Raw genomic sequence first — 144,179 nt, forward strand, 5'->3', positions numbered from 1 at the left:
TTTGCAACAGTTTCTGACTCTCTTGTTCAAACAACTGGAGAATTCATTCATTCATTCGTTCATTATCTGTAACCGCTTATTCAATTCAGGGTCGCGGGGGACCAGAGCCTACCTGGAATGATTGGGCGCAAGGCAGGAATACACCCTGGAGGGGGCGCCAGTCCTTCACAGGGCAACACACTCACACATTCACTCACACACTCACACCTACGGACACTTTTGAGTCGCCAATCCACCTACCAACGTGTGTTTTTGGACTGTGGGAGGAAACTGGAGCACCCGGAGGAAACCCACACGGAAGAACACACCAACTTCTCACAGACAGTCACCCGGAGCGGGAATCGAACTCACAACCTCCAGGTCCCTGCCAAGCTCTATTTGTCTTTTTTCCCTATGCTTTTCTCCCTGCTTCCCTTTTTTCTGCCCTGATTTGTATGTGGCCACAAGTACCTCCATAGTTTTAATTACATCTGGGTTGAGTGTCCCCTCTACCGGCCATGGTTGGTCTATGTCAGGCCATCGCTTATAAATTTAGCAGATATTTCTGCAATGCCTTTAATTAAAGGATTATTTTTCTTAACTATCTCAACAGGAGTAACCACTTTTGAAACGTTAGTGTCCACTTTTGGCATGATACTGGCTTAATATATCTTCTGATTAAAAACTAATACTAATTATTCATTTTTAACCAGCTTACACTTAATTTTTTTTCTCCCCCCTTTTCGTATGTTATAGACCACTGTATCAACAGTAATTAAACATGCAACACTTTAGTCCATTCATAACATTTTTGACTTAGGACCAGGATAACCCCTTTTTCTAAACAGGAAGGACTAAATGAAATGAGTAAGGGATCAGTAAGTTACAGATAGCAAAGAAAACAGAAGGAAATCTTCCTCAACAAACCAACCCTTTCCATCTGGTTATATGTTAGTCTCAAATTACTATCCGCTAAAACACCTACTATATGGTCAACTGACACCACACATTTCTTTCAACACATCTTGAGTGACATAGTCACATAACTGCATCCCTTAGGTTATTGAAAAACTTAATATATCTGTATTATTCGAGCACTTGTAATTTATAATTCAATATATGAACCATTCCAAAAACGCACTTTCTATACACAAATATTTCCCTTAGATTATTATACTTTTATTTCTGCTGAGCTCACATACAATTCCACACAAGCACCATACCCACTGAGAGGCAACCTTTCAATCTTCTTAGTACCCAAACCTTTGCACAGCACTGCACATTATATATTTTTACTTATATCCCTTTTTTGTGTCTTTGACCATTTTCAGCTTAGACCCAAACAGGCTCAGGGGAATATTCTCTTATTTTTAAATACCACCCCCAGGAGTAACTCTATGCAATTTTTTTCTTTTAATCTGCCCCAATATTTAACTTATTGTCTTATATTCCTTATGTAAGTCCAATTAATGTGGCTTTTATCACTACGTCACAGATCAAAGTCCTGCCATCTCTCTCTCTCTCTCTTTTTTTTTAAGAGTGAAACCTAGGCCTTATGCAATTGTCATGCAGGGTCACCACACGCACAAGTTTCAACAAGTGGACGGTACTTAGACCCATGATCTCTTTTTTTCTCCCAATAAAAGCAAACATATGGAGATTTAAATTTTTCTCATTTTTGCCAACACTAATTTTACTTTTTAATTCCCATTGATAAGCAGTTTCTAGGCATTCCAATGTATCCAATTAAATAACACTCAGAAACACTTTTGTTAGTTGTGATTCTCTTTCACACATTTATACAACACTCAGCTTTATAACTCCTTTCCCTTTTTAATTTCTCAATATCTAAAAAATCCTTCACGAGCTCATGTGTGTTCGTCTCCAACGAAGGCTTATTTTAATATACTTCAATTTACAATTTCATTCATGTTATACACTGAACTATCACTGGATTAGGAACACCCACGTTGTATCTACACTAACTGTACATTTTATCAGCCTCACTTACAATATATGAGCGCTTTGTAGTTCTACAATTACAGACAGTAGTCCACCTGTTTCTCTGCATACTTTCATATACCCATTTCACCTTGCTCTTCATTGTTCAGGACCCACACAGACCTGGTATTTGTTCTTTGTCATTCTCAGTGCTTCATGGTGTGTCAGTGTGTGTTGCGCTGGCACGAGTGGATCAGACACAGCAGTGCAGCTTGAGGTTTTTAAACACTGTCTGCCCACTGTCCACTATGTTAGACACACTTACTAATTACTAAGTCAGTAGCTCATCTGTTGCCGCACGGTGTGTGTTGGTCATCCTTTAGTCTTTCATCAGTGGACACAGGACGCTGCTGGCTGGATATTTTTGGTTGGTGGACAATTCTTAGTCCAGCAGTGACACTGATGGCTTTAAAAACTCTAGCAGCCTCGCTGTGTCTGATTCACTCATGCCAGCACAACACACACTAACACATCACCACATGACACTGCAGAGTTGCTAATGATCTGCAAATCATACCTGCTCTGTGGTGGTCCTGTAGGAGTCCCGACCATAGAATAACAGGGTGAAATGGGTATAAGAAAGAAAGCAGAGAAACAGGTGGACTACAATCTCTACTTGTGGAACTACAAAGTGCTTCAGTATGGTCAGTGGCGCTGATAAAATGGACATTAAGTGTAGATACTAGGTGTTCCTAATAGAGTGATAAATCTATGAGAATGCATTGGTGGGATTCTTACTCAAGCAGTACTGGTGTAGTATGGAGTTTCTGCTTGAGGTGAACAGAAGGCCACAGCTGAGGTCAAAATTATGCCAAAATTGTTGCCAAATACGATGATTTTCAATCATTTTTTAAAACTCATTACCTGTTTTCATATAAATGCTTTGAATCCAAAGACATCAACATTTTTATATTCCTATGCCTGAAATTAAAATATATATAATATTCTGAACCCAAGAGATGGATAAAGCTTAGATTGAACAAATGTGTGTTCTTATATGCTTATTAAAACGACACTTAAAACCCCCCACTTAAATATAACAAACTTATATCAGTAAATATCTTAAAATGAGGGATTTTATATAGGTTTGGCAACACAGGTAAATGTATCGTATACTGAACGTCACTGCCCCCTATTGGCCTAGAAGATTTTTAAACCAGGACCAGAATATTGGAGAATATTAACTGCACTCCACGAACTACTCTTTCTGTAAAAATGAATAAATAACGTACGTCTGAGCAAACCGTAACATTGACTGGAAATGTAATAGGAACACACTAACACTTATATATGTATTTCTTTATCTGTGTTCGTGTGTTAGTTGACAAAATATATCTTTCTGTAATTCGTGATGAAAGCGTTCATACATTATATGAACAAAAAAGAGTAATGTAAAAATTATATCCAACTAAAACCTTTTTAAAATAGTTTACCACTATTTAACTATTCCAAACACTACAACATGATCTGTAATTATTACTAAATATGAATCATCACTGAAAATTATTTTTTAAGAGTAACAGATGTACACAATTAAAACAATTGGTGGAAATCATAAAAAGAAAATTATAACAATAATGAGATTCAGTCTTCTTTGAATTGTTTATTAAACAATGTTCAGTTAGACCTTAACCCACCTTACAGAATCACCATTACACCTCAGAACAAAAGGAGGGAGAGGGGGGATTTTAATCAGCATGACTCCATTAACAGAATAAAACCCTACAAATCTGAGACAGGAGCGTTAAAAGACTAGCATCTGAGCAGAAAGTTTCTCCACACACTTTCCTTCCCTATGTTTATGTGTGTATATCAGGTGAGCTGGAAGTGCTCACAGTGGGTGCATGCATGCGTGTGGTCAGTAGAGGTGTGTGTGGGTGTGTTCTGCTTTGTCTCAAAACAAAGTTTCACTCATTTTTATTTGTCTCTTTTCCTACCAAATATTGGAGTATTCATTTATTCTGTAACATTACATTTTGTCTTTTTGTTTACTTCCTGTATGTGTTTTATCTATTTTTTTTTTCATTTTTTAATATATATATATTTTATTATTTTATATTTCAGAGATGAAGAGGTGAAAATGGTGCCCATGACATTTCAAATGTGCAGAAGAGTGGAGAAACCTTTAATGAAAAAAAGTCTTTTTTTGTTTTCTTGATTTCTCTCTTTCACTCCTTTAATCCTTCTTTCATCTCTTTTCCCATATTCTATTATTTTTTTATTATTATTATTATTTTTATTTTTGGTTTCTCCTGAGGGGAAGTGAGGACACCATGTATACATTTTTTTGTATGTATGGCAGTGTATTTCCTTATTAAAAGCACCGAGCCTAATCAGAGTGTACATTTGTGTGTGTGTGTGTGTGTGTGTGTGTGTAGGTGTGTTTGAGACTGTCTTTGTTAAGATTCAGCTGTAACTGGGAGGTTGAGTTAATAGGGGGAGTTGGTGAGTTAGGTGGGGAACGGTAGAAAGGTGGCACTTTGTAGTTCTATAATTACAGACTGTAGTCACCTGTTTGTCTGTATACTTTCTTCATTGTTTCATACAAAGTGGTAAGTTAAATTGTTGAAAAGCAAGTAGGGAAAAATGTACCTGTTTATGTCACACCCACAACTGCATTTTTCAAAAACAACTGTTGCAAAGTTAGTGGAGTTTTAAAGTTTTGCCGCATTTTCTTTTTCAGTTTTTTCCAAAATGCATCAATCAAGTCTAGTGTTATAATAATCTTCAAATCACTTGTCAAATTAACAACCATTTTTAAATATTACTATATATCCTGTTAAAGGTCTTATGCCTTATAAAATAACCAGTAATGAAGTGTAATTATTCGTTTACATTATTAGATTTGGCAATAATAATAGTAATTATTAATTATTATGAACCCGTTTGGCTGTTTCTGTACCCGTTTGGAAGCTGTTTTGATCGCTCGGGTTTTCCTGTTTACTCGTTTCCATTGTTATTTCTATATTTATATCTGTTTTTATAACCTACTAACCATCCATAGATCTATCTTTTAGATTGTCTCCGCAGGAATATTCATTACAGAGGCACTAAAACTGCCACCGGACCCTGGAGTAACGTTCTTGGTGTAAGTTACTAAAATTCACTAAAAGCGGTAAGTACCTGCAATTCCATGGCTACTACTGGCTGTTTTGCCTGTTCAGAGTGTGGCATGTTTAGTTTAACGCCCTTTTCCACCTCTAGCGATAAATATAGTGGTTGTATTTGTAGTAAGTGTCAGCTAGTTAGCTCTCTGGTGGATAAAGTGGACCAGCTAGAAGTGCGCATCCGGAGCTTATTATTGTTGAGGGATAAACAGCGAGATTCAGTGTTAGCAACTCCGGGTGCCTTAGGGAGAGTTAGCACCCCCACGACTCCGGCGTTAGAGCCCTCACAGCGGGGTGAATGGGTGACGTCTCGGCGTCATAGCCGGAAAGCTAAGGCTGATGCTAACGCTGAGGCCAAAGCTAGCCCACCGGGACACCACGCTCCTCCGATTCGCGTGTCAAACAGGTTTGCCCTGCTCAGCGAAGCACCCGCTGAGGAGCCTGTTAAGAGTGCTCTGGTTATAGGAGACTCTATTGTTCGGCACGTGAAATTAGCTACTCCTTTAGGGGCGCCGGCAGTAACAGTTAGCTGTTTATCGGGAGCCAGAGCGCCGGATATTAGTGGCAACCTTAGACTGTTAGCTAATAGGAGATATTCGAGGGTAGTCATTCATGTAGGGGCCAATGATATTCGTCTGCGGCAGTCTGAGGTAACTAAGGGTAATATTAGAGAGGTGATTAAACTGGACGATGTCCGATGCCGTAATCTGCTCTGGCCCCATACCAATGCGGCGTGGCGACGAAGCTTACAGCAGACTTTGGGCATTAAACTGCTGGATGTCCAAGTGGTGTTCCGAAAATCAAGTGGGCTTTATAGACAATTGGTTACGTTTTGAGGGCAAGCCTGGTCTTATAGGTAGGGATGGTATCCACCCCACGCGGGAGGGTGCTGCCTTACTTTCTTGCAGTATAGCACATAGTCTTTTAGTTAGTCAGCAGAGTAGTGTAGATAGCTGCTGACAATCCAGAGCCGGGACCAGGCCGCAGACAGACAGGCTAAACCGACCGTCTGCGAACTGTCCTGAGACGTCACCCAGGTTCAACTGTATTGAGACTGTGTCTTTCCCCCGAACTAAATGTAAAAGTAGAAAAACAAAATCAGCCTGTTTCAGCAACCTAATCAATATTAAATCATACACAACACCTAGCAGCAACACCTCAGAACTAAAATTTGGGTTACTCAACATAAGATCACTAAACTCAAAAGCACTCATCGTAAATGATATTATAAGTGATCATAAATTCAATGTTTTCTGTCTCACGGAAACGTGGGTTAAACCAAATGAATATTTAGCACTAAATGAAGCCACCCCCCTAGGCTATAATTATGCACATAGCCCAAGAATATCAGGCAAAGGAGGTGGAGTATGTGTAATTTACCAAAATACCCTAGAAATTAGTCTTAAACAATGTGACACCTTCTCTTCTTTTGAGGTTCTCTCCACTATTATTACAAATCCGGTCACAAAAAAGGACGCATTTTTATTATGCAACATTTACAGACCACCAGGGCCTTACTTAGAATTTCTGAAAGAATTCAGCGATTTTGCTACAAACCTAGCGGTGTGCAATCATAAAGTTATAATTGTAGGAGATTTCAATATCCATTTTGAGAAGGAAAGTGACCCACTAAAAAAGGCATTTACCTCAATCTTAGACTCTATTGGTATTACTCAAAATGTAACAGGGCCTACACACTACTGCAGCCACACTTTAGACTTAGTTCTGACACTAGGTCTTAACATTGACAAAATTAATATCTTACCGCAATCCTCAGCAATCTCCGATCATTACTTAATTTCATATGAGCTACGTTTTATCCATAATATATGTAAGAACCCTCGCTATTCTACAAGGCGTATAATAAAACCATCTACCGCCCTACAATTTATAGAAAACCTACCAGAACTATCGACCCCAGTTCCAACTCCATCAGACCCAATGGACCTAGATGTACTAACTGATTACCTAGAAAATACCTGTCGATCTACTTTAGAAAAGGTAGCACCACTTAAACATAAAAGTATAAGACAGAAAAAGCTCGCACCATGGTATAACGATAAGACCCGTACTTTAAAACAAACATTACGAAAACTAGAGCGGAAATGGCGATCAACCAAGCTTGAAGTGTTCCATTCTGCCTGGAAGGACAGCCTTATAGAGTATAGAAATGCCCTCACTAAAGCTCGCTCAGCATATCTGGCCTCGCTGATCTCCCATAATAAAAATAATCCGAGAGCACTGTTTAGTGTGTTTTCTAGAATTACAAAAAATCAAGCAGGTTCTGAACAACTAATTCCAGCAACTCTCACCAGTAAAGATTTTATGGACTTTTTTAATAATAAAATTTAGAACATTAGACAACAAACTCTAGCCACAGGATCAAATCCATCCTGGCTGCCACCTGATGTGAATGAAATAAAACATAATATAACTGTAAAAGAAAGACTTGAAACCTTTTGCCCACTCCCACAATTAGAACTAGAGAAGATTATCACCTCCGCAAACTGTACAACTTGCACACTTGATGCAATTCCCACAAAGTTGCTCAAAGAAGTACTACCAGCTATTATTGATCCTCTTTTAACTATAGTAAACTCATCGCTTAGTCTGGGCCATGTACCCAAAGCTTTTAAACTTTTTTTTTTTTTTTTTTTTTAAACCTTGTTCCTGTTTTGTATCATTGTATGTTATGTAGTGTTATGGATGTGATTGTCTTTATGTGTTCATCTGATTGTAACAGCGTCTTTGGGTTACTGAAAAGCGCTTTAAAAATTCCATTTATTATTATTATTATTATTAAACTAGCAGTTATTAAACCTATGATCAAGAAACCAAATCTTGATGCTAGTACACTGTCTAATTACAGGCCTATTTCTAATTTGCCATTTCTGTCTAAGATCTTAGAAAAAGCTGTGGCCCAACAACTTAGTTCATATCTACATAAGAATTATATATATGAAAAATTCCAATCTGGATTCAGGCAACATCATAGTACAGAGACAGCTCTAGTCAAGATAACAAATGATCTTCTTCTTGCCTCTGATCAAGGCCACGTATCCCTGTTGGTGCTTCTTGACCTAAGCGCAGCCTTCGATACAATAGACCACAATATTCTCATAGAAAGGTTAGAAAACATGGTTGGAATCACAGGGACAGCCCTATTATGGTTCAAATCTTACTTAACGGAACGTTATCAATTCGTAAAAGTAAACAATCTAAATTCAAACTATTCTAAAGTAAGATTTGGAATTCCACAAGGCTCTATTTTTAGAGGACCATTATTATTTACATTATACATGTTACCGCTAGGCACAGTTATAAGAAACCATGACATTAACTTTCACTGTTACGCAGACGACACACAATTGTATATTTCAGCCAAGCCCGATGACAAACACAGATTAAAGAAAATAGAGGACTGTGTAAAAGACGTGAAAGGCTGGATGTTGCGTAACTTCCTCCTTCTAAACAGCAACAAAACAGAGGTCCTGCTTTTGGGTCCAAAAGTGACAAGAAATAAATTATCAGACTAAATTTTAAATCTAGCTAACTTTCCAGTTAAACCTGGTTCAGCAGCAAAAAATCTTGGTGTCATAATTGACCCGGATTTATCATTTGATCAACACATAGGTAGTATCACTAGGACAGCTTTTTTACATCTTCGCAATATTGCTAAGATTAGAAATGCCTTATCCCTCCAGGACGCAGAAACATTAGTACATGCCTTTATTACTTCAAGGCTTGACTACTGTAACGCACTACTGTCAGGATGCACCAGCAGCAATTTAAGAAAACTTCAACTAGTTCAAAATGCTGCAGCTAGGGTCCTCACTAAAACTAGAAAATTTGAACATATCAGCCCAGTTTTATCATCACTTCATTGGCTGCCTGTTAAATTCCGCATTGACTACAAAATTTTGTTATTAACATATAAAGCTCTACATGGGCTTGCTCCTGAATATCTTCAAGATACAATTTCCTATTATGAGCCCCCACGTTCACTCAGATCACAGAATACTGGATTTTTAAATGTTCCCAGAATTCAGAAGGCCTCAGCTGGGGGAAGAGCCTTTTCTTATAAAGCCCCCCAACTCTGGAATGATCTTCCAGAAAATGTTCGGGACTCAGACACAGTCGCAATCTTAAAATGTAGGCTAAAAACTCATTTGTTTAGTTTATCATTTGGTAGCTAATGCTCCCCCATAGATAAAGGCGGCAGATCCGGGGGGTCCATGGACACAGGGAATTATAGTATACTGAGACGCTGGTGCTGTCGTCCCGCCGCTTCTCGCGATCACTCAGGTTTGTTGACGGTGGAGCGGAGGGATGCCAGTGTTTCAGGATGCTCCCGTGTCTGTGTGTCCTCCTGGTTCTCTCCTTTTAGTTAATGCTGTCATAGTCAGATCTGCCGGAGTCATTAGCCACACTCTGGAAATTTTCATATTTTCTACTTTACAAACACAAAACAGTTCAAAACTAATTCCATCCCTTTACATCTTTCCGAGTAAACGACTGCCCACCTGTCTGTCTGGACACTGATGGATGACTGTCGAGATCCTCCTCCACGCTTCAGACCAGCTGCCCACGCTCCAGCAACCACCAAGTGCCTTGAAGCTGTCCCTACACTGAAGTTCTCATGGACTACTAACTATCATCACCAGTAGATTGACCAGAGGAGGATGGGTCACCCCTTGTGAGCCTTGGTTCCTCCCAAGGTTTCTTCCTCAGCTGGGGGAGTTTTTCCTTGCCACTGTCGCCCCTGGCTTGCTCACTTGAGGGTTTTACATTTGTCTTTACATTTCATGTCAAATCTTGTCTTACTGGAATTCTGTGAAGCTGCTTTGTGACAACATCAGTTGTGAAAAGCGCTATATAAATAAATTTGATTTGATTTGATTTGATTTAATTAGTTCAACTTATACAGCGCCTTTCACAAACCCAAGGACGTATAATGTATATGCCTTGAGATTGTTTTGAAAAATATTTTTCATATACAGGGTGGGCCGTTTATATGGATACACCTTAATTAAATGGGAATGGTTGGTGATATTAACTTCTTGGTTGTGGCACATTAGTATATGGGAAGGGGAAAATTATTCAAGATGGGTAATGACCATGGTGGCCATTTTGGATCAAATTTTAGTTTTTTTCAATGGGAAGAGGGCCATGTGACACATCAATCTTATTGGGAATTTCACAGGAAAAACAATGGTGTGCTTGGTTTTAAAGTAACTTTATTCCTTCTCTAGTTATTTACAAGTTTCTCTTTGTTTACAGCCATTGACATGTCGCAGAGGTTAACACGTGAGGGGCGGATAGAAATTGTGTTGATGTCTGGTGAACGCAGTAACCGGGTCATTGCAGCAGATTTCAATGCAAGACACCCTACGAGACCACCCGTCTCCCATGCTACAGTTAGCAAACTGCTTGCCAAGTTTTGTGAAACTCGTTCGGTGTTGGATTCGCCAAAATGTGGACGCATGAAAACTGTCACTAATGAAGAAACATCAGTGGCTGTGCTAGCTTCATTCAGCAAGAGCCCATAGCATAGCACTGTCACTGGAGAGTGGCATCAGTCAAACATCCCTTCGGCGAATATAAGCTACTCACAAATGGCACCCTTACAAACTCCAGCTGCTGCAGCATCTCAACGAGGATGACCCAGATCGGTGCACTGAATTTGCAGATCAGGCAAAACAAAAATTGGAACAGGACCCTCAATTTACACAGAAGATTTTGTTCAGTGATGAGACAAACGTTTCTGTGAATGGTGAAGTTAACAAACAAAACCACCGCTATTGGTCTGACACTAACCCACATTGGATAGATCCCTCCAAAACTGTTGGAACAAAAAAATTGATGGTATGGTGTGGTATATGGGGTACAAAGATAGTGGGGCCATTCTTCATTAATGGAAACCTCAAGGCCACTGGATATGCGAAACTGCTACATGATGATGCGTTTTCCTCTTTATGCACTGAAGCTGGCACGTTCCCTGAATTTTTCCAGCAAGATGGTGCACCACCACATTAGGGATGTCAGGTCTGAGCATTCCTAGATGAACAGTTTCCTGGAAAGTGGATTGGTTGTCGTGGGCCAGTTGGATGGCCCCCAAGGTCTCCCGATCTGACCCCTTAGACTTTTATCTTTGGGGTCATCTGAAGGCAATTGTCTATGCTGTGAAGATAGGAGATGTGCAGCACCTCAAACTACGGATACTGGAAGCCTCTACTAGCAGTTCTTCTGTGGTGTTTCTATCAGTGTGTGAAGAGTGGGAGAAGAGGGTTACATTGACAATCCACCACAATGGGCAGCACTTTGAACACATTTTGTAAGTCGTCAGAAACTTGTAAATAACTAATGAAAGAATAAAGTTATGTTAAAACCAAGCACACAGTTGTTTTTCTTGTGAAATTATCAATACGTTTGATGTGTCACATGACCCTCTTCTCATTGAAAAAACAAAAGTTGGATCCAAAATGGCTGACTTAAAAATGGCCGCCATGGTCACCACCCATCTTGAAAACTTTTCCCCCTCCCATATACTAATGTGCCACATACAGGAAGTTAATATCACCAACCATTCCCATTTTATTAAGGTGTATCCATATAAATGGCCCACCCTGAAGTTTTAAAGAAATATACAATTTTTCAACTCCTTCAAAATTTACCTTTCATCACTGGAGAAAATTCCTTTTTTTAAAAAAGAGTAACAGATGTACACAATTAAAATAATTGGTGGAAATCATAAAAAGAAAATTATAACAATGATGAGATTCAGTCTTCTTTGAATTGTTTATTAAACAATGTTCAGTTAGACCTTAACCCACCTTACAGAATCACCATTACACCTCAGAACAAAAGGAGGGAGAGGGGGGATTTTAATCAGCATGACTCCATTAACAGAATAAAACCCTACAAATCTGAGACAGGAGCGTTAAAAGACTAGCATCTGAGCAGAAAGTTTCTCCACACACTTTCCTTCCCTATGTGTATGTGTGTGTATCAGGTGAGCTGGAAGTGCTCACAGTGGGTGCATGCGTGTGTGTGGGTGTGTTCTGCTCTGAAGATGCTGGTCACAGTAAGCTGCTCAGGATCATATCTTTTATTTCCCAGCACTTGATCTCAGATACTTTTAACTGCTTTGTTTCATTGAGATACACCCTATAATTGACTTCTTTCAACTTTCAACTTGATTTCCCCAAGTTTCTGCTCTTGGTTGAGTTTTGATTTATTAATGAGTCAAAACAAAGTTTCACTCATTTTTATTTGTCTCTTTTCCTACCAAATATTGGAGTATTCATTTATTCTGTAACATTACATTTTGTCTTTTTGTTTACTTCCTGTATGTGTTTTATCTATTTTTTTTCATTTTTTAATATATATATTTTTTATTATTTTATATTTCAGAGATGAAGAGGTGAAAATGGTGCCCATGACATTTCAAATGTGCAGAAGAGTGGAGAAACCTTCTTTAATGAAAAAAAGTCTTTTTTTGTTTTCTTGATTTCTCTCTTTCACTCCTTTAATCCTTCTTTCATCTCTTTTCCCATATTCTATTATTTTTTTTTATTATTATTTTTTTTTAATTTTTGGTTTCTCCTGAGGGGAAGTGAGGACACCATGTATACATTTTTTTGTATGTATGGCAGTGTATTTCCTTATTAAAAGCACCGAGCCTAATCAGAGTGTACATTTGTGTGTGTGTGTGTGTGTGTGTGTGTGTGTGTGTGTGTGCATAGGTGTGTTTGAGACTGTGTTTGTTAAGATTCAGCTGTAACTGGGAGGTTGAGTTAATAGGGGGAGTTGGTGAGTTAGGTGGGGAACGGTAGAAAGGTGGCACTTTGTAGTTCTATAATTACAGACTGTAGTCACCTGTTTGTCTGTATACTTTCTTCATTGTTTCATACAAAGTGGTAAGTTAAATTGTTGAAAAACCAGTAGGGAAAAATGTACCTGTTTATGTCACACCCACAACTGCATTTTTTAAAAACAACTGTTGCAAATTTGTGGAGTTTTAAAGTTTTGCCGCATTTTCTTTTTCAGTTTTTTTGAGTGCATCAATCAAGTCAAGTGTTATAATAATCTTCAAATCACTTGTCAAATTAACAACTATTTTTAAATATTACTATATATCCTGTTTACCGTTTTTTTTTACCTTTTAAAATTTACCTTTTGCAATAATTTTATAAAAAAATTATTTCTGAATAACTCACATGCTAACTCATTCAGTATTTTCTACATAGCATTTAATACATAGTCATCTGACTAGGGAAGATTTACTGAAAGACTTTTTTGGACACTCTGGTGAACACTGCTCTTAGTACAAAAAGGTTTTAAAGTGTTTATGTATACAGATGTTATTATAATTAAAAACTCACACATTCTCCCGATCTTTTGTCATTTTGTGGTATGTGTTGTGTGTTATTAAAACTGACCATTGTCACTGTATAAAATAACCCCCTAAATATTAAATATTTATAACGCTAAGTTAACAATTGCTAAATTGTTTTTACAACATTTCAAATCTAAACCAAAACTCACACACACTTTTGGATACAGTATCCCCAACATTAGAAAAAAATTAATCAATGCACAGCACTTTTCCTTGATGGGATTCATAAAGAATGCAGTGATGAATATATTCTTGGCCCTTGCCATTTTCAAACCACTTCATCTTTAGATTTTTGTTGAATAAAATCTCGTTTAATGCTATACAACAGTTACCATAAAATGACCAAAGATCTGGAGAATGTTTGCCTTTTTAATTACAATTATACGTTACACAAGCTGCTTTAAAACGTATTGTACACATAATATTTCATATAAATATGTCCCCTCTGTCCCATAAACAAATCTTAGTAATTCACTAACCATACCTGAATTATGGTGTGTATTGTGGTGTAAAGTTTGTAGTATCGTAGGACAGTCAGTTAGGTTGAATGCTTTTGTAGCCTTCTTTCTCTTGATTTCCCCAAGTTTCTGCTCTTGGTTTAGTTTTGATTTATTAAAATCAGAGTCAAAACAAAGTTTCACTCATTTTTTGTCTCTTTTCCTACCAAATATTGGAGTATTCATTTATTCTGTAACATTACATTTTGTCTTTTTGTTTACTTCCTGTATGTGTTTTATCTATTTTTTTTTTCATTTTTTAATATATATATTTTTTATTATATTATATTTCAGAGATGAAGAGGTGAAAATGGTGCCCATGACATTTCAAATGTGCAGAAGAGTGGAGAAACCTTCTTTAATGAAAAAAAGTCTTTTTTTGTTTTCTTGATTTCTCTCTTTCACTCCTTTAATCCTTCTTTCATCTCTTTTCCCATATTCTATTTTTTTTTTTATTTTTGGTTTCTCCTGAGGGGAAGTGAGGACACCATGTATACATTTTTTTGTATGTATGGCAGTGTATTTCCTTATTAAAAGCACCGAGCCTAATCAGAGTGTACATTTGTGTGTGTGTGTGTGTGTGTGTGTGTGTGTGTGTGTGTAGGTGTGTTTGAGACTGTCTTTGTTAAGATTCAGCTGTAACTGGGAGGTTGAGTTAATAGGGGGAGTTGGTGAGTTAGGTGGGGAACGGTAGAAAGGTGGCACTTTGTAGTTCTATAATTACAGACTGTAGTCACCTGTTTGTCTGTATACTTTCTTCATTGTTTCATACAAAGTGGTAAGTTAAATTGTTGAAAAGCAAGTAGGGAAAAATGTACCTGTTTATGTCACACCCACAACTGCATTTTTCAAAAACAACTGTTGCAAAGTTAGTGGAGTTTTAAAGTTTTGCCGCATTTTCTTTTTCAGTTTTTTCCAAAATGCATCAATCAAGTCTAGTGTTATAATAATCTTCAAATCACTTGTCAAATTAACAACCATTTTTAAATATTACTATATATCCTGTTAAAGGTCTTATGCCTTATAAAATAACCAGTAATGAAGTGTAATTATTCGTTTACATTATTAGATTTGGCAATAATAATAGTAATTAGTTCAACTTATACAGCGCCTTTCACAAACCCAAGGACGTATAATGTATATGCCTTGAGATTGTTTTGAAAAATATTTTTCATATACAGGGTGGGCCGTTTATATGGATACACCTTAATTAAAAGGGAATGGTTGGTGATATTAACTTCTTGTTTGTGGCACATTAGTATATGGGAAGGGGAAAACTTTTCAAGATGGGTAATGACCATGGTGGCCATTTTGAAGTCTGCCATTTTGGATCAAATTTTAGTTTTTTCAATGGGAAGTGGGCCATGTGACACATCAATCTTATTGGGAATTTCACAAGAAAAACAATGGTGTGCTTGGTTTTAAAGTAACTTTATTCTTTCTCTAGTTATTTACAAGTTTCTCTTTGTTTACAGCCATTGACATGTCGCAGAGGTTAACACGTGAGGGGCGGATAGAAATTGTGTTTATGTCTGGTGAACGCAGTAACCGGGTCATTGCAGCAGATTTCAATGCAAGACACCCTACGAGACCACCCATCTCCCATGCTACAGTTAGCAAACTGCTTGCCAAGTTTCGTGAAACTCGTTCGGTGTTGGATTCGCCAAAATGTGGACGCATGAAAACTGTCACTAATGAAGAAACATCAGTGGCTGTGCTAGCTTCATTCAGAAAGAGCCCATAGCATAGCACTGTCACTGGAGAGTGGCATCAGTCAAACATCCCTTCGGCGCATATAAGCTACTCACAAATGGCACCCTTACAAACTCCAGCTGTTGCAGCATCTCAACGAGGATGACCCAGATCGGTGCACTGAATTTGCAGATCAGGCAAAACAAAAATTGGAACAGGACCCTCAATTTACACAGAAGATTTTGTTCAGTGATGAGACAAACGTTTCTGTGAATGGTGAAGTTAACAAACAAAACCACCGCTATTGGTCTGACACTAACCCACATTGGATAGATCCCTCCAAAACTGTTGGAACAAAAAAATTGATGGTATGGTGTTTTATATGGGGTACAAAGATAGTGGGGCCATTCTTCATTAATGGAAACCTCAAGGCCACTGGATATGCGAAACTGCTACATGATGATGCGTTTTCCTCTTTATGCACTGAAGCTGGCATGTTCCCTGAATTTTTCCAGCAAGATGGTGCACCACCACATTAGGGATGTCAGGTCTGAGCATTCCTAGATGAACAGTTTCCTGGAAAGTGGATTGGTTGTCGTGGGCCAGTTGGATGGCCCCCAAGGTCTCTCGATCTGACCCCCTTAGACTTTTATCTTTGGGGTCATCTGAAGGCAATTGTCTATGCTGTGAAGATAGGAGATGTGCAGCACCTCAAACTACGGATACTGGAAGCCTATACTAGCAGTTCTTCTGTGGTGTTTCTATCAGTGTGTGAAGAGTGGGAGAAGAGGGTTACATTGACAATCCAACACAATGGGCAGCACTTTGAACACATTTTGTAAGTCGTCAGAAACTTGTAAATAACTAATGAAAGAATAAAGTTACGTTAAAACCAAGCACACAGTTGTTTTTCCTGTGAAATTACCAATACGTTTGATGTGTCACATGACCCTCTTCTCATTGAAAAAACAAAAGTTGGATCCAAAATGGCTGACTTAAAAATGGCCGCCATGATCACCACCCATCTTGAAAACTTTTCCCCCTCCCATATACTAATGTGCCACAAACAGGAAGTTAATATCACCAACCACTCCCATTTTATTAAGGCGTATCCATATAAATGGCCCACCCTGAAGTTTTAAAGAAATATACAATTTTTCAACTCCTTCAAAATTTACCTTTCATCACTGGAGAAAATTCCTTTTTTTTAAAAAAGAGTAACAGATGTACACAATTAAAACAATTGGTGGAAATCATAAAAAGAAAATTATAACAATAATGAGATTCAGTCTTCTTTGAATTGTTTATTAAACAATGTTCAGTTAGACCTTAACCCACCTTACAGAATCACCATTACACCTCAGAACAAAAGGAGGGAGAGGGGGGATTTTAATCAGCATGACTCCATTAACAGAATAAAACCCTACAAATCTGAGACAGGAGCGTTAAAAGACTAGCATCTGAGCAGAAAGTTTCTCCACACACTTTCCTTCCCTATTTGTATGTGTGTGCATCAGGTGAGCTGGAAGTGCTCACAGTGGGTGCATGCATGTGTGTGGTCAGTAGAGGTGTGTGTGGGCGTGTTCTGCTCTGAAGATGCTGGTCACAGTAAGCTGCTCAGGATCATATCTTTTATTTCCCAGCACTTGATCTCAGATACTTTTAACTGCTTTGTTTCATTGAGATACACCCTATAATTGACTTCTTTCAACTTTCAACTTGATTTCCCCAAGTTTCTGCTCTTGGTTGAGTTTTGATTTATTAATGAGTCAAAACAAAGTTTCACTCATTTTTATTTGTCTCTTTTCCTACCAAATATTGGAGTATTCATTTATTCTGTAACATTACATTTTGTCTTTTTGTTTACTTCCTGTATGTGTTTTATCTATTTTTTTCATTTTTTAATATATATATTTTTTATTATTTTATATTTCAGAGATGAAGAGGTGAAAATGGTGCCCATGACATTTCAAATGTGCAGAAGAGTGGAGAAACCTTTAATGAAAAAAAGTCTTTTTTTTGTTTTCTTGATTTCTCTCTTTCACTCCTTTAATCCTTCTTTCATCTCTTTTCCCATATTCTATTATTTTTTTTTATTTTTGGTTTCTCCTGAGGGGAAGTGAGGACACCATGTATACATTTTTTTGTATGTATGGCAGTGTATTTCCTTATTAAAAGCACCGAGCCTAATCAGAGTGTACATTTGTGTGTGTGTGTGTGTGTGTGTGTGTGTAGGTGTTTTTGAGACTGTGTTTGTTAAGATTCAGCTGTAACTGGGAGGTTGAGTTAATAGGGGGAGTTGGTGAGTTAGGTGGGGAACGGTAGAAAGGTGGCACTTTGTAGTTCTATAATTACAGACTGTAGTCACCTGTTTGTCTGTATACTTTCTTCATTGTTTCATACAAAGTGGTAAGTTAAATTGTTGAAAAGCAAGTAGGGAAAAATGTACCTGTTTATGTCACACCCACAAGTGCATTTTTTAAAAACAACTGTTGCAAAGTTAGTGGAGTTTTAAAGTTTTGCCGCATTTTCTTTTTCAGTTTTTTTGAGTGCATCAATGAAGTCTAGTGTTATAATAATCTTCAAATCACTTGTCAAATTAACAACTATTTTTAAATATTACTATATATCGTGTTTAACGTTTTTTTTTTTACCTTATTAAAATTTACCTTTTGCAATAATTTTATAAAATTATTATAAAAAACCCCCACCACATTTAGAGTTGTTCATTTGATCTGTAAGTCCTGAATTAAAAATATTTTTTGGCAGTTGTTTTGCCATTATGACAGATTAGATTTAGTGTATTTCACGCCTTAAAGAAAACATATTAACTAGATACCAGCTGAGATAGAACTAGCATGTTCAGTTATTCCTTACCTGCTCAGCCTAATTTTAGACAAACTGTTACCACATAACTGTAAGCTATGTTCTGAATAACTCACATGCTAACTCATTCAGTATTTTCTATATAGCATTTAATACATAGTCATCTGACTAGGGAACATTTACTGAAAGACTTTTTTGGACACTCTGGTGAACACTGCTCTTAGTACAAAACTGTTTTAAAGTGTTTATGTATACAGATGTTATTATAATTAAAAACTCACACGTTCTCCCGATCTTTTGTCATTTTATGGTATGTGTTGTGTGTTATTAAAACTGACCATTGTCACTGTATAAAATAACCCCCTAAATATTAAATATTTATAATGCTATGTTCACAATTGCTAAATTGTTTTTACAACATTTCAAATCTAAACCAAAACTCACACACACTTTTGGATACAGTATCCCCAACATTAGAAAAAAATTAATCAATGCACATGCTTTTGTAGCACTTTTCCTTGATGGGATTCATAAAGAATGCAGTGATGAATATATTCTTGGCCCTTGCCATTTTCAAACCACTTCATCTTTAGATTTTTGTTGAATAAAATCTCGTTTATTGCTACACAACAGTTACCATAAAATGACCAAAGAGCTGGAGAATGTTTGCCTTTTTAATTACAATTATACGTTACACAAACTGCTTTAAAACGTATTGTACACATAATATTTCATATAAATATGTCCCCTCTGTCCCATAAACAAATCTTAGTAATTCACTAACCATACCTGAATTATGGTGTGTATTGTGGTGTAAAGTGTGTAGTATCGTAGTACAGTCAGTTAGGTTGAATACCTTTGTAGCCTTCTTTCTCTAAAGCTCTTTCAACCTTGCAACCATTGCTAAGAAAGAATGCATTTGTGGATTGATCATGGTAGGTAAATTAGGTGAAACAAACTATACAAACTCTCTCTCTCTCTCTCACACACACACACACACACACACACACTGGACATGAGGCAGAGAATTTGTCTCCAAAAGGCAGTAGTTATAAACAATTGTTAAAATAAATAAAAAATAAATTAATCATATAAAATCAAGTAGACTGTTATATAGGTCAGTCAAGTTAATAAAACAGTAACAGACAGAATTGCACACATACAACTTTCAACACACAGCTTTCACACAAAAACACACAGAAAGTCACTGCTATTACATGGACATACAGCTGCATTCAAACACATTCAGAAATAATAAAGGGGACAAAAAAAGGATTGCAGGAGCAGTCCCGTGAGCGTGTACCTGTGTGTGTTTGCGTGTGAACGAGACTAAAGTTGTGCTTTTTGTGAGTGTGCGTCAGTGTGTTCAATTAAGGGCCACACCATTGCATTCTGTTCTACAGAGGAATACAGAGTCTGGCTATTAGTTTGGCTTGTCCAAAATGTTCCACTAGCTTTTATGTATAGAGCATATATGTGTATGTCATAGGGACGAAACTTTAGACAGATGTGTGTTTGGAGTAAGTTTGTATATGAATTATGTGTGTAAGTGTGTGTGTGATGGGGGCTATAGAACTTCATCCATGAAGCTTGTATCGAGGTGTTGGATAAGGACTCGGATGAAGCTCATCTCTTTGCGGGTGTTCTCGAAGATGATGCGTGGGTCATCAGACAGGCAGCGCAGGCAATTGGGGGCCATTACCATTGCCAAGTTACTCACGTCCATTTTAGTGACCGTCACGTTGGCAGGCTGTGCAAACACCTGGAACAAGACACAGGGAAAAGGGCTGATTATTGGGATAGACTGAGACATGTAGATATCTGCTGTATGATAATGTTGCCACTTGGTGTAGTGGAAGACACTGCTGCCCCCACTTGGGCAGGAGGAGCTCCACGCTATTCAATGGTCAGAACTCCTAATGGCACATTTTACTTTACTTTACTGGCTGACAAAGGAATTAATGCCATAGATTGAGGAAATAGATTGCTTAGGCAAATACATAGTATAGTAATAGTGATGAACCAGTTTGTGATTTCACGTTATCCATCCATCCATCCATTATCTGTAACCGCTTATCCAATTTAGGGTCGCGGGGGGTCCAGAGCCTACCTGGAATCATCGGGCGCAAGGCGGGAATACACCCTGGAGGGGAAGCCAGTCCTTCACAGGGCAACACATTCACTCACACACTTACACCTACGGACACTTTCGAATCGCCAATCCACCTGCAACGTGTGTTTTTGGACTGTGGGAGCAAACCAGAGCACCCGGAGGAAACCCACGCGGACACAGGGAGAACACACCAACTCCTCACAGACAGTGACCCGGATTTCACGTCATATTTAATGAAAATATACTGTAATTTAGAGACAAACCAAAGTATGTAGTGGGTATACATTGATGCCACTTTCCTGCCTGGACACACCCCTCAGTCTGAGTGAGTGGCACAACAGATGGCTGTTTAAGGGTTCTTAAGTCAAGACAATGCTTCTATATAGAAGCATGAGAAGCTTAAAGGATGTGTGCATCGTGAAAGGGTTCCTCAGATCTATGAAAAATATGTTGATGATTCTATATAACAAAAAAAAAACAGTTAGGAACCTTTTCTGAATATTGAAACGGCATGTACATACATTTTTATTCAGCATGTAATTTGACAGACCGATGGTTAAATAGACAGACCTGTAGGAAACGGATGAGGTAGCAGAGCACCAGTTTGTTGATGTGAGGAAGGTTATGAACAACACTGACGGCCGCTTCAGGACTGTCGTAATTAGAGATGCACTCTTCATAATATTCATGAGGAATTACTGGCTCCTCCAGCTCCCTGTACCACAGCTTCAACAGAGATGCTAATGACAGGAGAGAGCAGGGGAGGGAGGTGGGGAGAGGGAGAGAGAGAGAGAAAGAAAGAAAGAAATTACAAATGAAGGGAGAGTCTACTACACATTCACTGAGGTACAGCTGGTCTGAACCTCAGCAGATCAATACTGAAACTCAATACTTCACTGAGTGTGTGTCCATGTGAAGAAACAGCACTGCATGAAGCTCTGTGTGTGTGTACAGTGTAAAATGTAAGTTGAATACATTTCAATTGGATTTTTGCCAGTTGTGTTTACTATTGGAACATATTATTCATGAGTAATCCATCTACAAATTAAAGGCTACCCCTGTTTTTACAAACAATACAATATATGGTCTCTCTAAAAACATGAATACCAATCATTTTTCCAGTGTTATTTTCTTATTGTATACTCACCAGGCACTTAAAATCATTCATCATTAACAATAAAAATCATTCTGTATAAATATTTCTTTGTTATAGAGCTCTGAGGCCTATATATGATTTTCAGAAGGACGCAGCTGCCTCTTCCTTTATGCTCCAAAGAACTCAGCTGTGTCATTTCCACTTTGTTGTTGTGTAATATCTGACTGCGGCATGAAATGTGAATTTCAGGTTTTGATCCATTAAAAGGTTTATCCTTCTTCACAGAGGAATATTCGGTGAGGGGGAGTTTTGTTTCTTCTCCCATAATGCACTGAGAGATTGCACTATTTATATTCAGTGAGAAATGGAGCACTGCAAAATGCCCAAGGCTAAAGGTGTATGAGAGCCTGTGTGTGAGAGAGAAAGGGATGAAGAGAGATTTGGAGAGGGCTTGTGTGCCTTCTCCCAATGTGTAGGTTCACATTAGTATTTTGGACGGTATAGAAAAGTATGATTGTTCTTGTTTTCCCGTTTTCTCCATACCTTAAGCCAAAGGATTTTTAATTATTTTGCAATTCGGTTTAGTAGAAATCACATTATTATCTTTGTATTTAATTACAACTGTGGTTTGGTAGTGAAGAATCTGTGCTAATTGGAATAATTGGGTGTACAAATAAGTTTTAAAACCTTTTTTGTGTAAAGCATCATTGTTTTTTAAACTTTAAACATTTTACATTTTATGGTAAATGTTGCATTGCATTATGTAAATGACAATTATCATTTTATTCAACAAAAAAAATAACCTAAATATTTTGAAATGCAGAATATATTGAGTTCCATCAAGAAAAAGTTGCTTAAAAAGCATGTGAATCAATTTGTTTGATTCTTGGGGATATATTTGTATCCAAAAGTATGTGTGAGCTTTGTTTATGAGCATTTATAGATGTGATATTTAAGTTTGCGATCATGAATATGCTAATATTAATACTTAATTTGACAATTGTCATATATAATAATATAAAACAGTTACCATAAAATGACAATGAGTGGGACAATGTTAGAATTTTTAGTTACATTTATGCATTACACAAAACGTTTCATAGCATATTTGGACACCTAATAGCTAAGATGCATTTCCAATAATAATAAGCATCAATAGCAGAATCATTAAATGTTTCACATGTTGACTTACTTCATGTTTTCCACAACATTTAGTTCTAGCAAGATGTATGAATTCCAGATACCTGGAATGTGTGGGTCCTCCAAGCCTGTTGGCACCTTCCACTGGTCCACTTGCAACTTCAGTGCATTCACTTCATCTATATCTCCAGGCACCCTAAGAGAGACAGAATTTATAAAAACACTAATAATAACTGTCTGGAACAGTGTCTCTTTATCCTGGTCCAGGGTTAACTGTCTGAACCTGCCACCAACACACATGAACTAATGAAATCCATGTGTGTTAAAAGTAGGAAAGCACTAAAGAGCATGTAGGCAGAAGCCATTTTCACCCCACAAAAAATAACAAAATATAGCTGGAACAGTAGGAAAAATGGTAAATAAAAACAGACAATAGTTATGAACAAAATGGTGTCATTAGTAGTGTGCTATATAGTAAGGTACAATTTAGTTCAATAAGCAGTGCTAGAAACACAAGAGATTTCGGACATTTCCACTGCCCGTTACTGGGTAACCAAGAAACTCGCAATTATTTTTGGTCCATATTCATCTCATGTGGTGAGCTATGATGCTTATTATAAAGTTATGAGAGCACTGTTGTAAGGGAAGGATTTTGACAATATTTTACATGATCATGACAGAGAGAGACTCTTTGGTGAATATTATCCTTAAATATTTGACATGTTACTAGGCAAAGCAGCCAGCCTTGGCCAGTCTTTGTGAATGAAGGTTTGGCTCATTAGAACAGATGTCCATTACAGAGGCCAGCAAAATGTACATGATCAGCCCTCAAAAGTACTGAAGCTGAGTCACATTCACCGAAGCAATCTGCTCTGCAATCGCTAGCACTATGTTGTAAACATAGTGTATTTACACTTATTTTTTTTTTTTTTATAAAAGGACAAACATTGTTGTTAATACTATGCTACAGTTACCATAAAATGACAAGAAAGGGAGAATGTTTGAATTTTGAATTACACTTATATGTTACGTAAAAAATGCTTTAAAACCTGGTGTACACCTAAATGAAGGACATAGCTAACATCACTCTTTGGAAACCAAAAATCTTACTGCAGTTGTATGATTGTGGAAGCTATTGTCAAATCATCATTAGTTTAATGAATGGATTACTCAAACGACAGAAATGACTCATCAGATGAGATGGAAAACAATTTAAAAGTGATCAAGGTAGCTGTCAGTTTAGATTTCTGTTTTCTTCTTGTTCAACAGCTGAAGTAATGTTTAAATTGTCATTACCATGTTGCAAACACATTGTCATTATCCGAACAAAATCTTGTATCTAACATATAATGGAAGTTAATGCAGTAAATATCTATTCTCCATAACATTCAATGTTTTCTACTGTTTAATTTAATATTAATTTTGTTACAATTAAGATGTAACAAATAAATAAATGTAATTTTTTAACTATTTAAAGACATTAAAACACAGTTCGGTTATATCCCGACAGCAATGGTTTGCTGAATTGTTTCAGAAGGTTGTGAAATCAGGAAATGATTTTAAGAAGTACAGCTATCTTACCTGAAGATGCCCTCTGTTTGGTCTCCATTCAAACCCAGCACTTCCTCTGAGAGACGAGTCTGTACCCATGGCAGTTGCCGGTCAGGGTAACGTTCCTTTTGCATCGTCATCACTTCCTCCAGCGAAGAGCCAAACATTGAGGGACTAAAAATGGCATTCCGAGCATAAGCTATCTCTTCAATACATGGTTTTTTCAAGCCCTGGAGGAAAAGACAGAGATAGAGAGAGTAAGTGTTTGGTTTCTCTCCCTGCTGAGAGTCTGGCACACTGAAACACACACAGCATTTCAGAGCACTTTCACAGGCTACTTTCTCTACAGGCAACTGGCACTCATGCAAAACGGAGCCAATTAAATAGTTCACACTCATACTCAGGCCTAGCCACACACACACACACACACACACACACACTAGTGTTCATAACTCAGTTTCAGACTTAAGACTTGAGGATATATATTTTATATTTTCTTATGCACTCAAAAATACAAATAATAAAGACTACAAATGCTATAGATTAAACACCACAGAGAAGTAACAAAAACTACCATTAAATCTGGAATGTTGCATTAACACTAATCATGTCAAATGATCACCTACAGTCATAACCGCTAAAATGGACGTTAATGAGCAATTGAAACCCTAATCTGTGAGTGAAGACCAAGCCTAAACTGAACTACAGGAGAAGAGCGTACTAGAAGCCCAGACATCCCCTCTGTCACTCAGCATTTGAGAGCAATCTTAGAAGAAGGGGAGAAAACAAGGGCAATGGAGTGTGAAATGTTCATCCAATGGAACTGAAGGGAAAGAGGATGATTTACACGACAAAGAATGGAGAGAAGGTGGAAGATCTGGGTGTAGGATTACCCGCAATCTTTTGCATCTCTATTTCAACTATGAAGACTGAGTTTACTGAAACTTTGGCAGGTTACATTGGTATCTGAGTTCTATATTTATACCAGTTATCACAGTAGTTTTAAAAGAGAGCAAGTAAAATAAGCTGCCTGTTGTCATGGTAACAAATTCCAAGGCAATAGGCAAATTTCACTCTTTAATTGAATGTTAATCAAACCATGTTAATTACCAAGACAAAACCAGGACCTCCCACTCCCCTGAGGCCAATCAAAAGAGACAAGTCCGAAATGCTGAGCCAAAAAAAAAAAGAATAAATAACACTGCATATGAACAAGGAAAATAGTAGTGGACAATATATGCAGATTATCTGTGCTGCGCACAGGATCAAAATAAAGAAGCATGTGTGAAGACATTCTGTGAAACGTTAATAAGGAATGGTCCAATAAAAATGCTCTAAAAATATCTCACATCAGAAGTAAAGAAATTTTTTGCATTATTTAAAGTTATTTTAGATATAACTGTTGTTCTAACTGACATCAATAGTCATTTTCCTCAATTATGAAACCTATTATTCTGACACCTAGTGGCTTGGATGTCTCAGTGACTCTATATGCACATGCACATTTTATATATAACTTGAACAAGACAAAATCAGAACTACTGAAAGCACCAACCTTTTTAGCTCCAGTCAGTGCAGCCTTCTGTAATTTCCGGTAGCAGTACTTCGCATAGCTGCTAATAGCCACTCCTATACATAGACAACAAAACAAGAGACCAAAGTCAAACCAACAGTATGTCAGTAATTGCTCTTTTTATGTATTTGAATTATGAAGAGCAAGGTTTAATGGCTGGTGGAATATTAGATCATTCTTCAACCTGCTTGCTGCTATACTGAGCTTACTGAGTTAGAAAGGAGTGGTGACAGTTAAAAGCCCCTTTCAGCTCCTTCAAAGAAATGCTCAACAAAGAAACAGGAAAAAAGAATAAAAGAGGACTCTACGGGTACTCCTCCGCATAAATATGTATATATGGATGTATTATGATCTGATCATATATAATTTTGAAAATAGTTTTTGAAGGTTCTTGGGATTAATCTGCAAAACATGTTAAAGTATAATGTGAATAACAAACAAACTCTAATGTGTAATACTTTTTAATGGTTTTGACAAGTCTTTTAAAACAAACAAAATATAAAACAATGAAAATAAAATAAATAAATACTATAATACTACAAATTGAAAACATAACTGGTTGTTTATGCCAATATCGAGGCCAAACGTTTTTCTTCAGGTAGGCTCTTGTAAATATGTGTCTGCTGGTCCTACCTTTGGTGTCATTGAGTGGGTCCATGTGTCTGTAGATGTATCCCTCCAGGTAGTTGTGGAAGCGGGGTGTGGGTGGGAAGAAGGCCAGGCAGATGGCCATCAGTTCCCAGCCCCTCTGCAGGCTGTCGTAGCGGAAGTTCTCTGTGGTTTGCCTGCACAGCTGTATGTACAGCTCATCCCGAAGACCCTGGTTACTCCAGCCCCGGACCGCCACTTCCAGCGCCACAGCCAGAGGGTCACCTTTCCCCCGCCGGTCACCCATGAATGTCTGGATGAGCTTGAAGAGGTCTACGGCATCACGCTTTATAGTGCGGTCTGATGTCGCTATCATGGGCTTCTTGATGGGCTCACTGCTCCAGGCCAGCATATTAGCGATCGACACCTTCCTTCTGAAGAGACCCTGACAGATGGACAAATGTGTGAGAGAGTAGTTAACAGCAATGATCCTTGGCTGGCAAAATCAATAAACTAGTTTTTATAAATAATTAATACAGTTGAAATTAGGGCTTTGTGAAAGTAAAAATAAAAACAGCTACTCAAAAAAATAATAAATTCAATCATAAATGCTCAAATTAATGCATATGAGTGGGAAATATTGGATTCATCTGAATACTCCTATAGTGTGTGGATATGATGAACTGTAAAGCGTTTGCCTATACCTGTGTGTGTTTGCTGAAGTGCTTGGATGCCCAGTTCTCAATGTCAGTCTCAGAGGAGGGCTTTCGCAGAGAAAATTCTGGAAAAACACCACAGCTGGCACTTGGCATTATGTTCCGGGCATTCCGACTCGCCTCGAACTGGGAGCATGCTCCGAGATCTTCTGACTGAGAGACAGAAAGCAGTCATAATCAGTACAAGTAGATGCATGAAAATGAGTTCACAATAATGTGCTGATTTCTACATTCTCAATCACAGGGTGGTGAAGAGAATGGCTGAAAGGCAAAAATACGAGGGACAGAAATAGCTAGAATGTTTTTGTCCTCTTCAAATTTTAAATAGTCTGAATATGTGATATAATCATACTTTTTTGACGTGCGTGCCACATCACTGACGACCATGAAATCAATGCAAGAGCCATCTATGAGTTTAACCACAGTGAGTGAATATTTATGATTATTAATCATGATTATTATTTTCACATTTTGCAACTTTAACTACAGGATCATTGAAGGAAAAAGCTTGTTTATTTAAAGGAACACTAGGTAATTCACGTTTACAGCACTGCCCTGAAAGGTGAATTCCCTTTCACACCTTAGCCCTATTAGTGTTGTCACAATACCAAAATTATCACTTTCGATACAATACCTGCCTAAATATTTACAGATACAGATACTGAAACGATACCATCGCAAAAATCTAACACGTCAGGAGAAGTAATTTTTTTCTGTAAAAGCTGAGGGCGGTTGGCAAAATCGCTGGTATCTGTTTGTGAAGTGTGATGTTGCACATGACGTTTCACCATTTCTGGGTCCAATTGTGTAGGGTGACCAGACGTCCTCTTTTACCCGGACATGTCACCTTTTTTAGACTTAAAAAAATGTCCGGGCGGAATTTCACAAACGTCCGGGATTTTGTTTTTCTAGAGCTTACATAGAACTTCGAGAAGCGTTTCGTTCACAAACTAGTCCCGCCCTTCCCTACTCCGATTGGTTCCCTTGAGTGAGAAGGGGGCGTGGTGTAGTAGCCTAAAATCTTCTGATTGGACGGTCTGACTCTAGTGCTACCGTTATTGGTCGATAACCTTCTCTGTAAACATTTAATTGGTCAGTCTGCACGTAAGTGGTCCTTGTTTACGTCAGGCAAAGCTCATGTACCAAGCTAAGCATACAACGGGAGCTCACCCTCCCCAATAACTTGATTACTTATTACTGTTTGAATAAAGCAATCAGTTCTGTGATCTCAGTCCAGGAGTTCAGAAAAAATACTAAATTCAACATAAGAGGAAGCAAACGTGTGTTTGGCAGCACTTTTTGCACATTCTGATCAGTGTGAGCTACCGCTCTCTTCTATATAAGATAGCTAAGGTTTGTACAGAAAGGCGCTGGTGCTAGTCGGGTGTTTCGTTTTTTAAATAACTCTCTAGAAGGTCTGAAAAGTCGCTATAACTAGCTGTAAAATCTTTAAGGGAGGGAGAGGAGGCAAAGCGCTACGGGCGCACACTGCCCCCTTGTGGCACTCGTTGGAAATATATTCTTAAAGTACCAGTACTCATTAGATGGGGTATTGTACCGTTATTAATGACAAAGTATTGAGATACTTTTCTAGTATTGGTATACCGTGCAACACTAAGCCCTACCCGTCTGTTTTGCCTAGGACAGTGGTTCTCAAACGTTTCTATCATTCCTCACCTCAGACGAAGGGTAATTTCCACGCCTCACCTGTACCATATCGGCCCAAAACATTTGTAATAAAATAAACATGCAAGTTTACAATTTTCTAATTTATTTAAGCAACAGCAACTTCCATCTCTAAATCAGTAGCTTAACATTACAACTCCATATACATCATTAATATTAACAATATTCAAAAATACAGAAAATCGGTCTATTAATTAAATTGTGCTTCAGTTTCTCTCCTTTTCAGTCTGTGCAAAAATGAGCAAAGGCAGGTGCAAGGGTGTAGGAATGAGATTGACCCAAAATATTAGATAGATTTAAGCTGCTTCCTTTGTAGATAAGGCAGTAAATTACTGCATTTACGTTAGAGAGTGAGGCTCTGTCCCAAACAACACACTATGGAACTTTACATACTACACTACAGAAACACTGCTAAGAGACTTGGCAGTTAAAAAATAATAATAATAATATATATATATATATTCATACTATTCAGTGCAGCAGTGTGCAGTTTGGGGCACAACCAGAGGCTAACATTAACTTGCTGCATGTCACAACCTGAACACAGCTAATATTAACTTTAACCAACTCTCAGATCCTCCTCTGTTACACTAACAGTTATATACAAGCTGCTTTCATAACCGTAAATTTAACTCAAGCCCAGAGCTGGTAAGAACTAGACTCAGACGGTGAATCGGAGGCCAGTGAAGCTGATGATTCGAGCAGCTTTATACTCGAAAGGGCACCTTAACTAAGACTGGGCAAGCTACATTTTTCTGGTCTCCTATCTAACATTATTTTAGTATATTTAAGTGCTATTAACGAATCCACTGCAACCAGCTGCTTTTAAGTAGACTTTATGAGCAAAACAGAAAGGCATTAATAAAGACAGGTATAAAAAAGGTAATTTCTTCTGATTCCTTGCACCCCACACTGAGAAACACTGGCCTATGGGGACAGGTGTCTCAATTCTTATTGGGAAAAAGGGGTAGGGCAGAGGGTGAGGGCCATATGTCCCAGGTGACAGAAGAAACCCACAAATGTCTTACTACATAACACTCATAAAACCTTGACCCTAGTTTGTCAACATCTTGGAATTTCCAGTTCCACCTTAAATGCTGAAGCAATTACATCCTATGGTTGTGGCTGCTGCAGTATTTCAAACGAAATGCTACCAAATAAGCAGCTGAATTCAGCTTCATGTCTCAGAGAGTTAGGAGTGGGTGATAATATATGATTGTGTAAAATTTAACAGCGTTTAGACCAGAATCTCTGATATCGCTGCAGACAGGATGGAGACTACCGCAGAAACGCTGCTCTTTTTTTTTGTTCTCATACCATATCTGGCTCTTGAAGGGATGTTCCGTTTTGTAGGGGGCAGATTTTAAACACAACACCATGTGCATGTTTTAACTTATTTAATAACCATAATTGAAATAGCTATTACAGATATAATATTCAGTACATATTTTCCCCACCTTGTCCATCCCTACTATAATGAACCTCAGTTAAATAAATTATATCAATAAAACAGCACAAAGCAGGTCAGTCTTCTAACTGCTGAGCAGCATTCTCACATCTTTTTGCTCTCAGCCGTGCGTAAAGCAATATCAGTGTAGGCTATCTAAATTATTAAAATTGCTTTTGATACAGTTTAACTGGAAATGAGCCTGTTTTGTAAATGTTGTCGTTCTGAATAACAGCCTGATCTGTGAAAACGTCTTTGTGTAATCATTGGGTGTTTTTTTTTTCTGTTTTCAGATTAGATAGCAGAAAAAAATGGTATCTGGTGAGTGGACTGTAAGCAGACTGCAAATTCCTCATATCCTCAGGCTTCCCTGATTAATGCTCTTAATGAATGAGTCATGCAGTCTCTCTCTCTCTCTCTCTCGCTCTCTCTCTCTCTCGCTCTCCCTCTCTCTCTCTCTCTCTCTCTCTCTCCCCTTTGCCCATATCCCTTTGCCTAACCAGCTATTTGTCAAGCTGCCCAAAAAAAAGATATACACAGAATGCTCAAAATCACACTCCTACACTCCTGCGGAAATCAACGCCAAAAGCTGTCATCCTTTTAATCCATCTTTAAATCCATTACTTAGCATGCATTGCATTACCCCCTGCATTATGGAAGGCACTTTTAGCCCTAAATGTACTGCAGTTTCCTTTACAGTAAATGGTAACTGCTTTTGCTGTTTTAACATAATGCAAGGTTACTCATATATCCCCAGTTCTCTGAATCAGTAATGAGGTGTCTCACTATGGGAAACGCCCACTGGCACCACGGCTGCTAATGCGTCAACTGATAGAGCTCCTGCTCTTCATATAACCTCAGATATAAATGTAATGAAAGAGGACTGGTGAGACACCTCACTTCTGATTCAGAGGGATAGATCTAAATCTATGGGAGAGATTATAGTTTTGTTCTAGTGCCAGTAAGAGCAGGATGGGTCCTCCTTTCGAGTTCTGGTTCCTCTCAAGGTTTGTTCCACATGCTCTAAGGATGTTTTTTTTCTCACCACTGATTTCTTAGATCTAAATTTTGTTCTATAAATACAACTGATTTCAATAGAGTCAACTCCCGTGATGGACGCACAATGCAGACATGTGCAAGGCACCCATGAAGAACACTGTTTAGCATGTGTGGACTGCCTTGTGCATCCTGAAATGCCATAAGTGTGAGATGTTCTACCATCTGGACCATTGTGCTGGTAAAAAACATCAGCTGTGTTAGCCAAGACCTTGTAGGTTAACAGAGTAACATCCTAAAGCTGTAGTGGAGCCCACTGTAAGGATCACCAGTGATGGATTTATAACATTTATTCATTCATTGTCTGTAACGGCTTATCCAGTTCAGGCTCGTGGTGGGTCCGGAGCCCAAAATTTCTTTGAGCTGCCAATCCACCTACACATGTGTGTTTTTGGACCGTGGGAGGAAACAGGAGCACCTGGAGGTAACCCACACGGGGAGAACACACCAAATTCCTCACAGACTGGAGTAGGACTTGATCCCACAACCTCCAGGTCCCTGGAGCTGTGTGATTATGACACTATCTGCTGCGCCAAAAAATAAAATTAAATAAATTTGGGATGCAAAGCCCAGCTGATTATAACACAAATATCTTGGAGAGACCCATTTAAAGACAGCCCATAAAATGGCCATCCTTCTAATGGAGTGTGCCCTGAGGCCTCTAGTGGACTGCGGACACACTGCAACATAAGCTTCCACCGACCAGTGGGATAAGCACTGGGATCAAATGGGTGACCCCCCATGAAAGGAGGCCGCTGACACGAAGAGCTGATTAGTTTTTCCTAACTCTCCTCTTGGGTTCCATGTAGGTATGTGAAAAAAAAGGAACAGGAAACATGCAGCGCAACCATGGTTCCTCCTCAGAAGAAAATGGGGTGTGAAAAGCTCCAGAGCAGTGCAGGCGTACGCAGAGTGATCTTCGGCACGAACGCTGGATTAGGGCACCATGTAACCCTCAAGTCATGTGAGTCAAAGTGCAAGCAGGGAGGTTGCATAGCGAATGCACAGAGCTTGCTGACCTGTTTTGTAGAAGCCAAAATAAGCAGCATGGTCTTTTTAATGGAGAGGAGTTTAGGTCCATGCTCTCCAGCAGCATGAAAGTCAGCTGTGAGAATGTGTCCAGGAGCACCTTACATAATACCTGTAGAAACATGGACACTCACCTCCATTCCCTTCCATTCCATAGAAATGAAGACAAAATGATCTGCATTATTGTCAAATTTGCAACCAGAATCTGTACAGAACAGCCCTCTGTGCAGAGATACAGACACGTCTCTTAATTTGGGTAAACACGCCCTAACCCTAACCCGCTTCTCAGAGATCGGCATCTCAGACACACACCCTCCTGGGCTCCTGAGGTTGGAAGCAGGAGCAGAATTGATTTTTATAGTCTGCAAACAACCTTAATTTATTACTATTTTGCTTTTCTCAAACTGCATCAGCTAAACTTATTAGAACTCTACTTTCCACCTTAAAATATACAACAGTAACTGGCATTTACCAATCGTCTATTCTTAATTAAACAGGGCAGTAATGACATTTTGACGGCTACCTACATTTCCAAACCACCTTAAATGAAATCATAGTAGCCATGGTAAAATTTTCCATTCCAATTAAGGTGGAATGGAGAATTCTACAGCAGCTACAGTCATTTCCATTTAAGATTGAATGGAATGGAATGTTGTTGCCAGAATGTAGCATTTGCACTATTTTATATGGAAAGAAAAGTTCTGCTGAAGCCAGAATATTACTGCTGCCCTGTTTCAATTGGAAGTGAAGGCTGGAAAAGGCCAGTAACTGCTGCACTTCTTAAGGTGGAAAGGAGAGTTCTAATAAGAACTTAATTGAGTGTCTGAACCCAAGAAGCGCATAAGCATGGTACAGAATTTCTAAGTAAGTGCAAACAATAGCAGAACACGACTTGACTGTCAGCATGTCTGAATTTAACAGTTGATGATAAATATAAAAAATAAGATATAATACTGGTGCCTGAAAGCTCCACTACAAACACTTCCTCCAAGGACATGAGAAGAGTTTTGCAGGGGGGTCTCGGACCATGTCAATTAAGTTTAACCCCACCTTTTTATGACATAGCAGAATAACATTAAAAAATTTGGTTTCTGGGGAAAATAAAAACATATTGGGTGGGCGGAGTTACACACTATACTACCCTCCTCCAAAAGTTACATACTCCAGAACCCAGAGGAGCAATGACAGAGGTTCTGTTCTTCCCACTGCAGGTCAGTGGAGCATCTCAATGATTCTGAAGCTGTAATGTAAAATATTTCATAGGGTTTCTTTAAATTAAGCTGATAAAGGGGACAATAAAGGAAGGAAGTGATTTAATGTTTTGGGTGACTGGTTTATATACCACACTCTATGAGATTTTTTTTCCTCTGTGATCTGTAATAGTGATTACAAATGATTATGATTCTGACCATTCCTCCAACAGAGCTCCAACTACACTCCTACTCCCTCTGTGGATTTATCTGCTTACTAAGCTCATTTGTATAAAAAGAGATATGCCCTCATATCTCTCTCTCTCTCTCTCTCTCTCTCTCTCATATTAACTCACGACTGACTCATAGTGTATGTGCAGATGAATTGACAAGTCCCTCTTCACTCATTTAATTTCCAGTCAAACTAACTATGTTCAAGCTGTCATGAGAAATTTCTATACCATATGAAATATCTGAAATCAAAAATAAACAAATCCACTGGCAAAATGTCGAGGAAAATTAGTGAAAGTAGAAGATCCCAAAATCTGACCTAAATTTAGGAATATAAGTAAAAACTGGACATCTAATAACCAGGCAAGACCACCAAATTCATCACCATCTAACAGACAATAGGTAAAGCTTTAACCTATAAACGAGAACAAAATCAGACATGCGCATGTTATTCCACAGTAAGAAAACACTGAACAGTGTGGGTCTGAAAGTACGTGTAGTTTTCAAGGAGCAGTAACTAAGGAAAGGAAATAGAGAACATTGGCAAATCAAGCAAAGGATTTTTCAGAACAATGAACTAATCACACCAGACGTTTACCCATGACCATATCTGTTATAGAGTGTATATTGTAGACCCTGGTTGTGCTTACACATGTTGTCCAGTGTTTACATACATGTTTTTCAGAAAGAAAAGTGTCTAACGTGTGTGTATGTGTTTTAAAGAGAGAAATAGACATTAATCCTTACATAAGCCCATCTCAGTAAAGACTCTTAAAATAATCTGCAGATGCTGAAATATTTATACTCTAACAGCAGGGCATGTCTCTCAATGTGTGTGTGTGTGTGTGTGTGGCAAGTTAGCATTAGATGAGACTTATCACATCCCAGAATCAACTGGAAATGCCCCTTGTATGTGAAAGTGAGTTTCTGTAAAAAAACAAAAAACACTAATGAACTTGGAAATCTTTTACAATCATGTTTCATTGTGTATGATTGGAAGCTGAAGTGCTTGATACTGCAGTGATTTTACATCAGTGTAGAAGCAAAATGTGTGTGTGTGTTTGTGTGAGAGCGAGAGAGAGAGAGAAAGAGAGAGAGAGTGAGAGAGCGAGCGAGCACTGGGAAAGTTTAAAAAGAAAAGGAGACTAATGAATGTTTGGCTGAAAACCAGTGCCTTTAAATGAGCCTTACATGATTTTCCACACCTCAGTCAACCCAGAGGACACTCTATAGAGTGTATGGAGGGGTTTGTCTTTGTCTTTTTTTGCTGGCCTAGCAATTTAGCAGACCACAAGCACTGATTAGTTAAATGAGGGACCACAGTGAGAGATAGAACTGGGGCCTAGTATAGAGTTAATATAATATATCTAGCCTGGCCAATACCACAAGTGACGTAATAGTTCTTTAACAGGAAATGTCATTCCAATTAACCCACCTGCCAGCATTTAAGTAGCATTTGACTTGTAATTCTTGGCAGGCCAGAGGATTTTCAAACATTAAAATGGACTGAAATAGGGTTTAAGGTTAAAATTAAAGCCGAGTAAAAAAACAAGCCCAGAGGAAGCACTACGCAGAACATGACTAGAATATCAGGAACGCATTTGGAGTGTACCGAGCTAAACCTTTGAAAGTATAGCTTGCCAACAAATGTGTGAGGAAGTTATTGAGGTGTTTAAAGCAATACTATGTAATATTATACCTCATAATTACAGCTTCAAAATCTGTGTGGTGCTCCATTGCCCTGCAATAGGGAGAGCCTCTGTTTTTGCTACTCCAGGCTCAGCACTGCACTATGTAACTTATAGAGGAGGGTAGGCACCCCCTCCACACCCATCCTCACCCCATCCAAGTTCCTCATGGAAAGATAGGAAGTGATTTAGATTTAGATTTCACAGTGTGTGTTGTCTTTAAATATTCAATGAGTCTGAAGAAATTTCAGGGCTTAAAAGGTCATGGGCATAAGTGAGTTGAGTATTATCTCTTTTCCCTCAGACCGCAGAGCATCAACAACAGTATTTCATTTAGAATCAAAATAACTACAGGGGCTCAGGATAAATTAAGCAAACATATGTCAAGCACTACAATATATAGTTTAATCCACAAATGCCAGCACCATAAACTACCCTCAAAACAACACGTTTTAATGATGCTCATGCAAATTTCTGACCTGTCCCCAGTAAAAAATGTGTAGCACATTTTGAAATGCAAAATGTGACAATGACAACCCCATAGTGCTGCACATTTTAAAGCTTAAACGTTCCATGTCTTCAGTTCTTAAATATCTTTTATCTGTTGTGAAAAGCAATGGTAACTTAAACAATTGTTGCATTTATTACTGTCTCAATTTATTTAAAATATGTTGAAAGAACAGAAATTGTCTGTAACCGCTTATCCAATTCAGGGTCACTGGGCGCAAGACAGGAACACACCCTGGAGGGGGCGCCAGTCCTTCACAGGGTGACACACACACACACACACACACACACACACATTCAATCACAGACTCAAACCTATGGACACTTCTGAGTCGCTGATCCACCTACCAACCTGTGTTTTTGGACCATGGGAGGAAACCAGAGCACCTGGAGGAAACCCACGCGGACACAGAGAGAACACACCAAACTCTTCACAGACCTACAGGTCCCTGGAGCTGTGTGACTCTGACACTACCTGCTGCGCCACTGTGCCGCCCCAATTTTAATTATTCTTAATTATAAAAATATCTATACAATAAATGTGGTAAGACATCAAATAATGTGCTATTGTAGTGTTTTAAATGTAATACAGATGGCATATTAGTGCGTGTTGCACTGAATCAATTAGACAGACATAGCAGAGCTGCTGGAGTTATATCTACAAAGTGGATGAAAACATAGATCTAATAGAATGACCAGTGAATGGGGACAGTGTGTAAAAACTCCACCAACACTGCTGTGTCTGATCCACTCTTATTAGTGCAACACAAACTAATAATTTTTCACTGCTGAAAATAAACCATCAGCCAAATAAGACCAGCTCTATGGTTGCCTTTTGAGAGTCCTGGCCATTAAAGGTAGTGTTATTTGTGCAAAGTTTGCATAGTTATTTTTTTGAGTGTGTGTGAAATGAAAGAACATCACAACTGTGTGACTATGTTTGCTTAAGTGTTACTGTGGAAGTGTTTGAGTGAGAAATACCTGCGAGGGGTGCAGGAAAGGTTCTGGGGATGCCAGGTTAGTTTGTACAGACAGGCTCTTCTCTAGGAGTGTCTGAGGAAAAGCCAGCCTGTCCAGTGTGGCACGTTTCCAGTGCCCATCCGGCTGTGCCAGGGCTTCGTCCTCACTGAACGCCCGCACCACTGGCCCAGGCAGTGGGAGGGGTGTCGCTCCATCACTTTCATAACCGTCCTTGGCTCCACCCCCTGATGCAGCTCCTCCCCGCTGCTGTAGAAGCTGTTGAGCTTCCCAGGCCAATCGAGCTTGAGTGAGCATCGCTCCTACTCCTGCCCCTATGCCTTCACCCTCTCCACCAGGCAAGGACGGCTTACGGTTTTTACGTTTCCTGTTGCCCCCGCCTCCATCGTGGCTGTGCTGTAGTGTAAATGAACCACCGTAAGACATTCCAGCAGATAAGCCTGTCCCAGCTGTGCCAAAGCTTAAAAGTCGCTCCGTCGTCCGGAACCTAGGGGAAGAGCCCGATTGTTCCACGTAAACCAGCTGCTTTACATATTCCCGCCCTGCTGCGCTGTATTCCCGCCCACCAGAGTTATAGTCACGGCCAGCAGAGCTGTAATCTCTTCCACCAGAGCTGTAGTCCCGTCCACCAGAGCTATAGTCCCGCCCTGCAGAACTGTAGTCACGGCCGCTTGAGCTGTGAAAATAATAATGATATTTATTTAATTATTTATGTACCTTTCATGCATTATAATGCAGCTTAAGCTGCTATAACAAGAAATGATTTAAGAAAAACACTAAATGAAAAAAAGTCATAAAACTAATAATTAAACAAATATAATACAAACAATAATGGGAAAATAGGACATTATGGTTGGATGCAACCGAGATTTTGTGTACAGAGATGCTACTCATGAATACAGCTTTAGAACAATATTCTGATAATAACTTGGGATATTTCAAAGCAATATCTGCCCTATTTCAGAGCACTGTGAGGAAGAAAGCGTTTTTTTAAAAGAGAGAAACAGAATTCATTTATGCCATTTTAGACCAAAATCTCCTCGTGCTCCTATAGGAAAACACTTTTTCTTCTCCATAAAGATGCAACACAGCAGTAGACACTGCGGTGTGTTCTTTGTGCCATGTGTAAAATGATTTCAAAACATGTTTAAAGTCATCTGAGCCACAGCTCTAAAAAGAGAGCACTGGCAATTGGGAATGACCCTCATTGCCCTGCTTGAGTAAACAGACAGAGCATTTTCCTGTTTTTATTTTCTTGCAATGTTCAATTCAGAAAGAATGGCTATTTTATCAGTCTTTCAGATTATTGTTTAGTCTTTATTTATTGACAAACATGGCAAAGGATCTTGTCATAGTTGTCTTCTTCATGTGACTTGTTGCAGCTTTTTAATCTGATATTAGTATGTCTTAACCTCCTTTGTTTAATCTTTAAGTAGGGAGTGCTACAACTCTGAAGCATTTCTAAACAACGCTAAAGAAATTTCACCTGTAGTCGCGGTCTCCTGGATTGGATGTCTTCTCAGGGATGGAGCCTCGCTGTCTGGTCAACACCAGCTGACCATAAGGGGATGGGCTTTGTTTGGGTGAGTGGTAAATACCAGGCTTACGTGCTGGAGATCTGTCACCATAGAAGCTGGGGTCACAATGCATATCAGTGGGTGGTTCTTCATAAATAGGCGGAGACTGATACTCAGAGGGTGGTTCCTCATAAAGCGGGGGTTCATAAGCGTAGCGTGGAGAAGGGGGCTGCGAGTCACCAGAGCATCGCCGCTGAGTCCCCCCAAGCTCCGCCCTCTTCATGAAGGGGGACTGTGTTTGACGACGGTCAGGAAGAGTGTGTTGACTGACCTCTGGCTCAGAAGGTGCATTACTAGATGACCGTCTGGACCGAGGTGAGGAGCCAGAATAGCCATTCCCCTGTGACAGGAAACTAGGCTCCCTGTCTGATACTTTGATCAGCATTCTGTCCTTGCTCCCAGTTCCCCACCTGAACCTGGTTAAAAGAGGAGACAGAGATGATTATGATGATGATGAATGAAAGTTACACATACACAGATCAACCAAAACATTATGACCACCTCCTTGTTTCCACACACATGATTCATTCCCTCAGCTTCATTCAACAGACAGGAGCAATTTGTAGTTCTATGTTCCCTATGTTCTTGGTTAGTAAAAGCAGTTGATAACAGTGAATTACGCCATATTTTACGCATTCCAAACATCATGGAAACACGTCCACATATAGGACAGTACTGTGTGTACATCTGATATAATGAGGTCCTATAAGATTGAAGCAGTAATAACTATGATTATGTATTAAATAAATCATATAGCTCTACCACAAAACTAAAGTGCAGAAAATATAGCGCATGCACATAAACAGGAAACATTTCATTCATTCATTATCTGTAACCGCTTATCCAGTTCAGGGTCGCGGTGGGTCCAGAGCCTACCTGGAATCATTGGGCACAAGGCAGGAATACACCCTGGAGGGGGCGCCAGTCCTTCACAGGGCAACACACACACACACACATCTATGGACACTTTTGAGTCGCCAATCCACCTACCAACGTGTGTTTTTGGACTGTGGGAGGAAACCAGAGCACCCGGAGGAAACCCACGAGGACACAGGGAGAACACACCAAACTCCTCACAGACAGTCACCTGGAGCGGGAATCGAACCCACAACCTCCAGGTCCCTGGAGCTGTGTGACTGCGACACGACCTTCTGCGCCACCGTGCCGCCCCGGAAACATATCAATGATGTGAAAAATACCCTGCAACTTAATAGTAAATAAACAAATACAAAACAGACTAGGCTTGGGTTAGAATCAGTGTCGTTTGTTGCCTTGAGTTAGAGCTAACAGTAACCGCTGAGTTCTCCTTGCTGCATTTCTGTCTTTCCATATAGTCATTTTGATGCTTCTGCTCGAGGTGGTGAAACATTCATTATGTTTCCCCCTTTTGTTGTTAAATGATTCTTGCATGGTAATTACACATTACCAAGTCTTCTCTGTACATAAACTATTTCATAACCAAATCACCTGCACTGCACACCTGAAGTTGCCCTCCTTATTGGCACATTCTTCCACCACAGAGCTAATTTCCACTATAAAGCTTCTGTGCCTAAATGACTCACTTGAAATTATAAGCAATATTATCTATGTTAATAAGACTATTATTACAACATGTATTTTTTATAGTGTTAAAATGTATAGCGATATTATAGTGAACAATAAGATATGGGACACTTCTAATTGGCAGCATAAATAGAGAGAGCTACAAAAAAGTTTAAATAATGCAATAACCTCTAGAAAAGTACATTGTACTGTGTGGCAACCACATCTACACTGCTGCATAAACATAATGGAGCTGTTGGTACTCTCAGAACAAAGCCAACATCATTGAAAGTAATCGTAAGAAAGAGAAAATAATAGCAACTTCTATGCCTGAATATTTTTTGGGAAAAAAAAAGAAACATTCCAACTATTTTGAGGTTGAACTTTTAATCACAAAGTGCATTCCCAAGAGTAATTAATTTTTGTCCAAATTAGGCTTAATCTTACTCTGCAAAACTGGTCAGTAGACTTTGATGTTACCTTTCCAAAGTTAGTTTCATGTTGCTGTTATCACTGAATTTATGCTAATTCAGTATGCCAGCTGATAGCTAGGAACTGTTATCATAAACTGTAGCTCAGAAAAACTTTCAAGGCAAACTATCTATATAAATCTACAAAGCACGTCAAGCCTTAAAAATATAGGACAGTGCCTCACAGCTTAGCATTAAAGAGGAGCAGAGTGACAGTAGTGTGAAATCAATTCAGCGCTTGGCCACTCTGGCAGCCTCAAAACTCCCCAAGCCAGACCTGCTGACACAGCCAAGACTGTGTGTGTGTGTGTGTGTGTGTGTGGTTGTGTATGTTTCATTTAAAGTTGGATTAAAACTCTGTTGAGTAGCTCATCTCTCTCTCTCTCTCTCTCTCTCTCTTTCTCTCTCACTGTCTCTCATTCTGTAGTCAAGAAAGAGACACACTACAAAGTGAACACTGTTTCTCTCTGTTCATAAATTATTCATGGATATCTGACCTTCAAATCAATTTACACATTCTTTCTCTAGCTTCTCTCTATCTTCTGTCACACATAATCAACAGCCTCCTTCTGTCTCCCATATGCTCTCATGGGGTGAAGCTATTTAAGTGTTTAGCTATTGAAATTTAAAATCTGTCGATTCCATTGCAGACTTGGTGATGTTTATAGATACATTACTGCATATTAGTGGGTGACACAGTAGCAAAGCAGGTAGTGTCGCAGTTACGCAGCTCCAGGGACCTGGAGGTTGTGGGTTCTACTCCCACTCCGGGTGACTGTCTGAGAGGAGTTTGGTGTGTTCTCACTGCATCCGCATGGGTTTCCTCTGGGTGCTCCGGTTTCCTCCCACGGTCCAAAAACACATGTTAGTGGGTGGATTGATGACTCAAAAGTATCCATAGGTGTGAATGTGTGAGTGTGAAGGTGGCACCCCTTCCAGGGTGTGTTCCTGCCTTGCACCCAGTGATTCTGTGTAGCTCTGGACCCACCCCAAACCGGAACTGGTTTTTGGAAAGACATGACATTGGAATTGGGTATGGGAGACAGAAAGAGGCTGTTGATTATGTGTGACAGAAAATAGAGAGAGGCCTCTCTTTCTCTCTCTCTTTATATATATATATATATTTTTTTTTTTCTCTTTCTCTTTTTCTCTCTCTCACCTCTCTCCCTCTTCCCTGGGTGCTGATTTCTCCTCCTGTTCCTGTGATGATGTGGTGCTGACAGCGCTGCGGGCCGGGCTGCTGTCGGCCGAGGCACTGATTGTCGTGGAGACGGGAGGCGGCGAATCCGTGTTCTGTTTAAGGGTCTGTAGCTTGGCGAGAGGGATGATGTCACAGCCATGAGGGCGGTGCCACACGGTTCGTTGGGTGGAGGCATTGTAGTAATAGAACCGCGAGGTGTTGGAGTCAAACAGCTCCCACCACTGGTCCTGACCACTGCGCTTGATCCTCACCCCTGCTGGGGCATCCCACACACACTCGCCCGTCAGCAGGTTGGCGTACATCCGCTCCCTCGTCCGAGGCTCGATGATCTCCACCCACTCCAACCTGAACGCACACAGATAGATACATATTTTCATTGTAAAATAAATATCCATTGTAAAAAGAAATGGCTTCTAAATGAAACACAACTAAGGAATATAACAACATAAATAATTAATCAAAAAATCCTAGCTTGAGAGAAGAATGAAACTAAATCATTCTATAGTATTATTGCTATATTGTTTTAAAAAGTGTAATTCACTTTTACAGCAGAGTCCTGAAAATAATGGAGAGTGGGAGGGAGTGGGGATGGTTTCCTACCCTCCCCCCAAAATATACATAGTGCATTTCTTTGGTGCTGAGCCTGGGGTAGCAACCACAGAGGCTTTATTTCCCCTATTATAGGTCAATATTAAGTAAAAATACTACATAGTGTTGCTTTAAGTGTTTTGAATAGTTAAAAAATAGGAAAGCTAAAAAAGCATGAGACAATGCATCTATTTTTATTTATTTATTTATTTATTTTTGAAATCTTTAAATTATTTACATACATTTTAGAATTTCTTAGCTGGTGGTATGAGCATATTTTCTGTAACGCACTCCAAATAACCTGCCTCTCAAGTGTGGATGGAAGCCTCTGTTGTATTAACAATATTTCAAAGTATTCAATAAATTCTTCTTAATTTTCACAATTTTGTTTCTTTGTGTCAAATGTAAAATTTTTTCAAATGTTCTTCTCTTAATTTCGAGTAGAAAAAGAATCCTAGGTCTTCCGTGTTATGTCACACTTTTTTAAGTGCTGCTTCAGACATTTCACCACTATGAGAAGTAGATGTTAATAGAATGCAACAAGTATGTAGAAAATATCAAATGTTGCCTTTATTTAAAAAAAGAAAAAATTACTGTTGTTTTCTATACATACACAACACATACACCAGACCTCTTTGGAATCCACTCTGAGGTGAAAACTGAGTTTGCAAAATAACACCAACATATTAATATACATTACACGTCACGTTACAAACGTCATATTCAGAATTCTGAACTGAAGTAATGTTCAGCAGCATAGTATTTGCATAATGTATATATACATAAATAATGTGTATATATATATATATATATGAAGCATCAGTGGCTGTGATAATAAATGCATTATATGACTAATTATATGAGGGGGAATATATTCAAGAGCATGTGCAGGCTATAAATATTGGTAGATAGACTAGAAATTGCTGGTAGATGTAGGTAAGAAAAACTATGTGTCCCAGAGTGCATTGTGTTCTGAAAGTAAACGGGTAGTCTATTTCATAGCATTAACAGTTCCATTTGAGGATGCAGTAGATGAAGCATTCGAAAGGAAGAAGCTGAAGTGCGGCAAATTGGCGGCTGAGGTGAGGGAACGCGGGTGCCAGGCACATGTCAGACCGGTGGAAATAGGTGTTAGGGGATTTGTAACCAAGTCTGCTATATCCCTCCTTGTGCAGTTTTCGCATCAGGAAGAATATTCTTCATTTAAATGCTGCTAGATGTAGCTGGTTGCTGACTGTATCACAAACGGCTACAGCAACCTTACGGTTTAAATGTAGGATTTAAACAGAAATGTGGTGGCGGCAGGTAGGAAGAGAGTGGGGTGGGCCCTATGTGAAGCTCTACTGGATTGGCATAGAATATTTGACATCTTATACCATGTATGATTTATAATTAAAATAAAAGTCAGATACTGCATGCACAACATGGGCATTAGTTTGAGAAAAGCCCAATTTGCTGGAGAAACAGATTTTAATTTACACTTCAGACACACTACTGAGATATTTGTTTTTCCTGGAAGAACATAAGTGAGGTCAGGTATTGACTTTGGGCGATTCTCTATGAGATTTAGTCAGTATTGAATATCTGAGTTTTTTTGTGCACTGACAGAGCGGGACGGTGGGTTCATGTAGTGTTTGGGACACAGTGGACGCAGCTAAAAACCCATGTCACTCTCAAGAAAATTATTCAATAAATATATAGTAGATATGCTGTTGTCACAAATATATATTCAGGAAATGTTTAAAAATATAATGTATGATTACAGTTGCTGGTGCTTGTTTTTTTCAATGTGGTCTGTGTGGTGTGTTTTTGTTTTTCATTCTTTTATTTTATTTTAGTTCTGGGGTTTTGCATGCTTTTGAGAAACGCTGCTCAAGAGAATGGTGCCCCCACTGATTCACAGCTAAATTATGGGCTTTATACCACTGTAGTCCATGCCAGGCATAGTAACTTTGGAGTGTTTTTCTGTGGAGATTATAAATCATACAATCCTGCAAACATGCATATATTTGTTAATGTAGATTGTACAACAAAATGTGTCTACTGCATTTAACCCATCCATGGCAACGAACACACACACCCTGATTAGTGGGCAGCCATCCCGAGCGCCTTGGGAGCAGTTGGGGGGTTAGGTGCCTTGCACAAGGACACCTCCGCCATGTATTGAGAGCGGAGGACAGTGCTGTTCCTTCACTCACCCTGCCCCCCACTTTTCCTGCTGGTTGTGGAATCAAACTAGTGACCTTCATGTACTCATCAAGCCCCAAGCCCAGTTTGCTAACCAATAGGCCATGGCTGCCACCTTAAAAGCTGTATCTACAACCTATGCACTTTAAAGGAGCTGAATTCACTATAAAGGATGTCAGACAAGATTAGTTTGGTTGAGTTCTGTCAAATCATATAATCATTTATCTGTATATATGTGTATTGTGTTTAATATGTGTGTGTCTCTGTGGGTGTGCGATTGTTCACATCTGTGTTTCTTTGTGTAAAATTGTATCCCATATGCCTGTGACTGCCATAATGAAACCACTAAATCCCTCAGCAAAGTTCCACTAATCCCTTAATCTAATCTAATCTGCTCTGATCCAGGCTAATCTGAATGCTGAAATCTTGTTGAAAGGTGTTTCTAGAGGCCTTTTCAGAGTAGAAATAGGATCATTTAATCTTGCACAATGTTCTGGAGCATACCATGGTACCCATCTATTTAAGTTGTCCCTCTTAATGACCATGAAGCTGATTATCTGGTGCAGGTGCAGTTGTGTGTGGATGAGGAGAGTGTAGAGGAAATGTCGGCTAAGCCTATTAATCAGTGATTGTGGCTTAGTGGCAGAAGATACAAATGGATTGAAAATATGATCAGTAAAATGCCCAGGAAGGCATGGCTCCAAATCTATATTTCATTAATCATACAGACGTAATAAGACCATAGATCATAGATCTTTTTTTTTTTCAGATATCGATGCATGACCTTGTGGACAGTAGAACAGCTAACATCAGCAAAGAAAACACTACACTATGCAGTGTGATGAGACCAAAACATTGTTAGCACTAATGGCACTGACTTAACAATCAATGCTATAAAAAATGAGATATTAGACCATTTATTTCTGGGTCATCTGTTGAGTTTTGATGCAATGTACCTCATAGTATTAGTTTGTTAACTGACCTTCTGTGCTTCACATAAATGACACCTTGAGATTTGCTAAAAGCTATAGTTGCTCAGCAGTTTGTGATTGTAAAGATGTGTTTAAAGAAGACTGAACCCCAGTAATAACTCATCTAACAGTTTCACTTGTTTTGTGTGAGCTGCCATGTTGATCGTAGATTCTTAGCTTAGCCCCAACAAGCTATGGACATTTAGTGTGAAACAAGTCTGAAACACCATATTAGAAACTATTCTATGTAAACATGCTGTACGGGAGACAATGCAGCAGTAATTTTGGTTAAATTTTGATCTAATTTAGACAGACAATAAAGCTAATCATGCTAACAAAGATAATAACAAGAATAAGAATAACAACAATAATGTGTCTGAGTGAAACAACAGGTAGTGTCTCTACATCACAGTTCCAGGAGTTCAAAATGCTGTTCTTTGTTTGTTTACATTCAGAATATCTGCGTCTTTTAAAGTGGAAGGGTATGTTTGAGGGGAAAAAATGACTTGTTTGTATGTGGCTGAAGTTTAACTTGTCTGTAGCCTTTCAGTCTCTGTTTGAATTACGACAGAAACTCATTTGTAACTTGAGTTGTTTAGTTTTGTAGCACTTCACAGTTGGCCATCTCTCGAATTTGGAGACATTTCCACCTAAAGTAATACAAAGCAGGAACATGGCAATAACCTCATCTCAGTTTGTGCTTTTCTCTGTTTAGAGTTCTCTCTATTGTCTAAAAACCTCCAGATGCTTTTCTGTCCCATGAGCAGAGAGAGAATGTATGCTTAGCATTCTGGACTGAGACACTATGTTTATTTACCCATTAACAGTGTGGCCAAGTAAATATATTAGACCAGTTTCAAGCTAACAAACAGATTAGTGATGGTGAGGAAATTAAAAAATTTGAATGTCACCTTTAAGTACCATTAATGCTTGTTTAGCATGTCTCTTTTCCATTAAATTTTTATATTTTATCTTTCAAATGAAAGGCAAATGGATATCAGATGCTGGTTATGTGTATCAGCCCTAACGATATATATTTTTATCAGTTTTTGATTTTGACATTCTGACTCAAAATGTTACATCCCTTTTTACTAGCTCTTGGCCAGCTATAGATGTTCCCATTAATGAAGAGATGACAGTAGCCTAGCAATCCCCCCCCCAAGGGTTAAGGTCAAGGTTCTAGGTACATGTGAAAGGACGGTTTCTGCCCACGGCCACACTGTGATGTAATACGTCAGATCTGCAGACTGACCTTGATGGCCAAGCCACCTCATGACAGCATCATCTGCAGAATGATCTTAACGAAGTATTGATCAGTCTATCTAGACCTATCTAGGTCACTCATCTGGCTCTCTCTCACTCTATATCCTCTCTTTCAATGTCCCTCTTTCTTTAATCTCTAAAGCTCAAGCTCACTCTCTTCACACATCATATATTATCTGTTTATCGTCTACCTGTCCTTCAGCCACCGCTGTGAAGATAAGGCTTAATCTAAAGCAGGAGCACAGCTGTCCTTCTCTTATTTTACACACACATGATTGACAGACACACTCACACATACAAACTAACTCACAATGTATAAAATAATTACTTCCAACCTTGCTCAGCTATATGTGTTTTTCCTTATCTATTTTTTTCATTTTTACTGTAAGTAGTGATATTCCCTATGTGAATGTGTTGGTTTAACCCTTTCCAAATCTCTCCTTGTGGCAATCCAGTGTTATCTGAGGCTATCATCCAATACCTAGGTTTACCTATGTTAATAAATGCTTAATTATGTAAAAGCAATTGAGCTGATGATTTAATAAATCCATACAATCAAGTAGAATATTTGTAAACAAAGTTTGTCTACATTTTTGAGGGGGGTGGGGTCTTTTACTTCTACAATATTTATGCTTTTGTATTTATTGCAATTATATTAAATTTAATAGCAATATACTTATATAAGGTAAATTATTCTAAGATCTCTAAGACTTTTGTGCAATACTGTATACTAACTGTTAATACATTCATTCATTATCTGTAACCGCTTATCCACTTCAGTGTTGCGGTGGGTCCAGAGCCTACCCAGAATCACTGGGCGCAAGGTGGGAACACACCCTGGAGGGGGCGCCAGTCCTTCACAGTGCGACACACACACACACACACACACACACATTTGCTCACACACTCATACCTATGGACACTTTTGAGTCACCAATCCACCTGTGTGTTTTTGGACTGGGAGGAAACCCATGCGGACACTGGGAGAACACACCAAACTCCTCACAGACAGTCACCTGGAGTGGGACTCGAACCCACAGGTGTGTGACTGCGACACTACCTGCTGCCCCACTGTGCCGCACACTGTTAATATATGCAAAATATTTGCTAAGCTTAATCATAAACCTCATCTTAACCTTGGTACACCCCCAAAAAATATTTGAAACAAACATAAACATCTAACAGAAATACTATAGAAGACACTATTTTCAGCATAAGTAATTGTATGTATACTTGTATATCAAGGTATGTTAAGAAAAAGCAGCAGTATATATTTTATCAAGCTAGAGACCACAAAGACAAAGACAAATGCCTGAAAAAATGTCATGAGGCCAAACTCTGTAAAGTGTGCTTATCTCTCAAGATCAAGGTGAAAAGTTCATTCACACTCTCTCTCTCTCTCTCTCTCTCTCTCTCTCTCTCTCACACACACACACATGCACATACACAAACAACCAGCACACACATGCCTGCACACACTCATTAACAATATACCTGCTTCCCTCACTGCATTCACACAATTTCCTAATAAACACATTATGCTTCCATTTCCTTTCTCTCTCTGAGCTGGTACACGCAGTTGTATGTGTGCACCTACGATTATAATTGTATAGAACTATGGAATCTGTCGATACGGTGCAAACAGAGGAGAGATTATTGAGGGGTCACTGATGAGGGTCACTGGGCTTTAGATTCCAATCCATCCAGTCTACAGCACTATAATATTGCCACTAGCTATGTGGGTTAATGTAATCTATAACACTATCTACTGCAAACAGTCTTTAAATACAGATTGGATTTCATGTAAAAGGTAGTGTGTGTGTGTGGGTGTGTGTGTGTGTGTGTGTGTGTGTGAGAGAGAGTATATTTAACACATAAAACACAATTAACACTAAATTAAGAGGTAAAGAGATGGGGTAAGAATGATGAGAGAATAGTGGATGGGGAAAACGAAAGACAAAAAAATTAGAGGAGGTGAAAAAGCATGGGCGGAACATGGCTTTGTGCTCAGAATGCGGACCAGCTGTTGCATTCAATTCAGCTGCGCTTTAACGTCGCATTCCTTTAAAAAACATCAAATCCTCAGACATGCACATTCACTGAAAAGAAATCAGAATTGAATGGAGGAGTTTCATGAATGGTTTAATAGCTGTGTTTGACAAGCCTATCAGCTATGAACAATACTATAAATATTATCAGCATTATGGTTTCAATTATATTTAGAGTATAAATGTTTTCTATTTATTTTTTTGCTAAAAATATGTTTTAGGCAAAACTGTGGCTTAACGCATGGGTGGTACCATGTCTCCAACTGTGGTGGGGAAAAATGAATGCTACTGAAATCTGGAAGTATGTCCCTGTGGCATGTGTAGTTTAAAAAAAAATCTAGATGCATTTAAAAGAGAATCCAGTTTGAAATTTAATTTCTAGTTCTTTCTCCAGATCTAAAACACAAGGAAAACTCAAAACACACTGGTGTTTTTTAATAGAATAAATAAAATGGCTCAATTTTAAGATGGATGTTGAAGACATGAAGACCCCTGGTTCCTTTCACCACTGTAAAGAGATCTGAGTATCAACAATGAACTATTTACTACTCTGAATGACATGTCTGTTTACCCAGTGACTGAATTCTACAAACATATTGAATAATCTGGGGCATTTCCCTTAAAATCATGTAAGCCACTCAGATTTCAACCTATAAACTGACTCCTAGCAGTTGTAAGTAATGCTCCAGACCAGACATTTAACAAATAACGTATCCCAACATAAACCGCGACCATTAGCTAGTCACATTATGTTGCATTTACAACAGTTACCAGAACTGAGATTAGTGTGAGCAATGGGAGTCCTCTCACTGAAGCTGTTTCAGAAATATGCCTCCAATGTCTCACCCCCAAACTTAAATCAAGATTTTAATTGGTCATGCCTCTGAGTCTGACTATCGGCCAGATCCCCCTATAGGTTAGTGGAGTGGCTCTGGGGAGGTTCAAGTGAGTTTTTCTTTTGCTAATAATCCATTTAAACAGAACCAAAAGTGGTGGGGCGTCACCCCAGTACTTCTAATAATGGGGAGGGTCAAATTAATTATTTCTGGATTAGCGCTGCTTTCACAGACTCTTTAGATAGACATCTACAACATGTTTTTATACAAAATATTTTGGTGAATAATAAAAATCACCTATTTCTAAAGTCGTGGGGACATGTCCTAATGTAAAGTGTGAATTATGGGAAAAGGGAGCGTGGTAGAAATAGAAAGAAATTGAGGTGGATGAGAAAGAATAAAAAAGAAAACAGAGAGAAAGAAAATGGCCTCACTCAACTGATGGTGCTATTACACAGCATAGTACCAACTATATTCAACTTTTTTGCTTTTCCATTAGGCACATTTTGTGCCTGGTACCTGGAACTGGGTACTTTTTTAGTACTACTTCCAAGTGAGCAGAGTGGGAACCAAATGGGATGTGTGAACCTTGCAGAGTTCTGATTGGCCAGATAGACTTGTCAATCATGTCAAAATGCAGACATCCAGCACAAACTAGCCATCTATAAAATCTCCAAGCCACAGTAGTGATCACATTTGTTTTATTTGACTCACAATGGCAGCTTATAAAATTACAGCATGGTCTTTTGAGGGGATTCAAAATATTCCATGGAATGTTGGCAGATGAAAGGCTCCAGTGAGAGCTGGACAGTGCAACAAGGAACAAAAATTCTCCATTGATCTGACTAAACTGGTCCGTGGCAAAGCAGATATTAACATGCGAAAACAAGATGAGTAAACAATGCTTAATGTTATCGCCACTGTTGTTGTGGTTTTCAATGCCTGTGGTTCTCCTTAAAGACAGTGATTTGTGGCATCACAGACTTCATTTTGGGGTGGTGGTGGTTGCTATTTGGGGGGGTGGGAGATGTGCTAATGGTAAAGGTAACCAGGTCCCCAAAACTGAGTAGAGCCGAGTAGAGTAATCCTTCAAACCCAACTGACACACACTAACACCTCTCAGGCTCAGGACCAGAAAACACCAGCAAACTTAACCAGAACCTACCAAATTACAAAATTTCAACAAAACTCAAATCCCATATTATAAAGTCAAAATCACAAAGTATAACGAAATGTTATTTGGCTCTAAAACAGCAGACAGCAGGACAAATCACCTGAGCACACATACTGACTGTAAACTAAGCTCTGTCTTAACAAGCTACAGACCCAGCACAGATTGCCTGGCCATAGAGGCACGCAGACACAGGAAGTGCTGGCTGCCCAGAGTGCAAAGACTGTGATGGCAGTGCCAAAAGACTACACCCGAGAGCTATGCTTACTGCTTACTGTGTGTACATTTCAGACTGAATTCTCATATTTCCTGATTTTAAAAAACACAGACAAGATGCCATATGTTTTTAAGGAACATAAAAATTACTCTGGAGGGGTTGACAACTACATTCAGTTTCTTACTCAACCATACTATTCTACCTTAAAAAATGCTGAGTTTCTAAATGAATACAAATGGGAGGAGGGAGTTTGTTTTGCTATGAGAACGCAATCATCTACTTTACTTTTAATTTCAAAAAGATATGCTAAATGTATGTTTGTATTGTCTATATTGTTTTTACATGCATTGGCACTTTAGCAATACAAATATTAAGAATATGATAGTGTTTAGGAGAGGTAATATGAGAGAGAGAGAGAGAGAGGGAGAGAGAATGAGGTAAGAGAGAAAGGAGAGAGAGAGGAGTGAGAAAAAATGGATAATGAGAAATAAAGAGAAAAGAGGTCAGAGAGAGTGGGAGCTGGAAAACGAGAGAAAATGAGAAAGTCAGAAAAGACGGCACGAGTGAGACAAAAGAAAGCAGAGTGGAGACAGTGAGAGAGAGGGAGGAAGATAGTGATGCGATGAAAAAAGGAAATTGAGAAAATAAATTCAGATTCATAAATGAAACACACATGCCAATACACTCTTCTGCCCTTTCTATTAAGCAGTCCAGCGGAGTGTGACGGATTTTACCCAATGATGCTGGCCTCACCTCTTCACCCATATTAACACACACACACACACACATTCCCCCACCCATTTCCAACAAGGGTTAGAGAAGGGAGAGAGAGAGAGAGAGAGAGAGAGAGAGAGAGAGAGAGAGAGAGAGAGAGAGAGAGTGAGTGAGTGAGTGAGTGAGTGAGTGAGTGAGAGAGAGAGAAGAATGTCAGATTAACAGAGTGGAGGGAATGAGTGTAAGACATTGAGATAGAAAAGGCAGATCCCTGCCTCTGGTCATTGCCTGTGAGAAGTATACCGTGTTCTCCCTGTGTCTGTGTGGGTTTCCTCCATGTGCCCTGCTTTCCTGTCCAAGTCCAAAAATACAGGTTGGTAGGTGCTACCTGTGCAAAAGTGTCCTAGGGTTTTAGTGTTCGAGTGACTGAATGAGTTTGTAATGGTCTATGATGGACTTGGGCTCTGTCCAGAGTGTGTTCCTGCCGAGCACCCAATAATACCGGGAAGGCTCTACTTCAGCAATGGTCACAGGCCACTGGCTGGATGGTTCTGGTTTGTGGATTAATATCAGTCCATCAGTGACAACGAGGTGTTTAAAAACTCCAGACGGAACACTACTGTGCATGTGCTAAAGATACAAGTGCATCACACACTAACACACCACCAACACATTAGTGTCACTGCAGTGCTGACAATGATCTACCACCCAAATAATACTAGCTCTATGGTTCTACGCTCTAGAGATCTGTGAAGGACAGGGAGAACAAGATGTAAGTCTGCAGAGCAATAGAAGGACTATATTATGTAATGGTAGAATGACAAAACGTACCCATAATGTTAAAATGAAATGAAAAATAATAGAACTGTTATGTTTTAGATGAATGCTGTTTTGGATGATGTTCATTTAAAGATGATTCCTGGGAGTGACAGCCGTGCACTCTATATGTAGATATCGTTAAGTTTTAGAATAGTAAATGTTTCCAACATTCCTCTTTCATCTCCTACGTCACTTAATCCTTTCATGCTTGAGCAATGACCTGTGCTCTAGCGTTAGTCTTCTCCATTAAGGCTTCTGTGTATGACGCTAAATCTCTCCCTGAAAGGTTTACAGAGCAAATTAAGAAAGTCTTATTCATAAATCATCAAAAATTAGATATAATATTGAAAAGAAAAATGGTTCCCTCTGATCAGCATGTCATGCATTTCACACTACACATACCATGGTTGGACAATGAAAGTGAAACACCTGGTTTTAGACCACAATAATTTATTAGTATGGTATAGGGCCTCCTTTTGCGGCCAATACAGCGTCAGTTCGTCTTGGGAATGACATATACAAGTCCTGCACAGTGGTCAGAGGGATTTTAAGCCATTCTTTTTGCAGGATAGTGGCCAGGTCACTACGTGATGCTGGTGGAGGAAAACGTTTCCTGACTCGCTCCTCCAAAACACCCCAAAGTGGCTCAATAATATTTAGATCTGGTGACTGTGCAGGCCATGGGAGGTGTTCAACTTCACTTTCATGTTCATCAAACCAATCTTTCACGAGTTTTGCTGTGTGTATTGGTGCATTGTCGTCCTGATACACGGCACCGCCTTCAGGATACAATGTTTGAACCACTGGATGCACATGGTCTTACTGGTGCAATGTGCAATTAATGAAGATTGGCCACCAGTCTGGTCCAATTTAGCCACGAAACCTCCCACACTAAAATGACAGGTGTTTCAGTTTCATTGTCTAACCCCTATATATCTCCCTACCAAAAATACAAGAAAGTACTAGCTTCATTCATTTCAGAAAATTGTGCGATTAATAAGTAATAATTTTTTTTGATCAATCAACAGCACGTATATGACATATATAAGCACTTTTTTTTACAGTTTGCCACATTTGTCACCAAAAATAAACAGATTCCAAAATCCAAATATTTATTCTTGGCTAGAACCAAAGAATAGTAGCATTCCCAGAATGACGCATGCTTGGTTCCCATGGAAACTGATGCAAACGGGAGCCAGTTCACTGGATAGGGCAGATTATTTAAGGATCCCAAAGGGAACCAGTTCAAAATCCTCAGTTCATTTGGTGAAACAGGGCTGACTGGCCTGCCTGCAATCAAAATCTGTCTCCTATTGTCCATAATGAGGAGAAGAATCAGAGAACAGGACTGGTCAGCAGATAAAGTTTTGTATCAAACAAAAGAGCGAAAATTCCATTGCATTCCAGTCCATTCCATTGGTAAAGCTTCAACAATTAGTATCCTCAGGTCCCAAATGGAAGTGCAATCAAAAGATAAAGCGGTGGTAAAAACCCTTTTGGCTCAACTTTTTGAAGGCATCAATTTCTAAGTTGGTTAGTAAACAAATTGGAAATCTTTTTATTGCATCTTTCATGGTACACACACACACATATGCACTCAGACAATTTCCAGACCTTTCCAGAGCCAGGATCGATGAATTGGGAGCGAAATATTTTGAGTGATTGACCCACTCATGGGTTTTGCTGATGTGGTCAAATCTAGGCTGTGGGGCAGGACTGTTTAAGATGACAGAAAATGTTTTACAATTTAATTAGAAGATTTGAAAGATCCACTATCTCTTTTAATTTACATCAAGATAAGACAAGTGAGCAAATAATAGATGCTCAAAACTTGGCAGAGCACCAAATTTCACAGACATATTTCTTGAGGTCAACATACATCCCTCATTGGTGTCTGTTGATAGATGGTTGTATCCTAGAAAGAGATCTGTATATGTGTATAAATATATGCTGGCTAAGCAAAGCACTCATGAACCAATGGCCCTTTTTTATTATACCTTTTATGTACAGAAGAAATATATCTAAAAATAATAGATTAAATTTAAGGTCAGAGAGGTTTTTTGGTTTATCGAGTGTTGTCTCTCTCTCTCTCTCTCTCTCTCTCTCTCTCTCTCTCTCACACACACACACACACACACACACACACACTTATCCAGAAATAATTTGACACTGCTGCGATGACCCACTGATGATATCCATTTATCCTCATGAAATCGCATGACGATAAGCTAACCTACCCATCCCCCTTTCTCCTTCCTTTCCTCCTAGACCCTGTATACACAAGCTCATTTCATGAGAATAATATGTGGATTGCACCCGGACACTATTTTAACCACATGCATTTACAGTTTTAATGAAATGCACATACAGTGTGTTGAATTTAAATCCAAATTCTCTTTACTGTGAATTGTGCAACTCAGCTCATAACACAATAACCATTTAAAGCATTGTTGATGATTAGTTCTACTTACATTGGTTTTATTATTAGAAGGGTTGTGGTTGCATTTGGCAGGCTTTTGCTTCCATTGGTTGTATTGGGAAATGCTTTGGTTATTTTGAGCAGGATTGTGATTGCATTGGTTGACGTTTTGGTTTCACATTTGAAGTTTTATGTGGACAAGGTTTAAACAGACATTATCTTTATACTCAAGGCACATGAGGTGTGCAGGTGTAAACAGGGTCTAAATTCCTACAAGTTGGAAGACAATCGCAAATTTTACACACTTTTGTAATACAGTCAGGAAAGCTATTACTTTTTCCATTTGAAGGCACTTTTTTTTTAACCTATTTTAATGTCCTATTTTATTAAATTAGGGCGGCACGGTGGCGCAGCAGGTAGTGTTGCAGTCACACAGCTCCAGGGACCTGGAGTTGTGGGTTCGATTCCTGCGCCGGGTGACTGTGAGGAGACTGTGTCTGTGAGGAGTTGGTGTGTTCTCCCCGTGTCCGTGTGGGTTTCCTCCGGGTGCTCCGGTTTCCTCCCACAGTCCAAAAACACACGTTGGTAGGTGGATTGGCGACTCAAAATGTGTTTGAGGTGTGAGTGAATGTGTGTGTGTCTGTGTTGCCCTGTGAAGGACTGGCGCCCCCTCCAGGGTGTATTCCCGCCCAATGATTCCAGGTAGGCTCTGGACCCACCGCGACCCTGAATTGGATAAGCGGTTACAGATAATGGATGAATGAATTTTATTAAATTTGTAAGAGATGTATGGTTGCCTGCCAATCTAAATATGATGTGTATCACTGAACATAAAAATGTAAAATATCAATAAATCAAGCTGACACAAGCCTATTTTAAAATGGTGGCAAACTGAATGAAATATTATTGTTTACAACAGCTGCTTACAAGTGGACAATTGAAAGTAGAGGGACTGTATATAGGTCCAAATTTTGAGAGGTAAGAAATAAAAGTCTAAGTTAGCTGTCTGGCATGTATTATATGGTTTATCAAATTTAAATACTCTTTCCTAATTAGGTCAGGTTTTTTTTTACGGTGAGGTTTTTATGGCTGCATTCCCATGGTCCCAAATAAATATAATAAGTATTGGTCTGGTACTTTGTGGCCCACTGGTAATATTACGGTACAGAGGTATGAAGCAGGTGGTACTGGGGAAGAAAAGAGCATGGAGACACTAATGGCTAATTGTACCAAATAACTCCATGATAAATGGAAAATAACACAAAATAAATTATTAATGTTTCATTAGGAGCAGGTAGCCCTTTACTTTGGAAATACTGAATACTAAAAAATGATAATTTTCCAGTAACATTTATGCGATAATTCTGGGTAGGCTCCGAACACACCGTTCCCCTGAATTGGATAAGTGGTTACAGCATGCAAATGAATGAATTTGCAGATATATTTTGCAGACAAACAATTCTTGATTACTTTAAGAAAAGAGGGGGTAAAGGAATTGACAGCAAGGGAAGCAACAAAGGCGGAGCCAAGGAAAAAAAATGCAACTCTGATGAACGGCGTCTGTGTATGTGTCTTAGGCCAAAGCAATGCGGCTGTCACTTATCCTGGTTGCTATGGGCTTTGCAGCACTGGAGCAGACAGGGAGCCAATGGCGTGGTGCGACTCCAGCTGTGCCTAAAAGCACTCTGGGAAAGACCATAGCCAGTGCGCAAAGGCTGTGTGTCTGTGTCTGTTTGTGTGTGTGTGTGTGTCTGCACAAGTGGCATCACTTGGATTGGCAACAGATTCGGATGTGTTACTCAGTGGTCCTAAGAGAATTGAGGGAAGAGAAAATATAATTAAATCTCACATTTATGAGCACAATTAGGCTACATTATTCTCACAGAGCCATTAAAAGTGCCACTGGTTATAAGTAGGAAACTAGTATAAATTTCAGGGTGAATGGGTCAGTCAATATGTGTCAGTGAACCCAAGAAAATATTATCTTGGAATTCTCTGAAGAAACCTACTTCACCACTAAAACATGTGTAGGGGATATCAGGCTGTCATAATTACCCAACTAATCAAAATAAAATACATCCTTAAAGTTTCAGTGAATCAGTAAAGATTCATTAGTAACCTGAATGTTGATAATTAAGCCTGGCAGCAATATACTAGACATACACTAGATATTTTATGTATATTAAAGGAACACTAGGTAGTATTTTTACCTTAAAGTTACAGCTTCAAAATCATAATGATATGTCTGCTAAGTAAGGAGCAGAAGCTCTATCTTTTTGCCATTTTTGTTCAGTTTTCTTCAATCTTTTTTTGGCATTATGTTAATTTACTTTCCACTCTGACATAAACGCAAGTCCAGTAATGTGTTTGGGAATACTTCCTTAAAGGGGCTTTTTTCACTGTCCATTAAAAAAAAGCATGAAACATGACTAGGTCAGGCACTGCACTATTTATGACCTCCTCCATTCTGACATTCAGACAATATTCATTTTTGTGCATCTTTAAGAGCTTATGTGTAGTAAGAAAAAAATGAGCAGAAGCCATTCAAAAATAAACTATTAGCGTACGCTATAGACGATTCAGCATTACCAAAACGTGTGTAGAGATCATTGGTGACATGTTGCACAGCAGATGTGACAAATGTTGAACGTATCTGGCTGTGACAAGTATCAAGCATTCCAGAGACATCCAAGGCCTAAAATTGGTGACCATCTGCAGGCTTGTGCTTTGTGCATGTGTCCAAAAATCCAACTGTGCAAAAAAGAATTTTTGTCATATTTTAAATAGCCCAGTAACATCAGTGAGAATGCGCTTTGTACATTCAAGATGCCTACACTCTAATGGCAGACTTCAATACAACTGAAGGCGTGGGTTCTATGTAACCCACCTCCCACTCTCACATGCTGTGGCGTAAGAATTTAGTTCAAAATGCATGTGAAAATGCCTTTTGGCTGCCTTCTCGTTTTGCAGAGCTCTGAGCTCAGGTTTGGCACATGAACTGTTGTCGATAACAGAAACAGAAGCTTGTATGTAGTTGTTGCCAGTTTTACCTGGGCATTAAAAGTAGTAGCTTAGAAAAATCAAACTTCCTCTTCACCACAAAAGCATCAATCAGCCAGGACATTTGGAGGCTGAAGCTTGTGTATTTACTTGTACAATGGAGAATAATGGAGCTAACAACTAATAAATTACTTAGCATCTTGAAAACAGGATTACACATTTGCCATAAATCATTTGGCTAGTTTCAAACAGATTGCTTATGTGGTTTTGACATTCTGTGTAGAACTGTTATCTACAAAAGTACAGGCCAAACCTTCCTGCACAGCTGAACACCAAGTAGTAGTAATCTTAAAGGACCTTAGTTCAGTAATTTTTTTTTGAAAATAGTTTTGCATACATAGTCGGAAACCATACCAAATATATTTAAGAATTGGTGTCGGGTGAATATAAGCCTCCATTAGGTGTAAGCTCTACTTCAAATACTAATTAAACAAAATACAGATTTTTTGGCTAGTGTTCTTAGATATTTTTTATTAAAGCTTTAATTAATACTTTGAACTGTTATAAGCATAAATAATTGGAATATAATTAATCTAGGAATGTGCATGATTCAATGTGTTTTTATTTTGTGACATGACAAGTACTGGCGATGAATTATGGGTTGCAATGTACTATGAGTATTTGAGGATGGAAAGTAGGTATTTCATTAATAATAATAATAAATTAATAATTATAATAGTAATAAATAAATAAATAAATAAATCACTGAAAAAGTACTGATAAAAAAGCAGCTAATTTATTAATGAAGTATTTTCAGTTAGTGAACAGTATGGATGCCTCAGCTAACATGAACAGTGAAATATCTCCTTTAAACTGGCCAAATGAGTTTTTGTCCAGCAGGTGGTTCTAGTGAACAAATGTTGTGGTGGACCAATAGGGAGCCAAAGTGTGAAGTTTTGTTTTCTTCCCATTGTGTTGGCTCCAATGGCTCCCACACAGACAAGTAAGCATGTAGCATTACTTTTCCTTCCAAGCATGCTGTGGAAGTTTGGCTAAAAGCCCACGCCGTACACTGTTTGATTTATTTCCATTTAAATCCTAGAAATTTTTTGTTGCATGTGCTTCCACTGAGTCTTACATTTTCAAGTCATACTGAAAGCCAGTTGCTAGCCAAAAATATGTGAGTACTGGAGAAAAAAAATCAAATAACCTTCCCAAATTAAGAGTTAATTAAAAAGCTCTCCATTATGCCTGTCACTGTTTGTCTGGTTAATCAAATATGTTTTAGATTGGTTATTGTCACTATCTCTTAAGCAATGATAAATTTCCTTAACTGAACACAACACGTAGAGGCTAAAAAATTTTGCTGTCAAAAAAGTACCTAGCATAAAAAAAAGATCATACTCATCAATAAAGTAAGTTTTATTTTTCTGAATTAAGCTTCATTTAGAAATGCTGATACTATTTTACATAAAACTGTTCTGACAGAGGGGAGACTAAGATGAAACAAATACAGCTAGAAGTTGGCCAGTACATGTGTATGACTGATTTAATGAGACACAACAGAAGCGCTAATAAACTGATATTACTGCTTTTACTTGCTACTGACGTGTGGGCAGCCATTATGGATTCTGAACACCAGAATCCAAGTAGGTAGTGAGGCTCTCCTGATTTTCAGAGTACGAAATCTGACAATTCCATTCCAGTTGAAATTTCCTACTCGGAACTTTGAAATCCCAGCATCCAAGTTTAGATGGAATGCAGCAAAACACCCAGCCGAAACAAAAACATCACTAAGCACCATCAAATTTGTGAAAGAGGGTCAGAGGCCTACTCAGGGATGGACAATGAAGGCTGACCTTCATTGAATGACAGAAATCATAGACCATACATTGTCATATGGTCTCCAGAGGTTCAGAAAATAATCTCCTTGTTTGTGGGAGGAGGCCTGTGAGGAAGCTTCAGAGAGAAAGAAGACCGTGTATCAACAACTTTGTTGGGACAATGGTTGGACAACATGGCTGTTTACAGTGGAAGTGGGATGTTGACTATTCCCAGCACAATCGGTGTTGGAGTAAAAAGCCACAACATGAAAACTGCTTTTCAAAATTTGAATGAAGCTGAAGAAAGAGCATCTCTTGAACTCTGGCACAAAAAATAGGAGGCTAGTTAGAAGCTTGAGGGAGAGGGGCAGTGCCTTGGTCACTACTCCTGACCCAGCAACTGGAAGGTGTTATGGTTAAAGGTTGAAACACTCTAAAAAAGTTTGGACATGCTATGTTAACTGTTACATAGTATTAAAAAAGACAATTGTCATTTTATTCAACAAAAAAATAACCTAAAAATTAAGTAGTTTGAAAATGGCAAGCTAGAAGAATTTATTAGTCACTGCGTTCGTTATGAGTTAAAGCACTGCCAAAGCATGTGCATCAAAATGTTCTCTTCTTGGGGATATTTTATCCATAATATGTGTGGGTTTTGGTTCAGATGATTTAAAGATTATGTTGATGTTAATGAGAGTGAGTGTAATTTATTCATTTTTAAAAAATATATAAAGTGAAAATTGTCATTTTAATATTACGCAATTACCACGGAATGGCAAAAGAGCGGGAGAATGTTAGCATTTTAATTTACAGTTATACACAAAATGTGGGTCAACAGGGTTAAAACTTATTTGTTTACCTAATATGTATTCACTGTTTTAAGGAGCTGATGTCATTGCTGCACATTTGAATCATCATGAACTCATGTTATTGTGTCATTGAATATGAGTAAGCGCTGAACGTTTTTGCTTTTTGGGTCAGCCTAATTTATCATGAAAAACACACACACACACACACACACACACACACACATAACAACAAAAAAAAAGTGTAGGCTGCAGGGTTTCCACATTCAGAATTCCAAACATTCCACACATTGTCCCGTCTTTGCCCCCCTAGAGTCCGGAGACTTTGGAATCTTCTGTGATTCCCTCAGAGGATTTCACACATACACAAGCACACATAGGCTGCTATTGAGACATTTACACCCTTCCCCCAGCTTAGTGATTCACTCCTCAACAAAACCACCTGCTCCATTATTTCAAACACACCCCTCTCCCACATAGTCTCTCTCACACACACACACACACACACACACACAGTTGACTTGTATCCAAATAGTAGCTGCTGTCTACACAGAACAGAACCAATATGAGATAGTATTTCCACAAGTTTAACCTTGAAATACACTCTACAAAAAAAGAAGGTGGAGACTCAAGAGTAGGCAGAAGTCAAATGCTTTAAAATCTGAAGATGGTGCAAGGGTGTACCATTCCACAAAAAACGAATCAACACCCTTTTAAAACTTCCACCTTTCCACTCTCTTTCAATTCCTGACATCAACAACTCACTGATTCTGTCCATTCTTGATGTTGTACTGGATATACAGATCACACATAAACAAAATCAGTTTTGATTCAAACACACAACCACGAACAGTTGTTTATTATCTAATAAAGGCTAAAAAATATCACCCAAAAAAATCTATGAGGTTAAAGAAACACTAAGTAGTATTTTTACCTTAAGATTACAGTTTCAAAATCATGGTGATGCTTCACTGACCTGTGATAGGAAGAACAGTGTTGTTACTCCGGGCTCAGAAGCTGTAACTTGTGAAGGATGATGGCAAACCAACTCCCTTCATAATCCCTCTTGATTTCTGGAATAAGCTGTAAAATTGAATTACACTCTGTGTCTACAGAGATAGCGCAGAAGCAAAAATACCAAATCTACCCTAATGTTGCTTTAAAGACTCCAAAATAATAAGTATTGTTAAAGTTTATAAACAATTAGCCTCAGCCACAGACGCTCCACCCACAAGTTGAGGGAGAGTCTGATACTTTCAGTGCGTTATGTTGGCCTCATTGTCAGGATTCTGCCAGTTGCATTCTGATTGGCTATCTGCCTCCTCCTATATGCCATGCCAAAATAGCAGACTTATGATTGGTCCTTTTGTGGGTCAGTCAAATTTCTTTTCCTGCAGAAGTAGGCAGTTCTTGGCCAAGTTAAGTGGCGAAAGGTATCAGACTCTCCCTAAAGAGTCTGGCAATGCAAGACTAATAAACAATCCACCTCCCTCAGGTTTATTGTACTACACTGATGCTGAAATTAAATGAACTTTCCATTTCCACAGAATAATTAATTGAATCCAAGTGTATGTGAATTACTTGGAGTCTCATTTGGAAAGACTAAAGATAGAAACACATTTAACAATGAGGCAAAGCTAAAATGCTAGGCTTTGCTCGTTTAAGCTAAGACACCAACAAAAGCACACAATTACAATCACAGACCCACACACAGCCCCCACACACAGAGAGGCAAGCTTTGCACATCTCCATATATAAAGCCACTATGGTTCACTCACCCATGCATACACCCACACATACTCAGAAATTAGCACCAATACTCTTATTAATTCTGTAGTTAAAAATTCCAAGCTAAAAATAGAAGCACTCCATGGTGGTTCTTTGTGTTGGATTGTGTCTGTGACCTGTGACTAAGCCCAGTTTTGTAGTCATCACCACCAATGAAATCCACGCCATCAGACAAAGGCATCCTGGCAACAGTCTCCTAGCAACCACAGCCTCTGCAATTCCATGACCCCCAACGCACCACATCTGTAAATCAGGAGCCAAAGAGAGGACATACACAATCATACACATTCAAGCACACACTGAACATACACCTCTACCAGTGCATGCACTCACACACACACACACACACACAGACACCTTTATAGACACACACTTCAATCGACAATTATCATGAACACCTAGACACATTTACAAATTGACAAAGCAAAAAAAAAAAAAAAACATTAATCAGTACAACTGAAGCAACAAGCGTAAAATAACAGTACAAATAAACATAAAGGAATCATATTTAAATCATATTTAATTGACAAAAATGGTTCTGGAAAGGTCTTCAGGTCCTGGTCTGAAAGCTTTTATTCATCAGATCAACTACTAACATATTTGCAAAGTGACAGCCAGAAAAAATCAGAACAGATTTTGATGTGTGGGAGTAATTGCATGCAAATTCCTTTACTCTCAGCTTTCTGAAAGTCCAAGATATGCCATTAACTGGGAATATGAATTGTAATTAAGCAGTTTTCAGCTAGTTGTAAAATCCGAAACAGTGGTAGCAGCTCTAACTCCCCTTTGTTTGCTAAAAGAGTAGCTATAAAATAGCCAATTTGAATAAATAAGGACTCAGCAGCTTTTCTGCACGGAATTAATATACAGATTTCTCACTGTGTATCAGATTTCCATGTTGCATTTCTTAATATAATAGTGTAGAGTGTTACAATGGTTTTCTGATATACTCCCATTTCATGGCAGCTTCTATGTCATTATGGCTTGAATTTCATACACATTCAGCATTGGTGTCTGCATGGCCATAAACAGACTGAGATTTCCCTTAATCTTTGACAATACTGTGTCCAATAGACCTATATTTTTTGCAATATTGTGTTGTATTTTTTAAATATTTGACAATTCATATACAATGTTGCTGGCAAAATCTGAGACTAATGGATTGTCATTTCATACCCCATCATGATATCATCACCTGTTGCAAGTTCGCCTGCTTATTACCCAGTGTTTCAGTGGTTTAACTTGAATATTCTGTACACTTTTCAGTCTTCTTTTGCCTATGTCTTAACTTTTTGAATATGTTGTAGACACCCAAATTAACATTTGTTTTTATTAAAAAACAAAATAAATCAAGTATATAGAATTGGTCTGGCAAAACAATAGAAATCTTATCTCTTTAAATTGGTCAGTTAAATAAAGATAAAAAAAATCATAATCTTGTTTTGTAAACTTTTATGGAAATGGGTTTTGCATGTTGATGCCTACAGGCTAACACATGAAAAGAAGGCATGAACAAAAGATTATTATTGAGGTTTTACATTTATGGTTTCTAATTAATAGTCATGGCTCACCACTGATACACACACACACGATTTACACACACACACACACGCGCGTGTGCACGCTCGCAGACACATATGTTCAAACACCCTTCACAATTGTCTTTCTTAGTACTCATCCATAAATTTTCTGCAACCACTTGCATTCATATTCAGGGTCACATCAGGATCAATGGAAACATCCTGTACAGTGTGCCAGTCCATCACACACTCAAACATACTCTCACATACTCAAACCTATGAACAAATTTGCACAGGCAATCAACCTGCCAACATGTTTTTGGACTGTGAACCAAGTTATATTGATTTTCTTTGGTTTGTGAGTACTGCTTGGCTACACTATAAAAAAGCGTCAACATTTCTTTTTCTCTCTCTAACATATACGTAAAATACACCCATAACAAAAACACACAAACCATCTCTGCAACCACAAAACACTGTATTGGTTTGAGATGGCAAATTTTATGAGGTGGTGAAATTTTTTTATTATAAACAGACTAATAAAAATACTTTAAAATGACTAAGAATAAATCACTTACAGTATTTTATATTGTTTTGGTTTGACAACATCAAAATACATCTCTTCAAACACACAATATAACACAGAGTATACGTGTAATCAAGCACAAACACACACACACACACACACACACACACACACACACACACACACACACACACACACACACAGGGAAAAAATGCTGAGGATTTCACCCTCCCCTCCTAGAGTCAGTGTGTCCCTGCGCCTCTTTGGCTCTCCGCCTCTCTGTCCGATACTCTCTATTTCTCTTGCATATCTGTCACTATCTCTCTGTATCCTTGCCTCACTTCTCTCCCTCTGTCCTCGCTTCATTCCAGACTTTGCTTTCTGTCCCAAAAGCCCTTGCTGAAAAGCACGTTTGAAACATTACTGCACACGTATGTCTCTGTATTCCTTATCTAGGTGACAAGACTATAAATGTGAGCTTTTATATGTTCATGTATGTATATATTTTAATAAACATTAACCTTTATTTTAAAATGTAACAAAGAGCATATTTCTAGTTATCACTGAGCCATGTGATAGTCCTTGAAAAATAAATAAAAAACATATATATATATATATATATATATATATATATATATATATATATATATATACGAAAAAAATTATTTGATGCCTGCTGCACACCTAAAAATATGTAATAAGATATGGGACAGAGGCAAAAGTAAGTATAAAAGTATTGCAGAATCTTCAAATTGCAGTTTGGGGAATTGCATCAATGCAAGTCTGCAAGGTATTTAAGTCTTTCACCATCTACTCTACATAACACTCAAGAAATCTGGAGAAATCTCAGTCCCTGTATGTCAGATGCTGTCACTTAACACAACATCAAGAAATACGAACTGAAAGTCTAATATGCAAAAAAATGCTGAGTACTTTGGGCCCAAGTGCAAATGGGAAAATGAATACAGAACATATAAAATACAAACATAAAAGAATGTGATTTTCACAAGTCCTCACTATTCAAATGCCAGCTTGGAAAAGTATGTTTTCAGACTTGATTTACAAGCAGCTGTTGCAGGTGCCAGACAAATAGAGGGAGATAGCAAGTTCCATATTCTTGGAACTTGTAATGTATGATCACCTCTAAGCTTTCACGAAATATATTTAGCAATCATGGTGAAAACTTTTCCGGTGGCGCCCCCGGTAATTTCAGCAATATAACCCAAGGCCTCATTGTTCACATGCTACAACAGTGTAGATAAAGTTTGCATGTGCTTGACTGGCCTGTCTGCAATCCAGATCTGTCTTCTCTAATGCAACATGAAGAGAGGAATCAGACAAAGTCAACCAAGGACTGTTGAGCAATTGAAGTCTTGTATCAAGAAAAAAGGGCAAAAATTCCACTTCCAAACTCAAGAGTTGGGGGTTTCTGCTTTTCTCCCCTGGAGCCATCTGCATATCCAAGAATGTCCCACATTAATGACCACAGACTGACTGCTTGTTTGTTGCTATTCTCTGGTCTCGAGGAGGATGGGTTCCTTTCTTATGTTCAGAGGGAGTTTTCTTTGCCACTGTCGCCTAAGCCTGTTCACTGGGGCTAGGGTTCAGAATTCTCTGAAGCTGATTTGTTACAGCAGTTGTACAATTCTATTAATAAAGCTGAATAGAACTTTTATTGAATGAGTTCATGCATTTTTGAGTTTTGGAGGATTGAGGCAGTGTAGTGTTATAGTAGAAATGTAGTTTCTTCTATTAACTGTTTTAGTTAAAATCTATTTGAGTTTAAGTTACAGTTATCTGGTACATATTTTACCTTGAAGATGTTGATGGTCATAAAAAAACTGCACCAGTCTGGTTACTCTTCTCTAATTCCAGACTGAGAATATGAAGTGTTTATTGTGTATTAAAACACAAAAATTAAACACATGGGAGTGTTCTGTAAAGAGGTTAGATGGATGGAAATAATTTGTGGTAAAGGATCTAGTTTGAATCTAATGTCGTACTTATAGTGTTGTTTTAGAAAACATAGCTTTTTTACAGTTTTGTCAGTTAATGGAATGCAGTTTTTAAATTAAAATGTCCTTGATGTCTAAACATTATAGGTATGTGTTAAATTTCCTGCATCTAATTTAAAGCAGTTGATGAGGTATTATATGTTAATGTAAAAAATGGGTTTCCAAGTCTTCCAAGATCATTAGGCTTTTGAAGGTTGAACAGTGCTTCAAAAAGGACATAGCCTAGTTAATGCACTGTCAAGAGAGAAGAACCAGCCTGACAATTTGTTGAGAGTTGTCACAGAAGACAGGTAATATAATTTAGGAAAGGATATTCATCTTAATTTTTGATTTTCAGCCAATTATGGCACTTTTCCACTGCTCTTTTGGACTTGGCTCTACTCTGATATTTTTTGTTGTTGGTGCTTTTCCATTAGGCAAATTAGGTACCTGGAACCTGGAAAAGAGTACTGTTTTAGTACCTACTTGCTCATAGTTCAAAGCCAGATGAGTAAGGCCTAAACCATGACATGTAAACCTTGCAGAGTGGTGGCTGGTTAAAGTGACTTGTCAATCACACAGAATTGCAGACATACAGCACAAACTAGGTGTTTGTAAAATCTCCATGTTACAGTAGTGATCACGTTTGTGTTTATCCAGCACACAACAGCAGCTCATAAAATTACTCTGTGGTATTTTGAAGAGGCACAAAAGTTTCTAAGATTGGAGACTGACAATAAAATAAATTAAAATCCAGTGAGAGATGGACAGTGCAACAAGAGCCAAAAACTATATTGATCTAACTAAACTGATGTGTGAGTAAATAATGCTTAAATGTCCCGCTGCCATTCATGTGGTTTCCAAAGCCTGAAGTTCCAATTAGACACTGTTTTTTGTGACGTCATCGACTACATTTTGAGTGGAGCTATGTTGGAAAACATATCAGGCATCTGGGACCAAAACACGAGTAGGGTCGGTATCATGCAGTGGAAAAGCACCATTAGATATAAGAGTGGTAAATTCCATCTCCTTCATTTCTTGCAGTAAATGAACATAGCTAAGTTTATATAATTTATTTAAATTTAGGGAAACATAAATATTTAACATGTTTAGATTGTATGTCTTGATGATTGTTTGTCATCAAGCTAAAGGCAGAAATTCAGATTTTGACCAAATGATGATGTGTTTACAAGCTGATTGGAAAACTGGAATTTTTTTTCTTATGATTAAAGACCACTTCTGGTGGTATTCTTTTCTATAGGGCACTCCATTACTTATTAATTATGAATCGTGTTTTTGAAGACAACTTAAAAATCATAATGATTCTTTTGTATCTTGTTAGTTCATATCTTTTTTTGCAACTCAATTCAGATCATAACAATCATCTCAAAGACAACACTGCCCTTTTCCTTTAGTCCCTAAAAAACGTGTAGTAATATTTGCCTAGAGATGGTTGAAAAAAGAATGAAACATGAGGCATGATGTTATTTCCATGATGCCTGCTATATCTCCTGATATTTTATCTTTCTGTGGTTTAAGATGGCTTAAGAACACCAATTCACAAAGAATTCACAATTCACTAAATCTAAGAAATCAGACCCTATTATACTCTCTATGTATTAAAACACGCAGTTGCTAAGTGTTTTGGAAATACATTAACATTTATGGCATTTGACAAAAATACTTATTTTTATTATTATTTAAGTCATCTTACAGAGGTAGGCTAATGTACTGTTAGGAGTATTAAATGAGGACTCTTAGGGTGAATCCAGTGTCACCCCTTTGCACTAACATTTAGCCCTACCCCTCCATTTTGCTTAGGAGCAGGGTTGTCTCAATTCTTGTTGGAAAAGAGGAGTAGGGTTGAGGGGACGGGCTATATACCACTTGAAACTGAGGTTTTTCAGAGTCAAACTTCAAATGAAGGGCTATGAATTCCTTGTCAATCACCAGCAAGATGGTGGCATAAGTGACCAAAGAAAGTCATTATTATTAGTATTTTCTCCTTTAATAAACTATGATTATCATTGTATTATATTGATTTAATGCAGTTTCATTGTATTGTGTCCCTTTATAACAAGCATAAAACATTGCTTTTTGCAGATGTTTCAGAATTTTATTCTAGTGCCTGTGACTACTGCATTGTTTAAGGTAGAACTAGAAGGTTAAATCAAAATGACGGTAAATAAGCAGCTGAAGTCAGCTTCATATCACAGAGAGTTAGGAGTCGACTATAATATATGATTGTGGAACGCTGTCCAGAAGCTGTGATATTGCAGCAGAGCACAGCTGAAGCACTTCTTTTTTGTGTTCTGATGATGTATCAGGCTCTTGAAGAGTTTTCCCATTTCGTAGGGGAAGATTTAAAATACTACACCTTCTAACTCAGTTCCAGGAACAAGATAAAAAAAAACGTATTGGTATAGCATATTGTGGTCTCTCAGGTCACTCAGAAATGTGTGACAATACAAAATAAATATGTAATATTATTTCAGATTCATGTTGATTTTAATAAGAAATAGTGTTTGAAACGTGCACTTCTTGGAAAGTGTTTTTTTAAAACCCTCTTACATAACATTACTGATAATTACTATGCTTTCAGTCTTTACAAATTGACTGCAGCTGTTCAGCTACACTGCTGTGTCAAAAGGACTCAAAATCCTATCAGCAGAACGCACTGCAATCAGAACTGCATTGCTGAGATTACATTTACAAGTTTGTTGCTTACATTCTTTATCTTTCAAACTGAGAGTAAATGTCTGAACAACACACGCCTTTATAATACTATTTTATTTGAAACACACTGTATTTAGTTAACTAATCATCTGCATGTGTTGTTCCTTTACAACAGAATAAAACATATTCAGCTACACTGTATATTTCTCAAAAATACTATTACTCATTTTAATGTGACAGCTAACGTTAACCTCACTTAATCTTACTTAGTTAACTAAGCTAGATTTTCTTAAAGCTGAATAATGTAGCTTTTGGGAATTTGGGTTTTGGAGACCTCTCTCAAAATGTTTATTTGCTTACAACATCCAAAAGGACATTTTGTAATGTCAACTGTGGCCTGAAACCACTCCCTGAATCTGATGACTGCAACAAGCATATTTTTTGCTTCTAAATGTAAGTGGTTAAATCTCAAATAGCTTTCTACTCCATATCTAGTTCATTCATTCATTCATTATCTGTAAACGCTTATCCAGTTCAGGGTCGCGGTGGGTCCAGAGCCTACCTGGAATCATTGGGCGCAAGGTGGGAATACACCCTGGAGGGGGTGCCAGTCCTTCACAGGGCAACTCAGACACACACTCATTCACTCACACACTTACACCTACGGACACTTTTGAGTCGCCAATCCACCTACCAACGTGTGTTTTTGGACTGTGGGAGGAAACCCACGCGGACACGGGGAGAACACACCAACTCCTCACAGACAGTTACCCGGAATTGTGCACATTTGGGTAAAAGCCCAAATGGATCTTTGTAAGATGCACTATGCAACGTTTAAGCCAATGTTTCAAGCGCTACATAATGCAGTGCACTGGGAGTATAGAAATATTTGAGATGGAGCCCAAGAGGAAAAATCACCTGCATGTTTCAGTCACATAGCTCTCCAGCTCTCCTCCTGTGGCCAGCTTTAAAATCACCATGTTTAGGGCACATTTAAAGAAAATGCTGTATGTTGTGGAAAGACAAATAAGTGACAGATTTGATGAAAAATGTTGTGTCAGCACTAGAAACTGAAAGTTAAAATGACAACAAACTGTCCACTGATCACTGTAAAAAAAGGATAAAACCTTGAAATAAATTAGCTTATTTATTTGTTCCTACCTGCTGAAAGTGAGTCACTGCTGATAACAATTTTGGTCAGCAAAAAAATAGTGATCCAGTGATTTTAGAATAACAATCGGCCAAATTAACACTTCAAACAAGGGTATGAAACAATGAAACAGCACAACTTAGTTAATTTCACCTGTCAGCAAGCACTGAATGTATTAGCTCACCTCTGCAATTTGTTTATATCTGGAAGTTAGATATCTGGCCACAGGTCACATAACATGTTACTCATGTACATTTTAACAGTACATTTAAAGTAACTCACAAAATCTTTCACTCATTCAGTCAATCAGATTCAAATGGCAAAAGCCTCTTGTAGACTGACTTGCTTGGTGAATCAGCAACAAGTAAGACTTGAATTTGGATATAATAAAGTTGTGTAAAAAGCATAATTTAAAAAATATATTTAATAACTGAAAACATTAAATAATGTCAATTTGTCACCTTGCTATATCTAACACTAAATTTCAAAATTTCTGCCCTAAGTCTGGTTTCTTGTCAGATTTTTTAGGATGGTCAGATTTTTGGATTCAAATGATTAACAAAAGATTAAATGTATATTTTTAAAAGTTAGGAAATAGTTGTAGTCAACACTTTTAAAATATTGTATCCCTTAATGTACAGAGTTTAAATTATTCATACCCATATACTGGATACACATATTGAGATACAGTGAACTCTCATATGTTGTAAACATGTTTGTGGTCACCAAATAGTTTCAGCTACAGAATTTATAGAGGTAAAAAAGGTGGGTAAACCAACATGAAGGCAGCACAGTTTCAAAACTGGAGATATTTTACAACTTTTTGTGTTTACAACAAGCAAGAATCACAGTATAAGTAGAGCTAACAAAACTCTTCAATGAAATCTCCCCAATTTTGCTGCTGCGACTATACCAGTGCTCTTCAGCTATAAAACTATTGAATCAAAATGGAGGACTGTTTACAGCACTGATTTCCTGCCCCGCTCGCAGCCACGCCCATTTTGTGACATGAAGCCTAATGCAAAAACCCAATGTGATCGCGGCTTTAAAGGGGCTAATGTTTTTTTGTGTTAACGCTAGCTGCTAAGCTATGTTTATTACAAATCCCAAAAGAAACACACAATGAAGGTGTGTCAACTTAAAAAAACATTTTTCCTGAAAATTTTGAATACATAACACGTTTTTTACCACAGATTTTAAGGCTTCACTTGAATAAATGAATTAGTGATATTCTTAATGATCATTGTAAAACCGTACAATGAAATTTGACCTCTGCATTTAATCCATCCGTGGTAGTGAACACACACACACAGACCAACAGGCTGCTATCCTTGGCACCCGTGGAGCATTTGGGGGTTAGGTGCCTTCCTCAAGGGGACTTCAGCCATGGATGTTCCCACTAGTCGTGGGGATCAAGCAACCTTCCAGTACCAAAACCCAGTCCTCTAAACATTAGGCCACAGCTGCCCCCCACTAAAAGTAGACTAAAGTTTTTAACTAGCTTTAGGATGGTGAACCAGGTCATTTCAACCACAGATTATGGTAAACCAAGGAACTATCTGAATCCGTATGATCAGAGAGAGCTGCCACCTTTCTCTTTTTTTCGCCTGGAGGAAGCAAAATCAAGCAAATATGACAGCCTTGGTGCATTGTCATTCAGATAACAGCTAATGTTACCTCTCTACACTATCCAGCTAGCTAATTAGATTTTTGCGACATGATGTCAAGGGAGGTGCAGAAATGGCTGCTTTGTTTTTTTCCTAACACTAACACAGCTCTACCCTCTGCTTTTCTACTGGCTCATGCTTCCAAACCTCACAAATTTGTGCAGCTAAAGCTCACCTATATGAATTTAGCGTGAAGGTAAATTTCTCAATTCTTTTACGTTACTACATTCTTTCCCTTTGGGTGAAAGTATTTTTTTTTTCAGCAGGCAGATTTTACAAATGTACAATGTGACTGTCCCTTTAGATCTACATTTATTTATGGGGTTTTCCCCAATAGATTTAAGTGACTAAACTGTAAATAAATGCTAGTTCATGTTTTAAATGCATCTAACTACTGTTTACATGTGTTTAACCTCCACAATACCTCTGCTTTTGATGAGTTTAAATACGCAAACCTGAGCCCAGTTTCCTAAAAACATCTTAGTGTTAAAATCATCTTAACAGAGAGAGAGTATTCAGTGTGATACTCACTCTTTTTCATTTTCATTTTTCATTTCACTTAAGAATCTTCATTGTTCTAAGATGATTTTGGGAAACACAGTGCTGTGCATTAAATTGAAAATACATTTAGAAGAGTCTCCTAGGTGGTAAACTAACATGAAATTTTAACTTTTTGGACCTGTCTTACTGAATGTAGTGATGCACCATATGTGAAACAGTGGATATGAAAATGCATGTTACATAGAGTTTAATAGTCAGTAGTGTGGCACTGCTGTTTTGCTGGAAAACTGTATTTTCTCAAATAACCAAGCTTTGGAAAATTAAAATATCATGATATCACAATTCATGACATTTTTCATTTTTGCTTTGTTTAAACCTAGTAGGTTGTACACAATCCATCTGTTTATTTTTATGGAAATTATATTAGATGAGTTTGAGAGGGACCTGATTTAGAAACAACTAGAAATCCTTCCCTGAGGTCCAGATAAGCCTTGATTTCTATTGGAGTTAATGAGTTGGTTTAGCAGGAAAGATCAATAGTACAGCCCCCTTTAATCTTCTCTAGAGTGGACAGACAAATTGAATGGCAGCTTGAACCTATTCCACAGGTCTGTTCAGACATGAAGAGGCTCTGGCTGCTTCAACCATCCATCAAGCAGCTCACAGAATAGCTGAACGCAGCCTCTTCCCCATGCCTCACACATGATAACTGAAAGCTTTGTGACAGAGCTTAGATAAGGCCCAAGTGTACTCGCTCATTTAATGTAAAGCTGGCAGCCTTATGGCACTCGTAGACACGTGGCACATCCAACCATGCAGCCTCTTTGATCCTAGTACACACCCAAAGCTCTGCTCACCATCAACTCAAGCAGATGTTGGCCACTCACTTACTACAGCAAGTGATTAAGGAGCAGCGAATGAGCCAAATCCCTTAATGGTGGAGTGCCTGCAACTATTAAAGGCAGTAAACAGTAAACAGACAAGAAGGACTCTGGTTTTTGCAATTAATGCCTTGTCTTTTAAGAAACCCTAAAGGTTCTTGGTCCTACCCTACACATAAGCTATATAAGCACAGTACAAACACCCAGACATGGTTTCCCAGACAGGGACTGGACTATATGCTCCTACTAATGGAAAAATCACAGTAATAATTGCTGTATGGTCCTGGACTAAGGTTAAACCCTATTTGAGAAAACACCCATCAGTGGCATAACTAGTTTATGTGCCCTGGTACAAAAACATTAATATTCTTCCACTGCCTGAGAATTCTTTTCTAGAAAAAGACAGTAAGTTTATGAGCCATGCACTAGTTTCTAATGTTAATTCAAATGTTAACATTAATATTAAGCTTTAAAATAATAAATAAAGTAAACAATAATCAAGTTGTGAACAGTTTTTTGACAATATGTAAACTGAACAGAACACCTACCTTATATCTACACTCATTGTCCCTGTTATCTCAGCTAACCTCACAGGAGCACAAGCGTTGCGGATAAGTTACAGTCATGATTTTTAAAAGGGGCATGTATCACAGAGTCCCCTCGTGCCATGCCAGGCTTTCAGTAATTTCACTACAGTATGGGCGATACAGAAAAAATGTCATATCACAATATTTCAAAACATTTTTAAAAATACATGACCCATATGCAAACACAATACATAATTTTCACATATTTTAGCATCCTAAACCCAATTAAATTCTAATTGTATACTATTTTGCTAATAAATTACCATATATGTGTGATATGCAGCAAAAACCATGTATCTCCCTTTTTATTTTTCGTTTCTCTGCATCATTTGAACACCTCACCTGATACCCTGTGCTGTACAGCTATCACAGCAACGTTTACCCATGATCATATTCCCCAGCTCCACCACTGTACACACCCTTACATAAGCCCGTCTTCCCTTTAAAGTGTTATTACACATAGCCCCGGCCCCAGATGTGGGAGGCAGCCCTTAAGTGACCACTGCAAATCTTGCCTATGGGGCAAAGCGCACTGTTTGCTAAACACGCGCACATTCGCACGCACGCGCTCAATAAAAACGACACTTCCAATTTGCACTCGGCTGAGTGAACCCCCCCCAACATTTGGCCATCAATAATTCAGAACGAACCAAAAAGCCCCATCAGAGGCGAGCCTAATATTTCACACCCCTCTGTCTGTATAGCGTCGAGACGAACAGCAGCACATCTCCGTGCATTCCTCATCGACGCCGCGCGTGCCGCAGGTGTCTGCCCAACGGTGAATGACATTAGCTGCAATTCAGAGGCCAGTGTTGTTATCTTTTGGCTTAGAGCTCGGTAAAACGCCACTGGCCCAATCATGACTGAAAAAAAAATCTACAGCGAACCAGGGGTCTCCTTCAGCAGCAGCTCTGGGTGCTATGGGTGTGGAGGTTTCCGCGCTAAACGGGGGAGGATGAAGCAGAAAAAACACCCCTTGTGACAACGAAATCACACGGCCGTGTACCGTTATTCCGACAGCCACCGGTTCCCGTTAACTAGCACACCCGCTTCGGGATGCCACCGCTGTTGCGAAAACGACGGAACCATCGTCAACACGCAGTCCTGCGCCTTATAGACCACTCATCCCTAGCCCACCCGGTTCAACATCGCTGTAAATTACAGCGGGCGCGCCCCCCTCAACCTCCCGGATACCGCATTGGACGCAGAATGCGACGATATTAAACGTTACCTCTCCGCCATGGTGCCTCTTCTCTTTCTTCGCCTTTAAAACCCAGTGACAGTAATCCACGGCGCACCAGTCATGGTGGTAAGGGCTCGGGCACCGCAGTACGGATGTGGAGCACGCGCTGTCTCTCCGCGTCGCCGTCACCACCGACAACCCTGACGTCATTTTGCGCTCGGGCGGCGGGCTGGCAAAGAAGGCGAGAAGGCGGTGTAGCTGTTGCCATGGCAGCGGCGAAACGCCATCGAGGTTAACCTCTGTGATTTTTGTAGTATTCTGAGGAAAACACACACAACAACAGAATGGAATGTAAAATGTAAATAAAACTTAATTTGTATATAATAAAATATATATAATAAAAATTATATATATATATATATATATATATATATATATATATAATCATTCATTGTCTGTAACCGTTTATTCAGTTCAGGGTCCTGATAGGTCTGGAGCCTATTAGAGTCACTGGGCGCAAGGCAGGGACACACCTGGAGAGGGCACCAGTCCTTTAACTTATACAGGGCAAAACACACTCACATACCTATGGACAATTTTGTGTAGCCAATCCACCTACCAACATTTGTTTTTGGACAGTGGGAGGAAACTAGAGCACCTGGAGGAAACCCACACGGACACGCGGAGAACACACCAGACTCAAATACAGTGACATAAAGCGAGGCTTGACCCCACAACCCCAGGACCCTGGAGTTGTGTGAAAACGACAGTACCTGCTACGCCACCATGTCACCCTTAATAAATACTTCATTGTGTTAAATCAACTGTGCTGTTTATTTTTCCTGTGATTAGGTCTGCGGCCGTGATTATTTTATGGGTTTAGTTAATTAATATATTTCCAACAATTATTTAAGAACTAAACATTTGAAGTGTTTCCAGTTCACTATCTTTTGTGTTTAAACCGTACATAGCTCATGGCTTACATTACTATATCTTATTAAAATGTCATATTTTTAGGCTTTATTTTCATTGATTCATCTGTAAACCGTGGGTCCAGAGCCTACCTGGAATCATTGGGCGCAAGGCAGGAATACACCCTGGAGGGGGCGCCAGTCCTTCACAGGGCAACACACACACACACACATTCACTCACACACTCACACCTATGGATACTTTCGAGTCGCCAATTCACCTACCAATGTGTGTTTTTGGACTGTGGGAGGAAACTCGAGCACCCGGAGGAAACCCCCACGGACACGGGGAGAACACACCAACTCCTCACAGACAGTCACCTGGAGCGGGAATGGAACCCACGATCATGGTTGAGTCGGTTATGAAGAATTAATTTCTGAAAATGCAAATACTAGAAATTGTTTGGTATAAATTCCACTTTTTCTATAACTTTGATGTCATTTTTTCGCCCATTACCTGCTGCATGTTTATTCCAAATTATGTGGTTAATTTCCATTCATTTTGGCTTGTGTAATGTCGACCTTTATTTGAACTTGCTAAAAGAAGCGTCAGTTCATAGTTAGTAAACAAACAGCTCCATCTAGTGTTAAACACAGGTGACAAGTTTTAGCGTCACTATCCAGGTTCTGTTTCACCGAGCAACGTAAATAAAATGATAGCTTCTTTTTTAGTGTTTAAAATAAGGCGCCCGACATTTTGTAAAATCACGGACTGGACACTTTCAAAAGATTGTGTTAATGTTGTTTTCAAGTTTGCAAGAGGAGCGGAACTATAATACAGCGTCCTCAGATTCCTCCCGGTAAAGAAAACACTGGGGATGAAATAGCTTGAAAACAATTGTCAATGCTGACTTGCTGCATTCCTTCCGCAGAAATCATGGCTTTGTTTTTTTAAACCCGCTAAAACAGACCTAAAAAAAACGTTCTCTGTGCTGGTCATGGCTGTAATCTGTAGACTGCTGTGCAATGGGAGAAGAAGCGCTTTTACATGGCTTAAGGCGGCCGTGCGCGTTCCCGCGGTGTTCTCGCGAAGACATGTCTCGTACACACAGGGACAGAGTCCGGAAGCGCGCACCCGCGAGTACTTCTACTACATTGATCATCAAGGACAGGTACAGGCGACATGACAAAATAGATTATTAAAAAAAACTTATAATTCTCTGTTCTTTGAAAAACATTTAGCAAGGATATGTTTATTAATATATCATATTAACCTAAATAGATTCACAATATTTTTACACAAAAACAGCTTATTAGAGTCAAAATATTTTAGCTTATTGGGGTACATTAAACCCAGAGCCTTATAGAGATATTTTACATATACGGCTCTGATTAAACTCACAGTCCAACCAATTAGGAAAGGAGATCATTTGCATATTATATATATATATATATATATATATATATATATATATATATATATATATATATATATATATATATATATATATACATACACACACACACACACACACATATATATATATATATATATATATATATATATATATATATATATATACATACACACACACACACACACACACATATATATATATACACACACACACACATATATATATATTTTTTTTTTATTCAAATATTTAAAATCTGAAAATTTCACATTCTAACAATTTTAAATGTCATATAAATATTATTCAACTACAAAAATATAAGATAAATATAATTCAAATATTGAAAATAAAGATTCAGACAGTTATATCAGTGATTTAAAGTCATTAATCTTTTGGGATCAATAATTTATAAGTTAATTTATAAATCATGCTCTGAATAAACAGAATAAATACACACTGGTCACTGGTCAGGTTGCAATTTCTGGAAAGTACTTTTTTCTGAATTCAGATCCTTTTATTTTTAGAATTCGGGTTTAAAATATGTTTATAATATTTTAATATATAATATGACAAGGAGTATGTTGTGGGGTTTAAATTTGGCTCTTCTCAGTTATCCAATAGTTATTGTAACTTTGTGTCACCTGTAATGGTGGCAGGTTTGCATTGTCAAAGAATATATCTGTGGCCATATTTTAAAGTGGAAAGAAAAATGCAGAAATGCTTCAGTGCTTTGTTTAATCATTTAGAGAAGTCTTCGATGGCAGAAAAGACCTGTCCTGTTTTCTCCAAAAGACACTCAACTTTATCAGTATATAGTCTTCTGGAACCACACCATCCTCAACCGTAATAACAAGTGTATTGAGTTTTTTCTGTGATTGAATTTCAATGTGACACAAATTTGTCTCTATACAAAATGTTTTCTGGATAAATCTGAGCACTCACACTGAAAGTCTAATCGTGTGCACCATAAGATAATGCTGTAAACATCCAGGTTCACACAAATATAGGGATGGAAAAGGCAACAGCATTCTCAGTTCAAGCTTTTCATTTGAATTATGAACGAAGAAAGCTACATGGGTGACATGGTGGCGCAACAGGAAGTGCCACTGCCACACAGTTCCAGGCACTTGAGATCCTTAGTTTGATCCTCGCCTTGAGTCACTTTGTTTTCCCTGGGTCTATATGGGTTTTGTCCCCCAATCCAAAAACACTTGCTGGTAGATTGATTTGGATTGTCTGCTTTTTGTTGTTGCAGTGGTGACTGCTTGTGTTACGTTGTCAGTTTCAGCGGCCAACTGTAGGACAACAAAGCTCTGAAAAATCTGTCATTTTTAATTGATTTAAAAGGAATCAACAGACTAATAATTTTCATATATATATATATTACAATACTAAACATTTATCTATTAGCAAAAACACTAATATTAAAATATAGAAATATATACTGTGCTGTGGATCATTTCATATATATATATATATGTGTATGAAGAGAAAGGAATCTTTCTCTCTTAATCTCAGCGTAGCTAATCATAATGATTAATTATATTAAACATTTTTAATAACATTTTTAAAAGTATATTTCCACCAAGTATATTTCGCCCTAGCACCCCACATTGACCAGCCACCCTTACAATGTTGTCTTTTTGCCAGAAAAGCTGATGTGTGGTGAGTGTGCTCGAATGGATTGGTTGCTTTTACATCCTCCAGGTGGATGCTGCACATTTGTAGTGGTTGAATGTAAAGCACTTTTGGTGTCTAGAAAGCACTGTGTAAATGTAAGTAAAAAAAATGGAGACTGGCTGATATATTAATAAGCTCTTATAATTTCTTTGAGTGCTTTAATTGCTTTAGGCATTAGAAAGCAGCTTCACAAAGCTATGACTGACTTGTTGGCATTCTATTCTGTTCAGTCAGTCTGGCATTTTGAAATGTATTTTAAATAAAATGTGTATGTTGCTCTCATGTTTTCTCTCTCTCTAAAATGTAGTACTACTGAAGTATTCTGAATAATTGTAGTCGTCGTATTGTGTCTAATTATATTCATGAAAGAAAAAAAATAACAATTCTGTCTCTTTTCCAGCTCTTCCTGGATGATACCAAAGTGAAGAACTTTGTCACTTGTTTCAAAGGTATGAGACCCCTTTTTCACACCACATAAAATACACCACCCTCCAGAAATCCATATTGATTTCACTGCTTCTATGGCTTAATGTTTACATGGAATTTGAGAATTTATCACTCATTCTAAAAGTTCCTCAGGGAATGTTGCATAACAGGACATGCTCCCAGGCCTTTAGCGGCATTGCCTGACACATGTAGCCTATGTGCAAATTGCTAACTGTCACGGTTAAATGGATAGGGGATGTTTTTGTTAATAAGTGTTTAAGTCTGAGTCCCCATAGTTCTTAGTGCTCTCTGAGGTGTTCTAATTATTCTAATTCTTACAGAAAAACTGTGAAACCTCTAAAGCTATAATAGACTACTAAAAGGAACAATATCAACACATTCATCCCACAGTGTCACATTCACACAGACATGAGGGTTCTGCGGACTACTGCATGTAATTGCTGTGTATGATGTTGGCATATATGAAGCCAAATAACTGTCATTTGAATCTGAGAAGTGTACTGGATGTTTGACCTTTGTCCTAAATTCTGATTGTGAGATTTGAATATACTTATGGCGTCAAAATAGGTTCTAAAATTCTGAAAATCCATAACCAATAAATTACATTTTGTAATTGAGAAAACTGTCATTAATACTGGGAGTTATAAAAACAGGTTTGTAAACAGATTATTTCTGTATATAATCGTCTATTTTGAGTTTAATATTCTTGAAGAATCCGTTTTCGCTTTCATTCCAACTTTTCTCAGTTTTGCTTTTCTTAGTCTCGCTGTCGCCTCCAGATGTTTCTCGCTTTGACGGGGGAGGGGGGCAGGATCTAGGCAGTTAGATTTATTATATATATATATATATATAAACATTTCAATTTATGTAAGGTTTTATTTATTATTTTCTCTTGGGTTTTTTTTATAAATATTTTTATCATTAGAATTTAGGGAAAAAAATGTTGTCATTTAATTATTTATTTATTTATGTTTAGTTTTGGCAGGTTTGGACCTCCATAATTATACACACGTAACCCTTTCCTAAGTCTCAGTATTAATGACAGTTTTCTCAATTACAAAATGTCATTAATTGGGTTATGGATTCTGGTTTTTGGTTCTCAGAACTTTAGAACCTATTTTGACGCCACATATACTGATCTGAACTTTTAAAATAGAAGTATTTTACCCCATTCACAAATTTTTAAATCACACACAAAAAAAATCATTGTTGAAATTCAAATTCATGAATGACACAATGAGTGAGTTTATCAAAAGCCACATGAATGTAATTAGAATCTAAATAATTCAGATTAATATAATTAAAATATAAAAAATAAGATAATTATCCTTCAAATATTCTAAATTCAAATATGCATGTTAGAGTTTCTTTTGACTTTAAATAGCTATAATTACATGAAATTTAAAAATGTGTATTATCCCTAATAATAATGAAACCTTTCCTTGGAAGTAATTTGTTAGGATTGGGATATGAGTGTGAATAGCATTTCTGCTAAGGCATGACTCAAAAATTATTTCATCTTTATTTAATCATGTACGACTGTTTTACTTTTGACTAACTTACATTATATTATATTTTAAGTAATTTATGCAGGCCTCTTTAAAGGTTTTTTACTTACTTTTTTATTTAAACACGGCTTAAATAGAATACTTCCTGAAATATCTGTCTTTTCTATTTATTCTCTCCAGATCAGCAGTTTCTGGTTTTCTTTTTTAAACATCTACATGTAAATAAAACTGGCCGCTACCAACAACATTTCCCGTTTGTCTCGCTGTGCGGACGTGAGAAGAACTTCCTGCGTTGTGATGACCAGCCCATCGTCTACACTAACTTGTTATCTGAGGCAGGCCATAAGGAGCTTCTGTCCTACTGCGGAGGCGGGGTTAAACTGACAGTTCCATTCCAACCAGAATCCTTGTTCATGCATCCTGTCAGTGGTCGAGTTTACCACCCTGCTCCTGGACATGTTGGGGGTGTTGGATTGGTTCGCTCTGCATTAGCTATTGAGCTCAGCCCTCAATTTCAATATTCTCCTGGTCAGGACAACACTACACAGCCTACTCATTTCTTATGGGCTGGGCAGAGACACATGCTGACCAATGAGCTGTCCAGATATTTCAGTCTTCAATAGGAAGCAATATTCAGATGTCTGTGGATGGCAAACCTTCAGAAATATTATTCATTAATACATTAGAAAATCTCAAAGCAGCACTTTGATTAACAAACTACTAGAAATAAGAAACATGAGATTTGTGATTCTGTATGCACATATCTGATCATTAAAAGATATATATATATTTATTTATTAATGTACAGTCATTTATTGTAAATATAAATAAATAAATAAATCCACATGAGACTGACTAATAATATTCTAAAGCAGAGGTCTTTAAATCCAGATGTTGGATCCAGGTTCTAAAGTGCACCTTAAAATGACCAGCTCTAATGACACTATATCTGGCCAGTCAGGTACATTAGCAGTTTTAGCTATAGTGTGTTACAGGCCTGCCATTTTAAAATCTCGGCCTGGAACCTGGATCAAAGGTCAACGACCTCTGTTCTAAAGAATTGATTATTTTTAAGGTAGGTCAATGCAAAATAGGTTACTTTTATTTCACACAACCTTTAGCCTGGTTTAGAATTAAGAACTCCATTTTGTTAGCTTTATATGTAATAAACATTTTAATTTATTTCCATTTACTGGACTGTCCAATTAGCAAATGTTTGAGGAATGTCCAGTTGCGCTGCATTCCATTATGTGTTACATTATATTTAGTAGGTAATATAGCATTAAATGTAAAATACTCTGAATTTGAAATTTCTGAATTCTTGTCAATTCTGAAAACATACTGGACACATTAGGTTTCCACATTGACTGAATAAGTTATATATCTACCTCAGACTAATAAATATATTGGTGCTTTTCCACTACCTATTACCTACTCTACTTTACTTCGATCTACTTGCTTTACTTTGGTACCTGGTAAGTAATTGGTTTTCCAAGTACATTATAATGTGTAAAAATAAAAAGTGCCAGAAGTGTGGCCTGCAAGAAAATATGTCATTTATTTTGGTATTAAAGGAACATTAGGTAAGGTTTGGTATGATTGCTCCTGAGCTTCCCCTACAGTTGCTAGTCTAATTCACTTTTACAGCACTGTCCTGAATTCAAGAGGGACTGGAAGGGGTGGTTTCCTACCCTCCAGAAGTTACATAGTGCCGTTTCTGTAGTGCTAAGCTTGGTGTAGCAACAACAGAGGCTCTATTCATGCCGTCACAGGTCAGTGAAATATCACATTGACTTTGAACCTGTAATAATTATGGTTCAAACAATACCTAGTCTTTCTTTAAAGGCACAGTAGCAAAAAAGGGGTGTTTAATTCTTCCAGATTATAGGTTGTTAGATATTACAAATATTACAATTCACATAGGCTTGCAATAATATAGGGCATAATATCGTTGTTTTTCACCCAGTCGGTTCATGTCTGTCATGTTATTGTGGAATCTGGGGAAATCTGTGGTTGTTCGATATACAGGCTCAGAATGTAGAAGACTGGAAATATAAGGTGAGGGAGGAGCAAGACCTCTGTAGTTAAGAGTAGGACAGGGAGAAGGTCAGGGGGCGAACACGTGGGAGCAGTGAGAGAAGCTGACGGGAAGGCGGCGAACGTGAGAACTTCATGTCCCAGTAGAACCACACAAGCATTTGGATGTGTGAAAATGGCGACGCGGTTGGAGGAAGCCTGTGTGGCCGTGGAGCGTTCCGTGCTCGAGCGAGTGCCGCCGCTGCTCACCGACCTGTATCAGTTCACCATGGCGTACGCGTACTGGCGCGCGGGCAGACATAACGAGCCCACCGTATTCGAGCTGTTTTTCCGAGATAATCCGTTCGGCGGCGGATTCTCTCTCTTTGCAGGTCTGAGCGACTGTTTGCTCTTTCTGAAGAACTTTCGTTTCAGCAACGAAGGTATAGTGTACGTTATGTGATTTTACTGTAGCCTACAGTTTTGACGGAGACGTTATGCTACACATTTCCACAAGTCACAGCAGCTGAATCATTTGCGCAGTATGTAGTGACAGTCGTCTGTGACATTGCTTCATACACGAGTTTGAACAAAATAACATCGTTCTTGAACTTCACTGACCATTGTTCTTACCATTTAAAGTCGTCTTTCCCCGTCACGTTGTAACCTTTGTATTTAGATCTACTACTATGTCACTGCGCAATGTATACTACACTAATTACAACACAGACCCCTCCTCCCTGCCCCTAGAAAGTGGAGCAAAGGTATTGAACACTTTCCAGAGCGCTCTGACCCTAACATTTGGCACTACCTATCTCAGTGGTTCCTGGTGGAACAAGTTATTTATTACTTAGGTGCAGACTTTCATTAACTCGCTATAGACGATCCTCTGCCATAATTAATAAAAATGTATGCTTTATCAATTGCTGAATCAAGCAATTCCTGAATTATACTCTTCAAATGTCTGGTTGCTGTCACTACTGTGATAAATTCTTTTGATGATTTGTTTGGTTTCACTCTGAAAAGACATCAGCATTTAAAGGAACACTTTGTAAGATAATGCTCCTGGGCTCCCCCTTTATCTGCAGAGTTTAATTCACTTTGACAGCACTCTCCTTTAACTTTTATATATTTGTTTGTTTATTGGGGCGACACGGTGTGGCAGCTGGTAGTGTCGCAGTCACACAGCTCCAGGGACCTGGAGGTTGTGGGTTCGATTCCCGCTCCGGGTGACTGTCTGTGCGGAGTTGATGTGTTCTCCCTGTGTCTGAGTGGGTTTCCTCCGGGTGCTCCCACAGTCTAAAAACACAGGTTGGTAGGTGGATTGGCGACTCAAAAGTGTCTGTAGGTGTAAGTGAATGTGTGAGTGTGTGTTGCCCTGTGAAGGTCTGGCGCCCCCTCCAGGGTGTATTCCCGCCTTGCGCCCAATAAATTCAAGGTAGGCTCTGGACCCACCGTGACCCTGACTTGGATAAGCTGTTACAGATAATGAGTGAATGTTTGTTTATTTTTGACTATGTTAAGCATCCTTGGGTTTGTGAGAGGCACTTTATGAATTGAACTTATTATTATTAATAACCACTGTACTGTAAAACTACTGTACTGTAAAAGATTTGGGTTTAATTTTTGTGCTTTACAGATATAGAATACCTGCGCACAGTGCTTCCTTCGAACACAGACCCAGACTTTTTCATCTATCTGAAAGGATTAGACTGCTCTGCTGTCTCTGTCAGCGCTGTAGCTGAGGGCAGTGTGGTCTTTGCCAGGGTATGTACAATACTCATCAACTCTAAGGGTGAAGTACAGAGAAAGAGGAGATGATCTGCTGTGTTTTGTATTTAGGTTCCTCTTATGGAGGTGTCTGGACCCCTTGCCATTGTTCAGTTGCTAGAAACCAGTCTGCTCTGCTTGGTAAACTATGCCAGGTATGTTATGGACTTCATATAGAATATATTTACACCTATTTATAAATTGCCTTCATAAATGATTATGCACTATAGTGTCTAGTCTGGTCTATGCGCTAAGACAGGGTTAATTTTGAGCTGTTGTGTTGGAGTGAGATTGAAACCAGTTTAAACATTTTTCAGGATTTAAAAATCATAAAAGTAAAGTGGAAAAATTGAAATGCATTTGTAGTTCATTTATTATATAATATAAATATTAATAAATATAAACATATAAAATATGCCTTGTGTCAATTTATTTTCCACTTAATCTACTTCAGAGGTACAGTGTTCATAATATATTTCTGAAAAAAATAAAATAATAGGCAATCTAAAGCAAACCAAGCAAACCGGGGACACAAGAATTGCTGGATTGTTATATAATTGTGTATTGCAGTTTTACATTTGTTGTTTTGTCATTAAATGTTAACTACAACATTAATTTCATGAGTATAACTCACTGCCAACTCTTTTGTATATCCTCAGTCTGGTGTGCACTAATGCTGCACGCTTTCGATTAGCTGCAGGCCCCAAACGCCGGCTCCTGGAGATGGGCCTGAGGAGAGCTCAGGGACCAGATGGAGGATTGTCTGCTTCTCGGTACACGTATATTGGAGGTAAATGCACACATACAGATGTTGCATTCAGTATTATCAAGTTACATCATAGCAGTCTGTAAACAGGGTTAAGTCTTCAGTAGGAATGTGTAAATGGGCTGTAGGGATTACCTGGTGCATATTAAAGTCTTTGTGGAATGCAGTTTTACGGTTTATGTAATCATTAGTGTGTTTTAAATAGTAAGTTTTAATAGAAAACTATTTTTCTGTTTGCCCAGCGTATTTTTATATTTTGGTTACTTTATATAACCAAATAAATATATAACCAAATAAAATTTTGTAAGAAACCACACAAGCATCACTGATTCTCCTGTTTTTTAGGCAGGTATTACAGGTTTTTTTACAGGTATTACAAGGCCAAAAGGCTTACTTGCTACATCATAGGCCCAATGCTGCATGGGAACGTGGAAGCGAATGCACTGTTCACTTGTCTTTCTGGCCTCAGGTTTTGATTTGACGAGTAATGCCCAGGCTGGTCGTCTCTATGGGATTCCAGTGGCAGGCACCATGGCACACTCTTATGTCACGTCCTTCTCCTCTCTCGAGGAGGTGTGGCCACAGGTGCGTCATGACCTTGTTTCCTGTTATTAACCTGTAAGGGATGTCTGCAGGACCAAAGTGGATAGTGCATTATCACTGTAAATTGCCACTCCCATTATTGTCACCATAATGCCTTTAGAAAAGCTGTAACATCTATAACGAAAAACATCACTGATAAATACCTTTGCAGGCTCCTGAGTGACACACAGCTCTTTTCCACCAAAAGAATGCTACTTTTTGAGCTGGTTCTGTTCAGGCTTCTTGGAACCTTGGTGCTGTCCAGTAAAATCACCCTGTTTTTCTAACAGTTTTGATACGAACAAAGGGGGGAGTGTTACTTTAAATTGAGAATAGCTGTTGGTCTGTGTTGTATAATTACAGGTATTATCCTGAAATTTTATCAGAAATATGGCAAGATGTACCATGATCACAGTAAATGTTATCAGCACTACATCAGAGGAATCTGGGTGTGGGAGCAAAATGCTTTTACAATATAGTACTTACATTTAGTTCTGTTAAGTTTCTTATATACACTTATTAATTTTACAGTACCATTTAGAGTGCTCCTTTGAGAAAGAAAGTGTATTTATTTATAATATTGCTTTCTAATCTCACTGCAGACTCTGGTTCCTTCCAGAGGTGGAGACCCCATTGACTTCATCTCTTTGGTGAAGGGCTGGTTAGGACGTGTATGTCAGTTACTGGGAGTTAAGCCTCAGCTGGTGCGTGAAGGAGAGTTTGCTGCCTTCCTGTCCTATGCTATAGCATATCCCAGCAACTTCTTGCCTGTGATTGACAGCTACAGTGTCAGCTGGTAAAACATCACACTGTTTCTGAGAGGGATGTTAATTTAAAATGATTACAGAAATGTAACTGTGTGCTTGTGTTTTCATTACAGCAGTGGAGTGCTGTGTTTCTGTTCTGTTGCCCTGGCTCTGTGTGAGCTACAGTACCAGCCTTTGGGCATAAGACTGGACAGTGGGGACCTCTGCAGACAATCTGTGGAAGTGCGTCGGATCTTCAGAGCGTGCTGCACTCAGTCAGTAACAATTCCCTGCCCTTCACTACTTTTTAAGATATTGCTAGTCATTTTTCTCCAATAATCCTTTCTCGGAGAATATAGTCAGAATGTTTAGACAATATAGTCCGAATATTCTGAGAATATAGCAGAATAATTCTCAGAATAATGTCAGAAACATTTGCTGTACCTATAATGGGGCACAACCATTTGGAGTGAAAATGAGGAATGCTGTGTATTTTTGAAGTTATACCATCTTATAGGTTTCATGAATAAATAAATACTCAGTCCTCTGACATATCAAGAAGAGACTGTTAGTAACCGAATGCTGTTTGTTCAAGAACCTGTGTTTATTCAGAAGAGTACAATGTGAAAATGATTGAACCAGAAGGAGCGAAACACTGGCGTGCCCAGAGGAAGCCAAATGAGACTCCAACAAGTTATGGCTTAAGAATACACAAAGTAAAGCTATATACATTGCAGTCAGTAGTCAGTGTTTGCATTGGCGGGTTTAGTCGTCATCTGATGTGGATAGAAGCCTCTAATAAATCTTCTTTTTACTGGCTCTTCACTTGCCTGCTTTTTTCACAACTCACTCTAAATTACTAATTTAATCTGAGATTTATTTAGACTTTTTCACAGAATTATTCAGATTTTATTCTCTGAATAAACATCCTCCTTCATTTTTGTCATTTTACACTAACTGATACATAGAATTAAAAATGTCAATTTTCATTTTATTCAACTACCAAAAAAAAAAATCCTTGATGGAACTTATAACGAAGGCAGTTATGAATAAATTCTTCTCATTTGCCATTTTCAAACTACTTTATTTTTAGTTGTTATTGTCTTTTTAAGACCTTAATTGTTTACATATCTGTACTCAATGCTTTCTTTCTGTTTCCGTACAGCTTTGGTGTTCCTGCATTTGAGTCTCTTATGATTGTTGGTACAAACAGTGTGTCTGAACAGAGTCTTACAGAGCTCAACAAAAGAGTGAGTGATTTTTAAAAACTTGTACATATATCAGCAGTGTTAAGCTTTGGCCCAGTCAGAGCTCAGTCTTTAAGTTAATGATGCTGCATTTATAAATGTTCCACTTAACTCCACTTTATCTGTCAGGAGAATGAGATTGATGTCGTTGGAGTTGGAACTCACCTTGTCACTTGCACAACTCAACCCTCCCTTGGCTGTGTATACAAGGTAAACAGTGTTATTAGCAACAAAATATTACTGAGTACTTCCTGGTCCATTTTGAAGGCTCATATATTTCAACTTTCTTTTCTCAGTTGGTAGAGGTCCGAGGTTGTCCCAGGATGAAGCTGAGTGAAGATCCAGAAAAGAGCACGTTGCCAGGCAAAAAAGCCATCTACAGGCTGCTGGACACTGAGGGTCTGTCCTTATTATTTTCTTACTTCTGCTGCAGCCTTCCCCCTGTGAATTTTTCAAGAATTGCACTCTTATTATTGTCAACAGAGATTCATATCTGGATGTATATCCAGCTCTATTGCCAATATTTATTAGGCGTACAAATACAATTAATACAATTAGAATTATCCAGTTGAGGGTCGCGGTGGGTCCAGATCCTACCTGGAATCATTGGACGCAAGGCGGGAATACACCCTGGAGGGGGCTCCAGTCCTTCACAGGGCAACACACACTCACACCTACGGACACTTTTGAGTCACTAATCCGCCTACCAACGTGTGTTTATGGACTGCGGGAGTAAACCCTAACACCCGGAGGAAACCTACGCAAACACAGGGAGAACACACCAAACTCCTCACAGACAGTCACCCGGAGTGGGAATCGAACCCACAACCTCCAGGCCCCTGGAACTGTGTGACTGCGACACTACCTGCTGTGCAACCGTGCCACCCAACTGCGATACATTACATGCTATATTGTGATACATTACATCAGCAGGCTCTCAATTTGACGAGCGGTAGAAGGTCACTAGCAGGTTGTAGTCCAAGTTGTACTTTCTCAGGACGCTGAGAAAGTGTAGTCGCTGCTGAGCCTTCTTGATGACTGCAGTAATGTTGTCCGTCCAGTAGATGTCCTTTGGGGAGCCAATGTTTCAAATCTAGCAAAGAAGCAATTTAGCTCCTCTGTTTTGCAACGCACTCAAGTGTTCAGTTGTCAGGTTACTGACTCTGTAATTTGTGATGTCTTGTATGCCCTGCCACTTCTCCCGTGTGTTGTTGCTGGACAGGTGGGACTCTATGCACCTCTTATGGTCTGCCTTGGCTTTGTTAATACCTGCATTTAGGTTGGCTCAAGCAGCACTTTACAGAGCTCTGTCACTGGACCTAAAGGCAGCGTCACAGACTCTGAGCACTGTGCAGAACTAGCTGATCATCTAGGGTTTCTGATTTGGAAAACCCAAAAGTTTTTGTCCACAGTCACATTCTTGATGCAGAACTTAATATAGTCCAGTACCTTTTTAAACTCTTTTATATTGCAATTACAAGTAACAAAATATTTCAGCAAGTATTTGCCCTTTAGCTACTGGAAGTTGCTCTGAATAACAGGCTGTATTAGGAAGAGCACTGTTTTGTGAAATTTCGTTTGATTATTATTAATTAATTTATTGTTTCGTTATTTAATCCGTGCATTTTTATTAACGTTTATTTGAAGTTCAGCCAGGCCAGATGATACTTGCAGCATCTTTCAGACATTACGCACACTTTACGCATTTTCAGGACCAGGTGTAAATTTCATTCATACCTACAAACATGTTGATGAATCTGGATATTGACGGAAAAAGTGATTTACAAACGATTTACGCGCGAATTCGTTCTACATGCATTTCATGAATGAGGCCCATTATGAGCATATGCTGTGTATAACAGAATGCCAACTGACACATTAATTAGGATCCCTGGTCAAGTCAGTCTTTTACATTCTTCCCTTCTTTATGCAACCACATACAGGTCATCCTCAAGTGGATTTCATATGTCTGGCAGAAGAGCCTGCCCCTGAAGCTGGTGTGACACTGAGTTGTTACCCTTTAGGGTTGGACAAGGCTCTTCAGTCAATAACACCTGGCCAGGTGACAAGTTTACGATCCGAGGTGTTCTCCCATGGTGAGGTAAATATCCCTATGACGCTGATGATGTGAATGTCTCCATGTTGTGAAGACATCTGTCTATATGTGTCCAAACATCTTGAAAATCATGTTCAGAATCACAGTAATTATGTAGATTAGATTAACAAAGAGGATTAAACGTATTTATTCATTTATATTAAATATGTTATTGCTGTAATTGGCTAGTAAATGCCGTCATGTTCTGTGGTGATCAAACATCCAAACTCCACCCTTTCCTCAATAAATCTTTTTATTGTATTTTATTGTATTTTCAGATCACGATGCCTCTTAGCAATGCATCTGAGATTCGAGTACATGCCCAGACCTCCCTTCAGTCTTTGAGCCCACAACACAAACAATTGCAAGATCCAGAAAATTACACAGTGAGTTTATTTATGTATTTATTTATTTAATATATCTACCTGACAGATAATGCCAAAGCCATTCTACAAACCCCATTTCCAAAAATGTTGGGACAGTGCATGATGTTAATAAAAACAATTTGCAATGATGTGCAAATAATTTAAACCCTATATTTAATTTGACATATTACAGAGGCATTATTCTATATGTTGAAACTGGGACAATTTATTGTTATTTTTTTATTTTTTTTGGTTTATATTTGCCTGTTTTAAATTTGATGCTGGCAACAGGTTCCAATAAATTTGGCACAGGGGCATGACTATGATTGTGCTGTATCACCCCTTCTTTCGACAACACTGAGGAACTGAGTGAGGAATTTGCTGTAGTTTTGAAAGTGGATTTTTTTTCCCTATTCTTCCTTGTTAAAGGATTGCAGGTTGGGGTCTCTATTATAGGGTTGTTCTTTTATAATATGCCAAATGCTTATATGCTTATTGCATAAAGCTAGTGACACACAGAATTCTTGTTGCCCCACTGACACTTACTGTACATCTTAATTAGTATTGCGTAAATGACATGTATGTTTATCTTTCACAGGTGGCTATATCAGAAAGAATTCATTCTCTTGGGACTGACATCAGAAAAGGAAATAGCAAAGGCAGTAATTTTCTGCTCTCCAACTGAAGCAAACTTGAGACACTGAAGTTCATTTGAACTTAATGGAAAAACTTATTTTCTCTACAGTGTTGTACTATGCTGATAGTGTGGAATACTTTAAAATGTAACATGTGCCTTTTTACACTAGACTTCTAGTGTTCTTTATAAAGGTGTTGAAAACGCACACATTTTACCCTTACATTCTCAGTGTTACTGATCTTTTGAAAGGAATCTTAAGATTATGCACTTCTACTTTCTGTATAAATAATGATTTTCAGACGCATTATGGCATAATGAGACATTAAACTGATAAGAATTCCTTGCCTTTGTTTTTTTTTCTTTTTTCAAATTATACACTGTCTGTGTGTGATATTGTTTATTAGGTTTGATGATTAGATGAGACAAAATGAAATGACTGGAAAGTAATACAAATTAATGGGTATTTTTGTGTAGTTGCATTAGTAATTACATTATAACATGATGCTCCTATAAACAATAAGCTTCTATCACTACATCATTAATATCAGAACACTGAATAACTGATTCAGAGAAAGCATAATTCTATAGACTGGATTTAATGTGTGCGAAATATCAGTTTTTAAACATAGCATTGCATCTCTAAGAAAATATCTTCATGTGTACCACAAAAATGTCTTACACTGTCGGCACAATGTAAAAAATGCATAGTGATGTTATAGCATACTATAGAGCATATCGATGTTATTTACTAAAGGTACAGACAGTGTAAATGCACACCAGTGGTTTTAGTGTTTTTCCCTAGTTATGTTTCATTCTCTTCTCCAGAATTTGTAATATTCCTAAAATGTTTTCAATTGGAAATCAATGCAACTTAAAAATCTACAATTAGAATACGGAAAACGTATGCTCTAAAAGTACTGCAGATGTACCCTTGAGGGTACCATCACAGTGAGTTTTTCTGAGTGTAGTATGGTGGTTTCAATATGGAGCCAAACTGGCACAATTATTTTTAATATAAATACAATAACATTAAATTTTAATTGTGTAGCAGCTACATGTTTTTAAAGAAACACTGGCCTACATTTGACTCTATAATACACTGTGTTTTTGTCATATCGTCCAGCCATCCACATAGAATTTGTTCCTGTCCGTTGCCCAGTGTGTTACACAGTAACTTTAGGTAATAGATAGGCCTCGTCGTGCTTTAAAAAAACATGGGCACGTCTATAAGAATTAAATTGTGTTTAGGAGATAATTATGAAGGGCAAAAGTGTGGGAAATATGTAACGGGGGCAACAATGACAAAGAGAGAAAGAAGTAAAATAAAGGGCCTCGGCAAAAAAGCGACGAAATGCCCCTTTGTCTGAGTTACGAACTCCCCCCGACTGGTGATGCCTCTGTGTTGCCATGGACACCTACCGTTCTTCCGCTCCAAATCACCTCCAGTCACGCCCATCTGCCTCTGATTGGACAGTTTGGCTGTCCCTCAAATTTTTTCTTTGTAGTGTGAATGGATAATTCAAATGTCAGTCAAAAATCGTGCGTTTCTATTCGCTGTTTAAAGTAAGTGGGGATGTGTTTGGGAATTAAACCAATGCAGGGAGATCAGCCGCAGCCCTCGCACGTATGCAACAAGTGGATTTTATTATTTACGATAGTAACGACTTTCTGTGGCCGTGCTGCGTCATTATGTGGATAGAAGAGTGGTCGAGTGCCTTTATACCCGTTTATACGCCAAAACACAGCGTGGTGTTTTTGAAATAAGTCTAGAGAAGCGGTCTGCTCGCGAATGTTCCATGTGTGAGGGGGATTACGGTGAAACTCACGGATTTGCCCAAGTTTTATATGCACGCGATCTTGGGTGTCGCGTGACCTATCGTGTAAACGAAGGTTTGTAACGACAGAACAGGTAACGGCTGACATTTTTGGACAGGTGAGTGTCCCCTAAAGAGGACATGTCTGACACTGGCTCTGAAGAAGATGTAACGGCTCTGAGGGAAGAGGGAGTCTCCGGAGAGTCTGTCAGAAAGGTGAGTCCTTTCAATACTGATCACTAAGTCGTTTTACCCCAGAACGTAACCGTTAATAAAAGAGATTATTCTTTATTTATATAATTTCTTTTGTATGAAATGCCTTTCATATATTCTAATCCCTCTCTAGTGCCTGAGAGAACCAGTTTATGCTCCATAGAAGGTGTCCCTCACCTAGGGGTGTTCATGTTTAAAACAGGTTAAAGGGCAAAGATTTGACATGAAATGTAAAAATGTAAAGAAAGTAAAAAACCCCAGGAGAGCAAGCCATGGGGCGACCGTGGCAAGGAAAAACTCCCTCAGAGCTGAGGAAGAAATCTTGGGGAGGAATCAAGGCTCACAAGGGGGGACCTATACTCCTCTGGTCAGTCTAGTAGTAATAATATTACAATATATGGCTTGACATACAGAAGACCAACAGGAGAATGAGTCAAAATGTGATTTGTATTGTGTAATGTGAGCTTTCTTACCAAATCTGTGGCAGCTACTTCATCTAAAAATATATATATTTTATCTTAAAGATGACCTTTTAAAGATGACTGATATCAGCAGAAAATGTGGAGTCAGAATTATCTTCACATATCGGCCCAGATTTTTAATGCACTCTTGTGAAATGACACTTGTGTGATGTCATGTTGTTAGGGTTTTTTCTTACACAGGGACTTTTAGATTCTCATCTTAATGGAATGCCTTGACTCAAAATTAAAATGGCTAATTTTAAAGTTTTTGACGTATATACACAGATCATCTATAACATTATGACCACTTCCTTGTTTCTACACTCTCTGTCCATTCTCTGAGTTCCACTGACAGTACAGGAACCCTTTGTAGTTTTATAAATACAGACTATAGTCCATTTGTTGCTGTGTATACATTATTTTCCCATTTTTACCCCGTTCTTCAATGGTCAGGACCCCAACAGGACCACCACAGAGCTGATATGATTTGGGTGGTGGATCATTCTCAGCGCTGCAGTGACACTGATGTGATGGTGATGTGTTATTGTGTGTTGTGCTAGGATGAGTGGATCAGACACGGCAGTGCTGCTGGACTGCAGCACTGTCCACTCAGTTAGACTCACCTACCTCGTTGGTCCACCTTGTAGATGTACAGTTTGTGTTGGTCATTCTTCATCAGCGGACACAGCATGCTGCCCACGGGACACTGTTGGCTGGATATTTTTGATTGTTAAAAACATTTACTCATCCACTCATACCAGCACAACACACACTAACACACCAAGACCACATCAGCGTCACTGCATGTCTACTGGATGACCCACTACTTAAATCATACCTGCTCTGTGGTGGTCTTGTGGGGGTCCTGAAAATTGAAGAACAGGGTGAAAGGGGTTAAACAACGTATACAGAGCAACAGATGGATCCCTGTGTGTAATTGTAGAACTACAATGTTTGTGTAGAAACAAGGAGATTATGGTTAAACTGGTGTATTTTAAGAATATATATTAAGTTGATATTAATAATACTCAATACTCAATGGTTAATTGTAAATATCAGAGAAATGCAGAGAAGTTTTTGTATTTTGCAGGCAGAAATAATGCAGGAGAATTCTTAACTATGTCCAGTAAAGGGCACACATTGTGTTTTTTATATGGCCTATATGTGGCATTAGTCTGTACTGATCACACTACAGATCGGATGAACCACAAAACACATTCCACTGAGTGATACCTGCTCTGTGGTGGTCCTATGGGTGTCCTGGCCACTGAAATATGTGTGTGTCTTTGTGTGTGTGTGTCTTTGTAATAGGGATGTGATCCTCTAGTGTTAACTAAGCGCAGCAAACTTCAGCAGCGGAGAGCCAAACTCAATCAGCAAATCAACCGTGAGCTCCGTTTGCGAACAGGAGCGGAAAATTTGTACAGGTGTGTGTTTATGATTTGATTTTGGGAAAAGACAGCAGGGAGTCTATGAACCTTTTCCGCTAACACTCACATCATACACACAAACATGCAGTCGACCAAATATATCTGCACAAACACGCACAGTGTTTCTTTGCTCCAGATCTTATCATGACCCATTACACACTCATGTTTATGGTCTGTCATTTTTAGTATTATGTGGATTTCATAGCTGTGTTAAAAGCAGGAGTGCCATTGTTGGATAGTCAGAGGTTTATGTGTATGTTCATGTGTGTGTCTCAGGGCTACAACAAATCAGAAAGTTAAAGAGACTGTGTCGTTAGAGTTGAGCTTCGTCAACTCAAACCTGCAGCTACTCAAAGAAGAACTGGAGGAGCTGAATAGCAGTATGGAGGTTTACCAGACTGATAGGTAAACACCCTTTGCTCGTATTGACAAATTAATCATGAGAAGCCAGTGAAATCTGCTTTCTATTTCTTTGTAATAATGGTCCAAACAGATGAGTTTGTTGAGCCTAAGGTTTGGCAGATGTCTCAGCCTGGTAATTTTTACTTTGACTTTCAGTGGCACAACTCTGTTCCTCATTGTGAAACTAAGGCTACATTCCAACTGTGTACTACAAACTTATACTATTCAGAATATACTATGTAATAATCTTAAGAGTGTGATAGCAGCCAGCTTGTATACTAAATATTAGCATACTATGGCATTTCATACTAACAGGACATGATAAACTACGCACACAATGCACGTCATACCAAGCTGCAGTTGCAACTCTGTCCGACATTTTTTCAAAGTTGAAATTCCATCCACACTGCGTAATGCATAGTGTAGGTCATAAAATAACCGTTTCTGCACTAAATTTGTATGTTGTACGCTCTTAGAAAAGAGGTCTCGGTACATTATTATTCCGAAAGGTACAAACAGTGTAAATATACATTTAAATGTAAAACAGTTGTTTTAAAGTCCAGTTTGTTTCCTAAATCTACATTACATTCTCTTCTCCAAAAGGAGAGGTGAATATTTTTAGTATTTTATTAACTGTGTATAATAAAATAACATAATATAATTCCTGGAGATGAAATAGAGATGAAACACATTTTTAAAATCTAAAATTATAATATAATATGGTACAACTATGTTTCCTAACTAAATCTAGTGAATGTGAGTCTTAAGGGTACCACCGCAGTAACAGCAAAAGATACCACTGTTGTGACACTTTTTCTGACAATTTATATCAGATATTAAAACTACAGTAGAGCCCCGGAAGTCGATCGTTTCTGAATCGACATAATCAGAAGTCGGCGCCAAATGTCGAGAGAATTTAGACTCGGAGGTCGACCTTAAAACTCGGAACCCGACCCGACCCACGCGACTTTTGTAAACAAACGCAGCTCGTGTTGAGCTTAACTGACGCTACTTGGTGTCAGTTTGCGGCGTCGTTCCACAAGGTTGGAAGCTTTTTGAGGTTGTGCTCCAAGTTTTTGCGTATTTTATGCGTTTTTGTGACATTTTTAGCAAAAAAACAATAACAAAGATGGGTCCCAAGAAAGATACATCAGAAAAGCAAAAGAGGAAAAATGTAAGAACTACAAAAAATTTATGGTCGAGAACCAATTAATCAGTTTTCAGTTATTTCTTATGGGGAAATTCGATTCGGAACTTGACCGCATCAGTTGTTGATGCGAGTTCCGGAACGGATTACTGTCGACTTCCAGGGTATTTATATTTGTTATAAGCCTTATGTTTCCCTGTCATAACATTTAGTGCAGTTTTATTAGTTTAAAAAACCGATATGCACTATGTAGTGTGAGAAGCCTTTCTGTTTTTCATTGGATTGTGGGATAATAGTGTTCTTCATTACCATACTCAACGATCTGGTTCTAAGTATGCACTGTACATTTTTAAGTATACACATCTTTGACACTTGTAACTATACTATATACTCAAAGTATACTCAATTAGAATTAGTATTAAGTGGGCTATTGGAATGGGCGGCACGGTGGTGCAGCAGGTAGTGTCACAGTCACACAGCTCCAGGGACCTGGAGGTTGTGGGTTCGATTCCTGCTCCAGGTGAATGTCTGTGAGGAGTTGGTGTGTTCTCCCTGTGTCCGCGTGGGTTTCCTCCGGGTGCTCCGGTTTCCTCCCATAGTCCAAAAACACACGTTGGTAGGTGGATTGGCGACTCAAAAAGTGTCCGTAGGTGTGAGTGTGTGTGTGTGTCTGTGTTGCCCTGTGAAGGACTGGCGCCCCCTCCAGGGTGTATTCCTGCCTTGCGCCCAATGATTCCAGGTAGGCTCGGGACCCGCCGCGACCCTGAACTGGATAAGAGGTTACAGATAATGAATGTATTAAATATGAGGACAAATTTAAAACTGGAGTACAGAGTAAAACAGAATTTTTGAAAAAAAAAAAAATTCTGATAAACATTATGGAGGAGACTGTATAAAGTCTATTTTTATGTGTTTCTTTTCTCTGTCCAAAAGTGAGAAGGTAAATGTTCCTATGATCCCACTTGGCCTGAAAGAGACTAAAGAAATTGAAATGGGCATTCCTCTTCAGGTAGGATGATTACTCCCAAGCTTTACCTAATGGATAGTTGCTAAATATACTGTTTAATATGATTTTAAGGTGAAGACAAATGTATACCATTAGCAGTATTTTTTCTATATCAGAACAATGTAATTGTGATAGAATCAGGATTTTTAATGTATTGAATAAGAGCAAGCAAAAAGATTGTGTGTATTAAGGTGTATTAAGCCAAACAATGACTTTTCTTAGACCACAGATTTTAATCATATTTTTTGTAAACTTTCTTCCAGGATTTCATCAGTGAACATTACGGTGAAGATGCATCTCTCTATATGACAGAGATCAAAGAGTTAATGGATCTCAGACAGGTAAAATGGAAAAGAAATACACGCATATTCACCCACTTCTGTGGTTGGCAACTTCAAATAACCAAATTAATGTGAAAAGTGATACAAGTGGGAGTTTTTCTTACACATATGTCCCCTTGAAAATATTGCCTCCAGCACCTAGGCAATATGCAATGTGTCTAACAAAGAAACATGTTCAAATCATTCATCTGTGAACAACCCAACATTGGACATATAAAGCTGTATTATGGTGAATAAGCCATTATTTTATAACATATCGGGCATTATGTATGGATACATTTGGGAATGAGTCTGAGAAATGATTTGGCTGAAGTAAAAGGCTCTAAAAGCTGCATAAATGCAACAAACATGCTGTGTTTACGTTTAAATGTTTCAACAAAAAGTAATGATTCCTGGTTTGAATTATGAGTTATATATATTAAATTAAATTATGCAAGCTAACAAAACGTAGAAGTGAACTATAAACAGCTCTAAAATAAACACATAATATAAAGCAACAACTCTCAGTCAAACTCAGTGTGTTTCCCTGCAGTGTCTTTAGCTCTGATTTAGCTGTTCATATCTGTGTCTACTGTTGCTGATTATTGTTGTTTTAGGCGAAAAATTATAACAAAATTAGTTAACACTACCTTTTGAGTAAAACCCTTGTTGATATAAGCCTTTAATGAAATTACTCACATTGGCTGTACAATTTTAAAGCAATCAAAATTTGAACAGGAGATATTCATTTGTATAAAAATGCATTGTGTTCTCCACTCAGGCAATGCGGACCCCCAGCCGTAATGATGCAGGACTCGAGCTGCTCATGGAGTATTACAACCAGCTTTTTTTCCTAGACCAGCGCTTCTTTGCACCCCACCGAACACTGGGAGTTCACTTCCACTGGTAAGAGAATACAATACAGTGACCAAGTCTTTTTGTTTATTTTTTATAATTTGTGATGTTCACTCATAATGGCTTATAAAGTTTATGAAGAACAATACTTTAGTAACAATATTAATAATTAAAGAAATGGTATTAGTACCGGGCGGCACGGTGGCGCAGCAGGTAGTGTCGCAGTCACACAGCTCCAGGGGCCTGGAGGTTGTGGGTTCGATTCCAGCTCCGGGTGACTGTCTGTGAGGAGTTGGTGTGTTCTCCCCGTGTCCGCGTGGGTTTCCTCCGGGTGCTCCGGTTTCCTCCCACAGTCCAAAAACACACGTTGCAGGTGGATTGGCAACTCGAAAGTGTCCGTAGGTGTGAGTGTGTGAGTGAATGTGTGTGTGTCTGTGTTGCTCTGTGAAGGACTGGCATCCCCTCCAGGGTGTATTCCCGCCTTGCGCCCGATGATTCCAGGTAGGCTCTGGACCCCCCGCGACCCTAAATTGGATAAGCGGTTACAGATAATGGATGGATGGATGGTATTAGTACCAGGGTATTATTAGAACATTTTGCTGCAATTCTACTTTCCAAGGATCTTATTATTAATGGCACTTAATTGATGCTGTAAATTATTAGAACAGGTTCCCTGTATATTAGTCATGTAAAATATATAATTAAAAGCATATTGTCACAGAAAAACCTTGTATATGTTTTTCAACACAAAATAAATTGTCAGCTGCCTTTTTTATTGTGTCATAATTGTTTTTGAATACATCAATAGTAATCTTCCCAAATAGGGTGGTATCAAATATTTTACACTGAATTTAATTAAAACTTAATTCCTTCTTCTGAAAGAGATACAAGGTTTTGGTTTGATAGTGATTTTATAATATTTAGTTATGATGAAGTCTGATCACACAGGGGTGTGTTTCTGAGGATGACATCACAATAAGCAAAAATATCATTTATGATACTATTTTATTTTACAGTAGAACCTTATGTTTTGCAGTTCTGTTGTGCATGCATTTGTGTCTAAGTATATTGAAAATGTATGTAGTCATGTAAAAAAATATATATATTCTTCTAGGTACGATTCCCTGACTGGTGTGCCATCCTGCCAGAGAGCTCTGGCGTTTGAGAAGGGAAGCGTGTTGTTTAATATTGCAGCACTTTACACACAAATTGGTGCGAGACAAGACCGTTCCACACTGCCTGGCATCCATGATGCTATTGATGCATTCCAGAGAGCTGCCGGTACTGTCATTTGTAAACTTTCATATGAGCCTAAATTTATAATGAATGGTTAAAATATACTACATTGCTTTAGCATGTAAGTTTTTTTAGAGTGCTAGTTGTATGCATCAGTTGTCATCTTATGAATTAGCTGCTGTATATGTCTGCACTTACTTGACGTCACAGCTGCATGAGTTAATTTCATTATAGAAAGTGTTATGACAACTACTGCTTAATTGGAAAAAGTCTTTTGATGTGTTTATGTAAGTTTGTGTCACTTGTCATGAAAGGTTTATGTGGGTTTCAGGGAGTCTTGTGAATTATTACTTATAGTGATATTACCAGAATTTGAAATGGGGCACAGTAGAAAATATATGGGTTTTTATTTGCTTCTTTGTGTGTCTGCTTTTTGTTCAATAGGTGCATTTCTCTACTTGCAAGAGAATTTCTCCCATGCTCCCAGCCTAGATATGAGTAGCCCTGCGTTAAGTATGCTGGTTCGCCTCATGGTTGCACAGGTATGGAAAATATAAGACATAGCATGCACAGTTCTGACAGAGAAAACATATACAGTTTATCTACATACATTCAGTTGTTATATAAAATGGGTTCCACTCAGAGAATGTGTACTACAGAAGTTGGATGTGTTCCCAAGTCCAACAAAGACATCCTGCATTGTAGGTAGCCTATGACACATATTATTGTACTCATTGTACACTATTATGAAGTTTTCCATGAAGTAAACATGACCTTTGTACATTAATTAATGTTTATAATAAACATATATTTGCATTCTTACCTTGTAAACGTGCACTTTAAACAATTGTAAATAAATGGACAGCGACATTGTTATCTTTGAAAGTTCAGAAGTTGAAGATTTATAAGTTTATAATTATAATATTTATATTTATATATTTATCATTTTAATTTACTATTATTATTTGAACACAGGAGCTGTCCTGTAAATATTTCCTGATGAATGGATCAATAGAAATGCTCCAAAAAGACTTTTTAAACCATGACTTGCGTTCCCATTCTGACTTTTTGAGAAATGTGTTGCTGCCATCAAATTCAAAATGGGCAAATATTTTTCAAAAGCAAAATTTTTTAGTTTTTAACATTTCAAATGTTTAACATTTGAGTACAGTGTATAGAGTATTTGTACACTTTTCAAATAATTATAAGGTTTAATGGTTTGAAAAACATTGCATTATGTGTTTATTTACATTTTATACATTGTCACAAGACTGTGTTTGGTGTGTTCTCCCCGTGTCCGTGTGGGTTTCCTCTGGGTGCTCCGGTTTCCTCCCACGGTCAAGAAACACACAGTGGTAGGTGGATTGGTGACTCAAGGGTGTCCGTAGGTATGAGTGTGTGAGTCTGCTGCCCTGTGGGGGACAGGCGCCCCCTCCCGGGTGTGTTCCTGCCTTGCGCCCAGTGATTCCGGGTGGGCTCTGGACTCACCGCAACCATGAACTGGATAAGTGGTTGCACACAATGAGTGACCCATAAGTAAATAACATACAACCATGGAGTTGAACCTTCCCAGTGTCACATTTAAATATATATTAATGGAAACTTTGCCTGGTTTATTATGTTTTTTTACTCATTTTCATTAATTCATCAAATTGTCTGTAATCGCTTATTCAGTTTAGGATTGAGGAACACACCCTGGATACACACATACACACACACACTTTTGAGTCACCAATCCACCTACTAATGTGTTTTTTTTGGACCGTGGGAGGAAACTGGAGCACCCAGAGGAAACCCACAAGGAGAACACACCAAACTCCTTGCAGACAGTCACCCAGAGCGGGACTTGAACCCACAACCTCCACGTCCCTGGAGCTCTGTGACTGCAACCCTGCCTGCTGCGCCACCGTGCCGCCTTACTGATTTTTATCTATGATTTATTTTAGTTTTCCATCTCAAGAATATATGTGAGTGTGTGTGTTGCGTTTCATGTTGTGTAGGTCCAGGAATGTGTTTATGAGAAGGTAACGCTCAGTATGGAGGAAGATGATCTCATGTCAAACTTGCAGGCAGCTCAGGAGGCAGCACGGGTAAGCACACAACAGATATTTGTGTTCTGATGCAAAGCAGTGAATGGTGCCCTTTGTGTAGCTCTATGTATGTGAGTGAGTAAATTTGTGGGTGAGTTACAAGCCAAATTCATGAGGTGCGTCCCATTTAAAAAATGAACACGAATAGTTATAAATCAACTTTAATAACAATTCTTCATCTCCTTAAGCAATTATGGACATTGGGGTATTTGTTGTATTTGTTTTAGGTTTCAGATGTTTATTCTCTGGTGCTGCAGGCCATGTCAGTGCCTTTGTTGAAGGATTATGTTCCATTCTCCTGGCTCTCAGTGGTTCAAGTTAAAACTCAGCACTTTCGAGCCTTAGCCCATTACTTCACTGCTACTGCACTGTGTGACTGTTCAGGTAAGCACACATTCTCATGATTACAATGAACACGCGCATGTAAATGAAATATTTACCCTGGGATTAATGTGATAACATACCAAACATAAGCAAGCAGATTAAAAATGTAATGATAACACTTAAGTTTTGTACAATTTGGATGTTAGTTGAGAATCATATTTACATACATTCTGTATTCTACTGGAAAACTCATAAGTCAGTGAAGCAAAGTCTTAATTAGCACAAAAGTGGCATTAGTAGTTTGCCTCTACAAGTGACTACCTAGTTCAAGTGCTATTATTCCAAGTATAACTTGATCTCTGGTGGTGTTCTGTAGATGTGCTTGATAAAGACATGGATGATGGTTCAGGGTTGAAAGCTATAATGCAAGTTCACACCAGACCTCCAGACAGATTGTGTTTGCAAGATCCAGAGAACAGGCTGAGACTGGGTAAGCACATTACTCCACACATGCTGTATGAATCTATAATAAATAACCAGTAAAGAAGGTGAGGAATATGCAACATCAGAATTTTACTGTTACACATAACTGAGTAAATATTTCTAATTTTCTAAAAAATGCAATGCTTTTTCTAAATTTGTCCACAACTTCCTCCCATAATTCAATTGGTTTACAAAGTGACGTATAGTGACGTATAAATGGTTTTATTTCAGAACTTCAGAAGGTTCAGAAGGTAGATTACAGTATTTATATACTGAAATATGCATTAAATCTCATAATTAACCCTCACACTTACTTTTGGTTTATGTCCCTTCCAAAAATAAAAGGAAAAACTAGTGTCTTGACTTGCAATTGTTCATGGTTATTCAAAGAATGTCATTGATAAACAGTATAGCAATATATTCTCTTTCTATACATGGGTAGTTACCCACTTTGTTATAACAACCACTGTTTGATACTATTTTCCATTAAGTGAAATATATATCTGTGTTTCTTAGGTAAAGCTCATTTGAGTAAAGCCATCATAAGACACGAGGAGGCACTGCGTCTCCATGGTGTGTGTAAGATGTTGCGCAAGATGGATATTTTGCAGGAAGTGCTGACACATGCACACACACTCTCACTGGAAAAATACTCAGACATTGACCAGGAAGATGATTTTTGTGAAATTGCAGAAGCACCAGAGATTCAATGTAAGATATTCCATGATACATTTTGGATTGTATTGCAGTTATGGCAGTGTTTTCTGATTTTATAATCAAATTATTATCTGATAATGATATTACTATGATCATGTTAACAGTGTGCGCAACAGGTAGTGTCTCTGTCACACAGCTCCAGGGTCCTGGGGTTGTGTGTTCAAGCCCCGCTCCAGTCTGTGAGGAGTCTGGGGTGTTCTCCCCATGTCCGCATACGTGCTCTGGTATCTTCCCGTGGTCCAAAAACACACGTTCATAGGTGGATTGGCTCACAATTCATCATTCATTGTCTGTAACTGCTTATCCGGAGCCTACCTGGAATCAATGGGTGCAAGGCGGGAATACACCCTGGAGGGGGCACCAGTCCTTCACAGGGCAACACACACACGGACACTTTCAGTCACCAGTCCACCTACCAACATGTGTTTTTGGACTGTGGGAGGAAACCAGAGCACCCGGAGGAAACCCACGCGGACACGGGGAGAATACACCCCACTCCTCACAGACAGTCACCCGGAGCGGGAATCGAACCCACAACCTCCAGGCCTCTGGAGCTGTGTGACTGCGACACTACCTGTTGCACCACTGTGCCACCCCCACAAAATATATAATTTACAAGTATTTCTTACGTACAGTACATGTATTGTTCATGTCCACATCCGAGTGAAATTTACTTACGCTAAATCACAGCTTAGGAATGACTCTGTTAAAGAAACTGGTAGGATATCACATGTAGTTCCAGCTGAAAAACATTATAGAATGACTGTTTAATGCAAAGGGTGGGTTGTTAACAGCACAGGGAGGGTTTTAAAAGTCCAAATACATGAAAAAATACCTTTCCTCTACTTTACGGAAATTTGTTTTTCGCGGGTGGTCTTGGAACACATCCCCCACAAAAAACAAGGGATCACTGTACAGAGTTCCACTCCTCCACATTGCAGTGACTGGGGCCTATTGTTTTTTCTATGTCAAAATTTTAAAATGTCAAAAATGGAGACACAAGGTTTTGTTTCCAAAAGTGCAGTCTGTATAATCTTGACATTTTCATTGTTGCAGAAACTAGAAACCAGAATATTTAATGTTTAAAACTGAAGCTCTAATGTCAGGAACTTCAATCCTTACCCAGACCTCTCTCCTCTGACCTTTCTCCTACAGCTCAAACACATCAAAAACCTGATATTAAAACTCCTGACTTCAGCTTGGTTAGAGTAACGGACATCTTTCACCGACTGGTAACACTCTCTGCATTCATGTCTTGATAACTGTCATCTCTAACAAAACAGAATTACCATTTTTAAGTTAGCATGTATGACCTTTATTCACACCCACACACAAAGAAATCTTTAAATACAATATCACAGTTTTCTTTTTCAAATATACCATGGTATGAAATGTTTTACAATTCTGACATAGCTTGGCCCATTTTCTTCTCATACATTGACTCCAAAAGGAACCATATGCAGTGCTTTTAATGTTAACCAGACAGAAAAGCTTGTTGTTTGCAGAAAGATAGCTTGTTTTTTTGTTCTTTTTAAAGGAGCAATCAGTCATTTCCCTATTAATTCTTTTTGCACGTTATGAAACAATATACTGACACCTAGTGGCCTGAATATATTAAAGATTCTGTAGGGAACCTATTAAAAACAGGGCTTCCCCAAAGTGGGAGACCTGCTCTATGAAGTATAAACTACAAAGCTACTTAATAGTTCATCACATGTGAGTTGCACAAGAATATAAAAAAATATATAATAATAATAATAAATATTCATAAATATTGTTTGTTACTTATTTGAGAAAAAAAATTCTGAAGTGTTCTTTCAAAACAAATGGAAGCATTTTATATATATTTATATATGAATGTGTGTGTGGGTGTGTATGTGTGTATGTATGTATGTGTGTATATATGTGTGTATGTATATGTATATGTGTGTGTGTGTGTGTGTGTGTGTGTGTGTGTGTGTGTGTGGGTGTGTGTGTGTGTGTGTGTGTGTAAACAGAACATGACTCAGAAATGAATCTAATATCAAACTGCTTGGACACAAGTAATTTGTGGGATTGTAGTCCTTGTCTACCAAATATATCACTAAACCATTTAAATATCATGGTATATATGGTATGGATTATATGTTGTCCAACAGATGTACTCATGGTGTGTGTGTGTGTGTTCATATACATAGGGACCTCTCTCTGTATTCTCCGCACGGAATCGATGGGTGTGTCGCCACCTGCATCTGAATCGAGGAGAGGCAGGGCTTGGCCTCACTCTACGAGGGGATTCACCAGTTCTGGTTGCTGGGGTGTTGCCGGGGGGATGTGCAGCAGTAAGGAGGTTTACATCATATAATCTATATACTGTGTATGAACTATTCTACATACAAAAACATATGAAAGCTAATAGTAATACAATTCATATAACCTTAGCAAGAAAGGTTGAATACAGTTTATAGAATCTTGGCAAAAATCTTCACATACAATTTTACATAAAGAGAAATGAGATATTATTATGGGTGTGTTAAAGTGCATGTCGGGAATAGTTCATTTTTATCCTGTTTATTTTTCTGAATAAATATCTGTTGATAGGGTGTGCAGAAAGTTAATTGACATCAGCTTTTTGATGTTGCTAGCTAGCTAGTTATCTAAGATTTAGCCTAAAATCATATATATTGTACAATGCTTGATGACTGAATTGTAAAAAAGTGTTTACAAATGTTTTACACCGTATGTATAGTAAAGACATAATTTAACAGTCTATAAATTCATGGTTTTTTACATAGTGTAATTGGCAGCTAGTATTGTCAACTCATGCTATAAAATAATCATTTTTTAAAAAGTACAAAAAAGGAGATACAGAAGCCCTGTCAAATTACTTTCAACCACACCCTCACACCCCTCATTTGCGGGTGCCTGCTTAAGAGTGCAAGGCTGCAGCGTCCTATTTCTTTCCCTGAGAAGGGGGCTCACGAGGGCCCAAGTCTACATCAAACGACACCTTTATTAAGGCAATTACCCATGTTCCACTCTGAGCCTATTACACAGGCAGGGCATCATTGAAGACCAGTCATTTATGCAGGGGTACTATAAATATTTCTATATAAACACATTTTGATAATTGTGGCTTTAATAAATCAATATTTTTGTGTAATATTAAACACAGAGATAAGATATCTTTTGTAACATATCGAGCTGAAAGTGAAAGGTCTGTGAGTTACAGAAACGCCTCCACATATGAATAAAGAGGTTATCTCAACAACTTTCAGCACATTTCTATTCAAGCCTCTAGTAAAACTCGGTAAAGTCAAAGCCAGCGCAGCTGCACAACATGGTGAATGGTGTAGTGAAGTACACAGCTGAAGGGGCACAAGGTGAAGTGTGTCCGAGTTCGACTTTCAACTCTCTGACCCCTTGAACCTTAGGGCTTAGGTCAAGAATATACCCCACAGTATGTTGATTGTGTGCTGGAATATAAATAAACAGATTGTTATTTTGCTTTTTCGGTAACTTGCACTGTTTGTGTTGCAGGAGGCAGGGTTGCGTGAGGGTGATTATATAGTGGCTGTAAATGGTACAGACTTCAAGTGGGGTGAGCATGCAGAGGTAGTGCAGGCTCTGAAGAGCTGCTCAGAGAGAGGAGTGGAGCTTGGTGTTATAACCCTGCAAAATCATGAGGTATGTACACACACACACACACACACACACACACACAGAATATTATGTAATATATATTGCTCACATATACAAACTTGTGAATTAACTATGGTGGCACAATCATTTTTTTGTTAATCAGCATCATAACATTGGTCTTTGCAACACTGATATTACAGAAGGCTCCTATATGCAACTGAAAACTAGCAGCCACTTGTAGTTTTTTATGTTTTAAATGGGCGGCACGGTGGCTTAGTGGTTAGCACATTCGCCTCCCAGCGCTGGGATCTTGGGTTCAAGTCCCATCTGGGTGGAGTTTCCATGTTCTCCCCATGTCTGCGTGGGTTTCCTCCGGGGGCTCCGGTTTCCTCCCACAGTCCAAAAACATGGAGGGTGGGTGAATTGGCTTCTCTAATAACTGTCCTGGTGTGTGAGTGAATGAGTGTCTGTATGTGAATGAATAAATGTCTGTATGTGTGAGTGTATTGGATATGGATTGGTGCTCTATCCTGGGTTAAACCCTAGTGCCCGATGCAGTCCTCCAGGTGGACGGTCGTTCCTGGTCGAGAGTACGCTGTGTGCGTTTGGCTGCCGCTTCTCACCAGTGTGTGTGTGTGCATTCTGAGCAGTGTCCTTGGGTGTCTAAATAGGCGCTATATAAGTGTAAAGATACATACATACATAAGCCTCTTGTGTATGTTTTATTATTGATTTATTGATTTGCCTGTTTATCTCCACTTGATCCTTTGAATTATTTAAAATTTTAAATAATTTAAAAAATAAATAGAAGAGAACATAAATTACTTATTAATCCATTAACTACCATCACAAGTTAGGAATATTTATATATTTTACCATAAATTAAGGATTTTATAACTTGAAATAGACAGTTGTATATTAGAAGAGCGTTAAACTCTTTTACTCCAGGAATCCTTCTTCATGTTTAAAAAAAGAGCCATTATACTGACACTTAGTGGCCTCGGTTCTTTTCTAAACCTATTTAAACATGTCCACCCCATTTTTGGGACCTGTTTGGTTTAGCATGAACTGGTTTATTCAAGGGTTACAACTCTGATTATTCTTGATACGTTCAAATGTAAACATTTCAAAAAATCACTTTTTAAATTATTGCTTGCAACTTTTGCACTTGCACTTAGATTAGACTCCTAGAGCTTAGACTAAACTAAGTGCGCACCATAACAGACTGCAATGTACTTATAAAGCACTTAACTTGTTTCTACGTATGAGCACTGACTAGATGCTGGGTATTGTACTTACTATGTTTTGTTCTTTCAATGTACATTTATCTGGTAAAAATGTGCTGCTTGCTCCTGTAATAGAGGCAAAGTGCTATGTCAGCCGAATTGAAATCCGATTATTACTTTAAATCAAGTGTAACTCATGATTTTGGCTCAGGTGGAGAAGAGGGCAGCCACTCTTTCACCCAGCAGTGACCAAGAGGCTCAATCTGCCAGTCAGAAGAGAAGGAGCAGAGACAATGACCGATCCTCCACATCTTTACTGAACTGGAGCTGGAGAAGTGGAGGAGGTGGAGTTACAAAAAGACTTGGCAGTACTTTCAGCCTCCCTTTTGGCAGCTTGCGTGAGAGTGAGTCTATGTACTGACAGCGAACGGGGATGTGTTTAAGCAAAAGAAAAGCACTATTCTTCTTTCCCAGCTCTGTCATTGTGTGAGTATAACAGTCAGCAGTTATACGAAATGAATATGTGAAAGAATTTACATTTTTAAAGAAACACAATGGTAGTAGAATGAAATCTTCCACAAAGTTTGCAGAACTTGGTTTTGTATTTTTATATAGTGAATAAGAACAAAGAGTGTAGCTTCAATTGTTTTTCACTGTTTTGTTTCACAAACACAAGGATACTGACTTTCATATTTTGACTGAAAGAGTTTCCTGGATATGTCTAGCATGTGTCCAGCAACAAAAACTGACAATAGTATGCTTGTCATCTGGTGCGTGTGTGTGTGTGTGTGTGTGTGTGTGTGTGTGTGTGTGTGTGTTGGGTTCTATCACTCTATAGTGATTAAACACATGTATCTAACCAGCCTATCAAACCACTTACTTTAAACATGTTCATTATTTTTAAACTATCATGTTAGAAATCAGTGATTATGTATCTTGTAATTCTTTGGGATGAATGTAGAACAAGTGACGAATATAGATTTGCACTGAACAAGAATAGTTTCATCTTTAAACGTTGTGTAATATTTCTGCCACAGTGTGTTATAAGTGTGTTCTGTTGTCAGTCTTGATACACAGCACATATTTCTGGCTGTGTAGTCTGTGTTTGTTGGATTTTTTTTTCCACATACTCAGAAATCTGTGCACATTGCTTTTAAAATATCACATTTTACTATCAGTTTTAACCATAATTCAGAGGACACGACTGCTTCCAAAACACTTCAAATGACCAGCAGTTGGTCTCAGTTATAAAACCATGGGAAACAAGTAGACGTTTGAAATACCAGACTCCCTTTCACCCCTTTGTACACTTGTGTTTTTATTCATGAACTTTGCAAAAAAACAAAATGAATGTTACTGAATTTTTTATAATTCTGTTTAACTGACAAAAGATTTGTGATCGCACAGTATTATACCAGCAAAATGTATAAGTGTTCTGTACCAGTGTCTTTTTGTCACTTGTATTGTTATTGTAGTGTATTGAAAGTACATAACCACTTGCACCATGTTTGGAGAGCTTCCATTATGTTCTTTATTGACAAATTTATTGTCACAAAACCTCTCTAAACCCAGACTGACTAAGGAATTGAAGTGTTACAGCATTCAACTCAATTGCATGCAACCTATGCATTTAAATGCAGTAAATTAAGGAAACAAATCTGGCCCTGTTTTACCTGTGTCTCAATGGTTCATCGGTTATTTTTCTGTTCATATGTACAATGTTCATATTTTGCAATGGACTTGTTTCTGTCACAAAACATAGTGGACAGTCTGTTTTTTTATTTCCACTTGTTAGCCAGAAATAAAAGCCAAATAACTTTTTCAGACCTTGACTGAAATGTTAAATCAGTAAACTGGAAAATAAGAAAGATTGCATTTTATATGTAGACTACCATTATTGATATTAAAAAAACAAAACAAACAAAACACACACACACACACACACTAATGGAGCTATGTATTTTACCATCTGCATCTTACAGCTTTTGGGACTGCAGGCATGTGTCCAATAAACATTGTATTCCCATCTGTCATAAATTCAAGTGCATTTGACAAAGCTACGCAGAATTATGGGAATATTGCTGCACAAATGTGTTTGGATTCAGCACCAAATTGCTCCCCAGACATGTGTCCATATTGGGAATTAGGTCAGGGTCACTTTCTGGACAGTTTCACAGTCACACTCTCCTGCAGCTTTTTCCATTTTTTTATGCACATGCAGCTTCTTGCAGGAGGCATTTATGAGTATTTTCTTGCTCCTTTGTTGAATAGTAAACACGGAATAGAAAAAAATAATGATCACTTCACCATCTGAGCTCAGTGTTAATAAATAGGGCTTTTGGCTCGTTTATAAAAGAGACAACCATTCGGCCGTTTGTTTTGGCCGCTAGAGGGCAGCAGCGTGTTAATCTAGTGTAAATCGTGTTTGTGCATCTGGACTAGAGACGCTCTCTGATCTGTAGGTGACTAAAATTGACGTGTGTATAGCGCTTGTTTTTTTTTTGTTTGTTTTTTTTTCTCTTAATTCATGTCCCTAGTCAAATTAATCACGACTCTTCGTAAAGTTACACGGACCCCTCACCTGAGATTAAAATATGTCACGGCGCGCCACAGGACAATCTGTAATGTTATTAAAGAATTTTATACAAGACCCATTTTTCACGTTTTGCTGTGCAAAAATTTAAATAAAAACAGAATGCTGTCATAATGTAAGCCCTACATTTAATTTATACAAAGAAATTGTATCAAATATTGAAACTGAAAATAGGTTGTTTAGTGAAAGTTGTGTAATTCTTAAGAAAGAAAGAAAAAAACCCACTGGTGGAACCCCAGGGTTCCCAGAGAGGCTGAATTATTTTTTACAGAGGTATTGATAGGGAGCAGTTCACCAGTCTGTGAAAGACTGAATGACTGCATGAGCAAGTATGGCAACATAAAATAACAGAACTTGGGGATGTCGTCATTTACAGTACATGACCATTGAACATTTCAGGATATCTGTATATTCAAAGGACAAGGCCCAAAGCCAGTATGGGATGGCTGTAATCTTCAGGACTTGGCATTACAAAAAGTCACCGTTCTGTAATGGAAATCACTTTATGCTGAGTAACTGGCATTCAGTATCCCGCTTCAGTTAAGAGGATTTGTAATGTATTACAACTGTGCAAAGCCAAAACGTCTGATGAGTCATTAAAGTCATTCTGAAATATAATCTAAACCTCAATAAATTTTGATTTTTACTCATTCATTATACAGTAATCAGCCATTAAGTTAATAACACCTGCTTGTGTGTAGCAGCAGATGGTTTATGTCTTGTAGGTGGCAAGGCAAGGCCTGTATTTGACTTCTTTGTCCAGAACCCACAAATGCACAATTGCAAACTTTTTTGTCATGTTCCTCAAACGACTGCTGTGCAGTAATGTTTGTGGCAGGGCTCATGTTGAAAGATGCCACTGCAATTGGAGCATATTGTTTCCATTAAGGCATGTACTTGACCTACAACAATATGGTGGAATGTGTCAAAGTTTCATCCTGGTGCCTCTTCGTCCATGTCCCTGTTACCGTAACCACTTTTGTTAAGTACTAACCACTGTATGTTGGGAACACGCTTTTGGATGGTTGCAGCACATTAAGATCTGACAGATGTGTCTAAATATGTTCCAAATCTTTTTAGCTGCAATTGTAATATTATTTTATGCACACGTCAGTGGTTTAAATTTTGAGGTTTATCTATAGGCTATCTGTTTAAAACTGGATGTTTAGTTAATGGGTTTTCAGTCTGGTTCTACACACTCTCGAAAAATAATGTATGTTATAAACAGTGAAAATCTAACTTTACCTGTACCTTTAAGCTACAGGAGTTGCTTTAAAGTGCAGTTGTGCTCCCTAAAGGTACATGACATCATCTTCTCCAGAATGAGAATGAATATGTGAATAAATATTAAAATAAAATATTAAATCTACAAATGTTATAGAATATGCTCCAGTAAAGTTACTGAAAATGTACCCCTGAGGGTACCACCACTGACAATTTTTCTGACAGTCCAGGCTACTTGCATTCTAAAACAACTCCGCCATTTTGTATCGTTGTGTATACATTCCACGTATTTAACATTTCTTAAGATATAATAAATACCACCGAGCTGAAGCTTAAAAGATTCTTTATAGAGGAGTCACTGCTGAACTCTTGACATAGTTCAAAACTGATTTGGTGTCGTGTTTTATCCTCTCTTTAACATGTGAGCTTAGCTTCCTTCCTTTAGGTCGTCTTATTGCACCAATTAATAACGGGTTCGCCGCCTTAAGCCGCGGTTAGTGCTTCCAGAGCTACAACGAGGCTCTGCTTTAGCTCAGCGCTGATGGCTCGCAGTAAACAAGCGCGCGATCGATCACTGCGCGCTCACACAGAGGAGGCTGAGGACCTTGGCCTTAACGAGGCAGACCCGAGCGGGAGCGCGCCTGGAGCTCCGCGGGAGCGGGCGCGTTGCCAGGACAATGCGAGCTGAAACACTAATGGTTTGTTATTTTGACCTTTCGCGTTTCCATTAGTCCTGCTCTTATTTAGCTCACTTCACGTTCTGTTTAACCCCGTGTACGCTGACCCGGATACTCCTCATAGGTTCAAAATCATCCTATTCACTAGTACACTCATTTTTGGAGTCAATTCCGTAATTCCGCTCATTTAGTTTCGTATATATTATGTACTTGGCTACAGTGAACATTTATAAAACAGCCTTAGACTGACTTAAAGGCGTTCAAGGTTGAAATAATTAAAATAAAATTCGGAAGATGTTTCTTTACCAAATGGTGTAATGTGTTTATGAAGCCCCTGTGTATGTAAATGAGTAAAATAAAACTGTCTCAGTCTGGTATGCTATGCTCTTTCTCTCTCTCTCTCTCTCTCTCTCTCTCTCTCTCTCTCTCTCTGTGTGTGTGTGTGTGTGCGTGTGTGTTCATGGCAGAGGCATCTGGAGTTTCTTAGACAACGTTCAACCTTAACGCAAAGAAACATTCAAAGTAAGTCAGTATCCACATATGGAGCAGGAATAGAATAACATCCCCAACCCTTTTCATGCTTTTCAGTGTTCTGAGCTCTCTCCACTGTCCAAACGTCTACAGGGGCAAGGTTCTCTGCTGTGGCTCAGCCAGTGACTCACAAAGCCATCAAAATGTAATGCAGCAAAATGTTTTTTTGGAAGTTAGATCTTATTTGTTTTAAGAAGTGCAAATCACATTACAAAACCTCACATTGTTTTGTAGGCCCTGTATTAATCAGTTAATATGCCAGAGATTATATCTGTTGCTTCTATCTACAGCAAAACAACCTAGACCCTCAAGGAATCATGGACACTAAACACATCTAAAGGTTCCCTGTGCTATCTTAGCAGCAGATCTTTTAAGCTGCATCTCCTCAATCTCTTTGTCATGTTTCTCATATTATTATCCACAGTGTGTGTGCAGTGCGGCAGGGAGCATTATCCTGCTAAAAGAGGCCTACTAACAGGTTAAACTGTTGCCTGTACCTGATCTGCAGTGATAATTATGTTGGATACATTTCAAATTGATGTCCATGTGAATGTTTGTACATATGGTTTTCCAGTAGTACATTTCCCTGGGCAACACATTACTCCCATCAATATGATATAAGGCCCATGTTAGGTATGCAAGTGTATAAATTAGAGTAATTCATTTCAAGATATGTAATAAATTCAAGATCATATAAACATGTATAAATAAATAATAAGATTAAGTCTGATATAAATTCCAAATTAAGTCCAAAATATTTATCGTTGTATACAGCTGAGAAATGTTGGCCTGTCTTGGCTGCAGCCAAGGCTTTTGGAAGCAAGTAATGCAACTTGATAAAAGTTAAATATTCTACTAAAAGGCCACACCTACAAAACCTTGTCTTTTGTATGTGAGGATATTTTGCTTCATAAGAATTCGTAATTGTACGTTCACTAAGGTAGCCGATGGTGGACCAGCAGTGGTGTACAGTCAGTGGTGTGCCAGCCATTTTATGCCAGTGGACGGATATACGCTCGCTGTCTGGGGTAATGGACGCTTTTGTTTCAGTCATTAATTTGGTTCCTGATAAAATAATTCAGTATAAGTGCCATTCATATTCTGGGGCCGTTAGGACCAAACTCTAGGATTTAGGAAATGTAGAAAATGTAGGCACCCTAAATATGTACACCATAGTGACTAAGGATTTAATACATAAACCAACTCATCCTTTTTACACGGTGTGAGCTGGTTCGCTGATTTTGCTGTAAACACGCTGGGGTTTTAACAGGCAGACAGTGAGACACCGTTCAGGACGGCGCTTTCCGCTTTCATGCTTTAACGAGCGGCTCGTGCGGTTTGTCCGTGTCTCCGAGGTCCGTCCCGCGTCTCCACCGTGTCTCCAGGCCGGTAGAACATCCTCCTTCAGGATGAAAAGGAGTCCTCTCTCTCTAGACGCAGACCACATTAGACGAAGCTGAAAGGAAAAAGGCCAACTGTTAACCCGAGTCTGCAGGAACAGCTCGAGCATAATTATGTGTCTTTATATCTGGACTAATAAATTCTGGTAATATGAAATACAGCTAGGCTAATACATTGGTAGCATGCGTTTTACGAAACCTTCAGCTACGGACACGGTGGAATTCAGAGATATTTTTATTAAAAATATTTTTGTTTGGAATAAATCATGTTCTTTTTAAAAATTATTTTCTTTAAAGGTTCATTGAGCAGAGCTTAACACGTATATGATGTGATGTGTTTATCTACATGATCTAAACATAATGAAAATTAAGCCTTCAATTATACATAATAAAAGTGTTTTTCTTTATTTTCTTTATTTATTTTTTTATTTTATTTTATTTTATTTTTTTATTTTATTTTTTTTTCAGTGTGGTTGGTATGGCATAATGTGTAATACCACAGCCCTTCATGCAGCAGTCTGGGGTTTAAGTCCCTGTTCAAACAAGCACACCGCATTACATAAATGAGTCCTTGGGCAAACATCCTTGGGATGGTATTGACATTAGGGATGTGGGAGTCTACTTTGAAAGACAGAGTAGAGTATTCCTTTAATATGAAAATACACGCTGAGTCTTTCCAAGATCCTATAAAATGCTTGAAATCCAAGATGTGTATTCCTGGACACAACCTTTACCGAAGCCCAAACTCATGGAGCTGGATGGATGGTCTCGAATCTCTCTCTGGACGCCCATTGCAGGGCCTGGGGGGACACGCAAAAGCAGCTGTCCCACTAGGTCTCCCAAACTTTCCCATCATCCGCATCTGACAATTATGATATTTCAATTTTAATATTCCCCTGAATGATGGGCCCTGTCAGTGGTGACAGGCAGCTGGAGCTGGAGCAGTCCACATAACCCACTTATAACCCGGCGACAGGTCAGCACTGAGGGCTCCAAATATCCAGAAATATTATCAGCCGGTCTCATAGGACCATGCTGCCGAAGATGATGCTACCATATAATGAAGAGCAAGAGAAATGACCTTCAAATATCTCTAATGACTCATCTAAATACTGGCATATAGTCTACTCTCACACACCCTGTTCAGATGGAAGACTTCTGCCGAACTCAAGGACTGTTAGTATATCATCTACTTCATCTATGAAGAGACATGATTTATAAATATTGTCTTATGTTTAGGCTACACTGTGAATACCACTGCAGATAATATCTGTTGATAAAACAGTTAATTTTTTAATAAGATGTATCGTTTTTGAAAGATTTCTATTATTTGTGATATGAACTGTATTTATATGGAATCATCTTCTAAATTAAATGTGTCAGTTTTTTTTTTATAGCTCATAAAATCCTATGGAGACATATGTGTCACAAACTCTTTATAAGGTCTGGAACGTTCTCCACACAGCTTTATCCTTCACTTTAAGTCATGATGTCCCTAAGTGACATTTACTGAATATCCTGGATGCGGTCACATGACGGTTTGTGAATTTGTGAACCTCTGACCTCATTTACAGAATGATGCTGTGCTCTGTGAGTGTATAGAGGCCAGAAATTATTATTTTAAAAGCTTATTTATGTTCCTAAAACGTATGTTCCAACCTTTCTAACAATTCAAATGCTTTAGTAACCTGTTGCATAGGACCCTTTCTGATACCATTTCATGAATAAAATGTTGAAAGAAATGTTACAGAATGGTTGTTGTGGTGTTTGTGTACATGGGATTTTAAGTAATGATAAATAATTTTTAAGTAATAATAAATGCATTATTTATATATCTGTGTGCATCAGTATATAGCATCAGTATATACATTTTTTAAAGTTACTGTAACTACAATTAATACTGTTCTTGCATATTTGTTTAACCATTTGATGTAAGCCTGCACAATCCTATAAATATGGCAAAGTCATATTTATTTTTTACTTGCCCCAATATGACATATTCAGCACTTAAAAGGCTTTTTTTTGTTTCGGAATTTACATTATTTGTACTTATATTAGGTTTGAATATATCAATTGTAAGTGACATTATAAGGAATGAAAAGTGTTCTAATAATGAAAAATGCTAAATTTACATCAGAGCGCATAACAATGATGTTACACACCTGTACAAATCCTGTACAAAATGAATACACTCCTGTACAAATCCCATTTGCGGGAAATTTCAGAGATTTATTAACATTTATTTCTCATTTGAACCTTTATTTTTCTGGGAAAATGACAAAGTACGAAGACTACAAAGAAAACTGGAAACCAATATTGAATGTGCTTGAGAAATCATGCTTCTGAGATAAATATATCCGCATGAGCTTAGGGAGTGCTTCAGAAAACCTTAGTCACTTGACACAGTGACTTGCTCCAACAAGAAATGCAATCTGAAACTTTATTATGGAGGATGCCCAGACATCAATACTGTGCAGAAATGCCACAGATTTTTCCGGGCCCTTGCACATTTGAAATGGTCCTAAGCTTGTGTAAACATTTGCTGTGGTCACATAAGGCCACATTTCACCTGTTTTTCAGGAAAATATGGAGACTGGGTTGTTCCAAAAGGCAAAAGAGACCAGAGATCCAGACTCATTAATGAAAGTATGAGGTCATGATATGAGTGTACATCAGTGTGCATCAGTGCCTACAGTATGAGTGATCACTGTTATGAAAGCATTTGCTGGGATTTTGAAGACATATGCTGCCATCAAAAATGCCATTTTACCTGGGAAGTCCATGGTTATTTAAGCAAATTTGTGGTGGTGTGTAATTATGTGTTGCACTGGTGTGACTGGAGCAGACACAGCAGTGCTACTGGAGTTTTCAAGACCCTCAGTGTCACTGCTCGACTGAAAGTGGTCCACCAACTAAAAATATCCAGCCAACAGCATCCACTGATGATGGACGAGGGAAACTGTGCAGAAAAAGTTGAGCTACTGTCTCTAATTTTACATCTGCAATCTGTATGTCTAATAGGGACGACAGTGAATCAACACAGTATTTAAAAATCCAAAGACATGATTAAGACAATTATATAGGTTAGTCAAATATTTGTATATATCAATTTTTGAATAAAGTAAGCACAAGATATTGGAGACTAAACAATAGGAAGATAGACGGGTGTTAGATTACATTAGAGATAGACTTGATGATTGCAATATTTATTTATATTATATTATTTTAAAATATATTATATCCTGTACTCTTCTGATGTATTTTTAGAATATTTATTGTGTACTTATTGTGATGAAATAGGGGAAATATATCGGATCACACGCAGAGTGATGTATATGAAATCATTAGCCTTCGGAGCTCTTGGCTCTGAGCCACACAGAAGGCCTAAGTACAATAGTCCGGCCCCATTAAATCTGTGAAAGTTCCTTCCTGAGGCAACGAGTGCCAGAAATAGTCCTAGACATGATTCTCTTTTTCGACAGCGAGGGACACAAGGCGAATAATTCAATCGAGTCCAGCGTTTGATTTTATTATAATCGTGTTTGTTTGAGCGTTCTTTAACTTGAAAGATTTAACTTCAGATACGCATTACGGCTCCAGGAAAGGAATTTAGGATATGAGATTGTGATCAAAATCATCAGTAGATCACAATTATAGATTAAAAATAATCCACTGACTCAGTAAATTTCAGAAAACCAAACGGTTCAAATAAACTTTTCGACTACGCACCAGTGGCTTCCTTATTTCACTGGATAAATATATGATGAGACATTTTTACTTTGATGTGCTACCAGCTTTGTCTTCGAGTACGTCACATACAAACACGTAACAAAGAACATGGCGCTATTATTATTATTACAATGCACGCCAACGGCAACGAATATTGATTCACAGTAAATATAAATTCGCAGTAAATATAACCTATTATTAAATAAATCTGTCGTAAATACAAAAGGAATGAAGCAACAAAAGGGAACATATATATATCGAACTTATCAATAAATAAATAAATAAATAAAATAAAGATCGTCGTCAGATTTCAAACGAATAAATATATTAGTAAATGTGTTTAAATAGAAAAATACTAAATGTTAGCTAGTTAGTTAGCCAGCTAACTAAACAGGTAGATAGATAGATAGATAGATAGATAGATAGATAGATAGATAGATAGATAGATAGATAGATAGATAGATAGAAATAGGTGGAATTATTATTTTTAAAAGTATATGTTTACAAATAATTGTGCACATGTGTATGCACATAATGTCACTTACTTATAAATAATTATCCATAAGGGAGTATTTATTTATTTGAGAAAGTAAACTGACGTTTTCAATTGTGTAGCTCCACAATGGATAGGTTTTACTGTGCCTGTGGGATCTGAATGGATGAATTCCTAAATCCACTTGTGTGTTTATTGCAGGGTGAATGTCTGTAGTGATCAGTGCGGGCTCTTTTATGCATCGCTGTTGTGGTCGGTCAGTGTCTGCGCGCACCTGGCCCGCAGTGCGTGCTGAGGCTCGGCGCGTCTCGCACATCCTCTTCCATGGATTGTTTTGACTGCGCGCTCCAGGGCGAACCTTACATTTCATCTCTAAATTTAAACCGGAAAAGTGTCACTCGAAAACAGCGCTGTAGGAGGCACTCAGGGTCGCAGAGCTTTCCGGCAATGAATCAGGAGTAATGACTGCCCTCAGGAGCGGCACATCACCGCGGACATTTGTTAAAATCTTCACAAGTAATTCGCCTGTTTGACGCTGTCACCACCATCCAGTTCGCGAGCGTTTTAACGAATTTATGCTAATCAAATAATAATGAAAAATGAACCGAAATACAAAACATCGTTAAATTATGCGCAGAAATAGTAACGTAAAATGGTGTGAAATATAGACACCTAGCAGATGATGGATTTTGAAAAAAAATGCCCTATTTTTACCAACAAAACAACAGCAGCAAAAACGATAATAATCATAATAATTAGCTTTTGTTTGAGTCATTTCCCATTCTCCTGCATTCTATTTGTAGTGCAGTAATAATAGGAGAGTGATGGCTCGCACTCGTACATATGGATGAAGTATCGCCTCTGAAGTTAATTGTGTTTTCGTTTCGGCGGAGAATAGATTTCCTCTGTTTATTATAAGCATAGGGACGGATTTGCGTCACCAAGCAACTTGCAGGTTGAGATAAAGTTGCACAAATATTGAAAAAAGGAAGTGCTAACAGTCATTATAAAGCCCCCCTCCCTCCTCTCCTCCCCGCGCCGGAGGAAATAAGGACCGCTGCTGTATCCTAAAATACTGAAGCATCTTCTATTTTGGGATAAATCTAGCAGGAATATCCGCTCATTTAGGCTTGAATCAGAGCCCATCAAAAACAGGATGACCTGCATCGAGAAACTTCTGTTTCCTAATCTCAGTGAGAGCCAACAAGGAGCCAATGAGCCACGGTAGTCATAAGGCACTGCAATAAAACAACTAAAAAAAAACAACAACAAATTTTAATACATGGTCATGAACTTGATTACGGCAATCTCTACTGTTGGTTTTATTTTTAATTACACCCTAATCGTACATCCGGCTCAGAATATAATTCTATTGTCAGATACTCGTGAATTTCTTATGTATTTGCTTAAGTGATGACCTTATTTTTATTTAATTTTTACAAATCTCTGCATTTAAAATAAATGATAAAATCAAAATTCCTAAAGAGACATCCCTAAATTGTGCTGAATCAGAGTCATGCGAAGAGTAATAGCGGCAAGCGGGGAAAAAAGTTATTTTTTCCATATATACAAAGCACCTGGATATAACTGAACAATAACAGCGATAAAAATCTAATTCTGAGGTGTTACCAGACATTAGTGGGGTTTTCTCAGAACATCTGGGGGCGAATGTGAGAGTTTGCTGCATGTACTCTGATTGGCTGAGTCGGAGCCAATCAAAATGCGGGTCCCGCAATATCTGAACGCCTACTGGCTGAGAGTGAGCCAATCACTATCTGAGAAGAAACGTCTGCGTTGAACCTCTTGGACACAGGCTGAAGTTTTCATAGTTGACAAGAACTTTTGTGGCGTGTTGTGAACTTCAGGCACCTCCTTAAACGCATCACAATTAATGTCGTGATTCCCTCCTTGATTTCTTTCATCGTTTGGGAAGAAGAGAAGGGAAGGATGTACACGACAGGACTGAATTCTTTCTACGCGTCCAATTTCAGCCTCTGGTCCGCGTATTGTTCGGGGGGCTTCGCGGTGGATACGATGAAAAAGCCGTCGTTTTGCATCGCAGATATTCTACACGTCGGAGACGCGGAGAACATGGCCGGGTCCTCGGCGCTTATGGCTCACATGGGCTCGCGGACCCAGGTGCAATCTTCTGGGTCTCCGCTGCGGCCCGCACCGCTGGCCCCGGATGCGTCAGTGTTCGGAGCGCGGATAAACACCGCTGCCGCCGCAGCCTACCACCGACACGGACTACACCTGAGCTCCGTAGCCAGAACCACCATCAACTCCCCGTCGGCACCGCCGCCATCGAGCAAAGACCTCAAATTCGGCATCGATCGGATATTATCCACAGAATTCGAGCCCAAATCTAAAGAGTCATCTTCGCTCAGAGGTAAGGAGTTGGATAGTGGTTCGTTGTTTTGACTTGTTTGTGGACGTTGGTTCTTGTGTCAGTTTCTCAAAAACGTCTTTGTGTTTAGTGGGATGCTTATGGAATAATCATGTTTGTGTTATGATGCCTTTGGGAAACCTAGTCCCTGACAGTGACCTATAAATACATTAACAATGATAATAAATCATTTTAAAGACGGGGAAATTCAGAGTGTCCAAGCTGGGGCTGTTGAGAGCCGTCAGAATGTGCATAAACTTAGGGGATATTTTGACCTGGACCACCATATATGTCTCGTTAAATATGTCACAGGAACGGTTTGTGGCCAGAAAATGATTCATAAAATTAACAACAGAAATAAAACTAATTATAAAAATAATAACAACAATGATAAACGAATATAGAGGCATCATGAAATGTTCAGGTTCCTAGACATAGAGTAAGATTAAGCCCAGACTAAAAAAAAATATTTGGAGAGTTACTGTTACTTGCTCCATTTTCGGGAACACGACACCAGTTTTCAGTTTTCGCTCTTTAAATTTCACCGCTTATTTGACTCCATTAACATTATACAAATATTGGTTTCTCTCGTCTTGTAACAGATCTCACGTCCATTGTTAGCTCCACGCGCCAGTCAACAGGCCTCGTCTCCGTGCAGCCGAGCCAGTACTTCGCCTCTTTAGAGCCGGGGATGAGCGATGCCTCTTCCATGCTGGGCTCCATAGGCAGCGCCTCCAGGCAGTCAGGCCAGCATCAGTACCAGGATACCTTCCCAGGTGCTGTAGCAGATCCCCTCCCAAACCAACAAGCAAGGCTTTTTAAACACGTTCACAGCTCTGCACTGATCAATGAAGTGAGACTCATGGCCTGTGCGTGAGAGGCTTTACCTTGTACAGTAGTGTGCACATTTTTTGGGGGTTAAACTTGGGTCAAACCACGCATTTTGTAAAACCTAGTACTATCCCTCTACAGAGAACACACAATTTTCAGTTATTTTTGGGTTGTTAAAATTAACCACATTCCTGTGCAATAGTCAAAGCACATTTAATGTATTAGTCTTTGTGTTAAACTCTTGACAAAATAATCATTCTTCACTAACATTCGCAAAACAACTGCCATAATTATCTTTGTTCTTGCAGACTTCATTACTCATAGAATATCAAATATTTTTAATTTCTTCAGGAATGTTCAAACTTTGACTGTAAATTGTGGGCCAACATGATTATAAATATGACACCGTCTAAGGAGGCAAATGCAGATCAAATCCATTTGAACGTTTTTCCTCTTCTTCCAGGGCCATACGCAGTTCTCACTAAAGACACAATGCCGCAGACTTACAAGAGAAAGAGGTCCTGGTCCAGAGCCGTTTTCTCCAACCTGCAGAGAAAGGGGCTCGAGAAGCGTTTTGAGATCCAGAAATACGTCACGAAACCGGACCGGAAGCAGCTGGCCGCGATGCTGGGCCTCACAGACGCTCAGGTGGGGAGCAGCTCTCAGGGAACTTCAGTTACCTGTTTCGTTTGGTCTTGACTCTTGGACAAAACTTGAGTAGCACAGGTGTAATACGTAAAACGCTGCTTTAAATTTGCATCAAAATGAAGGTCCTCACAGTTTATGTATAATCTCTAATAAATTTCTAGGTTAACAATTTTAATACATACAACACCAGCGTCATTACTAGTGATTTATGCATTGTTTTCAATTTATTATCGTATTTTTATTATTATTAAACTTCTCTAACAGTCTGTTTTATTATTAGTGTTAATCCTTACACTTTCTGATCTTGATACATAATAACATGTAACCACACGATCTTACGGCACTTACGGATGTGTATTTACATGAGCTTTTTTTTTAACGTAAGTAATATGTAACAGTGAACATATGCACTGTAACAGTGTTGCTGCAGGAATTGTTATTAGAGATTAACGGGACCAGCCCCAGTAGCACTAATTACGTTTTTTATACGTGTTCAGTAGAATGACACATTTGATTTAGTGACGTAACAACTGGCAGCACGTAGAGGGCGTGAAAGTGACGTCTTTACACCATTTATAGGACCCCTTATACAAATTAACACACATAACTTCTATGTAGTCAGGATTACTTAATAGTTCACATCATAACATTATTATGGCAGAGATAACGATAACAAAAACGAGCATTACAACACCACTCTTTTTTCCCACCATTTTTTTTCCAAGAGATCTTACGCTCATTGTGACTCATTTAACTCTTATTTTATCTAAATATACGCCGTCTTCATAAATTGAGGGGAAAAAATGTCATGTCTGAAATATGACGTTTCAGTTTATTACTTTGCTATAACTTGTGTTAATACAAGGTAATTTATAAATTTCTAGATATTAACACATTTGTATCATGCAAATTAAAACCAATACCCCTTTGATGTCTATGTGGTGTGAATGAATATGTAAATAAGACAAAGTCATTTTCGTGGGGGTATGCGGGACTAAGGCTTTTTATTGTTCAGTTGAACCCGAGGATTTGAAACTTGTACATTCATATCACTCATTTTTACTGATCGAGATGAAAGGGAGGTTATAACCGTGCCACAAGAAGTCGAAAGGCAGGAAGCACATGGTGCATCAATAAAAAGAAGGCAGAAGAAATATGCCTCATGAAGTTGCGAAATGCAGATTCCTAGGGAAATGAAAGTCGATTATTGCAAATGATGAAAGGTCATAACTGTGTGTCATTGTGAAACGTGTGTCATCTTATGATAAACAAGGGACGATTAATTCTTTATTAATTGTAGTAAGCTTGTTTATTCGATCAATAAAAAAATCACATGATTACACATTTCTAAACAAATAAAGAAACGTTGCTTCCTAGTGCTTCCTGGGCTTATCTTAATAGACAATAGAGCCCATGCTCTCTTGGACTCGCTTTGACAATCACAGGCATTGCATAGACATGCAAAAGTTTGAGCGTCAGTGTTTAATTTTTTCCCCAAGTGAGTAGTTCTTTACTGAAGACGCACTTCTGCATGTTTTAATGCACATTTACGTTTTATTGTTTTAGATTGAAAATAAAGAACAAACTAAAAGTATAAAAGTAGGCCTGTGTCGACCTTTATAAATTACATTAACAATTAAAATGAAGTCTGTCTCGCATGGAACAGCAAAAACGTTTACACCGTGTAAAAATACGAATATGTTTTTACTTAGAAAATGAACACGGGCTCACATTTTTAATAAGACAGTCTGCTGTTTTCTGTGGATGAACTCGTTCACACGTCGCGCGCGTTCGTGTTTATACCCGAGCAAACAACACAATGGAGTGTTTGTTGTGGTTTGTTAGCATCCATTTACTCACATTTCCCGCTTCTTTTATAGCACACACATATTACAAATAAAAACCTGGGTTAACTGTTAAAACGGACTGGGGCCATTACAGTTTCATATGTTTTGACGAACTGTTGTTTTTACCTCAGCTCTTTAGGAGTATGCTAAACTCTGCGCTTGTTTTCAGGTTAAGGTGTGGTTCCAGAACCGCCGGATGAAATGGAGACATTCCAAAGAAGCCCAAGCGCAGAAGGATAAAGAAAAAGAGCAGGCGGAAAACAAATCAGCAGCGGAAACCGAGTCGAAAACACACGAGGACTCCGAGGCAGAGAGCGAGCCCAGCGACTCGGAGCTGGAGGACGAGACCGAGGACAAGAGAGACGAAGACCTCTCTGAATTGAGCACAGCCGGGGTCATCATGGGCCATGGCCCGCTCCCCGGAAACACGGACGAATCAGCGGCCACGAACAACGTTTGCGCAGACACGCCTGAAGTGACACAAACGCTTTTATGAACCTGAACTCGAATCCAACCTGTATAATGACCACTAAGATGCCCCCAGAACAGATTTAAGAAGGGTCTTAAGGGACCGAACTCCAGCTGGCCTTTGATGCCACTCACAGGAGAAAAGAATCCGCTCAGTGTTGTGAATATTCGTCTGAACCACTTCTGTTGTTCAACTTTTTTGGGCGTCTGTGAATTTTTACGCATTTGTCATCTTAACGACGAGGAACTTGATTGTATTATATACATATGTCCGTAGGTATTTGCACTGAAGATGTAAATAAAGTATTACTTATTCTTACCACAGAGTTGAAATCATTGTCGTAGATGTATTTTAGACATTAAATTAATAAACAAACAATAAAAATAATGACAACAACAGCAATAAGTATAATAACATTTATTTATTCTACGTTACTCTTTATTCTTTATTAATATTATTATTATTAAGATCTTTTCTGTTTCAGTGGTAGTATAAGTAGTAGTATTTAACTCCATTCTACGTACTAAATTTGTATTTAGTACAAATATATCATTTTTAATGGGAAATGTAAACGCTCGAACAGATCACAGTGAGGTCATAGTACAACTCGTACATAGTACAACCCCCTTCAAATACTTTAAATAAAATATCCTTGAAAGTCTGCAAGTCAACAACTCCTGCAAAACATTGGACAGAATTATGACTGCTTGAGCGTTGATAGTCCTTTTTTCACATTTGTTAAATACCCAGACCATAAGTGCATGACAAATCGCGAAGTAGACGTTTTTTTGGCCAGCAGGACCTTTCTGAAACAGATTAAATGCAATTGTGCCAGGACTCCTTCTCTCTGAAAAAAAAAAGTTACTTGGGGAAATTTGGCGTCTAACAATAAACAGAGAGCGAAGAAGCAGGATTTATAGTTTGTGTACATTCGCTGGCTCCAGATATCAGCAACAGAAGGATGAGTATGCTTTATGAATGCAGGCTCAGATCTGCAAATGAAAGCCTACTCCATTTATGGACTCCGCTCGTCGCTGCCACAGTCGCAGTGACAGGCAATGAGGCCGCTTGTTTAATGTCAGTAAGGTCTGTATACGGCTACAAGAAACGATTGTTTCAACACTGTACACGCGGGTTGAAAGAGTGCAATTTTCAAAACCTGCAGAATTAAACTGAACCATATTTAACAAATAGATAACTATATAATGTTGTCTTTAAAGGCTTTAAGTGTGGAACTAAATATGGGTGTGCTGTTTTTTTCTGAGGGGAATAAATGCCTGGACCTTAATGAAATTGAAATCCCATTTCAATCACAATAAAGATAAGGGGAAAAAACAGACATTTTCCCCAAAAAGTTTCAACATATATGTACTAAACCATGATCTTGACATTATGATTCAAAATGACCACCGCCCCCCCCCACACACACACACAAACACACACACACATAAACACACAAACACACACACACACACACTATGAAGACAGCCTAAACTAATCAAAACAGAAAAATGTCAAAGGGCATTGAAGACCAATACAAACCTAAGTAGTACATCATCACTCATAAGCCTCAGTGAATTTTGTGAAAGAAATACAATGTATGTTTGTGAAGCACGTTAGTGTCTGTGAGAATAATTCGATTTTAAAAGACAATCATAAATCTGGAACATCTCATTTTTTCCCATCTCTGTTAAAGAAAGGATGTCAGCGGAGCAAAGAGACAGATTCTAGTAGAATTCTCTCTCTCTCTCTCTCTCTCTCTCTCTCTCTCTCTGTTTAATATTTTTTTACTGAAAAGGCAAATATTATTTTGATAGTAAGAATATGATTACACGCATAGCCTTAAATATTTGTAACATGTTTACACTGGATGCTTGTTTGTTTGTGTGCGTGCGTGGGTGATTTTTTCTTTTTTTTGTCTTTAAATAAATGGAAAACACATTTTAGTTTTGGGTAAAAGGCTAAGGTTCAGAGAATTATTATTACATATCTATTATACTTACAGTACTGTGCAAAAAGCAGAGACCTCAATAAATCAATCATTCAAAAGGGCAATTAAGAAGTTATCAGGTGAAAAAGCAGAACAGAAAATTACACAGAAGCCTCAAAATGTAAATATAAATACAGCACATGTATTTATATTTACATTATATTTATAGTTTTCATTCAGTTATGTTTTCCACATCTTAGAAGTTGGTCAAATTATCTGCTTCAAACCTTGGAAATGAACATATTCAGTGATGTTGATCTGGGATTTGAAGCAGACCGTATGTTGACTTTGCAGATTTACTTTCTGTCTATTTACATTTTAACTGTAACAACATTTTGACACACATCCTTTCATCCTAGAGTTTTATTCTAATAGAAGGGTGAGGAGAAACCCTTGTGGATTTTTTCAGATCTTGATTTTCTCCTTGCTTTCCTTAGAACATTTAAATATATATTTAATAAATGAATAAAAGATATAAAAATATATAAAATATATGACTTAAACATTCGGCATCACTAAGGATCAATGATGAGGCCCTTGCTTAGTAAACATTACCATTTAAAGCTATGTAAACCATGTGCTCATTGTAATAATAATAAAAAAAAAAAACACATCACATTACAGTTTTTTGGACTGCTTTTACCCTAATTCGTGTAAATGCTACTTCTAAGTTCAACTGTTTTGACCTTTGGTCACTGACATAACTTGTCTTTAAAAACTTCAGTTGGCTGTTTTAAACCCATGATATCGAATACACAGTGTTTCCATGAAAACAGAGAAAGAAATGGGCTAATCATCTGTGTAAACCAACGCAATAAAGTGCAGCTCGTTTGGGCCAGGTATGAGTGCTTTTCCATTCACCTCACTAAATTGCAATGAGCGTCTTAGGAATAGTAGAAGGGGAGGCAGGAGAAAGAGAGATAGAGAGAGATAGAAGAGAGAGAGAGAGAGAGAGAGAGAGAGAGAGAGAGAGAGAGAGTGAGAGAGAGAGAGAGCATGTGTAATGGGGAACATCTCTATAAAAGGGAGCTCTGCCGGAGAATAACTTTCTTTTTTGTGAATGACTTCACCAAAGACCACCAGAAGCACTTTCTACCATGGGGTCTACTTTCTTCTCCTCCGGAAAGAGGGATGACCTCTTGAGATTGGCAGTTTTTCCACTTAAGATCACATATTGAATTCCACTTTAACGTTTAAGCATACCCCCCCTCCCCCACCCACCCCACATACACACACACACACACACACACACACACATGCACCAGCCCAAAGGCTGCCTTTCCATTTGATGCAAAAGCAGATTTTATATCTAAAACACACAGTCCACACAGTGCATTTGATTTAATGCAACAGTGTAAGGGGCACATTATCATTTTATGGCTACTGAGTCCCATTGGCTCATAGCTGATGATGACAACTTATGTTTTAGCTCTGAATCTGCAAATAGAACCCCAATTCTTTTCTTTTTTTTTTCCATAAAAAGGCCACTTTACCAGCATTTAAGCTGCACTGCTGCTTGCCTTTACCTCTATAACTCAGTGAAATTGCATGGGTCAGTGTGCATGAGTGTGAATCTCAAATTATCCTTCGCAAAGTCATGACTTATGGTTGTATGTGCTAACATAAAATAACAATAACAGTCCGAGCGCCTAACATAATACTGCAGGTTTTGATTTGTGAAGTGTCTAAAGAACTCTTTTTATGACCAGTGTAAGAGAAAGTCCATCTGGGTGTGTATTTAATGTCATTCTGCACCATTAAAAGAGATTTTCATGTGGCCCTGTGACCCCAGCAGGACAATGCAGGAGCTGAATGGATTAACAGATTTCCCCTTCCAACTTAAAACAGGTGTTTTTTTTTTAAATAAAAGTGGTTCCTTCAAATAAATTACTGCCTCATGTGTTTTGCTTCAAAACACATTAGCTCATGGATTAGCCTGACTCTGACTTAGAGACCATGATCTAATGGGTGCTTTGAGCCATTAGCTGAGAGGAGGCTTGATAAACCCTCAGAGATCATCTAATTCAAGGATCTTCATCTAGACAGTACATACATGCAAGCTTCCAGCAATGAATCAAGCTTAAACAGTTTAGATATTTTTCTACCTCTGGCCTCTGTTTTACAACTTTAATATGTACTTAAGCTGCCTCTTTTTAAATCCTACCAGAAGTTCTACTAGTGTTTCAACTTTTAACTTAAGTCATTGGGTTCAAGCTTCTGTATATACTTCTTTAATGTGCCTTATATTATCAAAGCTATAATGTCATTGCCCAGTCTAAATCGTTTACTCATTTTTTGTTGATTTTTAGTTTACTACGCCATTTGGAGTCTTTCTATTGGGTAAAAATATAATAACGAAGGGATCAATAGAAATGCTCCAACATAACTTGCATGCATTATCTGTAAGCGTTTATCCAGTTCAAGGTCACGGTGGGTCCAGAGCCTATCTGGAATCATTGGGCGCAAGGCAGGAACACGCCAGTCCTTCACAGGGTGACACACACTCACACATTCACTCACACCCACGAACACATTTTGAGTCACCAATTCACCTACCAACGTGTGTTTTTGCACTGTGGGAGGAAACCGGAGCACCCGGAGGAAACCCACGCAGACACAGGGAGAACACACCAAACTCCTCACAGACAGTCACCCGAGACCGATCGAGTCCTGCTCCGGGTGACTGTCTGTGAGGAGTTTGGTGTGTTCTCCCTGTGTCCACGTGGGTTTCCTCCGGGTGACTGTCTGTGAGGAGTGTGGTGTGTTCTCCCTGTGTCTGCGTGGGTTTCCTCCGGGTGACTGTCTGTGAGGAGTGTGGTGTGTTCTCCCTGTGTCTGCGTGGGTTTCCTCCGGGTGACTGTCTGTGAGGAGTGTGGTGTGTTCTCCCTGTGTCTGCGTGGGTTTCCTCCGGGTGCTCTGGTTTCCTCTCACGGTCCAAAAACACACGTTGGTAGTTGGATTGGCCACTCAAAAGTGTCCATAGGTGTGAATGTGTGTGTGTTGCCCTGTGAATGACTGGCGCCCCCTCCAGGGTGTATTCCCGCCTTGCGCCCAATGATTCCAGGTAGGCTCTGGACCCACCTGGAACCATCCCTGAACTGGATAAGCGCTTACAGATAATGAATGAATGAATGAATGAATGAATGAAAATAAAAATATATGACCAAGTCATTCTCCATAGAGGAACAAATATGTGCAATGATTGATCTCTCACTGTAGAATCAATGAGTTTAAAAATATGATATGTTTGATATCCCCAATGGAGCCTGTCCCTTAAATGAAACACACAAGCTCAGGGGCAGCCTACTCTTCTGCGGATTGTTGATTTGTGGTTCAGTTTCTGTGTCTTTTTGTTTTGCTTTTATTAGTCAGTTGAAGGACTGACATAAACTATCACTGCAGCTTCATGGGTTGTATGTTTGCAGAGCTTCAGGCCTGATATGATATGATATGCATCAAAAAATAAAGACGTTTTAAGAAGAGTGTATCACATGTATAAAGGAAAGGTGCTTGCACCCAATGAGTCCTTCCTGAAAATTAAGATATCTTAACATATCTTATCACCTCTGGAATGTGATTTAAACCAAGATGTTTAAGAAAAAATATACAACAAAGAATTTCAGTTAAATCATTACGTTCTACATATGTTTTAACCACTTACTCTCCTGACATATTATTCACTTATTAATCTTAAGGTCATTCATTTAGAAACTATGACACCAGATGTTTTGCACAAGACCGCCCACAGTTTCAAGAAGATAAATACGGTAAAATTCCTTGAATTGTTTTTTTTTTCCACTATTGGTTCATTAGGAAGTAAAAGTTGTGGTTTGCAATTCAGATAGTAAGTCTAATAAAAACAGTCCATTATAGAGTCAGTCATGAAAAAAATGACAGCACACTTAGTATAGAGACAGAGCCTCTTCATTTTAAGTACTTCCTGTCAAGGTTTTATCACTATGCATAAATATAAACTGTTTATAATACATTATCAGCAACAGTAGGGCTTTTGAACCCTTGTGAAAACATAAAATTCAGGTTCATAAATGTTGAGACGGTACGTAAATTCTGAGTTAAAAAAAGCTGTTATTAGTAAATTCTGATTAATTACTAAGCATGTTGGTATATTATTAATTAACCTTTTAAAATATATATTTAATCAAATGACCCTGTGAAGGACTGGCACCCCCTCCAGGGTGTGTTCCTGCCTTGCGCCCAATGATTCCGAGTAGGCTCCGGACCCACCGCGACCCTGAACCGGATAAGAGGTTATAGAATGTGAATGAATTAATTTATTCAAATCTGATGCCTGTTTACACTGAGCTGGCTATTGATTGTATATTTCCAAAATACAAGTACGTTAAGAGGCGCAGCAGGTAGTGTCGCAGTCACACAGGTCCAGGGACCTGAAGGTTGTGGGTTCAAGTCCGGGTGACTGTCTGTGAAGAGTTTGGTGTGTTCTCCCTGTGTCTACATGGGTTTCCTCCGGGTGCCCCGGTTTCCTCCCACAGTCCAAAAACACACGTTGGTAGGTGGATTGGCAACTCAAAAGTGTCCATATGTTTGTGTGTCACCCTGTGAAGGACTGGCGCCCCCTCCAGGGTGTATGCCTTGCACCCAATGATTCTGGGTAGGCTCCGGACCCACCGCGACCCTGAACTGGATAAGCGCTTACAGATAATGAATGAATGAATTAAGATCAGAAGTTAAAACATTAAATATCTTGAATTTGCACCCTTCCAGTCATCAAACACATCAGTGGATTATCAAATCACAATTTCTGTTTCTCATTTCATACACTGTGACATTTTGGGAATTGGGTTTGTGAAATATACTGCACAGATTAAGTCCATAGCCATAAAAAAAAAACTTTTATACAGTCCTTATTTATACATTTTTATACACTGTTATATTATAAAAAGCAGAGCATAGCTATAATAGTCAGTCTGCATATGCTCAATCTGCACATGTTCACCTTAGCTGAAAACTGAGCTGTGCACATAGGAGCTGTCGCCACGTTCCGAAAAAGACACATTATTGAGTGCTTTTCTAACATGCTCGCAGTTTCCAAGCAACTTGGCTTTGCTTTCTGAAAACCTAGTCCTTGCCAGCCAGTTGGGAGAGGGCGAGGGAAAAAAAAGAGGCATCTAAAGTTAAATTTAAAGATGTGTTTCTCTTGGACGCATGTCTGTACAGCCATAAACCAAGGGAGACATTTTCATACTCAACATTTTTCATGGTTTTGCTCCGAGTTTCCTCCCTTCCTTTCTCACTCCACCTTGGCTCCAGTTACCTACTTCTGTACCGCCCCGTAGACCACAGCGGTAGGGACATCAGCTTCTAGTGAAAACCCAGTTATGAGCGCACATACCCCCCCTACACACACATGCCTCACAGAGTGCCCCGGCTTTGGAAGGAGCCTAGTTGTCCTTGGAACGCTTTCTGACTCAGGGAAAGCCTCTGAGACCTTACCACCTGGATGCTGACTACTGAAGAATCCTTTCATCGCCCACCCCTTTTTAAAGTAATGCCTTGCCTGCACACTTAAGTCTAATCACCGTTTGTTATTGGTACTAATCTAAAGGCTCCCAAGGCCTTCCACTCTTATTTTTATGTGGCAATAAACGGCCCATATTCCAGATCCTGGATGTTTGGAAAACTGGCCAGTGGTTTTCCTGCCAACTTTGTGGCATATCATCATTTGCAAGAACTGCTTGTAGTTTGTTATTAATTAGTGCTCAGCGCTCCTTCATAAGAGATCCATCATACGCCCTGTCTGGCTCCATAGCCAGTGTATTTGCAGAGTTTTACACCACTGATTATAGCCATGTTTCGACAGCCCACGGTGATGCGAAAACAAAGATTGGGTACCAAATTACTGTCATCAAAGGTGGAACAAAAATGACATTCAGAGCTCTTTCTATAATTCAGCCGTCTATGGCTTTTGGATTTACGGCTCTTTACAAGCTTCTTTCTACTAAAGTGATCCTGCAGCCTAACCATGGCCTAACCGTGACCGTTGTCATCTTATGGGCAAAGTTATCATCAAGTTTCACACACATATATATATATATATATATATACATACACACACAGTCCAGTCATAATATTATGACCACCTCCTTTCTTGTTGCTACCCTTACTGTCCATTTTTCAGCTCCAATGATCATACAGGAGCACATTATTGCTCTACAATTACAGACTCTGCATACTTTACCCCCATTTCACCCTGTTCTTCAATGGTCAGGACCACCACAGAGCAGGTATGATTTGGGTGGTGGATCATTCTCAGCCCTGCAGTGACACTGACGTGGTGGTGGCGTGTTAGGGCGTCTTGCACTGGTACGAGTGGATCAGACACAGCAGTGCTGCTCGAGTTTTTAAAAAGTAAGTATCCACTCACTGTTCACTCTGTTAAACAAACCTACCTATAAGTTGGCGACTCATCTGTTGCTGCACAGTTTGTGTTGGTCGTCATCTAGTCGTTTATCAGTGGAGAGAGGATGCTGTCTGCAGATGGTTTTGGTTGATGGACAGTTCTCAGTCCAGCAGTGACAATGAGGGCTTGAAAAAACTACAATGACCATGCTGTGTCTAATCCAATTATACCAACACAACACACGCCAACACATCGCTACCACATTAGTGTCACTGCAACACAGAGAATTATCCACTACCCAAATTATACCTGCTCTGTGGTAGTCCTGATCATTGAAGAGAATAGAGATAAGAAATTATGCAGAGACTACAGTGTGTATATGTAGAACTGCAAAGTGCTCCTGTATGGTCAGAAGAGCTGATAAAATGGACAATGAACGTAGATGCCAAGTATGTGATCCTAATCCAGAGATTGTTCAGTAATACTGTATATAATATTATACATAATATACACATTAGAGGCATTGAATAAGTACTTTGTATAGGTGTGAACACACAGCTGTATACCTTACGGCTACCAGAATTTTTGCTAAATATGTTGTTATAGTGCAAATGGTAAACATCAATTCATTTATTTATGAGTGTTCCCACCACTTATCCAGTTCAGGGTGGGTCCAACACAGAATCACTGAATGCAAGACAGTAACACACACTGGAAGGGGCACCAGTCCATCACAGGGCACCATACACTCACACATTCACACTTGTAGACACTTCTGCATGACCAATCCACCTACCAGCATTTGTTCAGACTGTGGGAAAAAGCCCACACAGACAGAGAGAGAACACACCAAACTCCCCACAGACAGTCACCCAATGCAGGGCTCGAATTCACAAGCTCAGGATTCAGGAGCTGGGTGAGAGTGACACTACCCACTGTCCCACTGCACTGTCCACTGAAATAAGCAAGAGAATCCACATGAAATTCCCCAAAAGCAAAGAACCACAGACAATCCACCATCTTAGGATTTACAGTGTACCTATGAACATATATTTAATAATACATGGAACATAATATTTCCATGTAATAACCCCTTTTTTGTTTGATACAGTAATTTATTTCAGTTTCCTGGGTTAAAAAAATCAATAAATGCAATAAAATAAATAACTTTTAGAATCAGAAAATCACCATGTGTGTGTGTGTGTGTGTGTGAGAGAGAGAGAGAGAGAGAGAGAGAGAGAGATCTGCAAAATGCAGTTTAATTTGAGCTTATGCAAATATACATAGGGTAAATGTGCATTGGTGTAAATGTGGTTTTCCTTCTCTTAGATTAGCTACTATTAGCACAATTTAAGGTGAAAAGAACGGCAGAGGAAGAAGCTGAGCAGCTTCATAATGATATGGAACCTAAGGCAGCTCTTTAGAGAAGCTGCGTAGCATATTTTAGTATCACTTTAATCTGACAAAAGTGTGGAGATGGAATCGTATTTCAGCAAAAGTAGGGGTGTTGAAACACCCACATCACCTCCCGTTTGCTACGCCCCAGTGCCCAATATACCACAGGAACTTCTATGATTGTGGGGAAATGCTGTTCTCTCTGGTTTGTTTAAGTACAGAAGCTCCATGTCTTTTACGGTGGAATGGTATGCATGAGGAAAATAAAGACTGCTGTTTGCACGTGGCTGAAGTTTAACTTGTCTGTAAGTTCTTATTCACTGTTTGAATTACCACAGAAACTTGAGTTGTTTAGTTCTGTAGCACTTTCTGTCTGTGTTTACTTTCATGCCGTTAGCTGTACCCCAAATTTGGAAACTCCAACTTAATTAATCTGAAAAAGTAAGTCAATATTACTGACCTATGAAATAGGAATAGAGCCAAATCCTCATCTCAGTTCGTGCTTTTCAATGTTTTGACATCTATCCATTGTCTAGAAAACTCCAAATGCCTAGCATACCAAACAGAGATTACCCATTAAAAACATGTTACAGAGATTACCCATTAAAAACATGTTACAGAGATTACCCATTAAAAACATGGGTTAAAAACATGACTTTCATTTTTAATGTTGTCAAATAAAGAAAGCAAAACTAAAACCTCCTAAAAAATCCAAAAACCACCGCAACCCTGAACAGAATGAATCATTTACAGAAAATGATTGAATTAATTAATTAAAGAATGAACAAATAGTAGTTTTCTTTTAATTAACTATGCAGCTTTTGAGCCCCATTAAACAAACTAACTGCTTGCGTGAGTGGAGTCACTATTTTAATGGAAAGTATTTTAATGGAAAGCTCTGTTATTAGATTGTATGACATGAAGCCTCCTGGGTAACATGTGTGAACAGGGGACGCCATCACCCCCTGGAGAATTGTGGTATACAGAGAGCTGAGTCATAAGCTGTGGATGGGAATTAGCTATAACAAAGGAAGTGAAACAAAATATGCATTATTATTTCATTTTATATATATATATATATATATATATATATTTTTTTTTTTTGAGTATGTACATACTCTTCTGTTAATGTAATCAGAGAGACATTTTACATTAATAGCACATAGCAGACACTTTTCTCTATTTAACCATGTTAACAGTGTTAGCCGAATGCAGTGTTTGGAGTCTTGCCCAAGAACTCGTTTGGTGTGAAAGTCATTGCAGAAGGCTGTCTAATTAAAACTTGAAGTTGGCCTGAGTTATTCTTTTTTTTATGTATTATTCCATAGAATCAGTTGCAGCTATTTGTCCATCTGTTGTCACAGTGTTAACCATACTTCTGCCCAACCATGTCCTTTGTGCAACATTTGAGGTTTTCTCATATCCTCATTTTCAGTTTATCACGACATACAGACAGATTAATTTGGGGAAGGGGTGGTGAAGGATATAGCAAAACTCTATCCAGATAAACCAAAAACAATCATTCCTTCTCAAAAAGGGAAGATTAGAGAAACAAGTACTGGCTATTCATGGTTATACCATCTTGAATGATTTTTGTTTAAACTGTATTTCAAGTGTAAGGCTGAAGTAGAAAGGCATTTGTTAAGAATCACAAGGTTCTTTTTTAATAAATTGTTTGGACTGCACCAAGACGTAGAAACACAGTGCATCTGATAATGATTTGTTTAAAGTATCCTGTGTTTAAAACTCATGGTAATGGTTTCTAAGTGTTGGGGCCACCCTCCAACTCAATCACAGCAGCATAAATGTATTCATTCCTCAGCAGTTCAGTGATAATAAATTCATTATCTGACCCTCAAATGCATTGACTGACCATTGCAGGGGTCAAACTCCATTGGGTCTGGTTATGTGGGAGTATGTTTTTGTCTCTCTCTCTCTGAGTGAGTGTGTGTGTGTGTGTGTGTGTGCTTTTTAAAGCTTTTAAAGGGGAAGTGATGCCAAAGGATTAGTATAATTGAAATTAGAACTATATTTGCCTCATAATGTGCATGCAACTTTGACTACTACCAAGTATTAAGGAAGCATTAAAATGGAACAAAAACGCTGAATTATTGTAATGAAGTAATTTAAACTTACTTTATGATACGCATGTGCGACATACACTGGAATAATTTTATAATCAGTGCAACCCTGGGCAGATTTTTAAAGGCAAACATTATCTGAAGTATTAATTAACTGCAAGTGAAGCAAGTTTATTGTTTTCATCTCTTTGCACTCAAATAGACACATGCTAAACTGGCCGCAGTGGCTGTTTGTTACCACAGAAACTACTGTCCACATGCAGAGAAAAATAAGGTGAGTGATTTTTAGAAAGTAGCTTGGTTTCACATCTCCTTGCAAATTCCTCATTTGAGAGAGAAGCATAAAGCAGTCCAGGATTAGACCTTGCAGTTTAGCCATTAGCATCTTCCACTTTTAGAATGCCAGTTTTCAGAATTATTACTCAATGATAACACTCAAAATTAAAGGTTTAAAGCTCAGGGAAATACATTTTTTTATCCATGCACAATATTACAAATGTATACTATATGTACTATCTATGGGTCCGCCAACATTTCTTCTTTAATAAAGTGTATTAACTGGGTGTTTGTTCCCTCTCTGTTGCAATTACAGCTTTTATTCTTCTTAGTATGCTTTACACTAGGTGGTGTACAATTTAATGGTGGATTTAATTGTGTTCGGGAATAAAAACATCAGTGAGGTCATGTACCTATGCCAGACGATCTTAAAGGAACACTAGGCAAGATCTGGTATTTTTTGCTCACCCTACTGCTGCAGAGTGTAATTTATATTTAATATCCTGAATCAATGGACTTGGGGGTGGTTTCCTACCATGCTCCAAAGTTACATATATGCCAGTTTCTGCAGTGCTGAGCCCGGAGTACTAACAGCAGAGACTCTTTTTGTGTCTATTCATTTAAAAGCTGTAATCTTAAGGTAAAAATACTACCTAATGTTCCTTTAAATAGCTCTCCATCTCATCCCAAGCATATTGGATTGAGATCCATCACAGGTTCTCTACTTCATAGCTACTTGGCAGTGGGGCTTACACCCTTTAAGCCCATACTTAGCATTGGACATTGACTTTATTCAGGTGCTCCAGAGCATACAATTTCATATCATGCTTTTCTAAAGACATTTTTACCAGATGAGGATGCACAACCAAACATCTGTGTCTCCAATGTGTGCACCATAAAGCAGCTGAATTCACTGATTATAAGGGGAGGACTATTATCTTTTGGACACATAGGGCAGTTCTATACATGACTGTCCGTCTTTTTGGGAAGTGATTCTGTGGATTCACTCAACGAATCAGCTTTAAATTGCTGCATTGTTGAGTTATTTTAAGAATGTTTCAGGGAAGTGAGTATATATTGCTTGTGGTGCTGTGAATGTTAATGATTTAACCTGGTGGAAATGTATTGTAGTATTTTTGGGGTAAGTGTGTTCAGTTAAAGGTGTTTACAAACACAATACCCAGCCTGGACTGTCGTGTACCCCCATATGTGTAGGAATCTTTGACTGTGTGCAGCTGCACTGATCATGTGTGTATAGATGGCTTTAAAACTTTATGAGGCGTGGTTCTGGCCAGCTGCTTCAATCTTGATAAATGGGGCTATTCCTTCAGACAGTTAGACATGCTCATGTGAGCTAGCCTTTGTCCAAAGGCTTCCTAAAGCAATGAGGCATGCTGCCTGTTTTACAGAACCTTCAAATGCAGAACCTTATATAAGTTTCATATAAAGGCTCATATATCCAAGCATTAAAAAGTGAATACCTTTGAACTTGCACCATTTTGCATTCCAACCTGTGATTCAATACTAAGCGGCATTGGCTGGGTTAAACTCGTAGAACTATGAAAATATCTCACAGAAGAATTTAATTGCTCAAACGTTGCTTGTTGGTATTTCAGAAGACTGAATGAAGAATCTCCTAAAGCATTAGAGAAAAGAGATGCAAGAGATAGAAGAGATACAAGAGATGAGATCATTTTGACCAACATTAAAGAGAAAAAGTATAATATAGAGCTTTTAGACACTCAATAATGTTTAAAAATCAACACTGCACAGAAAACCATTCCTTTCAACAGTTGTGAAGCAGCCGAACACACACACAGTGTACTCTCATCCAGGAACGTCCTGACCATTGTAGAACAAGGTGAATCTGGGCAAACAACGCATGAAGAGCAACAAATGAACTACACGCTGTAATTGCTGAACTACAAAGTGCTCCTGTATGGTCAGTCGGGCTCAGAGAATGGTCAGTGAGTGGAGAAACAAGGAGGTAACAATAACAATGTTATGGTTGATCTGTGTATTTCTAGCCTTCAAGTTATCATGAGACATTGCATGTTGTAACTGATTGTATTGATATTATTGCCTTTAAGCTAACAGTACATTTTAATACATGCTCACGAATGGTTCCAAACGAGCCAAGTAGGGCCTAAAAGTGAACCTTAAACCATGTTAATCACGACGAAATGCAGACATCCAGCGCAAACTCTCCTTAAATACACTACCTCTGCAGAACCTCTAAGCTACAGCAGAGATCACATTTGTTGTTCGGGCACACTCTTCTTGCTGGCGAGCAAGGGGACATGATTAGAGTTGCCAACCGCCCCGTATTTGGACGCTTAAAGCCGTGTTCCGTTTTGAATTTTATTCCGTATTTTTGAGGTCACCTCAGCCGAAGGGAAGGGCAGTCCCTTTTAATCAGCCAATCAGCAGCCAGATAAAGCTGTCCGTCATTCAGTGCTGCAACCAATGGAGTCACAGTCCCTCCTACAGTGGGTTGTTTGGAAGCAACAGGTCAGTGCTGAAACACTGGGAACTCATGGCTCTGAATTAGAGCTGTAGAACTTAGCACCGTGCTTTGGAGAAACCTCATTCTCACTCAGCGCATCTGTTATAAAGCCCCACCTGCAACAACATTGTTACGCTGGCTCTGCCAAAACTGAAACAATTGCCTAAACCGACTCCTCCGCACCCCTAATGTATGCATACGTTTTTTCTTTTAGAAAGAAAAATTATGCCCGCACACTTTTGCCCAGGCCTACCCTGGTTTGGCTGTGCAACTTGTTCAAACGCTCCTTGGATTGGTAGCAGATGAAAGACTGCAGTGAGTGCCTTACAGTGCAAGAAGGCATGATGAAGGCAGAGCAAAGCCCAGTAGGTACTGTGCGGCGCCATAAGAGAAATTATTATGGAGATATTAAGGGGATGTCTTCTTTGAAATCTATTCCAGGAAGATTTGCACAAAAAGCTTGGATTGCTCCATAGACATTCATGCATAATTTTACATGTGGCATTTTTATGCCAAACCCACAAATATGATGACAGCTTTATGATACCAAGACAAATATGTTCGGTACGGCATGGGTGTAAACATGCCTATAAATGGATTACTTTTAATATAGCTCATGGTCCAGTATCTGGGTCTGAATAAGCTCTTAGTCTAGTCTACTTGGTGCATGTACACCTTCTTTTTCTTTGACTCCCTCTTGTCCACTCCTCCTCCACACCCTCAGTCCTCCTTTATCTCTCTTTGTCTCTGTCTTCTGACATATGTTTGAGCTCAGACGCGCAACATCCATCAGCTAATCATTACAACCTCAAGGTTGCGACCTCTCGCACTCTGATCCTGAAATCTGTCTCTCTCTTTTTGTTTTTGCTCTCTCTCTTTCTCTCCTCTCTCCTTTAACTCTTCCCTGCTGAAGGCCACTTGATTGAGATATAAAGCAATTTGCTCCGACTGCAGGAAACACAGAAAGGAAATGGCTGAGCGCTGCATTGCCTCGAGTGCCACTTCAGGTTATTTATTTGGACAGCGGAAATATTTGGGTGGAATTCTCCCATCTGCAGAGGTCACAGACGCAGAGGAGCTGAGCATGTCTGAGGTGTCACATTGTGGGCCTGCTGGGGGAGGCTGCAGAGTGTGAGAGAGACCCTCTCCTTCCCTCTGACCTCTCCCACACGCAAACAAACACAAACATCACTCCCACTTTTCCCCAATCCAATTAGTTTTATCTTGCTCCTGACACACTCCGGCACAGCGGCAGCTAGTCTTCGCGTACGCTTTCATAACAAAGTATTACTAACAATCAAAGCCTCGCCAAGGTGCTGTTTTGATTGATCATTAAACCTAAAGCACACAAACATCTGGTTCTCATCATGCGCAGGGACTCTGGGGCTCAGCCACAACCGCAGATGCATAGTGATATGTTACATTGCCTGCTGTTGTAGGAAAGTTGTACGGTTTGCTGATGTTTTTTGGTGTAAGAAATGAAGTGGTGCAGTTACTGTAGTTTATTAAAGTCCCATATAATATTATATAAAAATGCCAAAATGAGCATAGTTAGAATAACATTTTTAATTTTTTTGGCTTAGATTCTGGGCTCACTGGGTTTTGCTTATTTAAATAAAAAAGAATGTATAGTATGTAAATAATAACTGCAAAACTAAATCATTCAGTACAGTCCTAATGTGGATGACACAACTAAATCAGACTAATTTAAATGTCTTTGCAGTAGCATTCAGCTTAAAGTAAGTTAGACTCACCAAAACGTGTTTATAAAAATGTATTTAAACCTACACTGCTTTGTAAATAAGGACAATCAGAACAGAACATTTAGAGACGGTTATATTAGTCTTAACATCACAGTGTGAAAAACACTATGAGAAAAAGAGAGGTTGGAAATTGATAATGTAAATATTTATTAAAGCTGTTTTGGGTACATAAACCCACACAAATATAATATGAGGAAAAACAATATACAAAGAATGAATGTCTTTAAAAGGACATTGTCCAGTGCTACTGAACTGGCCACAAATAAATGTGCCTCCGAAAGCAGCTTTACTAAAAACTGAAGTCCAACTTAGACATTCTATGTGAAAGTTCTTGTTGCCTGCATGACACTGACCACTAAGTCTCACAATGACTTACTTGTTTCTGAACATTTCATTGAGTAACTGACCTCAGTTTTTGTTGAAGTTTGGTTTTGTTACAGACATGGACACTGTATATTAGGCAATGATAGTTGTTGACCCCATGTTGTTTCATGTGGGGAAAAAAAAACTAAAGCATATATATATGGTTGTCCACTTAATTATGTAATATCAGTTTCGACAAAAGTCTGCTAAAGAGTTGCTCTTTGATGGCCCAGTGTGTGAAGATCATTGCTGTGGCCTGCTTCTGTTACACTACTTAGAATCATGGACATTTAAAATCAATGTATTCTACAATTTCTAGATGAACAAATATATATTTGAGAATGGGGCTTGAAATATTGCATTCAGTGTTGTATTCTGCCACAGAATGGAATCATATTTGCATATCAGACAGACCTGGAGGTACACTTTAATTGTACTGTCATACATTAACCACTGTGGACAATTGTTAGTGAAAGTTACCCAAATGAATAACTATGGCTTCTCATGTTAAGAGACATAAAAGGCTTTAAAATGAGAACACGCCTCAGTCTACAACGTCACCATAGCACATGGTAGGTGAGGTATTCTGTCTGCAAAACACAGCTACACAGCAAATTCCCCAGTGTTGAGTCAACATTATTATTGTTACAATAACAATATGAGTGTTAAAATTGATGAATCTGTGCTGTACAGTTAAGGATAGAGGACAACAATAATTCCAACCCATGGCATATGTGACAAGGCAGTGAGTGAATCATGGTTTACAAAAAAATAAAAAAATAAAAATAACACACAGCATATACCAGCCAACCACGCTGCCAACCTAACAGAGGAATTTAACAAATGTTTTGCTTTGTTTTAATGAATAAAATAATGAAACATTAAAGGGGAAGGCTAAGATTGTAGAGAAATGCTGTTCTGGTTTGTTTACGTTCAGAAGCTCTGCGTCCTATAAGCTGGAACGGTGTTTTTGAAGAAATAAAAGACTTGTTCGTGCTTGTACGTGGCTGAAATTGAACTTGACTGTAAGTTTTTATTAACCATTTGAATTACCACAGAAACTAATTTGTAGCTTAATTTGTTTTGTTTTGTCACTTTCAGTAATGAAAAAAGGTACATGATAAATGAAGGTAGAAGGTAAAAGGTAAATGAAAAAAAGTTATCCTTCTCTTGAATTTGGAGACATTTCCACTATAAGTAATACAAAACAGTAAAATAAGTCAATATTACCCACCTATGGAGCAGGAATACAGCAATATCCATATCTCACCTCATCTCATTTCACTCATCTAACCACATCTTACCCATTTACAGGCACTGGGACTAAAACACATTAGTCCATTTTTGTGAGCAGACAGGAGAGCGAGCAGAGGATGAGGAAACATTTTTAAATAACATCATTAATCAGTTTCAGAGTATCACAGACTTCATACTCAGGACGTACTGTGGGTTCAGGGTCAACAGCAGAAGATTACACTGGGTCCCATTTTTTATCATTCATCAAGAATTGAAAGCTGAGGCTGCAGTGGGCAGAGGCTCCACCAAAACTAAACAATTGATGACTAGAAAAACATAGCTTGGTCTGATTTATCTGGATTTCACACCGATGGTAGGGTCGGAATTTGATATCAATAGCATGAATCCATGCACCCAACACACCTTGGCCCTTTCTGGGCCTGTTAAATACCAGTCAGTCAGTGTTTTAATGTCACAGCCTATTTGATGATTGTTGCTGATCTCATGCATTCCTTCATGGTCATGATTCACCCATCTTCTAATGGCCACTTCCAGCATGAAAATGTTCCATGTCACAAAGTTAAAGTCTTCTCAAACTGGTTTCAGGAACATCACAGC

General features: G+C 38.5%; 5 protein-coding genes across 9 annotated transcripts; 4 read left to right on the forward strand and 1 right to left on the reverse strand.

The window, feature by feature from the left end:
* Window positions 1–16,996: 16,996 nt before the first annotated feature.
* Window positions 16,997–75,469, reverse strand: arhgap39 (Rho GTPase activating protein 39). 4 transcript variants are annotated; one of them, XM_066677469.1, is made up of 12 exons: window positions 75,263–75,469; window positions 62,646–62,772; window positions 41,838–42,224; window positions 38,576–39,082; window positions 37,093–37,765; window positions 27,266–27,430; window positions 26,607–27,006; window positions 25,956–26,029; window positions 24,431–24,630; window positions 22,954–23,045; window positions 21,184–21,353; window positions 16,997–20,262 (listed from the first exon to the last, which is right to left on the reverse strand). In XM_066677469.1, the coding sequence occupies exons 2-12, from the start codon at window positions 62,708–62,710 to the stop codon at window positions 20,068–20,070; spliced, it is 2,928 nt and encodes a 975-aa protein (XP_066533566.1). In that variant the 5' UTR covers window positions 62,711–62,772; window positions 75,263–75,469; the 3' UTR covers window positions 16,997–20,067. The 4 variants fall into 4 exon arrangements, with proteins under 4 accessions (XP_066533566.1, XP_066533569.1, XP_066533567.1 ...); XM_066677472.1 differs by lacking the exon at window positions 75,263–75,469 and adding an exon at window positions 61,718–61,824 and having other exon boundaries at window positions 62,646–62,754; XM_066677470.1 differs by lacking the exon at window positions 62,646–62,772.
* Window positions 75,470–76,937: 1,468 nt separating this feature from the next.
* c7h8orf82 (chromosome 7 C8orf82 homolog) lies at window positions 76,938–81,929 on the forward strand. The gene is made up of 3 exons (XM_066677705.1): window positions 76,938–77,297; window positions 79,621–79,669; window positions 81,356–81,929. Exons 1-3 carry the CDS (start codon window positions 77,124–77,126, stop codon window positions 81,796–81,798), a joined length of 666 nt encoding a protein of 221 aa, XP_066533802.1. The 5' UTR covers window positions 76,938–77,123; the 3' UTR covers window positions 81,799–81,929.
* Window positions 81,930–83,285: 1,356 nt separating this feature from the next.
* naprt (nicotinate phosphoribosyltransferase) lies at window positions 83,286–91,714 on the forward strand. The gene is made up of 13 exons (XM_066677356.1): window positions 83,286–83,634; window positions 84,831–84,958; window positions 85,034–85,116; window positions 85,621–85,751; window positions 86,197–86,312; window positions 86,912–87,105; window positions 87,190–87,330; window positions 88,221–88,305; window positions 88,432–88,512; window positions 88,599–88,701; window positions 90,246–90,403; window positions 90,676–90,783; window positions 91,361–91,714. Exons 1-13 carry the CDS (start codon window positions 83,388–83,390, stop codon window positions 91,445–91,447), a joined length of 1,662 nt encoding a protein of 553 aa, XP_066533453.1. The 5' UTR covers window positions 83,286–83,387; the 3' UTR covers window positions 91,448–91,714.
* A 1,295-nt stretch (window positions 91,715–93,009) lies between these two features.
* Window positions 93,010–110,518, forward strand: rhpn1 (rhophilin, Rho GTPase binding protein 1). The gene is made up of 16 exons (XM_066677386.1): window positions 93,010–93,429; window positions 95,199–95,314; window positions 95,594–95,722; window positions 97,800–97,875; window positions 98,136–98,213; window positions 98,974–99,098; window positions 100,162–100,328; window positions 100,728–100,825; window positions 102,284–102,373; window positions 102,601–102,757; window positions 103,074–103,187; window positions 103,697–103,891; window positions 105,053–105,129; window positions 106,075–106,218; window positions 107,417–107,563; window positions 108,956–110,518. The coding sequence occupies exons 1-16, from the start codon at window positions 93,355–93,357 to the stop codon at window positions 109,163–109,165; spliced, it is 1,998 nt and encodes a 665-aa protein (XP_066533483.1). The 5' UTR covers window positions 93,010–93,354; the 3' UTR covers window positions 109,166–110,518.
* Window positions 110,519–121,233: 10,715 nt separating this feature from the next.
* hlx1 (H2.0-like homeo box 1 (Drosophila)) lies at window positions 121,234–125,942 on the forward strand. 2 transcript variants are annotated; one of them, XM_066677521.1, is made up of 4 exons: window positions 121,234–121,780; window positions 122,380–122,553; window positions 123,072–123,256; window positions 125,273–125,942. In XM_066677521.1, the coding sequence occupies exons 1-4, from the start codon at window positions 121,339–121,341 to the stop codon at window positions 125,597–125,599; spliced, it is 1,128 nt and encodes a 375-aa protein (XP_066533618.1). In that variant the 5' UTR covers window positions 121,234–121,338; the 3' UTR covers window positions 125,600–125,942. The 2 variants fall into 2 exon arrangements, with proteins under 2 accessions (XP_066533618.1, XP_066533619.1); XM_066677522.1 differs by lacking the exon at window positions 122,380–122,553.
* Window positions 125,943–144,179: the final 18,237 nt, after the last annotated feature.

This window comes from Hoplias malabaricus, chromosome 7 (assembly GCF_029633855.1).
Source record: "Hoplias malabaricus isolate fHopMal1 chromosome 7, fHopMal1.hap1, whole genome shotgun sequence".
Lineage (NCBI taxonomy): Eukaryota > Metazoa > Chordata > Actinopteri > Characiformes > Erythrinidae > Hoplias > Hoplias malabaricus.

Coding starts and splice junctions, on each gene's coding strand:
- arhgap39 (XM_066677469.1), bottom strand. CDS start 62,710: ATGCCTTTGTCTGATGGCGTGGATTTCATTGGTGGTGATGACTACAAA. Junction 37,766..38,575: donor CCAGGAGACCGCGACTACAG/GTGAAATTTCTT, acceptor TTATTTTCACAG/CTCAAGCGGCCGTGACTACA. Junction 20,263..21,183: donor ACCTCATCCGTTTCCTACAG/GTCTGTCTATTT, acceptor GTCTTGTTCCAG/GTGTTTGCACAGCCTGCCAA.
- c7h8orf82 (XM_066677705.1), top strand. CDS start 77,124: ATGGCTGTAATCTGTAGACTGCTGTGCAATGGGAGAAGAAGCGCTTTT. Junction 77,298..79,620: donor ACATTGATCATCAAGGACAG/GTACAGGCGACA, acceptor TCTCTTTTCCAG/CTCTTCCTGGATGATACCAA. Junction 79,670..81,355: donor CTTTGTCACTTGTTTCAAAG/GTATGAGACCCC, acceptor TATTCTCTCCAG/ATCAGCAGTTTCTGGTTTTC.
- naprt (XM_066677356.1), top strand. CDS start 83,388: ATGGCGACGCGGTTGGAGGAAGCCTGTGTGGCCGTGGAGCGTTCCGTG. Junction 84,959..85,033: donor GCAGTGTGGTCTTTGCCAGG/GTATGTACAATA, acceptor TTTTGTATTTAG/GTTCCTCTTATGGAGGTGTC. Junction 88,306..88,431: donor TTACAGAGCTCAACAAAAGA/GTGAGTGATTTT, acceptor TTTATCTGTCAG/GAGAATGAGATTGATGTCGT.
- rhpn1 (XM_066677386.1), top strand. CDS start 93,355: ATGTCTGACACTGGCTCTGAAGAAGATGTAACGGCTCTGAGGGAAGAG. Junction 100,329..100,727: donor TGCATTCCAGAGAGCTGCCG/GTACTGTCATTT, acceptor TTTGTTCAATAG/GTGCATTTCTCTACTTGCAA. Junction 100,826..102,283: donor TTCGCCTCATGGTTGCACAG/GTATGGAAAATA, acceptor CATGTTGTGTAG/GTCCAGGAATGTGTTTATGA.
- hlx1 (XM_066677521.1), top strand. CDS start 121,339: ATGTACACGACAGGACTGAATTCTTTCTACGCGTCCAATTTCAGCCTC. Junction 122,554..123,071: donor GTACCAGGATACCTTCCCAG/GTGCTGTAGCAG, acceptor CTCTTCTTCCAG/GGCCATACGCAGTTCTCACT. Junction 123,257..125,272: donor TGGGCCTCACAGACGCTCAG/GTGGGGAGCAGC, acceptor GCTTGTTTTCAG/GTTAAGGTGTGGTTCCAGAA.